Source organism: Adiantum capillus-veneris, chromosome 4 (genome assembly GCF_014529385.1).
Source record: "Adiantum capillus-veneris isolate H3 chromosome 4, ASM1452938v2, whole genome shotgun sequence".
NCBI lineage: Eukaryota > Viridiplantae > Streptophyta > Polypodiopsida > Polypodiales > Pteridaceae > Adiantum > Adiantum capillus-veneris.
This window is the reverse complement of record NC_140934.1, coordinates 171,389,077-171,533,255: the sequence shown is the minus strand read 5'-3', so window position 1 is coordinate 171,533,255 and position 144,179 is coordinate 171,389,077. Positions and strand designations below refer to the sequence as shown.

At 42.4% G+C, this 144,179-nt stretch overlaps 1 protein-coding gene across 5 annotated transcripts; it reads right to left on the bottom strand.

Moving 5' to 3' along the window:
- Positions 1 to 49,906: 49,906 nt before the first annotated feature.
- LOC147460355 (uncharacterized) lies at positions 49,907 to 107,821 on the bottom strand. 5 transcript variants are annotated; one of them, XM_086511442.1, is made up of 9 exons: positions 107,641 to 107,821; positions 106,388 to 106,465; positions 106,117 to 106,298; positions 104,205 to 105,645; positions 53,151 to 54,432; positions 52,942 to 53,066; positions 52,490 to 52,868; positions 51,741 to 52,397; positions 49,907 to 51,595 (listed from the first exon to the last, which is right to left on the bottom strand). In XM_086511442.1, exons 2-9 carry the CDS (start codon positions 106,391 to 106,393, stop codon positions 50,394 to 50,396), a joined length of 5,274 nt encoding a protein of 1,757 aa, XP_086367568.1. In that variant the 5' UTR covers positions 106,394 to 106,465; positions 107,641 to 107,821; the 3' UTR covers positions 49,907 to 50,393. The 5 variants fall into 5 exon arrangements, with proteins under 5 accessions (XP_086367568.1, XP_086367566.1, XP_086367567.1 ...); XM_086511440.1 differs by having other exon boundaries at positions 106,117 to 106,465; positions 107,641 to 107,820; XM_086511441.1 differs by lacking the exon at positions 107,641 to 107,821 and having other exon boundaries at positions 106,388 to 107,072.
- Between the last annotated feature and the right edge of the window lie 36,358 nt (positions 107,822 to 144,179).

Sequence of the window (144,179 nt, the reverse complement as noted above, 5' to 3'; positions counted from 1 at the left end):
AGATATTGTGGACCTTTTGTAATCATAGAGCGGATTAATGATCAAGCTTATAGACTCTTATTACCACCACACATAAAGGTACATGATGTTTTTCACATCAGCTTACTCAAGAAGTATGTACATGATCCGCAACACATTCTTGATAATTCTCTATTATCTACCTCTATCGATGGAACTTTTGAAGTATATCCCGAAGTGATACTTGAGAGTAGGACTAAGCCTCTACGTAATCGGACCATTATTGAACACCTTTTAAATGGTCAACATATCCTCAGGAAGATGCCACTTGGGAACGTGATGATGTAATGAGACTAAATCATCAAGATTTTATGTCGAAGTGAGGACACCTTGAATTTTTCAAGTGTGGGAGGATGTAAGATCCCCAATTTTGGGGTCTCTTTTAAAACTAAGAAAAATAGCTTTCAATATATGTTTTGCAAAATTTTGACTTAAGATGCTTGATTGACAGTATTGAAAGGTTCTAAAGTAAAAAGAAAAGCCGTTTCCATGTTCTAGTAGGGTAGACGGATGTTTGGTTCAGTTTTGGAAAAATCCGTTATTTTTAGCTTTTTTCATGCTTTTTATGCTTTTACGTGCTTTTTTACAAAAAGCAAGGTCCGATCCTTGATCTACGTGTTCCAGGGAAGCTATGGTTCAATTTTATAAAAATTTGCTTTTTGAGTGCTTTTCACGCTATTTTTAGCTTTTCATGATTTTTAGTACTTTTTAGTGAAAAGCGAATCCGCTTTCTTATTCCAGGGGACGAGGGAAACCCGTGGTTCAATTTTAGATTTTTTTTTCTTTGCCTTTTGGCATTTTTGAAAAGCAATGTGCTTTTTAGGATGACCTAAACATAAAAATATTAATTATATTTTTAACTTTTCGTCGAGTTTACAAATGATCACCCGGAGTAAAACCGGGACAGAACGAAATTTTTACGAGAGTTATTTTTATAAAAAGCGGTATGGTAAGTACGCCGGGGCAGTACGGGAAAGTGATAATTATGTCGGCACATTACGGTGCCGCATAGTCTAGGTAAGGTTCCATTAGTTGGTCGGATACTATTCAATTGGCCAATTTTGCTGTAAACATTGATTGAATGGTAAGTGGGAAAGTTGACCCCCCAAAGGAAAGGCATGTTTTAAGCAAAGTTCCCAAAAGCAAGAAGTTATTCCTGGCTCAAAAACTAGCGCTACCTTCTGGCTTGTACATCACTCTGGCCTGCTGTACTTGCCTATAAATTGCCAGTTAGAGCTCAGTTTTCAGGGCCGTCTGTTGCGTCTACTACCGCAAGGCTATACGTATCTATTATACGGTGTGGTGCAAGCTCTTCATCACCATCTCCATAAGCTCTTCTCTCTCGGGAAGAAGAAGAAGAAGGATATTCTCTCTCTACTTGCTTACTATCTTCTGTCTTGTTTACGGTGTACGCGCTCTCCGAAAGCTCTCGTGGCGGATACCTCTACGTAGCTCTCATCACCACTCTCTTGCAGAAAAGTAAGAAGCCTTTTGACAGCCCCTAATCAATTCTAAAGCATGGTGAGAATCTCTAAACTCCATAGCTATCATAATCTCTCTCTATATGAGTGCATGTATGGATTAACCGAGTACGTATGAAGTTGCCCCATGATTGTTTCATAATATCTAATACGCTGATTTATGCACATGATGCATTTATCATCACGTGCATGCATAAAAAGTATTTTTTGTTTCACGTCATAGAGACAGTAGAAACACTGTTTTGTTCATAACTCACAAACCGTTATGAATCAGCCCGAACCCTTTATACCAGAGATAAAACACATCATTTAGAACATTTTTCCTCTTTGTTGTCATGTGAAAATCAATCACAAGCTAAGAGATATGGTAAAAAGGACAGCTTGCTGTCCACTACACTAACCATTTTTTTTTTACCCCAAGCTCCTTGGAGAACCACTATATATATTCACCGGATGGGCAAACCCACCTAACCAAGTGAAAAGATTGATGAAACTTGATGATAAATATATTTAGGTCTCCGTTATCACCTTGGGAATGCAAGTAATTAATTGTTCCATAACCGATTTGATCTACGTGTGTATGGGGTGCTACCAAGGGGGAGTACCATATGATGTTGTGAATTAACCGAGCTCATTATGTATGATTTATGTGTTGTTATGGTGAGTTGATTTCAGCTACTAGATGCCCTTAAAATTATGTGAGGGTATATGGTTAAACATCCCGAACCGCATAGGCAGATATGAATAAAGTGGCTTTCTTTTTGGGTTACCATTTGTTGTGTAAGTACCATATGGGTAAAGCGATGTGATAAAGTGCTAGTCTATACTATGGATCTGAGCTTGATGCATTGGTTTGAGGTCAAATACTTTCATTTTCATGTTATGCATGCTCCCGAAAATGTCAAAAAGGTGTGAAGTTATGGTTTATGGTTGACCTAAAGGTCAGAGCTGTTTTGCATCATGTTTACGGTGATGGAATGTTATCATATGATGTATGGAAACTTACGGATTGATGTGGATTCCTCATATTCATGGTTATGATTGCTTTCCACCTTTCTAGGTCAAAACTAACTCTATGTACTAGGGAGGTGAAGTGCAGCTGTGATACATCAACTTTGCATGGCTGGATGTTGTCCAAATTGGATTTTTAAATCATGATGTGATAGAGTGCTAGTCTATACTATGGATCTGAGCTTGATGCATTGGTTTGAGGTCAAATACTTTCATTTTCATGTTATGCATGCTCCCAAAAATGTCAAAAAGGTGTGAAGTTATGGTTTATGGTTGACCTAAAGGTCAGAGCTGTTTTGCATCATGTTTACGGTGATGGAATGTTATCATATGATGTATGGAAACTTACGGATTGATGTGGATTCCTCATATGCATGGTTATGATTGCTTTCCACCTTTCTAGGTCAAAACTAACTCTATGTACTAGGGAGGTGAAGTGCAGATGTGATGCATCAACTTTGCATGGTTGGATGTTGTCAAAATTGGTTTTTTAAATCATGATTAGTTTTTGGTCGTGGACTCTTTTTATGCGTGAAAGAATCTCATCTTAAGAGTCATATGTCTATGAACTCCGATTGACTGCAGGGTGATATGTCAAACTCCAAGTGTGGGAGTTGGTTCAGTGTGATTATGATTTGTGGTTGAGGGCTGAGATTCCCTCATGGATTATGGTTGTGATTTTATGGTGGACGAGCGGTTTTTTTGGATATGGTTATGCTATCGAAAGTTTTGCAGCCATGTTATATTCTAAAGTGGTCATGCATGATTCGTCGTGCCTCACCCAAGTTGGGTGGAGTGCTCACTCGTGTGATGTGATTGGATTATGGTTTATGGTTTTGGGATTGGATCATGAAGCGATCTAGATGGTTTATGGTAGATGTGTAAGGGTAGAGACCCTATACAGTCTAACTGCTTGGAAAAGATTATTTGTGCATACGGCAAGTACTATTATGTGTTATGTTTCTCCTAGCAGTGTCGCTACAAGACTAAGATCACCTACCTCGCTTAGCCTTAGACTAAATGGTCATTGACCTGGGGATTTGCTGTATCAGTGGTGTTGCCTAGGTCTTCTTCTTTTTGTTAGGCTCATCTACACGGTTAGTGCGTCGGGGGTTGAAGGACCTACACGGCTAATGCGTCGGGATTTTGCCTTGGATTTGCCTAAACACCCGGTGTTGGGCATCAAAGAGGCGTGGCGTCTAAAGTGGTATGGTTGGTGTTGATACCCTACCACCTATTGGTACTTGGGATCCTTTCAGAGCTCGGGTTCATGGAGGGAAGCGAAGCGAACTCAGCTTATGTCTGGCTCATGTACGTTGGAGGTGTTCTGGCTCGCTCCTGGCGAAGTGAAATTCTCTATGTCCAATAGTAGAGCGGATGTGGATGGGTGGACCGATCGATCCCTACATAAGGTTCGGTGCTCTGCTAGTTATTTTGTCATAAACTTTTTGATGTTATGATATACCCAGATTTTGTCATTGCATTAATACATGGTTGCCTGTTTCATTTAGGCGTGGCATTTAAAGATTCTTTGTTGTCATTTTCTCATGTCTCTGTGCACTCTATTTCACCCTCCACTATATTCTCTCTCTCTCTCTCTCTCTCTCTCTCTCTCTCTCTCTCTCTCTCTCTCTCTCTCTCTCTCTCTCTGCAACGCGGTGTACATATATATTCACCCTCCACAATGTTTTTTCTTCTTGGTTACGCTTTCATTCATAACACCCATTCAGGGGTAGCACTAGTCGCTAGGTGCCTCTGGATGCAGTCCGGATCATGGCCTAAACTCCATGCTTGGTTGAGTGTTGAGAGCTCCTCCCCTATGCAAATGCTTTTGCAACTCTGATGTATATTTATAATTTTATAAAAGTGTAAATTATATTTTTTTTTCATAGACCCCTGGGGAGGGGTATCTCTCAAGATAATTGGTTCTCTTAAATCTTGACAAAAGTGAGCTACCTGCTGCTCTATGGTTATTGGAGGTGCGTAACATCTAAGCCTTACAAACTTTGAGTATTACTCTTTGAGGGATGAGTTGTATTGTTTTAAGCTAAAGAACTCATTCATCTTTAATGCTTCATGGGCAGGGGGTAAGTATCTTTCCTTCAGTGCTTGATTGATTTCCCTCCAGCTTTGAGAGTTCTCCAATTCTCCCATGTCACGACAATGTTATTTCCACCATAATTTTTCTTCCCCTAAGAGATGAAACATCCTTAACATTGCTTGATTTTCAGGTTTGGTGCTTGCAGCAGAGAAGTAATCATCCATAACTTCAGTACATACTTCCGCATCTTTCTCAATATCAACACCCTCTCCTTTAAAAGAAGGTGGTTGTTTTTTTTTGAGCGACAATTTCTTCTCCTAGACTTATATGTAAATAGCATCGTTCTTAGGGGTTTCCAATATAGGAGTGATTTGAGGATTCCTCTAAGTATACACATATAATAACATCAATGTTTGTAATAACTCCAAACACTGAGGTATTTTCCAAACTTAGGCTTATCTAGTCCACTAAAATCTCAATCACATAATTTAACCAATCATGACTTATCCACTCTGTTAAAACTCAACCACATGACTTAACTAGTCATGACTTATCTCAATCATATGACTTAACCAATCATGGGTTATCCAATCACATGGCTTAACCAGTCATGGCTCATACAATGGACCAAAAAAACTCACTTACCTAACTTAACCACTCAAACAATTTCTTTATAGAAAAACAACTCAATCTTCTATTCATAAAGTCATCAAATTTTATATAGGTATCTATAAAAATCTCTCAATGAGAAATACAATAGATGTTTTAACCATAATTGTGATACACATCAACTGCCATGTCGTAATATTTTTGTGGGTTTATGCACTAGGTTTAGAAAGCGATACACATGAGGAAGCTCGAGGTAACCAATGAAAACTTTTAACCTAAAGATCGCATACCAATTGTGAGGTCCCCAAACCCTAAAGATTGAGGCAACTTGATAGATGAAATTCCTTTATTCTCCAGTTTTATGATGACCCCCTAATCTGTTTCCACGAAATAGAGATATGTGCAATAGAAGAGAGAAAGTCCTCTATCATGATCATGGTTGTAAGGGTCATACGCCACAAGCCAGGTTGATAAATCAAGGGATTCTAATGAAAGAGAATTATTATATCGCAAAGGTAAAATCCCATTGACCTATTCAGAATCCATAAACAATGCCTTTTTTCTAATGTTTAAGAGGCACGACCTCTATTCATAAACCCTAAATATGATATTAGACTTAGTATAAACTAACTAGTAATTTTGTAAAAAGTATTTGACTAATCGGGTCCACCCATTCGTAGACATAGATCCGTTAGGATACTAGTCTCCCACTTTTCACATCGCAGTAATCCGATTTTCTTGTTTTTTAATTACTACCACATTGTTATACATATACAAACAATGTTCTTTAATTAATTCTGGACACAAGTTCTTTCATACAAACCTTCAAACATCACCAAAAAAATTCAAACAAGGCCTAATGAAGACATTCCTATATTTCAAAAAAAGAATTTTTTCAATTTCTTATGAGTTGTCGCTACCTGCAGACTTTCTCTGTCTAACCAAGAGAGCCTTTTCAAAGGATTTATTTATTTGCTAATCGCAAATCGTGTAACCTTCCTATCTCGCTAACCGCGAGGGATAAAAAGAGAGCCGATAACCTTAGCTTAATCTCAGCCGTAGGATCATCTCGCTAATCGCCAGGCATCTTGCTACCTGCGAGGTATCTCGTTACCCACAAAGAATCTTGCTAACCACAAGGAACAAAAGATATTCTTTCAACAATTCCAGACTTTCTTTGTTTAACCAGCAGAGCCTTTTCAAAGGATTTATTCATTCGCTAATCGCAAATCGTGTAACCTTCCTATCTCGCTAACCGTGAGGCATAAAAAGAGAGCCGATAACCTTAGCTTAATCTTAGCCGCGGGATCATCTCGCTAATTATCGCCAGGCATCTTGCTACCCGCGAGGCATCTTGCTACCCACAAAGCATTTTGCTAACCGCAAGGAACAAAAGATGTTCTTTCAATAATTCTTCTCCTTAAATGATTCTTTAAATCTGATCAACTAACTCTTTATATCAAATGGTAACAACTTATCAGACACTAATAGTTTATCAAGCAATATAATCCATCAAACATGGATAATTTATCAAACAAATCTTTCACTATTTTACAAAACATATGTTTGTTTCTTGTGATACAATCACGGTTCCTTGGATGGTTTAAGGAAATTCCTAAACTTGACTTACTAAGTTGGCATGCATAACAGGTGCAAAATTATAAATTTGTCTTATTGGATTAGCAACATGTTTGATTACCTCTCGTGTTTGAGGTTGGACAGCTTCAAGTTCTTTCGAAGATGATACCTTTGTTGGAGGTGGACCGACATGAGCATCCTTGGAGCTTCAAGTCACTCGCTTTGGGACCTTTATATAGACTCTCAAGAGCCAAAATCACAGGCTAAGAATAGCAAAAAGTAGAGAGATAAGTTCATGTACGTTTGTGGACACGTATCTCGATGCGCGATTTCAAGTCTCTAATTTTAGAAGAATCTTGTCTTCTAAGAAGAGAAGCTCTAAATTTGACTTACTTCTCTTTCTCTTAAAATACTCTTTCTTTCCTAAAAATACTTATTCTACTCCTTCTTTCCTAAAAATACTATTCCTTTCTTAAAATTACTCTCTCTTTCCTAAAAATACTCCTTCTTTCTTAAGGTTCAATTTTTATCTTTAGTTATAGTCTGGAGGCTTAAGTTTTCCATATCAACCTATATTTTTCAAGTGAATAAGAGCCATAATTAATAGTTCTAGAGTCCGCTTTCCGATCCGATCGTTTTGTTGGAGTACTTTATGACTTAACAAAATGAAAATCTTAAATATTGCAAAGTAAATGAATTGTTTTATTGAAAAATGTTAAGTACATTAAAAATGACCAATCTAAAATCTTCAATTTCTAAAAGTAAACAATATCCATGTGACTTCAGATCTTTCAGGCTATTTGTAGCATGGGTCTACCATCCTTGTCAGCCAAAAAATGTCAAAAATGAGCTCTCTAAATAGGAGGAGATAATAAATGTTCTTATTATCTACTAAGTCAAAAAAGCACTATTTTTCACTTTTGTTGATACCCACTAGTGTTATATAAGTGATTTTATAAATCTAGGCACATTTAATTCAATCTCCCAGTACTGTGGCTATGCAAGTCAAAGGAGGGACACCAAATGCTTCCTGCTGGGTTTCTAGCCCCGTGGCTGGTCTCCGGGTGCCCATCCACTTACTCTATTCTTTTGTTCATAATGCCAATAAGGAGTAGAGCGTATTATTTCTCTCTACTGCTCCACCCAGTGACCATGTCTTCTTTTCTCCTTCCCCCTTCTCTCTTATCCCTCTCTTGCACTCACCGCACGGTTCCTACAAGTGGTATCATAGCTCAAGTAGCTCGTCGGCATCCCTAGCTATGCCCCACGTGTGCAATGAGCCCAAGCATAGGAGGAATGTACAAAGAATAGAAGCTATGGAAATTGAGAACAAACAAGCTCTACAAGAAATTGAGCTTTATCATAGGATTGGAATTTGGGTTGCAAGGTAAAGTCGAATAGTGAAATAGTTTGGAGTTGACAAGGGCACACATGCGAGACTCAAAAGCAAAGCTTGAAGGCAATAGGAAGTCAACGGTCAATTGATAGTTGATTACCAAAGGCAACAACTTGCTGATCTTTTTTTTTTTTGAATGCTTGAATGCTTGTGTGTGTGGTTGCGTGCGCGTGTGCACACAAAACCAAGCAAGGAGATTTAAGGTAGAACCGAATCAAAAGCTAAGCAAAGAACAAAAGCTTTGAGAGCTTGAGAGAAAGGTCGGGCGGCAGAAGCAGAGAATCGAGAATTTGAAGATTGAGACAACGTTGGCAACTCTCGGGCAGTAGAAGGCATGCAAGTTGATGGACGGGTCAAGGGAGGTGAGAGAGTGAGAGACTAAAGCTTTCGCTAGTCTAGCATTCATCGTCTAACAATCTGCAACCTTCAGACATTTTGACAATGGACAGTAAATTGTTAGCTTGTAGACAAAATTGAAGTTTTTTAAAAAAACACTTGACTTACACACCTATTGTGTGCGTAAGGGCCCACCCCCACAAGTGGGCCTCTGACATCCTCAACATCTTGCCCCCTCCCCCCCCCCCCCCCCCCCCCCCCCTTTTCATACACCCAAGTCAACAAAGCTAGAGAGAGTTTGCGACCTCTCTTGATCGTAGAGAGCACACATAGGAGTGTGCAGGTACATGCAAGGAATATCGGAGTTTCTCTTTGTCATCAAACCTCTACTTCCATTGGATTTAAGCATCGACAGACTAGGCGTTTTGGCGTACCCACGGCCACTTCTTCTCAGCATCATTTTTTGACACTGATTTGGTGACTTGGCTTTAGCCTTGACCATAGGAGGCTATGGCATTGGTGCTTATGTTGAGTAGCGGAAGGCAGCTTTGATGACCTCAACGTCTCAACACCTCTCATTACGTGGTGAATTTTTGACATCCAACCCCGACACGAGCGTTCTCGCAAACGATCATTTTCCCGCAGACGATTGTGCGGTTAAGTACCTCTACCATACAAGAGTGAGACCCGGCATTGGCACCGAGTGCACCAATTTCTCTCTACAACACAATTTTTGGCGACGACTCTCTTGGCGGCTACTTGACTAGCGCATTTCCATTTGACGGCAAAAATCGGCACCGACATTCCCATTCTACACTGACACGTAGGTTAGAGGGGGTTTTTTGAGCCCACCTACACCAATTTCTTCAGGTTTCTAGACACATACAGGCACATCACCTTTTAGGCGATTTTGAAAGTCATTTTGACAACATCTTATTTGTGGACAGATGTGTTGACAGATGCATGTTCTTTTGAGCACACCTAGTGCTATTGAGCTCTTCTAAGAGCAGATATCCCCGCAGGGAAACTTTTTTTGCATGCAGTAGTTCTTGGTGCATGTTAGTGTGCAGCCACTCATCCACGTTGAGTTGCGGCTACTACCTATTGTACTTTGTGTGGAGCCATTTTTTGGCTATTTTGGCAGTTTTCTCGCCCGTTTTTGAGGCTCAGACCGAAAGAGCCCTGAGACTGTGGCTAGGCATTTTGTGTCTGCTTTAGCCTTTCGAGGGTCATTGCGTGAGGTTTTCTTTGAGTTGGGATATCCGCGAATATTGAGATACCTTTGATGATATAGGTAGCTGGAGTTTCCCTCTTACATTACCCTCACCATAAGATATGTATCTGGGAGGTGCTTTTGACATCGAGTTGGTGGTCACAGAGCAATGGTTTTGAGCAGTTTATGCCCAGTGGTTGTTTTTAGTAGTTTATGTGCTTACTTTTGTACTGTCGGGTTTGAGAGTTTTCTCCCAGTATAGAGGAGACTCTGTTGGATTTTTCCCGTGAGTCTATTTTATGTGTCCTTGGCACTTTTGGCCGTTCTTACACATTGATTTTAGTACATTTTGGTTTGCGTTTTTGCTCCTGTTCTAGGGGAAACTTTGTCAAAATTATCCTAGGCAATTCACCATAAAGTTTTTGGCTACATTCTCTTGAGTGATGGTTGCAAGTAGTGCTTCCAAAAGAGAAGAGTACTACATCAAAAAATTTGATGGCACAAACTTTGCTATTTGGAAGTAGCGTATGCAAGATGTTTTGATCAACAAAGGGTTGATAGCACCCTTGCGTGAAAGAAGAGATAATGTATACACCGATGAATAGTGGGAAGACTTGAATGAGCGTGCTATGGCGACCATTCACCTGCACGATGGTGAATCCATTTACTTTACCATAATGGATAAGACCAATGCCAAAGATTTATGGGATGCTCTATGTGCAACATGGGATGAGAACAATGCCTCAAACAAGTTTTTTTTTTATGAAGAAACTTATGTGCATGAATATAAAAGAAGGCACTAATGCTAGTTCTCACTTAAACGAGTTCAACATCTTTTCACAGATTACTTCAAAAGTTCAATTTGGTGATGAAATGAAGACCATTTTCTTGCTATGCTCGCTACCATCGTCATGGGATACTTTCAACATAGCCATAAACAATTCTGCACCTAATGGCAAGCTAGTTTTTAATGATGTTTCTAGTGCATTTCTCTTTGAGGAGATTTGACATCAATCTCTTGATGCCAGTGGGCATGGTGATGCCTATGTGGCTAGTGGCAATCCTGACAAGAAAAGGGAGCATGGTCGTAGCCGCGGTTGTTTTCATGATCGCAGGCAAGGTCATACCAAGAGTCGTGGCAAAGACATAAAAACTGTTGAGTGTTACTAGTGCCATAAAAGGGACACTTGAAGAAATATTTTTGCACAATGCAACGTGATAAATGAAAGGAGAAAGTAAAGTCTAACAAACCAAAATGCAACGTGTAAATTGAAGAGCTTAATATAGTTGAGTCTCCATCCATTGAGATAGTTTTTGATGTGCCAAATGATGTGTTAATTTTCACATCGGATTTGAGTCCTGATGCATTGTTAGCTCTTGACGAGTGTTATGCGACACAAACATGGATTGTGCACTCAGGTGCTAGCTTTCACGTGACTCCTTACACAAGGAGTGGTTTTCTACATACACTGCCATACATGACACATTGAAGGTAGGAAACTTTATTATGAGCTTGATATATGCAGTGTAGGCAATATCAAGTTTTCTATGCGTAATGGCACTTAGTTTATGTTACATAATGTCAGACATGTACCCAAATTGACAAAAAAATTTGATGTCTATGGAAAGCTGGATGATTTGGGTTACACTACTATATTTACTCATGGTTCTTAGACTATCAAGAAGAGAAATCTAGTCATGCTTAAAGGCCAAAAGTTTGGCTCATTGTACTTACTTTATGTCTCTTCTGTGAAAGAGAATTCTATTTGTGTAGCCAAGCTGCCATCCTAAACCTTAGTCCAAACTAAAAGAACAAGGTATTAAGCATAGCACTAGTCCTTAATGTTAGTCCAAACTAAAAAAAAGTTAGTTTGGACTAACATAAAGAACTCACCTTCGTTAATGCTAAAAGGAAAGTGAGATACTTACTAATCCTTAATGTTAGTTTGGACTAACATTAAGGACTCACCTTCCTTAATGCTCAAAGGAAAGTGAGATACTTACTTTCTTTTGAAATCTCTCTCTCTCTCTCTCTCTCTCTCTCTCTCTTACACACACACACACACACATGCACACTGCCATATGCATAGAGTTTGGGTTTAACGTATTTGAACTGATTAAAATTGCAAAATTTTGGGTAGATTTTGAGCTTGCCTTGAAGAAAATATATGAACTACCATGCAATCCTTTAAATCTCTCTCTCTCTCTCTCTCTCTCTCTCTCTCTCTCTCTCACTCACTCACTCACACACACACACACACACACACACACACACCTGCATAGTGTTTGTAGAAAACCAAGGTTCGATGTATTTTTAATCTATTGAAATTGCAAAATCTCAAGTAGATTTTGAGCTTGCCTTATAGAAAACCAATAGTATTTTCACAAGTTTTAGTGTTATCACTAGTAAGTTCTTGAGAGTTCTAACATTCTCATATTTTCTTCAATTAGGAATATATATTTTTGAAAAATTATGTATCTGCTCATTCAATCTCTCTCTCTCTCTCTCTCTCTCTCTCTCTCTCTCTCTTTTTATAGCCCCCTCATTTCCCATTACCCCCCCCCCCCCCCGCCCCGCTCTTTCCTCATCAAATTTCCCCATTAGCGATATCACTAGTGGGGAGGTATACAAGCATATTCCCCCCCCCCACACACAATATATGTATACATATACATGCATACATATATATACTTGTGTATATACATATGTATATTATGCAATATATGTATGTATGTGTGTATATATATAATACACACACACACACACAATATGTGTGTGTGTGTGTGTGTAGGTTGAAAGCTATACATCAACAGACTTTACTTATGAAATATAACAGAGGGTAAAACGGAACAAAATTCAATTAATAGCTATGTTTTGGATACAAATAGGGGAGAAAAAAGGGTGCGTGTTCTATATCCTTAGCGAGTACAACTCTTTTTTGCAAAAGCATTTAGAGCAAGGGTGTCTTCTATACCTACCAGCATCACATCCAACAACAAAAGGATGAGTTATGTAGTAGTGGAAGGCAGGTGTCAAGAAAGCAACCTATGTGTTACAGAGTCAACTCTAAATATAGTGCAGTTTGTTTTTCTTAGAGTTTGAAGGGGAAACCTGAGCATAGTTCTCCGTAGGTCCCCTAGGTTGTAGGTAGGAGTAAGTACAAAGAAGCTTCTCTATAAATTACAGCATCTTGATGTCATGCATTACTACCCCCAGGTAATAAGTCTCTATGTGCACCAAGTTGGAGAGTCACCAAACCTCCTTTAAAGCCATGGCTACACATGCACATGAAGGTGGTGAGGTGGAGCCCCACCCTAACAAAAAATGGAAGATAGTGGGAGCTGCAAGCCATGGGGTGTGTGGAGTAGAATTGGAAGACATGCAGGTCAAAAAGTGGGGGGTAGTGGGAGGAGGTTTCAATAAACAACATGAAAACAATAATGTCCTTGACATGAGATGACTTAAGCTTTGAATTAAGGGGGCGTGCACACCAAGTGGGTGTTCTTTAGGTTACAAAGTAGATCACTATGCCCAAGAAATACCCAATCCAAGGTGCCTGAGCCTTAGAGTAGAGAATTAATAAGTTATTTGGGCTCAATTTTGATATCCCTCCATCCATACCCACACTAAGGGAATGAGATGGGGCATTAGTCACCCTCTCAAGGGTCCTAGTGCTTAACATCAAGAGACAAGTGGTTCAATTCATCCAAAGGATCACACGTGAAGATGGAGGAACTATACCCATGTAGGGCTTGCCTTATAAGTCTCCACAACTTTTCTTTTCAAACCACTTTTACAAAATGCAATCACTAATTGATGGATTCATTACAAGCATTTAGGGTATTGCTATTGCAAAACAAGATATACTTCAATTGTGACATGATAACCTTATGGGCCCAATTACTAGGTCTATATTGCTAGCCCTCTGAATATATCTTATAGGAAAAAAAGGTAACAAGGCATCTTGTTTGGTCAAAACTTTATGCACTCTACCAGTTTCAATAGTCAAGAAGAGGTTAATGAAAGTAGCCTCTATTGCCTTTTGCCCTTCAATAATAAATTTAGTGGGGTAAATCCTCATGCTAGTAAAAAAGAACTTTGAATTGTGACAATCTATCCTTAGATTGTCATCAAATATCAAAAAGGGGAAGAAATATCTAATAATATGTTCCTAGTAGAAGGATAAAGGAGCATTTTCTCAAAGAAGTTGTATTCAAGGGCATGAAAATAGAGGTTATACCATATAGGTGAGTAGGCCAAGCCCATTGGGATTCCAATACTTTTTTTTTTGAAAGCTTGGTAGCATTGGATGTACATATGGTTAATAAACAAAATATTTATGTTGATTACCTCATCAAGAAAAAAAAAGAGCCCATTCTTATATTTGACTTTTGACCAAACCCCTTCCACTGTTTGAAAGGCATGTAATCAGGTTATTTATTAGGGATATTAGCCCAAAATCACTAGTATGAGTATTATTCCCAAGACATTTCAATATCAGCTAAGAAGAAAGAGGAAGTTTCCATTGGGAGATTTAGAATACAATTATATAAATAGAGTCAATAATCCACCAAGATTGGATCTTAAAGTTATGGTAGAGAAGAGCTTTTTGGTTAAGAATTCTTGCTCTCTGCTTTAGTTTTGGAAGGAAAGTTCTTAAGATACAAGCCATGAGTAAAGAAGCACTCTTGGCACCACATATAAGCCATCTAAACCTATCTTTGTGGATTTTGTAGGAAGCCATAAGGAAAGGTAGAGGAGATGTGTAAGGTAAGTCCATCCTCTACAACATATTTATCACAATAGAGGTGGAGTCCTGAGATCAGGGAGTAAGACCCTTGCTAGAAGGCCTTTTTAGAACTTCTATATGAATAGACACTTTACAAATAAACAGTGGGTTATTCGGGGATTTATCAATGCAAGTAATCAAAAAACGATTCCTGAGATTATGAAAAATCACATTCATACCTATGTCAGAAACATACCCAAACTTCTTAGGTAGCCAAACATGATAGTAGTCATAGAAGAGCTTTTGGATCATACTCATATCAAGCTTAAGAGGTGAGAAAATTACCTTTTAAGAAACAAGATCTAGAATCACCGAAAAAAATCTTCACACACTTTATCCAAAACAAAGGCAAGAGGGAATATGATTTAAACCATATTGGAGAACGTGCACCTTAACTTTAGGTGGTATCATCAAATTTCCACACCAGTAAGTACATGTCCAAGCTGAGACAAAGGATGTCTAAGGGAGTAGCAGTAAACACATCCTTCTAATTACAAAGGATGAGTTTTAGGGAGGGCATAAAGATCGAAGTGAACATGCAATTATCCCATAAAGGTGTCAAAACAAAGCTCAACCCAAAAAAAGAATAGACCAAAAAAGGATATTAGACTAGGAAAGTCCATAAGAGAGTTACAATACCTAACAATGATAAAGAGATGATTGTTTTTCCTTTGAGAAGGAATCAAAGATAATCTCCCAATAGAATACTTTTCCACTCAACATTGAGCAAGGGTTAGTTGTATAGTAAAGACTTTGCAATAGGGATGCAACTACAATTGAAAGCTTGATGGACACAACCATTGGAACTAGCAGAGGGGTGCCCCAGGCTAACAAAGAAGTTAGGGGTCAGACGAGTCATGCAACTTTTAATAGGTCAATTGTGGTGAAAGCATTCCAAATTGGGTTGGGGATTGGTGATGAGTGGGTTATTCTATTTCTCCCCATTTGTCTCCCTCTTTCTTCACTAGACCTATGAAGATCTTTACAGGATCTTTTTGGTGTCCTGCTATCATAAGCCATGTCTTTATTAGGGACAATAGCTTTTCTAATAAAGGTGTCCACCTTAGACAGAGTGTTACTTGAGGTATGTAGCTGATAAACAAGGCTAGTAACTTCCATAGCATCCTTGAGCTCTTCTTGGTAATTGAGATAAATTAATAGAGCCACGATGGATTCATGTTCTTCAGTGGAAATCCATCTTAAGAAGGTTAGCACGGACTTTTCAAGGGATGGTGTTGGAAAGAAGTTTGAGAGGTTATGCATAATCATTCAAAGGGCATGATCAAACAAGAGAATGTTGGCATCCTTGCAAAAATATCCTTCACCTACATGGTCACGTCCACATTTTATGAATGGCCTATGCACACCTCAAAGTTGGATGGTGTAGTTAGAATCCCTTCCAGTGGTATTGATGAGACCCTTCACACCAAGAAGACATCCCAAATTAGCATTTCATCTTTGGGTAGGGGTAGGCCATCAAATAGGATTCAATGATGGTAGAGCAATTATTATATAAACTTTGCTGCAACCCTAACTTCACAAATTCTTTATCCATTTCATTGATAACAGTGAGAAAGAAACCTTCAATAATTAAGGGAGCAAGAAGGGAAACATTGCAAAGAGTCTAGGGCTTGTGGTTGGCCTCCCCTAGATAGACTTCAAGAAGTCTAGCAGGGATGTAGGGGTCAGTTTAGGTCTCAAAAGTCTTCTTTGCAATCCCAAGGGCTGCGGTGGAAACCAACAAGTTCTCAGTGGTGATAGCTACTTCATCCTCATCCAAGAAAATAGGGATCAGCAAGTTAGTAGTGGAAGTAAGGGAAGAAATTGATAAATAGGGGGCTTAATGAAAGGATCATTATGTAGCTTCTTACCATGCACATCGATGAATTTTCTCATGATGTGTGGAGAATTTTTAATGCATTACTTATGCTCTCTACCATCATCTTCTTGGATGGTGCTAAGGTTTGCAGCAATTCAAGAGTCTTGTAATAGTAACTGTCAGGTTTTCTCTAGCCATTGCATAGATGTTGGACCAGGCAGGTATGTCTAGTTGAACTAGTACCAAAATATCTATAGAATCATCTACAACCAAAGATCCTTTTAAGCATCCAATACAGTCCTATGGAAGTGGTCTCCTTGATATAGAGTAGAAGGCCTTGCACAATAGAAGGGGAGTTGGTAGACTGTCACCATACCCTAGCACTTTAAGTGCAACATTCCAACCTCCAAATCTATTGGCCTGTAGTCAGGAAAAATAAACTATAAGCCAAGCAAGTATAAAATCCAAATTAAAGATGATAGGTGGTGTTAAAAACAACACTATAACCACTAGTGTGTGTGTGTGTGTGTGTGTGTGTGTGTGTGTGTGTGTGTGTGTGTGTGTGTGTGTGTGTGTGTGTGTGTGTGTGTGTGTGTGTGTGTGTGTGTGTGTGTGTAGAGGTTGCAAGCTATACATCAGCAAGCTTCACTTATGAAATGAAACAGAGGGTAAAAAGGCACAAAATTCATTTAATATGAATATGGTTTGAAATACAACGACGGGAGAAAAAAGGAAGGAACACCATATTAGAGAGTTTGAGACTTTAGAGCCAATTTGAGAATCACATATGTCTCAAAGATTTGGCCATATGGATAAATTTCAAATTGTTCTTAAAGTCCAAAGACTTCCAGAAGGAAGTACTTGAAAAGATTTTTTGAGCCATGTTCTCAAAAGTTTGGCTAATATTTGGCCATGTGGTCAAATCTTAAGCTTATTTTCAAAGTGGGAATCACGAAATTTCCAAATTCACTAATATGGTGTTGGGGTTCTCCACCCTTGAAACAGTAGAGATCTTTTTTCAAAAGCATTTAAAGCAAGGGTGTCCTATATACCTACCACCATCATAGCCAACAACAAAAGGATGAGCTATGCAGTGGAAGGCAGGTGTCAACAAAGCAACCCATGTGTTATAGATGTCAACTCTAAATACATTGCAAAAAACTTTTCTTAAAGTCTTGAAGGGGAAATCTGAGTAGAGTTCTCCATATCTGTCCTAGGTTATTTGTAGGAGTAAGGAGTGGAAAGCTTCTATATGAATTCCAACTTTGTGATGTAATGCACTACTACTCTCAGCTAACAAGTCTCTCTCTTCACAAATTTTGAGAACCAGACCTCCTTTAAAGACAAGGCGACACATGCACATGAAGGTAGTGAGGTGGAGCACCACCATAACTAAAATTTGCATGGTAGTGGGAGGTGCAGGCCACAGAGTGTGGGGAGTAGAATTGGAAGGCATGCGGGTCAAAAAGCAGGGGGTAGTTGGAGGGGGTTTCAATAAACAACATGCAAAAAATATGGCCTTGACATGAGGTGCCTTAAGCTTTGAATTAAGGAGTCATGCATACCAAGTGGATGTTCTTTAGGTTAAGAGTAGATTTCCATGTCAAGGCAATACCCAGTCCAAGGTGCTTGAGCCTTTGAGTAGAGAATTTATAAGTTATGTACATGTGCGTGTATGTATGTATATATGTATGCAGATATACGTATATATAGACACACACACACACACACACACACATTTGAGTGTGTGTGTGTATATATATATATATACATATAGCATATATATATGTATATGTATATATTGTCTCTAGTATATTCTCTCTCTTCCCCTCTCTCTCTATCTCCATGGCTAGAGAGACAGAGGGAAGTAAGCAAGAAGGGAGAAACAATGAGGTAAGCAAGGGGGGGGAGAGAGAGAGAGAGAGAGAGAGAGAGAGAGAGAGAGAGAGAGAGAGAGAGAGAGAGAGAGAGAGAGAGATAGATAGATAGATAGATAGATAGATAGATTCATTATCGTCCTCGGAGGTCACATATGACCCATGGGACCTGGAAAAAAAAAAAAGGGGATCATTACAAAACGGGGTTTTCAGAGGGGTACATATCAGTTAAGGACTGAGGGTCCATTGGAAGGAAAAAGAGACAAAAAGGAAATTGTAGATCCTAAGGGGGGTCGGAAGATGGAGGTGTCGGTTTAGGAGTTCAAAATTCTTGGATGATGGCTTTACCGCCTCGATAGACAGCCCATTTACCTTGTTTACGAGCTTCGTGCATCTTCTTGAGCTCACTTGCCTTGAGCTTGAGTTGATTTGGGGTCAATTCCTCGGCAATCCAAAGTGTTCTTCCCTTAAGGAGGCGAGATTGTTGTAGTAGCTTCATTCGCGTTTCCTTGTCCTTGAATGTAAGAATACATTGCTTAGGTGGCATTGGTTTGTTCGTATCGTTGATCCAAGAGATAGAATCAGGCTCAATGTGAATTGGTTGGAGAATATCATTGAGCTTGGTGATGGCTTCTTCGAGTGTGTCTTCCTCGGTGCACCATGGGGAGTTGAGCCCTCCAATCCTTACCTTCAATCCAAGAAACTCTTGCAGTCGGTTTTCTTGTAGTGCTTTTTGTATTTGAGTGTCAAGCTGCTTGTGTGTTACCTCATGCATTTGTTTTTGTGATGCCACAACAGTTTCGGTGAGGGAGGCTTCAATCTTCTGGGCTTTTGCAAGTAGATCTTGACTCTCAGCTTCCTTTGTTTCCTCAAGCAACTGCAGGCGTTGCTTAAGCGATTCGTTCTCCTTGATTAACTCTTGGATTTGTGCCTCTAGGATTGTGATCCGTGTATCTTGGCGAGCAAAGGGGTCTTTTCTTGGGCTAGCTGCCATCGCAAGAAAGCTCTTGCGGTTGTGGGCTGGGGTACTAGGAGAAGACATGGTCCGGCGGATGCAAGCTTGTACACACTGTTAACGTTGGCCACCGGGGACCTTGTGAACAGTCCCTAGGGTTTCACCTCACCAAAAATGCAAGGTTAACCTTCGGGTTACCAAAGTCCCTTGAGTAGCAAGTGGCGCATAAGAACCGGAACTCTGCAGTAGATTCGGTAGCCGGGATGGGCAGCAGATGTGGTAGCCGACCACAGTCGCTCTAGATTCGATACTCAGCAGATGTGGTGGCCGACCACAGTCGCTCCACAGTCGCGTAGGAATCGGAGCTCTGCAGTGGATTCGATAGCCGACCACAGACTGTTGTTAGCGTGCAATCGCTCCTGTAGGGTTGAAGTTGTGCGGCCTGTGGGTGCTGAACGACGCGAGGTCCGACGCGAGGTCAGGCTGTCAAACTGAGGCGCCCGCAGGTTGTCAACCTGAGGTCGGGGGTGTGTGTGTTGTAAGCTGAACAAGGTCGGGGGTGTTTGTGTTGTATGTTGTAGGCCTGATGCGCCCGCACGCTGTCGAGATGAGGCAAGGGGCAGGGTTGAGTTCCTAACGCCCTCCCAAGGGCTGCCCTCGCCCAAGGGGGGACATGGGTAGCACAGGGCGAGGGCAAGGGCTAGGGCAGAGAGAGAGAGAGAGAGAGAGAGAGAGAGAGAGAGAGAGAGAGAGAGAGAGAGAGAGAGAGAGAGAGAGAGAGAGAGAGAGAGAGAGAGAGAGAGAGAGAGAGAGAGAGAGAGAGAGAGAGAGAGAGAGAGAGAGAGAGAGGATTACACAAGGGAGGAAGGAGGGGAAGGGAGAGAATGGGTGAGAGAGTAAAGAAGTAAGTTAAAAAGACGTGTGGAGGTCAAGGGAGGGAGACAAAAATTGAGGTACATAATGGGCAGCGGACATGGTCATGAGATTGAGGGAGTGGGTGAAATCAAGCCTGGGTGGGTAAGAAGAGAGAGAGAGAGAGAGAGAGAGAGAGAGAGAGAGGGAGAGAGAGAGAGAGAGAGAGAGAGAGAGAGAGAGAGAGAGAGAGAGAGAGAGAGAGAGAGAGAGAGAGAGAGAGGGGGGTGGGGGGGGGGGGGGGGGGGGGGGGGGGGGATGGAAGAAGTTAGTGAGAAAAAGATGTGGGGGTAGGGAAAGGGATATAGAGCAAAAGACTGTGGAGAGAAGATAGTGAGGATGAGAGGAGATAGGTGGAGGTGGTGAAGGTGGTGGAGAGTTGAAGAGAAGAGTGTGTGGCTGTGGTGGCCAAGGAGGGTGACAATAGTGGTGGCCGAGGAGATGGTGGTGGAGGAGAAGAGTAGATGGCTTTGGTGGCCAAGGAGGGCCACAATAGTGGTTCATCAGTGGCTCTCCCCTTCCAAAAAAATCTCTCTTTCTCAAGCCCGCTCCGCTCCATATACTAACTCTTGTGTGGAATGGCATAGCAGATGTAGTTTTCTCATTTTGTGTATCTTTGGCACAGTTCATTTTTCCCTAAAAATCTCACAATTAGCCCCCAATTCTATAGCGTCCAAGATGCATGCTTCCAAGGTAGTGTGTTTCTTGCTATAAAGTATAGCATGCGACTCCTTGTTGAGTAGTCCTTCAAGGAACAAAGAGAGAAGCCTCTCCTCGCTTAGAATTTTGAACTATAGACATCTGCCAATGTATTGCCTCATTCTACTTTTTTCACCAAGTAGAAACAAATCTTTTAGCCAATGTTGGTAAGTTTGTAATGGATTTTGAAAAGGCATGGTTTGAAATTGAAACCAAGTCAAAGCCTTACCTTCTAGGGTGATTCCAAATCCTTGAAATCTGAGTATGGAATTTAGAAGGTCTTTTCACTCTTAGCACTTGCTTGAATCTTGCTAAGCGGTTGTATGGATGCCCAGATCCACTATAATTTTTGACCATTTATAAAAAAATAGTTGGTCTAACTCTTTGATTATGTTTGGCACCTACTCTTCTAGCCAGTGGTCCTCCATCTAAGCCTTCAAATTAAATGCTTGGTAAGGTTGATTGTTTGGCCCTCTTTTGGTCCTAGTGTCAACCAATCTTCCTTGGTTTGAAATAGTTTCTACTCCTCTTACCCAATTCTCATCATTGATATGGGTTTCGTGGGTTGCACTACCCCATTAATTGGCCATACTGGCAAAAGATCTTTCTATTGGCCCAAAGTATGGATCCATTTTATATCCCATTCCCATGATCATGTCCTTGATCAAGTAGACCTGATATTTGGTCTGTACACCTCTTTTGGGGTCATCATAACAAAGTTATTTTTGTTAAAGAAATCCCTGAAGAGGTGTACGAGAAAGTTTGTTGCATCTTTCTCCATGATATTGACAATATCAGGGAACATGATCTTCAAGGGAATTAAATGCTCCACTTTTGCATGAGCTTTCCACAACAATCCCGTCACATTATCATCCTCCCCCCAACAATATACTCCTAGTCTCTGGTTATCACTCGGTATATGCTTTAGATTTTGACGTCAACTTGATCATAACCTTCTAATTCTAACACATGTGGTCCCTCTTTGGTGATCATGTTTGGAAATAGTGTATTGCCTTTCAGTCCTCGTTGGCCCATAGTGTCAGGATTTACAATCTTTAAGTACTACACTTTGTTTTGGTCCATGTAGAATGTCTTCTCTTATTGGCTGTAACCTCCTCTTTAAACTCAACACTATGGTAATCAACTCTAACCACATACTCTTCTAAGGTTTTTACATTGTAGTGAGGTACTAGAACCCGAAGGAGTGGAAAAAAAAAGATATTATTGAAGTAGAGCGGGAGTAAGTATCTGGTTTTTCTTCAACTACGATCTCTAATGGTCCCTATTGGTTAACACTCTCTTTTGTTGACACTATGCTCTTGATTTCTCTATTAAAACACTGATTGCTAGTCCATGACCTAATCTAGGGTACATAAAGATCAATAATGCTCAATGAAGCTGAATACCTAGCCTTTAGAACCAATACCACCCAATTTAATTTTCACAATTCCTAATTGGCTCTTAGCTCAAGCTTTATCTTGACTAGTCCTATAAAATCAAGTACACTACTAGTCAATCTATTAGCCACGAGTATGTACAATGAATCCTCATTAAAACATGTAGTCTCAATTCTGCAAAAATAGCCAAAGGACTAGTTTAAAACCTATAATTTATAAAATCTCAGTTTCAAGTAGCAAACAACGTACAAATAACTTTATATTTCTCAGGTGCTATTGGTGTGATAGGCACTACAACACCATATTAGTGAATTTAGGAATTTCTCAATTTTCACTTTTAAAACAAGCTTAATATTTGACCACATGGCCAAATATTAACCAAAGTTTTGAGAGCATGGCTCCAAAGAGCTTTTCAAGTACTACATTGTGAAAGGCTTTAGCTTTAAACACAATTTGAGATTTGTCCATATGGACAAATCTTCAATACATTGGTGATTCCCAAATTGGCTCTAAATTCTCAAACTCTCTAATATGGTGTTCTACTCTCAAAGTTCATAGGCCATTTCCATTACATTGGTATTAGAGAATTTGGTTTCTCCTTTCTTGCTTAATAAGAGAGGTCCTTAAGTAGCCTATTAAAGGTTGATTTTGTTAATTACATTAGGGTAAGTGTGACGGGGATCTATTATCGGTTTTGTTGAGCCCAGTATGTGGGATATGGTGTACACCTTCTGAGATTTGGTCTTAATAATGGAGTCTTTTTAAACTTGCCTACGGCTTTACCATTATTGATCCATAAGAAGTCTGAAAGGAGCTATCCCTCAACAACTCTGCAGTATTAGACCCACTCCACTACTCTCTATAATTAACCAATTCAAGCCGTGGGTGTAGATACTTAAGTGCTGATTTTTAAAGGCTAAGAGGAGTGGCAACTAAGGTTTTGAATTGCCAAAGAATACACTAAGTAAACACATAAGTATAATTAACATGGCTGACAATAATCAAAAGAGTAGAATGAACATTGATAACTTTGGTTTTGCACTTGAAGTTGCTAATGAGGATGTCCCCATGTTTGTCAATTATCTTGTTACTAGGTTGCAACAAGCTATGTTTGCAAGACGAAGTTACTCAACAGCTTTGCCCTTATGGAATTTCCCTTCCTCTCAAAGAGGAGAGAGAGCTTAGGAGGACTCTTGATGAGACCCCCAAAAGAAGACTCTCTCCCATATGAGAGGAGGAATTCAAAGAACGGGAAAGTAATGAATCCCTAAGTTCCTCTGAAGATGTGGCTCCACAAAGACGGCATTCTAGAAAATTGCCAACTCCTCCTAAGAGGAAACTATCAACCCACAGTCCTTCTCCTCGTCACTCCAAAAGGGAAGAGAGGAAACAAAGGGCAAGAAAGAGGTCATCCCCTTCTCATTCTTCTTCACCTTCCTCTTCTTCTGACAAAAGCTATGACTATTATCCTATAGAATACAAGAGGGGAGGACATCGCAAATCATACCCTGCATGGAAAAGCTATGTCTATTCTCCTAGAGAATACAAGAGGGGAGGACATCACAAATCATACCCTGCATGGAAAAGGTCACAAAAGATCAAGAAGTTCAAAGAGGGAGGAAAGAGTATCTCATTTCTCACCTATGATGGCACCTTTGGTACCACTGACAAAGTATTGGCCTTCATCCGACAATTTGATGTGGCTTTGGAGACAAGGGACTTCACGAAGTCCTCCAAGCTACACCAAGTATCTATGCACTTCTAGAAATCGGCTCGGCAATGATGGGCTAGCCTTCGTGACACAACGGTGAAGCCCCAAAGACATGGAAAACTCTACAAGTTTCCATCACGAATCGATTCCTTGCAAGCGATGCAAAGGACAGAGTGCTAACCGAATGGTGCATTTTGAAGCTTCTCTCCAATGAGTCTATTCGCAAATATGCGGAAGTTTTGGGATTTACATCTCAAGGATACTATCTTCCAAAAGATAGACTTCGTCGAGCAAAAGCAACAATTTTGTACGGGATTACTTGAAGAGATGGCCGAGTACGTCAACTCCCAATGGCCTGATTCTATCACCGAAGTAGTCCACCACACCATGGTTGCTTCACGCATCAATTTCCAACAAGGGGCTAGACGGAATGTCAAGCCCATGTAAAACAAAGGCAAAAATGATGCAAAAAGAAAAACAAATGCCCAAGATTCTTCTCTAGGCAATTCCAACAACAACAACAATTGGTCCAAGGAGAAGGGATTTTACAAAGGTGAAAACAAAATCTCTCCTGAAGAGCTTGAAGTTTTTTGCAAGGACCATAAATGTTTTAAGTGTGGGGAGTCAGGACATGGCTATCATTCTTGCCCCAAGAGAAATGCTCACAATGAGACTCCTAGAGCTTCCACCATGGAAGCTCCGAAAGAGGATGCTCATTGCAAAGTATCACTGCTCTCCTATGCTTGGGGAAAGGTAAGGGAGCATGATTCCTTCATCTTGTTTGACCCTGGCTCTACTCACAACTTCATATCAATGGAGTTGTCCACCAAGTTGGGCATTCAAGCTTTCGAGATGGGAGATATTGTAACAGCTGACACAACTTTCAAGGGATAGCAAGCCTCCATTATTCTCTTAATTGGGAAGTTGAGGCTCCATGTCCAAAGCTATGTCGACAAAGAAGACTTTTGATCTCTCATCTCCAACATTAGGATGCTATCCTAGGGGGGCCATAGTTTGATCGCATGGCTGCCAACATGAAGTTCCCTAAAAGGAGAATCTACTTCACCTACACAGGAAAGAACGTGTATATAGATGCTAGTGAGTGTGGTCACACTATACCACTTCTAAACCTCCTGCTTTTGATAAATCAATGAAGAGCTTATTTTTTGCGTACATGATTTTTGTCAAAGAGTCCCTAAAATATCCTATTGTTTCATCAAATGTAAATGGTAGGAATCAAGAAGAGTTAGACTTGTCTAATTTTCTAAAAGGATTCCAAGATGTGTTCCATCGATGATATCCCTATGGACTTACCTCCTAAAGGAGGGGATGATGACCATCACATTGAGCTCCTTCCAGGAAGCCCACCGCCTAACAAGCCTCGTTATTGAGTTTCTCAAGCTAAAAAAGAGGAGATCATGAGAGAAGTACAAGAATCGTTTGACAAAGGGATGGTGACGCCTAGCTCCTCTCCCTTTTGTTCTCCAATCCTTTTAGCGCAAAAGAAAGATGGTACATACCGTATGTGTGGGGACTATCGATCACTAAACCATATCAAAAATAGATTTCCTGTGCCTTGGGTAGAATGTCTGTTTGATAAGCTACAAGGTTGTACCTACTTCAATAGGATTGACCTTGGATGAAGATATCCTAAAGAGCACATTTCGTATTTATGTTTTTTGGCTTGACTAATGCACCAACCACATTTAATCCTCTAATGGAGAAAATCTTTAGACCCTACCGTAGTGTTCTTTGATAATATCATCATCTACTCCAAGTCCTTGAGAAACACAAGCAACATCTCCAAGTGATTTTTCAAGCATTGAAGGAGAACAAACTTTTTCCCAATCAAAAGAAAAGCGAATTTTTCCTTCAAGAGATTCAATACGTAGGTCATATTATCTCTCAAGATTGTATCCTTATGGATCCATCAAAGTTGGAGGTAATAAAAGCTTGGCCTAATCCAAGGAATCTACATGAGCTAAGAAGCTTTATTGGTATGTGTGCATACTATAGATGCTTCATAGCAAAATTCTCTCAAATAGCAGGACCATTATATGACTTAACAAAGAAGAATGTTAAGTATTCATGGACTGCTAAGGAGAAAAATTCTTTTGAAAAGCTCAAAGAGAAGCTTACCTCCCAACCAGTCCTCATGCTTCCAGATCTCTCAAAGCCATTTGAGGTCCAATGTGATACTTGTGGTGATTGTCTTGGAGCAGTCTTGCTTCAAGAAGGGCATGCCATAACATATGAGAGCCGAAGGCTCAATACGGATCTACAAGTCTTGGGCATTTATGAGAGAGAGCTTTTAGCTGTTCTACATGCCCTAGACACATGGAAGCACTATTTATTGGGGACTCCATTTATTCTATGAACTGACCACCAAAGTCTTAAGTTCTTCATGACGCAAACAAAGATTTCCAACAAACAAATGAGGTGGGAAAATTTTCTTTCGCAATTTAATTTTCATACTACTCACATTACTGGTAAGCACAATCAAGTGGCTGATGCACTTTCACGACAACCAAAAGTTAATACGGTGTCTATAGCGACTTATAATGATTTATTTTCTATGATAGATGAATATGCTACTGACCCTCACTTTAGAGACATAATTTCAGCCCTTGCTTTCGGGAAGAAAGAGGAACCAGTCACCTTGCAGGATGGTTATCTTCTCGACAAAAATAGGCAATGTGTTACCCACTCCCTTCGTGAGAAAGTCATGTATGAATCCCATGCTCTTCCTTATGCGGGGCATAGAGGCATTCAACCTACTCTCTGAGGAGTAGAGACATATTTCTATTGGCCTACCATGAAAGTAGACATGTAAGAGTATGTTTCAAAATGTGTGGTATGCCAAAAGACTAAGTATGATAGAGGAAACCAACCTAGCTTACTCGAACCATTGCCTATCCCAAATTCACCAGGGGAGAGTATATCCATGGATTTCATCTTTGGATTACCCAAGTCTATCCATACGAATACGAAAATATGGACAATAGTCGACAGGTTTAGCAAGAAAGCACACTTTATTCCTGTCAAAAAGACTATTAAGGTACACCAAATGGAAACTATCTTCATGTCTCAGATTTTCAAACACCATGGATTACGAACATCCATCGTGTCAGATAGAGATTTTAGAATGACCAGTAATTTTTGAAAAGATCTCTTTGAAAATCTAGATACAAGATTGAATTTCTCTTCGGCCTTGTTAACCCTCGTGGCTCACGGACACCCTATCGCCTACGACGGACACTGTAACCGTATTATTTATTTAAGTAGAGTCGGGCACCGGGCTTGTCGGTCCAATAGGGAAAGGTAGAGTGATCGCCGATGAGAGGCGCACTCTAACACGAACATGCTAGGGTTAGTTGGCTAAGCATGGGCGCCCAAGTGTGAATGGGGTGAGCTCACATAAAAGCCAATTAAACCTAAAATTGAGTCATTCTCTCATTGTGCAATAGAAGCTGCTCTTGCTCCATCTCCACCTTCTCCTTCACCATCTCCTTGTGTGTGTGCGTGTGAGAGAGAGAGAGAGAGTGTGAGAGTGTGTGTGCGATCGAGCGTTGCGGCGGCACGACGGCGGCGAGGCGGTTGAGCGCGGCGTAGCAGCGTCTCCCTCTTCTTCGCGGCGAGGAATCCTCTACGACAGGAGCATAAGGCGGTGAGTGACACACCATTGCCCTCTTTGAGCTTACTAGTTAAACTAGTTGTGTGCTTGGAGCCGTCTGCGGCTCGTACACGGTGTATCGGCAAGTCCCTTGCTTCGACAGTGCGGCAAGGAGCGCACATTTTTGGCGCCGCTGCCGGGGAATAGCCCTGCACTAAGCCCAAGAGGCACTTTGTGCTTCGTGTATGAGTGGTTTGCAGTAGGAAAGAAGAGGGAGAGGAAGGCGTATTTTTTCTGCAAGTTGTTAATTCTGTTTTTCTGTTGCGCACAGTTTGCATTTTCTGTTTTTCTACTGCGTACATTTAGTATTAGTTAAACAGTTAGCAAAATTCTGTTTTTCTGTTTGCACACAGTTAGCATTAGTCACACAGTTAGCATTTCTTGCGTTTTTTTGCATTTTCTGTGTTTTCACTCCACAGTTCTGTCAAGTTTCAATTTCTGCATTTTCTGTGTTTTCTGTGTTTTCTGGATTGTGCACAGTTAGGCGCACAGTTAGTTAATTAAGTAGGTTAGTAATTAGGTGAACCACTGATTAGCAGGTCAGTAGGTAGGTGGGACAGAAAATAGTTAGGTGAGGTCAACGCGCACCAAAACGCGCACCAAATAATATCTCCAAAAAAAAAAAAGGAAAAAAAAATTGTGTTTAAAAAAAAAAAAAATCGAAAAATAAAAACGTGAGCGAGGGGGAGGTTAGATTTTCGAAAATAAAAAACGTGAGTTATAAAAACGTTAGATCGGGATCATTTCCCCAAGCCCAAGCCCAAGCCCAAGCCTAGGCCCAGGCCCCAGTCCTCAATCTTATGATATATACTAGACTCACTCTTATATATATACCCTACCTCCTCAAGAGGGAATGAGAGCATGTGGGACAAGTCCTCCACTCTCCTCCCTTCTCTTCCCACTTGCACCTTTAGACTTGCTATTTGGAGCCTAGTTCCCCAGCTAGGAAAAAACTGTTTCGGGCTTTTCTGGAGCAAAATAGAACCAAACGGTGGGCTGTAAAGCACAGCGCGTCCCTCCTAGCGATACGCTCATTTCGAGCTATCACACGGCCCATTCCACAACACGCTCTAAAAAATCTAGCAAAAAAAACAAACAAAAAACACGCTAAAAACTAGTCACAAGGCCTCCTAGAGCAGTTTTTTGACACCTTAGGGTATCAAAAGCACATGCACTTACGCTCTGGGCGGGTGCTAGAACACGAGCATATTGAGGGTGCCTCTGTTCATACGGACACCCATTACCCATCCACGATAGGCTCTAGACCCTGAGCGGGGACACAAGGTAGCACCACCCAAGACCCTAAAATAGCCGCTAGTGATTCCTCCTCCGACTCAGAAATCATGGAAGCATACCCTACCCAAAACACTGAGAGAGAAGGCCATGCACCTCCCGAAGCTCCACAGCCTAGTACTAGTATGTTTAGCCGTTTCATGGAAACATTAGGTAGAGCTACTCGCTCGGAACCTGATGCAAATGAAGCACACGAAGGGGGTGGGGAAGTGGACTCTCCTTTTACATCGCACGTGGACCCCACACCCCCAAAGAGTGTCCATGTGGATATCCTGCCAACTTCTTACCAAGAAGGCCCTGTTGAGCTGCCTCCTTCAGAAGTTCCCTCTAGAGTACCGTTGGTGACAAGTAAAACCACGGGGAGCAACATTGCTTCTACCTCACAAGAAACCGTTAACACGTCAACTCTAGAAGGATTGTTCATTAATGATCATTGGACATACGACCTCCACACTGAGGTGTTGACGGATCTACACTCTGGCCATGCCTACCATGTAGGATGGATAGAGATTGTACAATCCACCTCTAGTGCCACGAGCATCGAAGATCAACAGAAAATGATCTGTAATGTTATCCATGGCATTATTCAATCAGAAAGGCAAAACCGAGGGGTAAATATACTCTCAACTGGCCCCATGAGATTTCTGGATACGAGCAAGGCTCAACAGCCTACTCTATCACAAATGGAGACTCCTCTAATGAGCCCCATGAACCCATCTTACGTCATTTCACCTGGGGTCTCTATGCAATCTGAGCCTCCGAGCGACAACTTTAGCTTCCCTAACTTGGCTCAACCCTCTATTAAGGAAAACACAGTGCTCACTCCAGGGATAAGCCTGACAGAGAATGTACCGATGACATCTACGGTTAGTGCAGTGCCACTACCTAGTGTCGTAGTACCTAATATGGGGCCTCGACCGTATGTGCCTATAGCCCCTTATGCACACATGGCCCCCACACCTCCAATTGTACCACTTGTTTATGCTCCTCGAGTGCCGCTCCCTAGCCCTTATTCGAGTGGACCTATGCCCGGTTATGTTCCATATCCTACATCATCCACACATATGCCAAGACCGGTACCCGTCCCTCTCCCACATATGATTCCAAGAGTACCTCCACGAGCCCTGCCTCCTCACATAGGTGACTTGGCAGTGTTTGCTCAAACCATAGGTCGATCTATCGCGGAAAATATGCGTCATGCATCTGATAGAGAGCCTAGAAGTAAGGCAGTACAAATTGCCAAACTCACGCAAAAATTCAATGGGGACGAAGATGCTAGAAAACACATTGAAGTGTTTGAACAAGTATGTGACTCCTTAGGAGAACGCAACGAACTACATAAGTGCAATGCCTTAAGATTGACATTAAGTGGGAAGGCTGGAGATTGGTATAGAACCCTAAGGGTGGACGAGAAAACAATCTACCCTACCCTTCGAAGGTTGTTTCTAAAGGAGTACATACGAGAAGGTGTGCTTTGGGGTGTAGCATCTCAGCTATAGAAGGCTGAACGTAAGGAAGGAGAGTCAGTAAGGGACTTCATTAGTCGTCTAAAGCACTTAAACTCTCGCTGCCCTGTAAATGAGCGCTTCAACAATAACCAACTGCTTGATCAATTCATTCGAGGGTTGAGGAATGAAGGAATCTATAATGGACTAGTGATTAGAGGTATCACAACCTGGGAAGATGTCACTGCCAATGCAATCCAATTAGAGGACAACTTGATGATAGCAGGCATGAGGGTGTCTACTAACACGAGATCCACTAGCTCACAAGCCATTGAGTATGAACCCATGACTGCAAAGCCCATTGCCAATGAGCCAAAGGTATTTGAGACATTCTTGACAGACCTCACCAAGGCAATCCAAGAGTCTCTTAAGGATAATCGACCCCCTCAAAATAGTCACATGTATCCGAGAAGGGAGCAACAATGGTGTTCCATTTGCTTAGGTCCACATAGCACTAGTGAGTGCCCTACGTTTAGAGTAAAATTTAATGGAACTTGCAACGCATGTGGTAGGTATGGTCACCAAGCTAAGGATTGTTTAATGATCAAACGTATGATGGCAAATAGACCACCTGTAGCCTGGACGGATGCACCTCGAGCTCCTGTATTGATGCCTGCTCCACCTGTTGAGCAACTACCGCAACACATGGTCCCTAGATCTCAAAATGTTGTACAAGCTACACCGCTACCACCTCCTGTGCTAGGGCCATAGCCCCCGCATCCAAGAGTCGCCCCTATGAACCAAGTGGGTTGCGAGCCATCAAATGCTTATGCAGATGGCTGTGAGGAGGAAATAGACACTAGTATTGCCTACGGACTTGATACATTGGAAGAGTGTCCTATATACTACATGGAAGATTGTTGGGGGCAAGTCAAGCCGGTTTATCAAGCTGCTGCTCTCGCATCCAGAGGTCAAAATATCAACACCCAGGCTAGGAGGCCACCTCTTCAATGCTACGAGTGTGGTGGACCACATCGGGCAGCGGAGTGCCCTATTAGGCTGCAAAAGAATGCTGCACAGATGCAAATGAATCAAGGGAGCACGTCTGCAATGCCAATACTCACATGTAATCGTTGTGGCATAGATCACTTGATTGCCCAATGCCCCTATAACCCAAATGCGCCTAAAATCACACCCCTAAATTTGGTCGAAATTGCTAGTGTGACATCGCCAATACCACCCGTCGCACCCGCTTATGCGATTACACGGTCCATGCTTCAAGGGCCAGGCCATATCCTCGAAGAGAGAGATACCGCGTCAGTTATCCAAGCAAAGAAAAAGAAGACACGAAGGAAGAGGTCGCAGAATACGGGAAATTCAAAGCCAAGTTCCAAAACAAACATAGGAACAGGAGATGACCCCGTGTATATGAATGACCTCGAGGATGATTCAGATTCAATCGAGACAATGGAGACTAGAACCAATACCACAAAGGGAAAGACCGACAAAGAAAACCGTAACATGGAACCAAATGAAAACCGAATAAGAGAAAACCATAAAGAGCCTCTGAAAACACCACAAGTGTTTCCAAATCCAATCCAAGACCCCCAAGATAAACCGCAAGGGCAAAAAGGGAAGAATCGTAAAAAGAAGATTGGGACGTACCCAAACCCAGTAGACGAGATTGAGCAGGTGAAACATCTAAGAGGTTTAGTGGAGGAGACTCAAAGGAAACTAGAACCAGAACCCATGCATGTCAAAATTCATGACACAGTGTTTCCCACGCAAGTTCATCCACCCCACATGAACCATAGACCGTTAGCCATATCTAGTATCATCCAAGAAGGGAGTGAGGACGGGACATCAGAAAGTGAGCATACACCTTTCTTGTTGGAAAGGATGTTTAACGAAGGAATACCTGATCCCATTGAGGAATATGAGATTCCATCCTCACCAGTTCCTAGTCAAGGACCTACACCCTGCAAAATGCCAATGAATGTTGCCAAACTAGTGGACTTCATGTCTTCTGAGGTCCGAACCACGATCATAGCAAAGCTGTATGGAGATCCTGAGTTATTCCTTGCACTTCGAGCATTCCTTAACGGAGAGCTACGAACGGGATTACCGCAGTTTGCGCAACCAAATAGGCCTGACTCGATTATGATTGATGAGGAAAATCATGTGCAATCACTTGACTTAGATGGACACGAGTCGTGATCGAGGTACCCATTAACGAATTAGGGCAGTATTTTGAAGGCGACGAGTCTAATGCGACCCTACCCATCACTACCAAGGGATTAACTATAAAGGGAATTCTTGATGGTGGTGCGGGAGTTAGCATCGTTACAAAAGATTGTTGGGAATCCATGGGAAAACCCCGCCTCAGTGTTACTAACATTGTGGTAAAGATGACAAATGGTACCATAGCCAAACCTATGGGGATGCTCAAGGATCTTAAGATCAAAGTTCTAGGACACAAGGTACGACATACGTTCATTGTAATGGATTTCTCTAAACACCTTATGTCATATGAAATGATTTTAGGATGACCATTCATGAGGGAAGCACAAATGGTTCATGATTGGTCTAAAAATCATGTCTATTTGCAATTCCAAGACTCTGTCCTTAGAGTGGATTTGGTGACTGGTAAGGTACACCCCTTAGGGAGTAAAACCATTATTGATCATCGCTCTGACACCACAGTTCACTCGGCCCCACTACAATATTGTTACACTTGTAAGAAGGATACAGACATTGGCCAAGATTCTCCTTACATGGATGTGTTATCGGGTATGAAGAAATCAGACAACGTAGACTGGGTACACCTAGCTGCAACCATAGATACCTGGGGAAATAGAGGAACCACTTGGGTCACACCAGAGGGGGAAGAGGTACCACAAATTGCACCTCTGAACATGATAAGTGCCATACATGCATCTTCTAAGGGCAAGGCAATTGTGGACCAATCTGACAGTGACACCGATAGCTCAATAGAAGACTTTGACCAACACGACTTGGAGACTGACTCCCAGAGTGAAACGAATTCTGAATCTCATGAATTAGAGAGTGGAGCAAGTTCAGAGTCAAAACATTCGGAAGGACCGAGCACATCAACCGATGATAGCTCCCCCGAGAGTGAAGAGGACACCAATGAGGACTCCTTTAGTGAGCCAGATCTAAATGCAAATCAAAAGCAGGTCTCAAATAAGAAAAAGAAAAACCTTAAGAGGCGTCGATATCGAGCCAATGTACGTGCTAGGATAAAAAAGAAGAGATCCTCAGTAGAATGGCTCAGTTATATAGGAGCATGTGATGCTCATCGAAAATTGGTAGACAATTGGGGTGAATATCTCCAAAATGTTATGTGGTGTAGACCACGACCCCATGACATAGCCCAATTAGAGATCATAGACAAGCCAAAGTTGAGCCGCACTGCAAGGAGGCGTCAAAACCAAGAGTTAGCTCGACAACACAAGAAAGCAGAAATGGAAGCACAAACCAAAGCACAACCAGAATCCACAGACTTGCATCCTGCACCAGAACATTTCAAATCTTACACCACAAGGGAAGCAAAGGTTGTGTACACAAAAGCCCAAAGAATACCTATCGATGGGAATAATGGAATCTATGATGGTCCGGCAATAGTTAAAGAAATAGAATTAGCTGACCCCGATGAAGAATCAAAACCTGTTTTTATTGCCCAAGACCTCACAGAAGTTGAAGAGGCGGTCCTCAAAGAGCTTCTCAAGGAATTCAAGGACGTATTCGCTTGGACATACCATGATATGAAAGGTGTTCCACCTTCTGTGGTCCAACATACAATCCCTATGATTAGCACTGCGAAGCCCGTACAACAAAGACCCTACCCGATGAATCCTAAGTACGCAAAGATCATTCAAGAAGAACTAGAAAAGCTTATCAAATGTGGGTTCATATATCCTATTGAACACTCTGAATGGGTGTCTCCAATAGTTATCGTGCCAAAAAAGAATGGGAAACTCAGGGTGTGCATGGACCTCAAAAAAGTTAATGCAGCTACTAGAAGAGACCATTACCCCCTACCATATTCCGAACATGTACTCGAAAGAGTTGTAGGCAAGGAAGCTTATAGCTTTCTAGATGGGTACTCAGGCTACAACCAAATCACGATAGCGCTAGAGGACCAAGCTAAAACTGCCTTCATCACAGAATTTGGCGTGTTTGCATTTCGTGTGATGGCTTTTGGCTTAACAAATGCCCCTGCTACATTCCAACGATTAATAAACACTGCTTTTAAAGAATATTTGAGAGAGTTTTGTGAAGCTTTCTTAGACGACCTTTGTGTTTACTCTTCTTGGAAAGAACATCTATCATGTTTGCGGAAGGTGTTTGAAAAGTGTAGGTTATATCGTATCTCATTGAACCCGTTCAAATGCCAATTTTGGGTCAAGCATGGAGTTATTTTAGGGCATATAGTATCCAAGAATGGTATCTCAACCGATGAGAGCAAAATTAAAGTGATTCTAGAGTTACCACCACCAACCAATTACAAGGGAGTTCAAAGGTTCATGGGACACGTGGGTTATTATCGACGGTTTATTTTATTTTTCGCTGAGATAGCACGTCCTTTGTACAAGCTTCTCATTGAATTTAAATGGATTGAAGAGTGTGACCAGGCCTATGAACAATTCAAGAAAACACTAGCAAGTGCTCCGATTTTAAGGACACCTAACTGGGATGTCATTTTCCATGTGCATATTGATGCATCAAACTGTTGGGTGTGTTCTCACTCAACCAGGAGAACATAAATTGGACTATCCCATTAGCTTTGCAAGCCGTCAATTGAACGATGCTGAAAGGAACTACACCACTACAGAGCGAGAAGGTTTGGCAATGGTTTATGCAGTAAAGAAATTTCGCTACTACCTTCTGGCAAACAAGTTTGTATTTTATGTGGACCATCAAGCGTTGCTGTATCTGGTAAACAAGCCATGCTCCACAGGAAGAATCACACGATGGTTGTTAATTCTTCTGGAGTTTGATTTCACGATTGTAGTGAGACCCGGTAAAAGGCACGTCATGGCTGATCATTTGTCTCTCATACCCAATGGTGAAGCCCCTACAGGAGTTGATGATGAATTACCCGATACTTCCCTATTCATAGTTGAGACTATGCCTGAATGGAGTGAGAACATTGTTAACTTTTTAGTTAATGGTTTTCCACCCAAGGAACTTCGTAAGGATATCGCTCGAAGGCTAGTAAAAGAATGTGAACCCTATTGTTTGATTGCCGGAACTCTGTATAGATTAGGCAAGGATGATATTCTTAGGCGTTGTGCCCGCGAGGATGAATATTTGTATATCTTGCAAGAAGCACATATGGGCATAGCAGGAGGACATTTTTCAGGAGACCTGACTGCTAGAAAGGTGCTGCAATCAGGCTATTGGTGGCCAACTTTATTTAAGGATGCATCACTTTTTACAAAAGGGTGTGATGAGTGCCAACGTTACAAGACCACACAGCGCAAAGACAGAATGCCCTTACATCCTATTAAAGTAACCCAACCATTTGAAAAATGGGGCTTAGACTTTGTAGGTCCAATTAGTCCCGCAACTCGCAACACTCAATCTCGATATATTCTAGTTGCTACGGACTATGTAACAAAGTGGGCTGAAGCTAAGGCTTCACAAAAAGCTGACGCGAGGACAACAGCTAAGTTTCTTTTTGAGAACATTATCACAAGATTTGGTTGCCCTTTTGAAATTGTTAGTGATAATGGTACCCATTTTATAAATGAGGTAATAAGAGAGCTTACCACGACCTTTATGATATCCCACCATAAGTCTACACCTTATTACCCGCAAGCTAATGGACAAGCCGAGAGCACCAACAAGACTCTAATCTCTATTTTAACCAAGACGGTAGAAGCTCATCGCACTGATTGGGATTTGAAGTTGACATCTGCTCTATGGGCTTATCGTACTGCTTATAAAGTGGCTATTAATTGTACGCCATTCAAAATGGTATACGGCCAAGAAGCGGTTATGCCTTGGGAGTTTGTCATTCCTAGTCTTAGGGTAGCTTCGCAAGAAGGATGGAATGGTAACCCCTTAACCGAGCGTTTGTATATCTTAGAAAAACTAGACGAAGAGAGACAGTTGGCTGTGCAAAATGCTCTTGTGGAAAAGGATAGGAGAAAGAAGTGGTTTGATCGCCATGTGAAGGACAAGGACATCAAAGTTGGTGATAAAGTCCTTATGTATGGAGTACGTAAAGAGAAGAAAAAGTTGAAATATGCTTGTAAAGGACCATATAGAGTATGTGAAATTACCCCACAAGGTACCCTTCATGTGGAAACTCTTGATGGAGTTGAAACCATTGGATTCCTCAATGGGAGTAAATTCAAAAGATATTATGATCCTTTAAGCCAAAAAGAACTACGGGCCATTCATCAAAAGAAGGCCGCCAAAGCACAAACCGAGTTAAACAAGTTACAAGCTCAAGCTGAGGCTAAGGAGCGACAACAACGTATAAGACAAAAACGAGAGGCTAACCTTAGAGTCACAAATGCATTCCACGTGGAAATCGAAGAGGATGGGTTGGACTCTGACACACCTCTACGATACCCTATTGAGTTAAATAGTGCCTATGGAAAAGTGCTATATAACGCCTTATTGGACACGGGTGCTAAATATAATCTGCTATCCTATGGGGTGTGGTGTCAGTTAGGGAAGCCACCTCTATCTGAGAGTATTATCCAAGTCAAGGGTGTCAACAAGAAAAAAACTACGGTTTTTGGAATCTGGCACACTTCTGTCAGTTATGACAATGGAATTGTAGCTCAAGACTTTTTGGTCATGCCTACTAGAACTATGGAGGGTAATATAAACCTAGGCCGCACGTGGATGATAGCCACCAAATGCACTATTGATTGGGGGAATGGGGGTGTTACAACGCAAAAACCAACTCTTAGCCCTACCACTCAAGCCATAGTCCCTGAGATATTGCCTAAGGAAATAAAACCCAAGACATTGCATGTCCAGGAGGTTGAACCATACGTCCCCATAGCCCAACTCTCTAGAGCTTCAACTGATGTAGTTGAAAGAAAGCTTGAGACACACAAGAACCATTCTCATATAACAGAGAAAATATACAAGTGGGTCCCTAAAGCCTCTGTAGTGAGCATGGTTGATGCAAAAAAACGGAAACCTAGTAAGAACCGTCCCACTCACTCCAAGAAATGTAAAGAAACGTTGCGTTGGATTCCTAAACGACTATTGGAAGCCCAAGGATACTATGAAGGAAATGATCAAATCTGGGTGCCCAAACGTAAAGTGTACTCTTACCTGTCACCTGGCCCATGTAAACCCAATCCTGTGGCTCCAAAACAAATTGAAAATCGCGGAAAGGAAAAAATCATGGAATGTTACACACCCGATCTAGAGCTAGTTTGGGTACCAAAGAAAGAACGATTTGTTCCACCTAGCTCAGGAACAGGGAAATCAAATGAAGCTTCTTGCTCTTCATGTAGTTCCTATACGCAAATAGAAGCTTCAACACAACCTCCACCTACCACTGTACATATCCATACAAGCACGAAAGAGTTTGCACCTCCCGGGGTAAGTTCACCACCTACAACAACGTTGCAAATAAAATCATGGGAGAGTACCTTACCACCCTTGCAACTAGATGAAACGCATAGGGCGGTCGAAAACTATTGGTTAAAACCTTCACCCATAACAACTTGGAACAATTGGTTTCAAAAGGTGACGAAATCATTCCAAAAGGTATGATCTACCCAAGGAAGGGGGGAGTGTTTGCTAACATCAATCATTCACTCGCTCCCCTCTCAACCTTCCTCCCTGACCTCTCAATTCCAATCTTAGGGAATATATATATATAGCCTTATACTCACAAAAAACAAAAATAGTAAAGAGCAAGAGCGACTAGCAACGAGAGAGCACCCTATCAGATCTTACTTATAAGTCCAAATTCACCGTGTCAATTCAAGCAACACACAAAAACAACTCTTATGTTTTAAAGGCCTAACCAAATCTATCTGTCTTGTCAGAAATGGCTACTTCACCAGAGGCATGCACTTCTATTTTTGATGAAAGGTACCCTTTGTCTTTTCCTCAAGTGTTCTACGTATGCTACCCTATACTTTCTTGCGAATGGGATTTGATAGAGAGCCTTGCATGAGAGAGAAATTTTGAGGAGTTAGAATGGCTGATACGTCTATGGCTAACTAGTGATCCCTACCCAGTAGCGAATGTGTCTCCAATGGCACATGCTTATTCTTTTGCACAAGATGAGTATCCATGCATCGCGAGGTTCTTGATTAGCATGCTTGCACAAGAGGATGATGAAGAGGAACTAATAGAGACCGAGGAAGACTATGGCCTCACGGACAACGATTTTATTTATCTAGATGATGAGGATAGAGGCCTAGCCTTAGGGTGGCCACCCGGTTTATATAATATCCTCTTTCCTTGATTCTAAAAGGGGTGACAGATAGGTAGGTTAGGGGTCTAGATTGTGTTTTGAGTTTGTTTTTTAGGAGTTTTAATTTTTCACACTGACATGCCTCCTAGAGGTATAGTGCCTGTTTTTGGATGTGTTAGGTAGGACTTATATGGATCTCCATCCACATGGCTGAGGACATCTGCTTCAACAAAATGTGCCACTCCATACCTCCAAGTGTACTACTTTCCATGATTCATGTTGGTGGATATGTGTAATTGCTAATAATGATTTTTCATTCTTTGTTTGAGTGCAATAGTTATGATTGTTATCTGCCATTATAGATGTATAAATTTGTCTTTGCTTATGTTGATTGAACTCCAGTTTAATCTTATGGATGAGCCTGGAGATTAGGAGACCGTGACTTTAGGTTAACTCATTTACTTGACCACTAGGCCTAGCTAATAAAATTATCCGAGTATTTGAGACCTTAGGAATGTTTTAGGCAGAGAAAGGCTTGCTCACTCAAACAACAAAAAACACTAGTGCGAATACCAAGGAAATGGAAGCAAAAAAAAAAAAAAAAACATAAGTGCCACAAATGAAAAATCTTACGCTGGAAGAGAAATCCTGGCTTGAATTGGTACTTCACTCACATGTATTGTCTATGGTACTAGAGCCCTAGAGGTTCCCAGTGTGGGCGCTTTTCCTTGAGAAGCAAAAAACCCCGGACATACAAAATAAGCACACACGTCACATGATTGTGACCCAAAGTAAAAAAGTATTAAAAAAAAATTTAAAAAAAATTAAAGGACTTCCATTGAGCTTACAGTTAACATTTCAAGCTTTTGTTTGCAGTTGTGAGAGCGAGTTGGCTAATCAAAGCTGAAAAGCATAATTAGGGAATCTTGCATTTAGATAATCTTCTTAGCTTAGCTAGTACTAGAGTAGTTGTTTTAACCTTAGTCATAGCTAACTAATTGATAGACTCACCCATAAGCTCAAAACTCTTGATTAATTAATTTACTCAAAGTGCAATTTATTTGTCCTTAATGGCAGTCTAACATTTCATAAATCTTGCATTTACTCATTTCCACATGTACTTTACATTCCCCTCATGATTTATGGCAATATAATTCCGCTTGCTAAAACAGTGACTTTGCCTTGCAGATTCAAATCTAGATGCTCTACAACATGGACATACCAATCTTCAACTCAATAGCTTCCGAGGACGGAATCTACATCAGAAAGGGGGGCAATGTTAACCCTCGTGGCTCACGGACACCCTATCGCCTACGACGGACACTGTAACCGTATTATTTATTTAAGTAGAGTCAGGCACCGGGCTTGTCGGTCCAATAGAGAAAGGTAGAGTGATCGCCGATGAGAGGCGCACTCTAACACGAACATGCTAGGGTTAGTTGGCTAAGCATGGGCGCCCAAGTGTGAATGGGGTGAGCTCACATAAAAGCCAATTAAACCTAAAATTGAGTCATTCTCTCATTGTGCAATAGAAGCTGCTCTTGCTCCATCTCCACCTTCTCCTTCACCATCTCCTTGTGTGTGTGTGTGTGAGAGAGAGAGAAAGAGTGTGAGAGTGTATGTGCGATCGAGCGTTGCGGCGGCACGACGGCGGCGAGGCGGTTGAGCGCAGCGTAGCGGCGTCTCCCTCTTCTTCGCGGCGAGGAATCCTCTATGGCAGGAGCATAAGGCGGTGAGTGACACACCATTGCCCTCTTTGAGCTTACTAGTTAAACTAGTTGTGTGCTTGGAGCCGTCTGCGGCTCGTACATGGTGTATCGGCAAGTCCCTTGCTTCGACAGTGCAGCAAGGAGCGCACAGGCCTATCACCTACAAACGGATGGCCAAAGTGAGAATTCCAATCTTATGATTCTTGATCTACTAAAGACTTATGTTAACGATGTATATCAATGCTCACAATGGGAAAAGTATTTACCTCTGGTAGAGTATGCATACAGCAATACTGTCCATACTTCTATGGGAAAAGCACCTTTCAAAATCATTGAGGAAAGACCTAAAAGTTCCTTGCTGTTCAAAGTACATGGGAAGATCTTCGGTGTCGATGAGTATAGTCGTGACCTACAAGAATCTTTCCAAAAGATTAAGGAGGCATCTCTCAACAAAGGCAAAAGGCTACTGCTGACAATCACATAAGGGCCTTACGTTCAAAGAAAATAGCTGGGTCTTACTAAAGTTTTCCAAGGCTCGGTTGAGGCAAACGACGGGGAAAAATCCTACGGGCCATCAAAAGTATTATGCTAAATTAGCAAAAAGATATTATGGTCCTTTTTGAATTTTAAAGCCGATCAATGAGATGGCTTATCAACTCAAGTTTCCCTACCATTGGCTCATACACAATGCTTTTCATGTGAGCCTACTTAAGCCCTACAAAGGAGAGCCACCAAGTGAACCAATTATTGAAGACCCTCCTGAAATTGAAGACCAAGAAGAGGTGCTACAACCCGAAGCTATTCTTTGGCATGAAGACAAGGTATTACGACATGATAAGATTATCCAACAGTATCTTATTAAGTTCAAAAATTATCCATTTGAAGATGCTAGATGGATGCAAGGAATATAGCTTAAGGATAGTATGAACCTTGTCAATGCTTGCAATGCTACATTAGAGTAAGCAAATGTACAAATCTCTTTTGAATGACCAATGTTTTTGTCTTATAAGACTAGATCTCTTTTTATTGTGCACAAATTTAAATAGTATGCATGCTTAGAATCATGTTTGTGATGACGACGTCTCTCAAACACCAAGTAGAATTTGTCACTCTACTCGGGAGAATGAAATGGACCAAAAAGCAGACATGCTTGTGGCAACTATCTCTCCCAATCACCAAATGGATTAGTCATCCATCTTAGAAAGGTGTCATAGGGTAAAAAGGGATCCTCTACTCGCTAAGAGAAATTGACTAATGACTACGGCTTTATCTCTTCTATCTCATAGTTGAGGATGACTATGATTTCAAGAGAGATGTAACGTCATAAAATCTAATATCTAATCAACCCAAATATCTAAACAAGAACAAGGGTTAGAATATAGATATGTGCTTATAGATCTATCTCAACACTGGGCCAATGGTAAAGGGGTCCAAATGACAGATAGTCTGTCAAAGAGCAAGGCTAACCAATGGAGCTTAAAAGACCTTAGGGTTAGTTTCATTAAAGACCTCCAAAGGTTAGTGTTAAAAGTCCTTTGACCTTAGGTAAGCTAGGGCTGAGCTTGAGGTGGGAACCCGGTCCAAGCTTGAGGTGCTTTTCGTGCTTGTTGACTAAGGTTTTTGAGGTGATTATCGTGCTTGATGAATAAGGTGCTTCAGGTGCTTGCTGACCAAGATGCTTGAGGTGCTTGTCGTGCTTGCCGACTAGGGAGCTTGAGGTGCTTGTGGGAACACTACCCAAGCTTGAGGTGCTTTGTCATGCTTTGCTGACTAAGGTGCTTGAGGGTAAGGTGTTCCACAATGTCAACAAAAATCCCTACAAGGAGGAGGCGAGCCCTACAAGAAGGGGCTAGAAAGAGAACACAAAGAAAGCAAATAGGACACTTGTCAAGCTCCTTCTCATGTTGCCCTCACGGTGTGCCTAAAGCCTATTGGTTGGCGTTCCAAGGGTTCCAATGATGAATTAGTTAATTTAATTAATTGTTTTAGCATTTATCAAGTCCTCTCTCTCAAAGGGGAAAGGGGGACACTTGTCCCAAGACTACCCTTGTTGCTTGATATACTTCTTGTATGTGATTGGCTAGGCCTGGGAGGGGTTGACCAAAGCAAGAAAGGGGGCTTCTTGGGGGGTATACTCTCTCACACACACTCACAAAAATTGTCGTTGTGTGAAGTGCAAAGTTCAAGAGCTTCATCTCCTTCTCCATGCTAGTAGAGAAGTTGAGAGCCTACACTAACACTCTTGGCTATGGAATGCAAATCCAACCAAGAGCCATGCTTCAATGCTTAAGCTTACCATCTTCTCCATCTTCATTACTATGCTATTATGTATGCTAGCAACAAGAGTGATAATAAGTGAGGAACTACTTCTTTCTCCTATGGAATGTTTCTTCTTCCTCTTCCCTACCCTCATTCCCCACTAGCTCTCTCCACCTTCAAAGGTTCTTTAGGCCTTGGGATAGTTAATTCTTTTTGCAAAGTTTGTTATGCTCATGATGCATGAATCTTTTTATATTCATTACATCACCTAGATCACAAGGAACACAAAGATTGTATTGTACCAAGTCTCTCTCGATGGGAGAATCTATAATACAAATGCCTCTTAGAGGGGGGATCAGCTCCACATAAATCCCGTCCTCAATTGTTGTCATGTTCTCTAAACTCTCTCTCTTGCAAAAGTATTTTTCATGCCAAGTTAACTAAGTACTATGTTTATGTTGCTACCATCAATTAAGTTCACCCTCTATGCTCACAAAGTAATCTCACAAAAATGCTTTCTCTAGTTTCCTAATTCCGCTACTCTCAAAGTTCATAGGCCATTTCCATTACATCAAAGGCTATGGTGGGTGTTGAAAGAGGCAAGCCATGAGCGAGAGAGAACTAGCAACCAGAAGAAAGAGCAAAGAGAGATGTTGGTCGACACAAAAACAATGCTATCAATTTTTGATGATGAACCTTTTACATATATATGAAGACAAAAACTAATTTGTAAAGTTTTGCATATATAAAGACTAAAATTGATCACTAAAGTTTTGCATGCATGCTGCAAAAGGAGTCGTGTATGTGTACAGGTTTTGATAAAACGTGCTTCCACAATCTAGGCCCAACAATAAGGGCTTGAAACCCAACAAAATTCTTCCTCAAGTACAATTTACTCCCCGTCTGCCCACAAGCCCCGCAAGGACAAGAGCAATGAGCCCAAGACCTTTGGGTTAAATGCTCTAATTTAGGTAGACCACATGTAACAACCAAGCTCACTTGGCCCACACACACACACACACACACACAAATCTTTACACCAATTAGGATGGGCTAATTAGCTTGGATTCTAGAGCTTAAGAGCTCTAATTGAAGATGGTGAAAAGGGATTTTCACTAGTGCAATCTCCAATCAAGGTGAGGAATGTGATGATTATGGAGAATCAAGGAGAAAATATACAAAAATGAGAAGAGAAACGCCTAGTTGGTGAGTTAATCGTGGGTGACCCTTTAAGCTACTTTAGGGACCTCCTAACTAAGTTTACGTGAGTCCACATGCTCTAATAATGTCCTCCATCGAAACCTACACCTCTTAAGTCTCTTTCCCACATGCTAGGACATGGTTCCATGCCACATATACATCCCAATATACAAGAGGTGTTACACACAAACATAGGCTAATGCCCATAACCCTAACATGGTCTAGATATTTTTAATGAGTTTTGTGGGACTTTTGACAGCATGAATGGCACTGCTAGTGTTCCAATCGATTTCACACGATGGGCAACTGGACTAACCCTTTGCTTGGCCACTTCTCTAAGGGGATTTACCCAATCAAGAGGAGGAAACACTCATGATTTCGTAAGTGTTCATCAATTGAAGAAGGGAAGTGTGTAGTTGGCTCGTGTTGGGAGTGTTCCATGTGAGAGCTAAAAATGAACCAACATTTTGGTTTTTTTCCTATTTTTGGTTGAAACAAGCAAAAGAGAAGGGTGGGGGGTGTGTAATAGGGGTATTGTTGACATCTTGGAGGGTGTGAGCCTAAGGAAGAAAGGAGGAAGGAGGAGATTCTAATGAGGAGGAAGCCCCGCGCATCTGTTGTTGTTGCAAGCTTCCCATAGTAAATCTCTACCATGACATCGATGTCAATGGTACAAAACTAATAAAAAGGAGTTGTAGAACCATTATTTGGCAAGGTTTTTGACCTGGATTATGCCCACGCAAGAAACATAAGCTTGCTAATTGTTTGGATGAGCTTGTCAAGGTATATGCCAACGAGATTTAGGGCAAACGGTTCTTTTTTTTTTGGCTTATTGGGTTCTTGAATTTATATTAATGTACAACAGTTAACTTAAATATACTCAAATAATCTCTATTCTCTCTCATTATCTACAACTAACAAAAACTTCTAAGCTTTACAAGATTAATTAATTTAGCTTAACTCCTCTCACAACCAAAAGACCCAACATGTACCCGATCTCCTTGAGAGCAACTTTCTTTACATCCCGTCTTCATTGAATTCTTCATTTTGGATATGTTTTAATTCATCTTTGTCTTGATATTATAGTACTCTAGTACATAGTAATGAACAACCCTATATTGTGATTCTTCAATTTAAATATAAATTCTCTTGATGGCCACCGGGCATTCATTGGTCATTGTTTTTAGACTTGATTGTAACTAATACTTTGAGCCTTAGATTTGTCAAACCTATATCTTCCATCATTAAAAATGTCTTGTATCGTATTCAAGCTCGGATCTAAAAGACTTAGACATCTTCGTAGATTTTTCCTAGACCAGCCTTACTCCACAAGGTCAATGCTATCGGACCACTTCTCAATTTATTTAAAAAAGATAGGAACAACCTGTTGCAATCATCACTCTGCCCGACTCTGTTAATTTGTCTACTATCTAGAAATTGCATGTACATACACAAAGAGAGAGAGAGAGAGAGAGAGAGAGAGAGAGAGAGAGAGAGAGAGAGAGAGAGAGATGGCCGATTGAAGCAACACATGTGCTACACTGACTGGTTGTTTTTCATAATTTGCCTTCCAAGATCTTCAATAGATTCTCCCTTTTTGCAATTTCTGGATCTCCGAGAGAATCTCACCTTTTGAGACACCGTAGAATCAAGGTGAGTCATAGATCCTTTGAGGGATACAAACCATTTTTTATGAAAATAAGTGAAAGGGTCATGACGACTTTCAAAAACAATAAGAAAGTGATAAAATTGTTGGGTTGAATTAAACTGGTATCAGTGTTTGGGAAAGGATTGCCTCAGCTTAGTCTTGAGCCAATTGAAAATCGAGACTAGCTAGCTGCAAACCATGATAAACGAGAGAAAAACGGATAAAATATGTGAGAAAGTCGTCCAAAAATTTTACAAATCTCAAAATTTCTGCTAGTATTTTCGGTTTTCTTCTTTGTAAGGAGAAAACTCGATCAATAGCCGCTTAATAAAAGAGATTTTCTCGAACGTTAACACTGACTGAAATCAAGCTATAAAATGCAAAAATGTAAAGCCATGTGAAGTTGTGAAATGAAAGGTGAAATAAAAAGGACTAATTAATATATGTGTGTGTGTGTGTGTGTATACAATTTATTACAATTATCCAAGGTGAAGCTTCACTTTAGCATTCTAAAACAATGGAATGCAAAAACAAAACATATACGTGTGTGTATTTAAAATTTACTAAAATTATGCAAGGTGAAGCTTCACTTTAGCATTTTAAAACAATAGAATGTAAACAAAGTAAAGACATGTAAGATGTGAAATGAAAGGTAAGTCTCCATCATGCACTAAAAACAATGAAAGTCTCCCTAACCCAACACAACACAACACTAAGGGTTTCTTTTAAAAAGCCAAAAAATGCAAGATTTCAATATGTGTAGCTAAGCTCATGTTCAAATGTAGTAATGTAGTAAATTGTACCAAGAAACATTATCATTAATGCCAATTATGAGCATCACTTTAGAAACATGAATAAGAAGTAAACAAAAGGAGAAAAACGTGACATTTTTGTACTCTAGTCCTTTGTCTATGTCTAAAAAATGAAATGACAAGCCTACCAAGAATATTGGATTATTTTCCAAAACCCTGAAAGGACATTTCTATGTCTTGATAGGTTATGTAATTTTTAATGGCCTAAAAACTTGTGTGTAGTGGAAATTAGCATGAACATAGTGTGCATTTCATTAGAATAGATTCCTAATGAGAATTACAAGAGTGCTTGGGTGAAGAGAGCAACAAAAATCATAACACCTAGTTAGATAGCATGAACAATACTTTCAAAAGAAAAAGAAATTAAGCTATTGACAACAGTTGAGGATCGGATTTTCATGGAGGCGGTCCCCCCTCCAAAAGGCTTTGTATTATGGTTTCTCCCATCAAGAGAGACATTGTACAATACAATTCTTTGTGTTTCTTCAAGACTAGCTAGTGCTATGAAGATGAAAGCTTCATGCACTAAGCAAAACACTTAGCAAACACAACATCAATAATCTCCGGTCTCAGACCCAAGACCTCACACACCTTCAAAGATGGTGAGAGCTAGCGGGGTATGAGAGTAGATTGAGAGGAAGAAGGAGTATTCTTACGAGAAAGATGTACATCTCTTCACATAATCACTCATATTAGCATAGCTTAGCTTCGTAATTAGCATGGTAGAGGAGATGAGCATGCATTGAAGCTTGACTCTTGGTTGGATTTGCATCACAAAGCCAAGAGTTGTTGGTGTAGGCCTCCCTTCTCACAAGCTTGGAGTAGGTGATAAGCTTTCCATTAAAGCTTGAGAAGGAGAGAGAGTCTTCTTTACTTCACACATGAGATTGTGTGAGTGTGTGTGTGATAATGCCTTGCAAAAATCAGCCCCCTCTCTCTCTTGGTCGACCCCTCTTACTATTTGCTCCTGCTCTACTCTCATTGGACCTCCCCAGGCCTAGCCAATGGTAATTAAGCAGTATAAGTGATAGCCTTCTGACATGTGTCCCCCTTTCCCCTTTTGTGAGAGCTTTAGGTAATTTAATAATTCAACTAAACTCTCATTGGACCCCTTTGCCTCCTGGCCAATAGGAATCAAGCAAGCCATTGGACTACTGAATGCTCATTGGACCCCTTGGGAGACTGTCCAATAGTCTTCTAGAGAACTTAATTCTCATTGGTTCTTTTATTAATGTGTTTATAAATTAATTAAACTAGATTTACTCTAGCCTAATTCTCATTGGTCCACCTCTAAGGCCATCCAATAGGAATTGGATACACCTTGTGGGCATCTGAGCTAGGGAGCTGACATGTTTCCCTCATTCCCTTTGTGTAAAGGGATCTTGTGTATGTGTGTGTGTGTGACTTTCTCTCTCATCCCCTACAAGCAAGGCTCGCCCCCTCCTATGTAGGGATTTGTAAAGACTTTTGGAACACACACCAAGCATCCAATTCCCCCCATGGTTGACCTTTGGACACAACCTTTGAATTTTGGAACCTTAGCATTTTGGAAGTCTTAATGGACTGAACCTTAGGGTCTTTTTAGCCCATTGTTACACATGGCTCTTTTACAGATGGCCCCCCCTTTGGATCCCTATTTTCCCTCCTTTGAATCCCTACTGTGGCCGGTCTGCTAGCTTAACCAATATTCTAGCTTTTTCTCCCTGGCACTTCCCCATATTAAATGATCAGTTTAACATGAGAAAATCATTTAGGAGAATTAGATATTGATTATTATGACAGGTTACCAACCTCGTCTTAAACAAATTAAATTTTTACAATTTCAGAGGTATTTTTGATCCAACCATCACTCATTGTCATAGTAATAAATTAGTAAAAATCCTTACAATTGTTTGTAGAAGTAGTGAAAAGATCACGATGGCTTTCTAAAACAATAAGAAAGTAATCAAATCTTTAGGTTGAGTTGAAGTAGAATTATATAAGGTGAAGCACTATTCAACAATATCTCTTTTATTAAAGGATCGAGTGTTCTCCTCGCAAAGAAGCAAACCAAATATACTAGTAATTTTTTTGAAATTTGTAGGGTTTTGAAGCTAAGTTTTGACATCATTGCACTAGTTTTCCTTCTCTTTATCATGGTTTGCTCATTAATATATATAAAACTAATTAATATATATGCATGTGTATATGCGTATATATGTAGTATAGAACTTACTAGAATTAAAATGAAATAAAAATATCCATTTAATACTTTAAAACCAAAATAACATTTAAGATAAGTTTCAATTATCACTGAAAAGATTGAAAGTATCCTACCGCAACACATCTCTAAGGCTTCTTTTAGAAAGCCAAAAAAAATAGTTTATTGCTATGTATCACTAATCAACAAGCTTTTTAACCAATGGTTCACAATTGCACCCAAAATATAACCCTTTTACAATGGCCTTATGGAGTTCCCAAAAAACAATGTGAAAGTTTATTATGGTCTACATAAGGCTATGTGAGAGAAAACAAACAAAATTTAAATAACCTTTAAAGTAAGTCTCAATCAAACCATTTTTTTATGTTCTAATCGGTACTCGCTACTTGTAAATGGCTTATATATTATAAAAGAGCCCCAATAATAAAGTAAATGGTGCACATTGCACATTAGTATTTTGAAACAAAATAAAACAAAAAAAGTAAAATGAAAAGACACTAAAATCAAAACAAAAGAATATTTTAATGCTTTCAATTAAGCATAGAAAATAATTAAACAATTTAGTGAAGTGATTTTTTTTTTGAAATCCTTAAATGAGAAAACCGTTTATCAATATCTCAACGTTTGAGAAAGATGTGTCTGAACTTAAACTTAAGTCGATTGAAAATCAAGATTAACCGGTTGCAAAAGATGACAAAGGAAAAAAAACCCGATAAAATATACTAAAAAATAGTTCAAATATTTTATTAGTATTTCCATTTTGTATTTGTATAAAGAGGAAACTTAACGTTTAAACAAAAAGAACTTTCTCGAAGACTGCATCATAAGATCAAACTCCTATGACTATTTTGTTTAATGTTTTGATCTCTAAAGTCATTTTCAAACATGCAGAGAAAGTAAATGCTGCCTTGGAGAATAGCTTTCTATTCCAAAGTTTTAGCTTTCTATTAAGAAGACTTTTGAATCCCTTAGGGACACTTGTCTGTCAAAGAAGGTGATGTAAGGAAACAAAAAGGACAACAAAGTTATTTTACAAAAACCTTTGACATGTGACACTCATCCAACCAAAGAATCCAACGGCCCAAGTCTTGTAACAACCTTGCACAATGAACCCTATGATCTTCCACAAGGCAAAAAAACATATATATGTGTGTAAAATTTATTAAAATTATGTAAAATAAAACTTCACTTTAACATTCTAAAACAATAGAATGCAAAAAAAGTAAAGACAAGAAGTGAAATGAAAGTAAGTCTCTATCATGCACTGAAAACTATGAAAGTCCCCCTAACCCACCCAACACTAAGGGTTTCCTTAAGAAAGCCAAAAAGCGGATTTCTAATAGACAAAATTTTATAATTACAATGATAATTAAAAAAACAAAGAAAACATTAAGAGCTGTAGCCAAAACAATATTCCTATGCACTCTGCATATGGGTTTGGGTGAAGGGGGCATCCAAATTGTTGTTTTGCATATTCTCACCCATTTACAACCTCCAACATTGAAGGATTTAAACCTTCGATTTTACAACCAGACTGAATTAAGAATGCGTGTAATGGACACTGGACAGATCATCCCATGCATTCGATCTAAGAAAAAATGGTTTATGGTTTTGGGCGGCTCGTTTCCCTGCTGCACACAGACATCTTCTCTTCTGCTTCTTCTTCTTCTTCTTCACATATATATGGAGACAAACCCTAATTACATGTGCGAGCTTTTGCTCTATGAATTTCTGCAGAATGAGGCCCGCAAACTCCTCTTTTGAGTTGGACCCTTTTGCTGCTATGTCGATGGCCGGCTGCGATTGTTCTTTGACAGCGCTCGACTTCCTAGCCCATCACCTGATGCACCTCAACATGAAAAGTTTCAACAATAGGGACGACCTTTTTACTTGCAGTTGACGTTCCTGCTCTCATCAGGTACTGCATTGTGCCCCTGCGCTCTCTCAACCACCTCTGTGCTGTTATGCCCGTCCATGGTGCTTACTTGTGAGTGAAATTTGCCCAATTGTCTGTCAATTCCGGCTCTATCTTCCACGTTTGTTTGCATGTCTTTCCTTATTATCGACACTCGCCCATTCATTATTTTGAACTTTCCAGCCATCTTCAATGCTTGCATTCTCGAGCTGGAGCACTCTTGGACCATACCAGCATCATCTGTATGACCATCTGCCAATGGAATTGCAGTCGATGGCATGTTGATGATGGCTCTTGTTGAGAGGTCTTCACAAATTGAAGGATTACTGGAAAAGTTAAACGTTGAAGAAGCATTAGTATTCTCTTTGCCTGGTGCTTTTGCTCTGGATGATCCCACTACCACACTATGGTGTCTTCTCAAGCTTGTGTCTGGAGTCGGCCCCAATGGAGGTATTGCCGCGTTAAAATTGGTATCGACAGCCAAACTTATTGGAGACGAGCTCAAGCCTTGTGCTTGTGACCTAGCATTCATAGTTCTGCTGTTGTCCATGCATTCCTGCCCCCCTTTAGGCGCTGGTTTTGCTTGGAAAGAGGAAATCAAGGTCGGTGTCGACATGAACTGGCCGGTGTCTTGACAATCTACTTCTGCAGGATTCATATTGACACTACACTCCATTCTGGGAACCTGTGATTCAGGTGTTGGTGATGCTTCTTGTTGCAAAGAATTCGAGGGTTTTCTAGAAACTAGGATTTCCCGGACAGAGGTTGGGCCGCCTCTGGTTGGCAAGCTTTTCATCCTCTCAGCAGCAGCACGAGTGGCCTCCACTGAGGGCATGTGCTTGAGAGCATGACCAAGTTGTGGTGCCCCTGCAATGCTACATGAAGATGCACCGGCCCTAATCCTGTCAGCAGGCGAGCCTCCCTGGCTGGTATAAGATGATATCATTGTTTTCCTTCCTGCTTCATCCAAGCAGCTCCCTTTTCTTCTGGGCCTGTTAAGAGCTGCACCCCCTTGATCCACATCTCTGTACTCCATATCTCCGGCAAACATTTGAAACCTCGCTCCCATTGTTCGGGGTGCACAACAAGAACCTCCGAGATGACTGCCCACTGTGTAGATTATGGGTATAAACGTTTTACTCTTTTGTTTCTCATACTTTAAATGGCAAGTATCTGAGAAGATAAACAGTCAGTGAGTGGTAAAGAGAGAGATTCACATTTTTTTTCTTCCCACTGGCAACAATTGCCTTGCAAGTAATGACAAAAAAACTCTGCTTGTGCAAACACGTGAAATTTGGTAAGCTGCTGAATGTCTCACCTGAAATCGTTGGACTTGGTTGCGCCCAACAGTTCTGCTGAGTTTGTTGGCTTGTTGTTCTGGAGCCCAGTATCCGTTCATCCTCTAAAGCCCCTGGAGTTGATGTATCAAACGTGCGCAAAGGTTCTTCTTCATCCAATACTATCACTGTTGCAGGCTGATGAGCCCTGTTAATATTTGAAAGCCAACATGGCAAGGGAGGTTTGATTACAGTTTGAGGATACTGTGGAGTCAAATCAGTTAAATTCTGCACAGGATTCATCGTCCCGTATGGGTTTGAATGTTTCTGTTTCCATGGAAATATTTCTTTGTCATACAAGGGAGGGTCAGGCACCATTGTATCATGTTGGCAGAATAGGTTCGTTTGAGGTTGGAAGAAAGTTGTATTAGCTTTCTGGCTTGGCCAATTTGTAGGCATACTTTGAAGAGTACCTGATGGCACTGAAGAGCTCGTAACGTGCAACCATTGAGCATCACCATCAAGCGCTGGGATGTTTCTTCCATCAACATGCGGGCTGGTTTGCTGGTGAGCCAATGGAAACATTGCTGTGGAACTTGATGATGGTATTTGAACGAAAAAATCCTGTAATTCAGGAGTCGAGGAGTTTATCCAGCTCTGAACACCATTGTCACATCTGTAATCTTGGGATGCTATTCCTGAAAGAAACTTGGATTGCCAGAGCTCTCATAAAGGTAAATTATAAACAAAAAGCTCAAAGGTCTCATCTTCCTCATATGCCACAACATACCTTCTTGAGTACCCAAATTATAAACTTGATCTACGTTCCGCTGCTGCTTTCGTCCCGCTTCTTCGGAATCCTGCAACTGGAAGAAGTTGATGTAGTTTGTTGAACCATTGAAATGGCTAGTGGTATGGTCAGCTTGGTTCTGATGGGATTCTGGCATTAAAATCATAGTTTTACCCATGAGACGCAAAACAGGATTTCCAATCATATCTAGTGTAGGTGATGGTCTGGAGATTTCCCTGGTTACACAGGGTGTGGTGTTGCGAATGGTAGAATGACTGGCAGAATTCATAGGTGAATCCACTGATGACATAGCAGAGCACCTTTGCTCATGGATTGCTGCCTGCATCCAGGCCGGTAATCTCTGAGGAGCCCTTTGAGCCTGCATAGTTGTCCCCATAGTGAAGATTACATATTATTCAATGATGCAGCGGAACACTCTAAATCAAGAATACCTGCCATGTCTCGAGCTGTGAGCCTCCCACATTCTGAGCTATCAACTGGTGGGCGTGAACCTGGGAACCTTGATTAAGCTGGCGTGTTGCTTTTGCTGTCTCTGGCTGGATGGACATTTGTATTTCTGAAAGACATTGGCTCACCAGTTTAGCTTAGGTAATTGGAGAACTGTAAAAACAACACAATGGGAAGAAGGGCTGTGCGAGACCTGCTTCGCTCCGGACAGTATGTGGTCGTGAAGTGTCCTGTCTAGCTCCAAATTCACGACGCCTGTTACTTGCACTCAGCATTTGCGCCAACTTGGCAACTTGCTCTGGTCGAATTTGAAAGGGCGGCCTCCGAGAAGTTGTATGCTCCGAGCTTTTTGTCAGAAAACTTGTTTTTCCAGAATCTCGGGGCAACTGAGAAAGCTTATCTGCACACAATGAGAAAGGAAATTCCCTACGTTTTTGCAGTGATGCACCCCTACTGGGGAATGCATGTGAGTGAAGATGGGATGCTTGGGCTTGCCGAGAGTCTTTCATGTGTGCTTGTCTGGTTTCTGCCATGAGAGATTGCCAACTTTGAGTTGCAGGTTCACCAGAATTCCTCTGCCCTTTATGTTGGCGATCACGCGAGAGCAAGGGCACATCGTCAATGTCTGTAAAGCATCTCGGGATATTGTCAGTTCTTAACCTCACAGCATAGCTTGTTGAAGGAATTTCTCTGTGTAGAAGAGGGTTTACTGGCGGCAGTTGTCCCTCAGCTTGAGAAACCTGCATGACAGATGGAAGCGAAGGGAGGCATGGCTCTGGCATTAATCCTTCTTTTGCTATCCTTCTCAAGTTGGTCCCATTGTTGTTACTGTCTGTGACAAGATCTGTCTGGGCAGACCCTACTGCTTGGGACGATTTTCCATTGTTGCTGAAAAGTGTCTGCTTATGGCTGTCAGTTGCATCTTTATTTGTGACGCTCGTTATGTTCTCCCTGTTCTGTACACTTTGTGGTACATCCACACTAGTCCTCTGCTTATTCTGCCTTTTTGCAGGTTTAACATGGACCCTAAAGTGGATTTTTTGGGGTTGATTTAGTTCCTCGTTGACAGAATCATTAGGTCTCAAAATCTCCAAAGTGGTTTTATGTGAACCTTTGACGGTCACAACAGCGTCTGGCGTTTGCACATTTGCAGTTTGTTTGGAAGGCCTCCTCTTTCGGGACATTATGGGGTTCGAAGCTGCTGGTTTGTCTTTGTGCAGAACCCCCTTAAGAAGATCTGTCTGTGGCAGGGTACTTAGAAACTGTCGCACATCGTTTTGAAGTTCATGCGCAGACTTCCTTTTCTTTGTTTGCATGAGTTTTTTGAGCCTCTGAGCTGCGTGTTTTGAAACTGCAGCAGGTTCATGCTCAATTTTCTGGCGCTTCCACTGCTTTTTCCTTAGCACAGAGCATGCTTTCATTTCTAATTTTCTGCTTCTTAGTCTTGATGTATTGAAGGTTGCTAGCCTTGCTTCCTGATCAATGGAAGACAATGGTGCTTAAATAAGTTGTTACTATCTTTATAAGCTATGACAAACCTTTCCATGCGAATAAAGGCCACAAAAATGAAAAACCAGCTGTGACATTGTTCCTCTTCGGAAAGTGCCCATAATAGATCAAAATTGACAAAGAGCGACTCAATCCTCTCATCTTGTCTGAAATCCTCTCATCTCGTCTGAAGCTGTATTACTCACAATTGTGTGAACATACGTATTTTCGAAATTCAATGTTACGTTCTAGAGATGCTCATTCAAACACATTAATTCAGTGTCGGGGAGAAAAACGTACTCTAAACAATCTTTTTGCCCATTGCATGTCGAGTGTACACGAATTGAAGAAGAATGCTTCAACTTTCTACCAATGAAGCTTGACTCTCTCCTTAACAGCCAGCGGTCACTATGAATTTGAAAAAAGGGTCAAATTTTTGGGGCATTTCAAGTGCCCTTTTAGGGCTATTCCCACCATGGTTTTGAGACAATTTTAGGGTCGCTTTTAGAGACCCCCATAGCGTACAAAAGGAGGGCTTGGCCTTCTCAAGCTTAAAGCTCCCTCTCTACAGTCAGGCACCCTCTTGACTCTTGAGTCTCAATCCACTAGAGTCTACACTCGCATTGCCCCAAAGCTTCAAGGGCCAAGCCTCTTTACTCGATCAATCTCTGTCTCTACTCTCTCATTGCTCCTCGGGGGGTGCACCTAACAAAATTCTAGTGTGTAATGTGTGTTCAAAAAGACGGGGCTTTTAATTGATAAAATTTATTTTACTTACAGAATGGGTTTTCTAATTAAAAATCAGAAAAACCCTGTAAATTTAACAAGAAAAAAGGGTATTTGTTTTACCTCAAAACATGTGAGTATCAGGTTTTTTAATAACATTTGAATGCACGTGATATACATGGTTTTTAATAAGTGCACCCCCCGAGCATTGCTCAAGCCTCAAAGCCTCAAGCTTGCTCTCTACTCTAGTCTTGACCCGCTCTCATTGCTCAAACCTTCAAGGATTAAGGTCCCTCTCTAGTATCTACTCCATTATTGCTCATTGCTTAAGCCATACACTCTCTCTATCTACTCTCTATCCGCATCAATGGCATCTTGTCAAGCCAGCACCTCTAAAAAATGGTCCACCGTTCAAACATGGACATGGTGGAAGGAGGTCAGTTCCGACGATCGAGGCCAAGGTGGCACATGGATTTGCAAGCTTTGCTTGTACAAGAGAACTGCCCGTGCCAACAAAGTGCACGAACGCATTTTTTTTGCATGAAGAAGAGGTGAAGTTTTGCATGTGGGTCACACTCGAGAAGAGGGTGTTACTTCTTGAGAAGCTCAAGGTGTGTGAGACCGCCGAGGCGACGAAGAAATGCCGACATGTTGCCGTTGATACCTCTGCCATGACGAGACCGCGAGAGCGACCGACGCCTCATGATGCAGCTTGTTGCTAATTGGACTATTTTCTTATTTTTAATGATTAATTTCTTTTTCTAGGATATTTTATTGTGTACACTAAGAACTCTTAAAAGATTGTAGCTACAGGAAATGCCATCAAGAACGGACAACTCTGATGTGTCATTTGATGGGTGACGGTAAACATCGCGAAGGAGTTTCCGTAAGTTCGGTGGAAAGGGCCGGGTTACGATTGCCCCTGATGCGTCACATGATGGGTGACGGGTGCATTAGAAAGAGGGCATTCCGTAGGTTGAGGAGGAAATCCGAACTGAGTAAGAAAATACGCATAAGAACGTAAGCACAAGAATAAAGATGGGTTCAAAGAAGCTTTTTACGAAAAGCAGGAACATTCGCGGGAGGGCAGATGCTTTCTCGCGAGGAATCTATGTTTGCATTGCATATGTGCCGTGTTCTGCACCCGAGGACGCCTGGAATGTGTTCGTGTAGCATTGTTTTCACTAACTGAGTGAGTTTTTAAAGTTTAAACAAGTTCACACTTTATTTTATAAAGTGGCCGGTCACTTTTAAGTGACCAACCCTCTTATAATAAAATAAAGCAATGCTCTTCAAAATCCTACGTTAAAAAAACTCTACAAAAAAAAGCCTACACAAGGCTGTACGGACGGCTGAATTCAGCGATCTCTCTCTCTCCTCTCTCTAGGGGCGCCAGGCTTCTGCTTTTCGGCTCCTATTCCCGCCGGGTGCAAGGGCCTATAAAAGGGCAGTTAGCGTTCCAGTTTTCCACACGCCAGGAGCAGCAAGAGGAGTTAGCACTGAGAATTTGGAGCAGTCATTGCGGAGGAAATTCAGCAAGTGTTCAGTGACGATGGAGTTTCGCGAAGGAGTTTCCGTAAGTTCGGTGGAAAGGGCCGGGTTACGATTGCCCCTGATGCGTCACATGATGGGTGATGGGTGCATCAGAAAGAGGGCATTCCGTAGGTTGAGGAGGAAATCCGAACTGAGTAAGAAAATACGCGTAAGAACGTAAGCACAAGAATAAAGATGGGTTCAAAGAAGCTTTTTACGAAAAGCAGGAACATTCACAGGAGGGCAGATGCTTTCTCGCGAGGAATCTATGTCTGCATTGCATCTGTGCCGTGTTCTGCACCCGGGGACGCCTGGAATGTGTTCGTGTAGCATTGTTTTCACTATCTGAGTGAGTTTTTAAAGTTTAAACAAGTTCACACTTTATTTTATAAAGTGGCCGGTCACTTTTAAGTGACCAACCCTCTTATAATAAAATAAAGCAATGCTCTTCAAAATCCTACGTTAAAAAAACTCTACAAAAAAAAGCCTACGCAAGGCTGTACGGACGGCTGAATTCAGCGATCTCTCTCTCTCCTCTCTCTAGGGGCGCCAGGCTTCTGCTTTTCGGCTCCTATTCCCGCCGGGTGCAAGGGCCTATAAAAGGGCAGTTAGCGTTCTTGTTTTCCACACGCCAGGAGCAGCAAGAGGAGTTAGCACTGAGAATTTGGAGCAGTCATTGCGGAGGAAATTCAGCAAGTGTTCAGTGACGACGGAGTACGGAGGTCGCTTTTCCGAGCAAGGAGCGAAAGGTATAATTTGTCGATACGCATTGCGAGTTGTTGCTTTGTGTGGCTTGTTTTGCAAGAATCTCCCTCTTACGGGAAGTACGGCTTCGCGCCTACGTCCCTTACGGGAAAGTACGGCCTCGTGCCTAAGTCCTTTACGGGAAAGAACGACCTTCGGGTCTAAGATTACAGAACGGAGGGGTTTCCTCGGGTTCTTGTGCTTGTATACGACTCTCCCTGAATAAAGAATACTCTTGACGGGGGGGGGGACCAGCCCATCTTCTGGTCCCCAATACTGTGTCGATCTTCTTCTTTCTCTCACATTTGCAAAGTTATTTAATTTTCAGATTTTTAAGTGCTCGTGTACGTTCCCGTTTGTGACAGTGGTATCAGAGCTCGGACTCCTCTCTTTCTCTGCAAAGAAGGACGATTCCGGGAAGAACGGGAAGAACCATGTCAAGCCAAGGGAGAAGCGTTGAAGAGGAGCTTCAACAAGTGCGAGCTCAGCTTGCGGATTTGCAACAAGTCTTACTATTGCCAGATGTCCAAAAGCTCTTGGGCGGAATGAAGAGAACGAATGGAACCGATGCAGTCGGGCATTCAGACCACACTGTTGGCGTGAGACCACAGGAAGGAAGAGACGAAGAACGTGCCGAGGTGCACAAAGGATCTTCGGACCGAAATGAACGGCCTACTCCAAGGAAAGGCCAGGGAAAAGCGCTCTCTTTGCTAGACGAGAGCAAGGACATCTCTATCTCCTCTCCATCTTACTCTCCTGATTATACTTCTACTTCTCAATCGTCTCGCCAGAAAAAGGAAGCCACTACTACTACTACCCTACATCAACCTAAAGATAAGCCTCGATTCAAAAAGCATGGTCGCAAGTCTCAACATCGCATGAGAGTCTTCAAATCGGGCGACAAGGACATCAAGTTCGAAACCTACAACGGATGGAGAGATATCTCCAAAGCACTGTCCTTCATCAGACAGTTTGAAGTCACCTTTACCAATGGGCACTTCACAGAGAGATCCAAATTGCGCCATGTGGGGATGCACCTCAAGGAAACGGCAAGTAATTGGTGGTTAGCCAAGATTCTGGAAGGTTCTCAGGCCAGAACTTGGGAGAGATTCTAATCTGAATTTTATGAACAGTTTCTTCCACCTGACTTCGAGCAGGACATACGGAAGGAATGGGATTGGCTCGCCCAAAAGGAACATGAGAGAGTAACGACCTATGTGGACAAGTATTGGTCGGTTCTTCTGAAGGTCACTCCCTTCATCAAGATTGCAAACGAGTAAAAGAAACGAAAGTTCGAAGCGGGTCTCCAACCGCAGCTTCGAAAGAGTATGAAGGTGTATCCGCATGACACTCTTCAGAGGATGATGGAGTCAGCAATCATTGCTGAGGATTTGCACTCAACTGGGACGCCCAAAAAAATGGAGCATAGCACTTACCGTGCGAGACAAAGAGGGGTCTACGATGACCAAGGGGGCCAAGGAAGGAAACGTCCTCCATCTAGGGACTATGACCATTCTAAGAAGCCAGAGGGCAATGGCAAGCGAACTAAGTATCTCTCTCCTACTCAACTTCAAACCTTCAGAGAGGAAGGAAGATGCTTTTACTATGCGAGAAAGGACATATGAAACTGGATTGCCCGCTAAAACAGCAACGGCAAGAACACGCCCCTACGAGGCAAGATAAAGCAAGGAAGGAACCCGCTCCACCAAGCTCGAACTCAGTTCCAGATGTTCAAGGAAACACAGAAACAGAGAAAGGGAAGCGTCAACTTCTGAAGGGCCGGGGGTCTTTGAACAACAAGTGAGTATTGATTCTTTATGATCCAGGATCCACGGATAACTTCATCTCCCTGGATATTGCGGAACGTTTATGCCTCACATCATGCTTATCGAAAACTGACTCGCTGCTGCTGTTGCGCTACCCACTCGCCATCGCAACCTCCCCCTGCCCCTCCCCCCCCTGCCCTCGCCGCCTGCACCTACTGCGCGTACGCCAGCGCGCTGCCCAGCCTGCCCGCAGCCCTATGCCCGCCCTGCCCACCTGCTCGCCAGCTTTCCCCCACTCCCGCCTGCCGCCCCGTTTTCTGCCTCAGCCCCCCAGCCCCGCCTCCCAATCCTACCTCACGACGGCCATCCTGCTTGTCGGGCCTCGCCAGTACCAATGACGGGTTCGGTCCTGCAAAAGCTTCGTTTTTCGACTACGTTTCTCCGCCCCTCCCCTACAGTAGCAGACACAAATGGAGGCTCCAGCTTCGCCACAGAGGGACTCTGATGAAGCCCCCTCGCCCGACCCCGCTGAGCCTACCATTCGACTTGCTCTCTCGCCTACAGAGCAAGCGAGCCTTGCCGCAGAGGTAGAGAGATTGCAGGCGACTTCGGTCATCTGCAAGGTTCTCAGCACTCGACCTAGCAGAGGAGGGCTGCGAGACCTTCTCCAGGCCCGCCTTCTCTCAGAGGTGGGCAAGATCTTGGATGTCCAGATTCTCGGACGGGGGTACTACCAGATTGAGTTCGAGACTTCCGAGATGGCTTCCAAGGTCATTGCTATGAGTCCACTGGCCATCCGAGCATCACGCGCCCACTTTCGACAGTGGCGACATGGTTTTGACCCGACTTCGGATGTGCTAGTAGAGGAGGCAGACATCCCCATCTCAGTCTGCTTTCCGGGTTTACGGAGGGAGTACCTTCCACTTCTCTCCAGGATTGGCTCCGCCATCGGGACAGTCCTGGAGACACCTCGTACGACAGCATCAGTAGCTGCCAAGGCGGCTGGCATCCCTTCAGTTCGAGTTTTGGTCAGAGATACCCACACGCTCCCGAAGGTCATCCTTTTGCCTCGGGTGAGAGAGGGCTGGTTTCGACAGAGTGTGGAGTACTCGGGTCTCCCGAACCAGTGCTTCATTTACAGACAGATGGGCCACCTAGCGAAGGCCTGTCCACGGAGGAGACCACGACCCGCACCCCAGCCTCAGCCCCAACCTGCCAAGGCTGGGCCGCAGCCACAGCCAGCGACACAGAGCACAGATTCAGCGCCACCCTCCGAGCCTAGGGCTCCAGCGGAGGAGGGGTGGCAGCAGGCCCGTGGCCGTCGACGCCAGGGGCCACAGCGTCAGCTTGGCACTCAGAGTGGCCCCCAGGTGCCTACTCAGCAGCAGTGGGTTCCCACGGGGAACCGCTTTGGGCCTCTTGAGCAGGAGGAGCCTCCTTCGCCAGCCTCCACCTCCACTTCACCCTCGCCAGCCGCTCCGCCTTCCGATCTCCCCTCCTCCTCCTCATGCCCTCCCCCGCCCTCTGCTACCGCTCACCCCCCACCTCGCCCCCCCCATGTCTCTGCCGCCCCACCCCGCTTCTCCTCTCCCCCGCCCCCCCCAGCCCCTTCTCCCCCTCCTCCTGCTTCAGTACCTCAGTCGGCTCAGGAGACTGGACCCTCGCCGGCGGCTAGGAGATCTCTTGGCAGCGCCTTTGCCACGAGTCGCCTAGCGAGAGAGGGTCAGCCCTTCATGCGGCCCCCTCTGCAGATTCAGACATCTTCTCTTGCAGCTATCCCGCGTGGTTTGACGAGCATTGACCTCCGACGCCACTGGGATTTCTTCGATTACGGGTTTACTCGTTTTCTTGGCGACTCCGCAGCAGACCACGAGGCAGCCTGCTTCAGAGTCCACGCTTTGTTCCTCGCCGCTAGGGGGACAGAGGCCTTGGACTCAGCAGTTGGTTTCTCCTTCCCCCTCTGTGGCGGGACTGAGACAGAGTGGTCCCTCGACTCAGTGGTGGGATGATTGCATACACAGGTTCTCGAGTTCTCTCACCACATGGGAGAACTTGACGTTACAGATTTGCTGCAGACGTTGTGGCCACTGGCCAAGTTTGCGGTGACACCCCCAGACTCAGCAGGATGTAGACACATTGTGGTGTACTTTTTTGCTGATACGCAGTGTTTGCCTTGCTATGTATTCATTCATGAGGACTCCTGGACAGAGGAGGTTGCTTTACGCACGGCTCGCTCTGCTTGGGCTTGGACCAGGCACTCACTGCAGTCTCGCCTATCTAGAGGACGCTCGGATGCGGATTACTCCCCATCCAAGCCTGCTTCGAAGATAGCTCGTCTTGCTGCTGCGGCAGCATCTGTTCTCTCTCGCTCCCCATGAGGATCGTCTCGTGGAACGTGCAGGGACTAGGTGGGCCCCAGTTTCAGCGACAGCGGGGCCGATTGCGTCAGGAGCTTCAGCGTTGCCTTGTGGGAGGAGAGATTGATCTCCTTATGCTTCAGGAGCACCATTTGTCTGAGAGCCGCATTCGGCGATGTGGTCAAATTTTGCGTGGACGCTATGATACCTTTTGGTCAGCTGCTTTTGGACCTGGAGGCATCCAGGGTGGGGTATGTATGACTATTGCGGACTCACTGCAGTAGGCCATTGTGGGCAGAGGGATTATTGTACCAGGCAGGGCTCAGTGGATTACGATGCAGGTTCAGGGTAGCCTTGTGGGTTTCCTGAACATCTATGCGCCCAATGTGGCGAGTGCTCGTGCAGAGTTTTGGTCACAGATTGTTGAGTCTTTGCCACAGGTTGACCAGTGGTGTGTAGGAGGGGACTTCAACATGTTGGAGGACCCTTCTGACAGGATCGGAGGCAGCCATGCTACTGTGCATGGAGCCGAGTTAGCAGCTTGGGAGAGGTTTTGTATGACGCTGAGGGTCTCGGATACATGGCAGCATTCTGGCTTTGTGAGGCCTCCAGAGAGTCTTGCCTTCTCTAGATCGGACCGCAGAGTGGGAGGAGTGAATCTATCGCGCATAGATCGCTTCTACACTAGTGACCACTTCAGTGACTTGGGGGGATCAGTGGGCATCCTGGCAGGGACATCCTTCTCGGACCATGCACCAGTGATTCTCACAGTGGCAGATAGGCAGAGGAGTGGGAGCACGATGCTTCGCATCTCAGAGCGGGTCTTGTTGGACTCAGCACTCAAAGAGAGGGTCGAGGCTCTATGGACAGAGGGCATGGACAGCCAGGCTCCACCTGCAGACAGAGTGGCCTCAGGCCTAGCTCAGCTAAGCCACTTCTTTCTCCAGGAGTCTCTGGCTCGACGGGCTGCAGCGAGAGAGGAGGAGCAGCGTCTCAGACGAGGCATTGCTTCACTACAGAGGATGCAGGAGCAGCATCCAGACAGTCCATGGTTGGAGGAGCAGTTACAGCAGGCTCGACAGGAGCTTGCTTGCACAGAGGAGAGGCGCCATGAGTTTGCCTTTCATCGACAGGCATCTCAGTGGACTCAGGTGGGTGACAGGGTGACAGGTGGTTTTTTTGAGACAGTGGGACCTCGGCACTCGCATGCCAAGGTCAATCAGTTGAGGAGACCCGATGGGTCAGTTGTTTGTGAGCATGAGGATATGCGTGCAGTCACTACTGACTTTTACCGTGAGCTACTGTCGGCTGAGCCCGAGTCAGAGAGACAGGATGTATGCAGGGAGCAGGTTTGGGCACAGATGCCCTGTCTTGTGACTCAGGAGATGCGGCAGAGGCTTGAGAGTTACCTCTTCAGCTTGAGGAGCTGCACACGGCTCTTAGGGCCCTCCCTCGTGGTAGCTGTCCAGGTGAGGATGGGCTGACTCCCAGCTTCTTCTTGGAGTACTGGGACCTGCTTGGCCCAGATCTTTGTAGTGCCTTTCAGTACATTCTGCACACAGGAGTGATGCCGGATAGCATGAGTGAGGGCCTGATTTACCTCATTCCAAAGGAGGGTGGCTCCTTGGATGAGATTCGACAGTGGCGCCCCATCACCATTCTCAACTCAGCCTACAAAATTCTTGCCAAGGCTCTGAGTTTGAGGATTCAGCCACTTTTGGAGAGCCTTATACATGGGACTCAGACAGGTTTTGTCAAGGAACGCAGTATCCTTGACAACATCTTCACTTTTTGGGAGGCTTCTGCCCTTGCACGGCTCCGTGGGGAGGACCTTGTGATTCTTCTTCTCGATTTTGAGAAGGTATACGACAGAGTCGACTGGGACTTTCTAGAGGGCACGCTACGCAGGATGGGCTTCTCAGAGGCTTGGATCAGAGGGGTGTCAGCTTTGTACAGACAGGCTCACAGTCAGGTGCTTTTGGCAGGAGGTAGAGGTGAGCGCTTCATGCTCACACGATCGGTCAGACAGGGTTGTCCTCTTGCCCCCTTTCTCTTTCTGTTCTATGCGGAGGCGATGAGCAGATTTTTGGTGTCACAGCAGGTTGGTTTGAGGGGCTTAGCACTCCCTCTACGGGGAGATGAGCTTCTGGACACTGAGTTTGCCGACGACTCAGCCTTGTACGTAGAGGGCCAGGAGGCCAATTTACACAGATGTGGGCAGGCTTTGGAGACCTTCTGCTGTGCATCGGGCGCACTGATCAACTGGAGAAAGACAGTGGCTTTCTCGGTTGGTAGTGCTCCTGTGCCAGATTGGATGCCAGGAGAGGGTTTCAGGTGGATTCCTCCAGGGACTGCAGTTCGGTACCTGGGTTGTCAGGTTGGTTTGGATTTGTCCCCCGAGCAGCAGATTGCTCCTCTTCTCCTGTCCATCAGGAGAAAGCTGTTACATTGGAGCTCAGCCCGACTTTCGCTGGCTGGTAGAGTAGTAGTTGCCAACCAGGTGTTGTTGGCGACTATGTGGTACATCACTTCTTGCTGGATCTTCTCGAGTTCTTGCATCAGCCAGGTACAGAGGCTGATAAGGAACTTCCTTTGGTCAGGTCGCGACACTCAGATTGCCCGAGCCAAGGTGGCTTGGTCGGTCATCACACTTCCTTGTTCTCAGGGAGAGCTTGGGATCATTGATCCAGCACAGCAGAGCAGAGCCCTTCTTGGGAAGTTCATCGTCAGAGGACTTCTTCCAGGCGAGGAGCCCTGGAAGGAGTTCTTCTTGCAGAGGCTTCGTGCCAGGGTGCCTCAGTCAGGAGGCCCTTGGCAACCTTCGACCAGATGGATCTTTACAGAGTTGCGTCGAGTTGGTTTGAGCAGGAGACTGGAGGACCGATTCGCTGTGAGTCTGCTTCGTTCTTGGGGGCGGCCAAGGGTGAACGCTATCACTTCGGTGTATCACCAAGAATTAGAAGCACTACCGGAATTGTATCCGAATGATCCAGACTTCTCCACCGTTTGGGGAAAGCTACATCGTGGAGAGAATGAGTTTCCCTATTCCATTCGGGACGGTTATCTCTACCACCATCAGGCCATATGTGTGGCGGAACCATTAAGAAAGAAGATCATGGATGAAGCACACGCTTCGCCTTATGCGGGTCATCGGGGTATTCTCCCTACGACCTTAGCAATGGAAAGATATTTCTTTTGGCCTATCCTTAAAGCAGACATTGATAAGTATGTCAAGGAACGCTTGGTTTGCCAAAAAGTGAAGTATCATCGGCATAAGATGCCTTGGGTCGCTACAACCATTGCTTGTGCCTAATGAACCTTGGGAAAGTATTGCCATGGACCTCATCATGGACCTCCCTAGAACTCAGACTGGAAATGACGCGATCTGGACCATTGTGGACAGGTTTAGCAAGCAAGCACACTTTATACCAGTTAAGAAAACGATCAAAGCAGATCATATGGCTAGGGTCTTTTTGGCACAGATCTTCAAGCACCATGGAATGCCAAAGTCTATTGTGAGTGATCAAGATCCTTGCATGACAGGAAATTTTTGGCGTGCCTTGATGGATAATCTTGATACGAAGTTGAATTTTTCCTCTGCCTACCATCCTCAAACGGACGGGCAAAGTGAGAGCCAATTCCACAGTATTGGATATGTTAAAAGCTTATGTGTCAGACCGGCAATCTGACTGGGAGAAATATTTGCCTCTTGTCGAGTATGCGTACAACAATACCATACACTCATCGACGGGGAAAGCACCTTTTGAGATTCTCTATGGTAAGCCTTTGCTTCCACCGATCCTTTTAACTAAGGATAAGATCTTTGCAGCAGATGAATTTGTCCGAGATTTGGACACAGCCTACGGGCAAGTTAGGAGAGCTATTCTACGCTCTCAGGAAAAGCATAAGAAAGCTGCAGACAAGCACAGGAGGAATCTAGACTTAACAGTCGGACAGTTAGTCTTACTCAAGTTTGAGAAGGCAAGACTTAAGAAACAAGCGTCTCATAAGGGGAAGGTGGTAAAACTTTCTATCCGTTATTATGGGCCGTTTAAGATCACTAAGCAAGTGAATGATGTCACATTCCGATTAGAGCTACCGCCTAATTGGAGGATCCATAATGCTTTCCATGTTAGTTTACTCCGGCCATATGTGGGACCGCCTCCGAGTCAGCCCAGTGCTGAGGAACCTCCTGAGGTTGAGGAAACAGAAGAAATACTCCAACCGGAGCAGATAGTAAGTCATCAGGAGCGGCCCCTCAAGTCCGGAAAAATAACACGGAAGTATTTGGTTATGTTTAAGAACTACTCGAATCTAGATGCTCAGTGGATGACGCAGGAGGAATTAGCAGCTTATCCCGAGATACTGGAGGTATATGTCCAAGCACTACAATTGAGGTCAACTGTTTAGAAGCCAGAGGGATGTTGCTAATTGGACTATTTTCTTATTTTTAATGATTAATTTCTTTTTCTAGGATATTTTATTGTGTACACTAAGAACTGTTAAAAGATTGTAGCTACAGGAAATGCCATCAAGAACGGACAACTCTGATGTGTCATTTGATGGGTGACGGTAAACATCGCGAAGGAGTTTCCGTAAGTTCGGTGGAAAGAGCCGGGTTACGATTGCCCCTGATGCGTCACATGATGGGTGACGGGTGCATCAGAAAGAGAACATTCCGTAGGCTGAGGAGGAAATCCGAACTGAGTAAGAAAATACGCGTAAGAACGCAAGCACAAGAATAAAGATGGGTTCAAAGAAGCTTTTTACGAAAAGCAGGAACATTCGCGGGAGGGTAGACGCTTTCCCGCGAGGAATCTATGTCTGCATTGCATCTGTGCCGTGTTCTGCACCCAGGGACGCCTGGAATGTGTTCGTGTAGCATTGTTTTCACTAACTGAGTGAGTTTTTAAAGTTTAAACAAGTTCACACTTTATTTTATAAAGTGGCCGGTCACTTTTAAGTGACCAGCCCTCTTATAATAAAATAAAGCAATGCTCCTCAAAAATCCTACGTTAAAAAAACTCTACAAAAAAAAACCTACGCAAGGCTGTATGGACGGCTGAATTCAGCGATCTCTCTCTCTCCTCTCTCTAGGGGCGCCAAGCTTTTGCTTTTCGGCTCCTATTCCCACCGGGTGCAAGGTCCTATAAAAGGGCAGTTAGCGTTCCAGTTTTCCACACGCCAGGTGCAGCAAGAGGAGTTAGCGCTGAGAATTTTGAGCAGTCATTGCGGAGGAAATTCAGCAAGTGTTCAGTGACGACAGAGTACGGAGGTCGCTTTTTCGAGCAAGGAGCGACAGGTATAATTTGTCGATACGCATTGCGAGTTGTTGCTTTGTGTGGCTTGTTTTGCAAGAATCTCCCTCTTACGGGAAGTCCGTCACGGGAAGTACGGCTTCGCGCCTACGTGCCTTACGGGAAAATACGGCCTCGTGCCTAAGTCCTTTACGGGAAAGAACGACCTTCGGGTCTAAGATTACAGAACGGAGGGGTTTCCTCGCGTTCTTGTGCTTGTATACGACTCTCCCTGAATAAAGAATACTCTTGACGGGGGGGGGGGGGGGGGGGGGGGGGGGGAGACCAACCCATCTTTTGGTCCCCAATACTGTGTCGATCTTCTTCTTTCTCTCACATTTGCAAAGTTATTTAATTTTCAGATTTTTAAGTGCTCGTGTACGCTCCCTCCCGTTTGTGACAGAGCTGACAGTGGAGAGGTTGCCAACGTGCTTGCGGCAGCCGAATGGGTGACGACCCTTGAGATCATTGGGCTCGAGAATATAGTGGGCATGGTTGTGGATAGAGAGGCATCAAATAGGGCCGCTCGGGCTATCATTGAGAGCATGTACCCACAGATCACCTTATTTTGTTTTGTGGGTGACTACCATGGGTCTATACCTTGCACTCTTCTTTTCAGGGTGAATCTGGGCTTATCCTGGATTCATCTAGGTATATCATTTTGCATGGCACATTGCCTCAACAACCTCCTCTTTTTGGGCGAGAAAAGGGGCTCTCTTCTGCGACAAGAGAGACGTCTACAGATGCTCAATGGCTTATCACCCAGAGGGAGTACCAAGATGGGTAACAATTTGTAGCTATGTAAACGTCAAGGTGGTCTGTACGATGAATGTAAAATGAACCACTGAAGAGGTGCATAATGCAATGTGAATCGACGTTAGTGTGACATAAAACGTTTCGTGGTTTTGTCTGTTTCAAGGTTTCGAGGTTTTGAAACTTTTCGTTTTAGGGCAAGAAAAAGCAAAATGGGTTTCTTAATAATATGTACATATTTATTAATATTTATATTTATTTATACACATATACCTTTGTGTGTGTGCACGCGCGCATATGTATGTGCGTATGTACACATTGCACTTACATCTATATCCATAAGCACACACATATTAGGTTTGTGCATGCATGTATAAGCAAGTATAAGTACAAACACATGCTTACAATGTGAGAGACAAAATGTCACTAAACAATGCCCAAAACTAGTGGAATGCAAGCTCTTGTTACAAAGGTTTAAACCTCAAAGTCTCAATTGTTTCAACAAGTTTCACGTTTCAAGGATTTCGCAGCTGCAAAACCTGTGACTTGAAACAAGTTTTGCATTTTGGCCGTTTGGCCAAAATGTTTCGCACGTTTCGGGGATTCAGCATTGCGAAACTTGTTTTTATGTCACTGCATGTGATGTGGGCACAACTCTAACCGAAAGAATTGGCGATCTCGTCCATGTGTGGAGAAAGACGCATCTATATTGCTCCGCTGCCTTGAAGGAGTTGGTTGAAGTATCCTGCTGACTGCGAAGAGTATGCAGCAGTTCAGTCCAAATGGCTGTCAAAATGGTGGATTTAGCGATGAGTACAGCCACATGCCAGTCTTTTAGAGCGGCTGACAAAGAATCTAGAGCCCGGGCCAACAATGCTGAATAGCAAGAGAAGGGAAGACACTTGATTCTATGGTGAATCCCATTGTCCACCTACTTCGGGTCATTGATGGCATGCAACCATGCATAGGCAAAGTTTCTAAAGCCATGGATCGGATGATTGAGAAGCTTGAGAAGCTTGTGAGACGGATGAGTTTGACTGCTAAGAAATCAACTCCTATTGTGTTTCCAAGTGGAATGTCTACTACTCTCCCTCACAAGTAGTAGTCCACGAGGTTGGCCCAAATTTTTAAGGCAAGAAGCAACAAAGTGACAAGGAGAGGGGCAATGGGTTTGAAATTGTCTTGAACCACCTTGGCTTTGATAAAGTCCATAGGTGCAAGATGGACTTCAGTTACAAAAATTTGCCATTCGTGTTCTTGGTGTCAGGTGCACCGGAAGTGTTTAAGGATTTAGCTCGGATCTAGTACTCCGCACATACACAAGGTTCCTTTACTTCACTTGAGAGAGAGAAACTCAACTGAACACAATGAAGAGGAGAGACACAATGTCAGGTTCAGCGGAAGTGTTTATGGATTTAGCTCGGATCTAGTATCCCGCACATACACAAGGGACACTTTACTTTACTTGAAAGATTGAACTGAACTGAAAGAAAGAGAGAGACGAGAGAGAAAAGAGATGACACAGGGATGTTGGGTCCCAACCCTCAATGGCCCCCTAGCTCTGTTGCCAGAGCAAGTACTTTCTTTATTCTTGCACAATGCTGGTACAATGATGCTAAATGCTGAGATATCGATGCTAATGGATACTGATGCTATTGATGCTGTGTACTGACTACTGATGGGACTATGTCGACGACAATGAGGTTAATGATCTGAATCTGGAAATGCTGATCTGATCTGAATCTAGAAACATTGATCTGATCTGAATCTGAAAATGCTGATCTGATTTGAAATGATGGCGATGCTGGGTTGGAAACGCCAAATGGCTACTAGGGAAAAACGTTGAACTTATGTGGCTGAAAACGCTAGGCTGATCCTAGAGAAAACGCTAGAGCTCCTGAGGTGTTGCCTGACTGTTGGGTGGCTGCCTCCTTGTGGCTCTGCTTCTACTGCCTTCTACTGAGCGCCTTGGCCTTCGTTCTATATCTACTAGAGGATGGGTTGAGCAGTTATAAAAAGACTTGACGATTCCATTTAATAAAGGACCTATAATGGTGGTTTATGCGGTAAAATGCCTGCATGATGAAATGTTGTCCTCTGCAAGAGAGTAATGCAACTATGACCGACCTGGACATGCACGTCTTGCTAGAGGCTCACAAAGGCTCAGTCCTGACTCACAAGCTATTGGACCATGCTAGACTATGGCGAAATGTCCATGTAGCGCAAGTAAAGTGCACACGTGACATACCCCCTGTTAAAGGTGAGGTACAACTGCCGAACTTCTATCTATACTTTTAATGTTGATTGCTTCTGATGCATGTGGATGCATAACCAATGAAGCTTCCTCCAAACAAGTGGATACTATGGATGTAAATCTGGTGCAATGTAAACATCTACCATACAAGTTGCTAGGTAGCCTTACTACTGTCACAGAATACCAGCCTTTGTGTTGACTCTGCCTTACGAGCAAGTACTACCCCTCGAATAGTCTTGTCCTGAAAACATTGCGGGTGAAGCTGAAAGGTAAGGGTGCTCGAAGGTATTTTCAAGGGTTTCTTGTCGACAGAAATGGTTGCATGCTACATGCAAGTGCTAATGCAGAAGAGGCTAGGGATCCTGTCTCCAACTCCTTACATATCCGCATACGAGGCAAGTAGATCCTTGTACTCAAGATCTGGGGGGTTGTGTATCTGATGTCGATCTTCCTTCAAAGACATGGCAATGAAGATGGGATTTGTTAAGTCCATGGTCAGCAGGACTCAAAGATTCTTTCAGGAAAAAAAACTAGGAGAGGTTCTTTGGGTTCTTGGTGGTTCGTTGGTTCTTGGGTTCTTCTTTAGGTTCTTCCCTTGGGTTCGCGAGGCCGAAGCGTGCACAGAGCTTTGATACCAATGTCAGGTGCAAAGCACACACAACTCTAATACTAATGTCAGGTGCAACGCACACAGAGCTTTGATACCAATGTCTGGTGCAGTGGAAGTGTTTAAGAATTTAGCTCACATCTAGTACTCCGCACAAACACAATGGACACTTTCCTTCACTTGAAAGACTGATTTGAACTGAAAGAAAGAGAGAGAAAAGAGACGACACAAGGAAGTCGGGTCCCAACCCTCAAGGGCCCCCTTGCTCTGTTGCCAGAGCAAGTACTGTCACAAACTAGTGACGTGGCATGACTCGACACAACCTAGAGTGGGGCAGCAGAACCGATGCAATAGGAGAGTCCCGGAAATCCCGCTATCTGCTGATGTGGCAGTCTCTCGGATTTCACGTTGTTGGGCTGACGTGGCACTGCCCTACGGGACCCCCGGAAAATGCGGCACATTTCACGGCGTAATTTGCGGCAGCTGTACGGACAGCTTTCTTCTACGCAGGGCTGGCTCAAAAATCTTACGCAAAGCTTTTTGAGTTGCTTTAATTACCAAGCAAGGCTTGTGAGATGAGTTGCTTTATTTTATGGCAGCTTCTGGGACTCTGCTTTTAGAACCCCTTGTAAACTTAAGTCGGCAGGGCTCAAACTCTTCAGAGCATCTGGACGCAGAGTCTGAGAGTGAACCCTCCCACTCCCTTGTATTAGTCTTTGGGCTAATATCTCTAGCCATAGAACTCCGCTGGCCCATGTCGAATCAATTGTGAATTGTGAACTGTTTGAAATGAATCTCTGCTGTGTCGGGTAGAATCTCGACTTGGATACAGAACATTGCCAAAGCTCTGATACCAATGTAAGGTGCAACGGAATGCATTTTGAACTTTGCTCAAGATGAGTGCTCCGAACTGTGCTCTAGGTTCCTTTTAGTTAGGGAAGGGAAAGCCTTCCGTTCTTTAATGAGAGAGTGCAATGGACACAAACAAAGTGAATGGACACTCTGAGTGACGGTGCTGAGACTAAGAGATAGAGAGATAAGAGAATACGACACCAGAGACGACGTAAAATCCTCCTCCAAGGGCCCCACTCTCGATGGCGAGAGTGGTCTACTATTGATTGCACAATTTGGTACAAGATGCTGATGCAAATTTACTGGACTATGTCGAGGTCGATGATGGTGACAACGAGGACGGTGCTAAGGCTGAAAACTCGGTGCTTTGAATCTACAACTGCTAGCTGAATTTCTACTGCAACAATGCTGACTGTAGGCTGCTGAAAACACTAGTTTGCTGTGCAAAAACGCCAACCGTTGTGGCACCAAAAACGCTACTGCTGGCTGTTTTGTCGCTGCCGATAGGCTGCTCTACTACCCTCTTGCTGGCTGAAACACCCTGCTGAAAACGCTGGACTGCTGCATGTAAAACGCTGGTTATGGCTGAAAAACGCTAGTATGTTGGTGCTGAAATCGCCATGGTGCTGGGGCTGAAGTGCTTGTTCAAGGATCCAAAAACGTTGGCTTGCTAGGGCTGAAAACGCCAGGCTATGGTGAGGGTCGTCTTGCTGAGAAGGGTCTCCAGAGGGCCTGCTGCACTTGAGTGCCTGATGCTCTCCTTCTTCTGCCAGATAGTGCTAGCTTTGGTTTGCTTATATATTATTTTAGCAAAATTTTCCTACCTACTTTCCAACAAAAGTCACTTAAAAATAATAAGTGAAAAATGTCAAAAATAGAGAAAATAGGTCTATGAATTGTAAAAGTGCTCTTGATGGGATCTGATGGGAATCTGATGGTCATGCTATGTGCAACCGAAGGATATGCATCTACTCTACGTGACTGGTCATGCACGGTCTGCGAACACACTCACAAAAGTGCCAGATCACTTCCTAATCTAAACTGACTTGATTGAACTGAACCCTGGTCATGTTGTAGCTTGTCCACGGACACATGGGTTGGATGTGTCACGTGAAATTCCCTCCTTTTCAAAGTGAGGTACTGGTACTGAACTGTATGGCGTCGAGGGAGATCGCCAACAACATCCTCGAAAGAACGCTTCGCCGGCCCACTTTGATGCGTGGGTCATGCGATACTTGAACTTCATAGAGGTCTGCAATGCTTGCTTCTTTGGGCTACGCCGAAAGCGACACAAAATCATCTGTAGCTCCTTCCATGCTTCAACTTTGTCTATGAACGTAGGTCCAACTTCTTCAAGAATCTCCAAGGCTGAAAATTCCTGAAACCACTTCTAACACAAAAACATGAACATACCTATTCCATGTAAAGTGACTGGAGAAAATCTCGTCTTTCTCAAAGACTGTGCATGCACAGAAAGACGCTGACTAAAATCGAGGAAACAATCACGAATGAAACACTCGAACAATGCGTGTTGACGAATCATTCAAACACATAGTACTTCCTGTAAGGGTTCTTTGGACCTAGGCTCGAGAGCCAAGATCGGTTCGTCGTGTTTGATCGAATCTGGTTGGGGGGGGGGGGGGGGGGGGTGCTATGAACCTCGACTCGAAATCCAAGATCGATTCTTTGTGATCGATCGAATCTGCAACGAGGTTAGCTTCGCTAGAAAAAGCATCAACTAAACCATCATCCTGTGAACAATCACGTCTTGATCATACAAATCATCATGCTTGTGAGAAATCACATCTTGATCATGCAAATCATTACGCTTGTCATTGTCATTCAGATCATCATGCTCATCATTATCATTCAAATCATCATGCTTATCATCATGCAAATCCTGTGTAATGCTTTGGAGAAGAAGAGACTGAGAGAGTCTCCTTCTCCTGAATCCTTTCAATCTTCGCTTGCGCATTAGAAATAAGAAATGGAGATTGAACAACTTGCTCTCAACAGATGACAATGAGAGAGTCACTTTTGGCATTGAAAGTGAACGTATTTTCCGCCCAATCAATGAGAGGTTATGCTCAGAAACCATCGAATGTCCAAAATCATATCACATCTTGAGAGAGGAGAGACTACAAATTTTCTTCGGAAAGCAGCTTGTTAAACTATAAACAACACATCAAGGCACTCTTTCATGATGAGAGTCTGTACTGGGAGACCTCAAGAGGAGATTTCTGACTAACCTCTAGGCGGGCTCTCTCAACAAGAGAGGGACTAATCACATCATGCATACTGCCTGGGTCAAACAATATGACAAAACACTGCCCCGTCATATGACCATAATATTTAATGAGAGACTCATCAGTGGGAGGGTTATGAGAAACTTGGGGCACACTCGTGTTGTCATTGATTGCATTGACACAGGAAGGGGGTTCTGTGGATTCTTTAGATTCATTTGATTCAAGCTTAGGACATGTTCTTTTTATGTGACCCTTAATGTGACAATGAAAACAACGACCTTCCTTAGAATAAGTGCTTTGCTCTTCCGACGTGATGTATCCTCCTAAAATTCCTTGTGCTACCCTTTTATCTGGAGTGAGCTTAGGTTTAGCAATTGTGTTAGCTTTACCCTTAGGTTCATTGGAAGAGTTCTTTTCTAAGAGACTATCGAAAGATTGGTTAGAAGAGTTACTGTTCTTACCGTTCTGAAGGTTTTGAGAGGTCTGAGAGGTCTTGTTTTCCTTAGTCTTTCCCTTGTTGTGCTTCATCTCTTGTCCGAGAGCAATCGCTACCGCCTCGTTGAGATCGATTGGATCGAGTACCTTGACATCATACTTGATATACTCGTCCAATCCATAAAGGAATGTCTTCTTGCGCTCCGCATCCGATTTGTGTAATTGAGTGCCGAGCTACAAAACACGATTAGAGAAAGACATAATTGGCATACCATTTTGCTTGAGACCTGTGCCAATCGTCCTTCAATCATGTAAGATACTGAGGTGGCATAAGCCGTGCCTTGAGCTTGTCTTGGAAATCGGCCCAATTGAACGAAAGGGGCGTGAATTCGTCGGCTTCCTCTAGGTGCGTGGCTAACTGTGCCTCTTGCCATGCGTGGTACCAATTGATGGCATCACCGGTAAGGTGCATCACCGGTAAGGTACATAGCTGCCGTCAAAACCTTGCTATTTCCAGTCTTCTTAGTTGTCACAAAATAGGCATTAAATTGATGCAACCAAGAATGAATAACCGTAGCATCCATCTTAGCATGATACTTACTGAACTGGATCTTCTCTGTGACTAGGTTGTTGGAGTCTGAATCTCGGCTTGCGCCACTTGATGAACTATCAACATCTTTGGCTGGCTCAGACTTCGAGGTGAGAACATGTGGCACCAACTCTTGCATGCGTCGTTGACTCTGTGCTGCACTCTCTGCCTGTCTTTCCTCGGCTGCCAAACGATTCGCTTCTTGTTGTGCCATCATGTCCAACATTGTCTTTACCAAAGCCTCCATAGGATTTGGTACAATCCGTGGCATAGATGGGGAAGGGAGAGGGTCGAGAAAACCTCCTAGTGGGGAAAACTCTTCTTCGCCACTCCCATGCTCACCACCTCCATGTGAAGTATCCATTCCGCTTCGGGTGATGACCATACACTGTGATCTTGGTTCTTAAGTTCTCGAGGAACTTGGGTTCTTGTGGGTCTTGCGTTCTTGGGTTCTTGAGGTTCTTGAGGTTCTTGATTTTTTTCTTTCGCTTGCAATCTGTGTAAGAGAAGGATCTTCTCTTCACCTGAGTTCTACTCTTTTCTGCGGGTGCACCCCTTGGCGGCCTTGAGCTCACACCAAGGTTGCTTTTTCCCACCTCACGTCGATTGGCCGGCCGCTAAGTGCAAGGTCTACTCTCAATGAGTGAAAAGAGGCACAAGGGGAGGCTAGACAATCCCTTCTTTCTTGGGTTTCCTGTCACTCTTCAAAAACACGATTAGGAATCCACACGCCCAAGCGAACATGGGTTCGTGCGACCTCAACAAGCAAAAAACAATTATGTGGTTCTTGTGGTTCTTTCCTTGAGTGATACAAAACATTGCCAAAGCTCTGATACCAATGTAAGGTGCAACGGAATGAATGTTGAACTTTGCTCAAGATGAGTGCTCCGAACTGTGCTCAAGGTTCCTTTTACTTAGGGAACGGAAAGCCTTCCGTTCTTAAACGAGAGTGCAATGGACACAAACAAAGTGAATGGACACCGTGAGTGAAGGTGTTGAGACTGAGAGAAAGAGAGATAAGAGAATACGACACCAGAGACGTTGTAAAACCCTCCTCCAAGGGTCCCACTCTCGATGCCGAGAGTGGTCTACTATTGATTGCACAAGATGCTGATGCAAATCTATTGGACTATGTCGAGGTTGATGATGGTGACGACGAGGACGATGCTAAGGCTGAAACTGAGTGCTTTGAATCTCAAACTGCTTGTTGCCGAATTTCTACTGTAACAATGCTGACTGTAGGCTGCTGAAACTAGTTTGCTGTGCAAAAACGTCAACTGTTGTGGCACCAAATACGATACCTGCTGGCTGTTTTGTCACTGCCGATAGGCTGTTCTGCTACCCTCTTGCTGGCTGAAACACCTTGCTGAAAAACGCTAGACTGCTGCATGTAAAACGCTCGTTATGGCTGAAAAACGCTAGTATGTTGGTGCTGAAATCATCATGGTGCTGGGGCCGAAGTGCTTGTTCAAGGATCCAAAAACGCTGGCTTGTTAGGGCTGAAAACGCCAGGCTATGGTGAGAGTCGTCTTGTTGAGAAGGGTCTCCTGAGGGCCTGCTGCACTTGAGTGCCTGATGCTCTCTTTCTTCTTCTGCCAGATAGTGCTAGCTTTGGTTTGCTTATATATTATCTTAGCAAAATTGCCCTACCTACTTTCCAAGACGGGAGCACTAAGAACGGGAATATCTGTAAGGCCACCAGGAACGGATACTTCTGATGCGTCACAACGGATGGGTGACAGGGAGCATCAGTATAGAAGTATCCGACCATCCGGGAACGGACATCTCTGATGCGTCATAGGATGGGTGACATAGAGCGTCGTGAAGGAGATTGTACCGTAAGTTCGGTAGGAAAGGACTAGGTGATGGGTATTCCTGATGCGTCACAAGGTGGGTGACGGGTGCATCGGAAAGGGGATATCCATAGTCGAGAGGAAATCCGAACTGGAAAGAGGAATACGCGTAAAGACGCAAGCACAAGAATAAAGATGGATTCTGAGAAGCTTTTCTTAAAAAGCGGAAAATTTTAACGAGTTTTCCGGGAAGAGCAAATGCTTTCCCGCGAGGAATCTATGTCTGCATTGCATTTGTGTATGTGATTGCATCCAGGGACGCCTGGGAAGTGTTGTGAAAAGCATTGTTTTAAACTTATGAGGTTTTATTGAGTTTTTGGGCAGGTTCAAACCAATTTTACAATATGCCGGCCGTCCACTTAATAAGTGGGCAGCCACTTAGAAAATAAAGCAACAAAACCAGCCAGCGAATTCTCTCTCCCTATTTCGGGTAGAACAAAAAAAAAACGAAAAAAAAATTGAGGAAAAAAAGAAAAAAAAACGGCCGCGATCTCTACGTGAGCAGCTATTTGTGCCGTGGTCAAGGAGCTATAAAAGCACCACATGCCCTCACTGAAAGGAGGTTACCAACGCCAGCAAGAGAAGACTCGAGACTCCGAGTACAGACGGAAAAAGGATTGAGAGCTCGTCTCTCGGATTTCCCTTACGGGAAGGAACGACCATCGAGTTAGAGATTTAGAACGGAGGGGTTTTCTCCGGTTCTTGTGCTTGTAAAAAGATTCTCCCTAATAAAGGATTCTCTTTAAGGGGGGGGACCAGCCCATCTTCTGGTCCCCAGTACTGTGTCGATCTTCTCACTCTCTCTATCTCTATCTATTTCTCTCTATATTCTTTGGCTTCAGTATTAAGTGATAAATTCTATTTATCCGAGTATATTTTATATTGTTATGCGCTCCTGTTTGTGACAGGAACTATACAGAAGAATCAAAGGTTTCTCTAGGTGCAGCATTTCTCAAAGATAATGCTATGGAGTGGAGTTCAATCTCTACCTAAACGCATGCTCCAAGGACTTGGCAAGATTTCAAGACTATTTTTGCACACAATTACATGACCTCCCTATTCAAAGTCCAGATTTCATCAAAATGGGAAAACTTGAACATTCTTGCCACGTAGATCATGGAAGACTACAACCAAAGGTTTTTCGACGTCTATTTTCCGATGCCTTTCTGCTAGTTGATTCCCTTGGAGGATTAAGGCAACAGAAGAAACTGCGGCAAACACTCAGAATCCTCGACCACAACGAAGAAACCCCCGAGAATCTCGTGAAAGTCAATCTTAAAGGCCTCGTTTGACAGTGTCAACGAGAAACTCTATAACAAGAAGGCCAATGCTTTGAATCTTTTCAGACGCGGCATAATTACATACATGTCTTCAAAGAATAGATAGATCCTTAGAGAAACCTCCCGCTCTGATGAGAGCAGATAGAACCGCAGCTAGACTTGCGATTGGACTTGTATATGATATTTATGGGGAAAGTTCTAATCAATTGTGCAAAGCTTATGAAAAGATCAACGGCTTGAAAGCCCTCATCTTCTCTAAACCGATAGCTATTGAGAATTTTATCCATCTCGACTTCCTCAAGCAGATGGGCTTTGACTAAGATTCACAAGGTGGAGAACTTGAAGCCGAGCTAGCCATTGGGCAAACTCAGAAGGTGGTACCTCTCATTGGTGCTCTCTTAATACTATCCAAGGATACCATGGAAAGGCAGATTTACAGATCATGAAGATGGGCAATTGCGACACTCTCTTGGGAATGCCTTGCAATGACAAGAAGGATACGACACTCAAGATCCGGAATAGTACGATCACTTTGATGCAGAAGGACAGGCCATTCGTCCTTAAAGCTTGACTATCCGAACAAGAACCCAAATGATTTTTCAAATTGCTTTGTATTTAGATACTTTTTAGCCTTTGTTTGAGAAAATATTGTTTGGAATTTGTTTGAAATGGAAGTTATCTATTTAAAACTTGTCTTGGTGCGGAGTTGACTTTGTTTGATTCTGGTTTGAAGCTGATTTCAATGGTTTGAAATTTACTCCCGGGAGGAGTATTGAACAAAAACTTGGTGCTTGAAAATGTCTAAATATCTTCGTCTCCTTTCCAGGGAGGAGTGTTCATGTTTGTTGTATAACTCTGAATGACACAGACCTTGTGTTTGGGGAGCATTTAGTTGTATGTTGGAAACCTCTGAACGACATAGACAGGGTGTCTCGCGAGTGTTAAGTTGTATACTAGGAACCTCCAAGCGACGCAAGCTGCGGTCTGGGGAGCGTTTGGTTGTATCAGTCTTCTAAGCTCATGGCCGGGACCTTTTTTGGTTAATTTGCGGGAGCAGTGAGGAGGTGATAGTCATCGAGTAGCTTCATGTCTAATATCATATGTCTTGGAGTGCTCAACCGCATTGTTTGTTGTGTCTCGTAACATGCATATATAAGTATCTATGTTGCATTGTGATGTGCCACTTGAGTGAGATTGTCTGGGTATGTAATTTTAGTGCATCGAGACACCGGTTATAGATCAACGTTGTCTATGTGTGATGGCTGATTTTGCTATGCCGGAATATCAAGAACTTCAATATAGAAAACTGAATGACCCTTGGATATTTTTGAGCTAACTTGAGCTGTTTGCAAATGTAATCGCAGACGATTATTCTTCTTCCAAGAAGGGGGATGTCACAAATTGTTGACGTATCAAGCCACTGAAGACCTAATGGGTAGGGCCCCACAGCCCTAACCTGCACATCCCCGCTAAGGGCCTTAACCCTAGCAAAAGCAAAAAGCTGAAGTTCTCACCAACTTACAGATTCTCACTGAGTGGCCTATAGGGTTAGGATTTAAATCCTAACCCCCAACAGCTTATGGTACCCCATGTGCTGGGGCCTAGAGTAAAGCAGACACAAATAAAATTGCGTGAATAACTCGTGATGCGGTAGTTGTATAGACGCCAACGTTTTGCGTTGACTACTGACGTGGCAGCTGTACGGATTTTCGCAAATTGTGTTGGTAGCGTTTAGCACCAGCTTTTGGAGACCAAATGCTTTTATGCCTGCTGTTGATGGCCAATGGGCCTTTAAATATGTGCTAAGGCTCACTCTCTTGCATTCTACCTACGGGAGATATAGAGTACTGCCGCCAGAGTTGTACTGTGTTGAAGCAATATAAAGAAATACCAAAAGGGACGCCACACTTTGGAGCCAGTGCTCTTATATGGTCTATCAACTATCCACAGCACCTTAACGATCGAGTTTGATAAAGTTGATTGACTCGTACATCAGATGCGATTTTGATTCACGCGCTACTCACAGCCATCATGCAATTAAATTGTTGACAGAAAATTGTTGTATGCGAGAGTTATTGTCACCTTTAACAATTTTACACTCTTTTGACGCCTCTCATGCTCGATTTGATGCAAATTTTGTCTAGGTGGGAGACTACTTTTCTTGCTTTATTTTGGTGCATTTGCACACGTTTGCTACTACTTGGCAACTTTACATTCTTATCTCACGTATTTGTACGATCCTTTTAGTCATTGCCTCTATACGTTATTGTGGTCACCACATTAGCATTTTCATGCTTAACTCTGATATAGGCAGATATAGCTTTTGTGAGGATCGTGATGAGGCTTTTGAAGCCCAACAATGGGCGCTTACTATCCATTGTGAGATGGATTAGGTTTGTTGGAGCTTTCCTTAACCAACCTCCCATTCGGTTTATGCCACTTAAAATTACATTGTTATACTCTCACAGGCCCTTACTACCAATTGTGAGATGGATTAGGTTTGTTGGAGCTTGCCTTACCCAGCCTCCCGTTCAACGTATGCCACTTATAAATACATCTCACTATTTATGGCTACTAATTTTTTAGAAATACACTCGAAACTCGGTCAAAGTTTGGTCATATTTTCGCCAAACTATTTCTTGATTTATACGTATTTCTTTTGCGGTTTGGAAGGGAGTCTATTCGACAGAACACTTCCTGGGGATCAATAGAGGTGGAAAACTCATACAAACGAGAGATTCAAGGGAGAATACACGTCATAGTATAGGACCGAGAAGCCTACCTTATGTGGATCAAAGTAGAGCTAAGCTACATGAGAGGAGCTTTTATATACATGCCTTACGAATGGGATCATGTAGTATTCTAGCCTTGTAGAGGTCTTCCGCATGGGAGACTTCAACAAGCAGACAGTGTGAGCCCTAAACAACTTTGAGGAGTTTGGGTTGTTGAACCACGTTGATGAGGCTAGAGTCAAGAGGACCTAAGAAGACTCATCACGCCAGTATATGACACCTATTTAGATTGGAATCATAGCACTCTCCTTATTTACAACCGGATGGCCTGGTGGAGACATTCACATCCCACATGAATCCGACCTGCAATCTCAAAAGGTGGTAGCACAACGGACTACATTCTCACATCTAGGGAGGTAACATATCTGATTGCATCATTCACTAACCCCCCCACGCTTATAGGTGTCAATCATACTTACATCTCACTCTCCCTTGGTAGCACACCTCCACCACATACACAATTCTAACACGATCTCTCTGATATCTGCACTAAGCACATTTCTGATAGCATTTACCAGCTAGACTCCTCAGCACCACTTGAGGCACTCACTACCCAGATCTTCTCCATTCTAAACCCATCAACCCTCAGCACCTTCCCACATTAGACAAACCTGTCAGAGATTAGAACTAGCTTAATGACGAAACTAATAATTCTTAATATCTACACATTATGTGTTTAAACCACTCCATCAAATTCTTGAAAAAGAAAAACATTTTATTGCGCTTCTTGAAAAAAAGGGAAAGTTCATGTCCTTTAAAGCTACCACAATAGTGTTAAGTACTTTACTTGATTATTCAATTGCTGCCATCTCATTTGATGCCAATATTGAGATGCAATAATGTTATATCTATATTACTTGTCATTGGCCATTTTACCCTTTTATATAGGTAAGCTAGGTAGAAGGCTAGGACACAACAGCCAAACAATGCGAGGCCCATTGGTAGGGCTCCCGGGGACTCCATCTCTTAGAGATAGTTGGTATCACGTGCGTTCAAGGGGTATTCAAAAAGGCCCTCAGGTTAACATGCCATTTTGAATAAAAGAACCCCTTTTTCTTCATAAGCTTATGAGTATAGAATATTTTTGTCCCTCATAATGAATTTTGAACTCACATGGTATGCTAACATGTTTTTGGTGGAGCTCACCTTAACATATCTTTGTTGACTTAACTTGAACTTACCACTAATCTTTGTTGACAGGACATGTCATCTGAGACATCCTAAGCATATAAAATGGATTAAAAAAATGCAAATGATAGGCACAACCTAACAGTGTGGCATTGTTTTGTAGCCAACGACTCTCTAATGGTTTGCATTTTTCCTAAGCATATAAAATGGATTAAAAAAATGCAAATGATAGGCACAACCTAACACTGTGGCATTGTTTTGTAGCCAACGACTCTCTAATGGTTTGCATTTTTCCATGCTTATGCTATTTCAAAGTACCCAAGAAGATTATACCCATATTGTGCTTCCAGTTAGATGATCAATAGTCCACAACTTACAATTATGATTTCATCAACAATGTTGACTAGCGGAGATATTGGTCAAGCAACTATTTTGCTGGAGTGCATTATGAACAAGATTATTGATAGCAAAGATGTGCCCTCTGACAAGAATTAGAGCAGCACCAAAATCTTTCCCTTGAGACCATTACAAAAACATAGGATAATTAAGACAAGAACTACCAGTGGGCCATACATTCTCCACAACTCAAGAAAGCACGCACCATGAAAACTAGATCAAGGAAAAGCCTTTCCTAAGTTAAAATAGTGAGCAAATTGTTCAACGAGGGGGAAATTGAACATCTTGATTGGGCAGTGAAATTTACATTATTTGAGGAGTTTTAAAATGATATCAACATGGACATTCATTAGTGATTCTTCTACCACATCTCTCTCATATCATTATACATGCCTAGGAAAAATCATCACATTTTACTTTTGTCATTACAAGTACTTACAGGTTAGTCAACATCACATGGAACCAAGCTGTCTGTAGACATCTCCTAGAAACACAAAGCTAGTTACTTAATCATGGTTTAGATTTGGAGTTTACCATGAAATACTTTCCACCATGAATAATCAAATTCAAACTTACCAAAACAATCATTCTTTCATTTGAGAAATATGTTATGTGATCACTTTCACAGTGATGTATACACATAAAACTCATACATTTGATTGTTGCACAAAATCCGGTAGGTAGATGGAAGAGGCATCATTAACCTAGGAGACCAGGATGCATATGATCCATGGATATCATGAGACGTACCTTATCCAAGTCCAAATAGCATATAGTGATTAGGGATAGCTGACCAACCTAGTATAATACATCTTACAAGTAGATAGAGAAGCACAACAAGAATAAAATAAGTGCCCCAAATGTTATAGAAGAATATGATATGGAGGGACCAGGGGTTTCCTTTTCGACACTCAAATATAAGAAGCAAAGGTAAGGCACCAGATACTATTCTAGACTTTTGATTTTTATGAGTGGCTATCAAACTTATGAAATTATTTAGGCTATCATCATGATCAATATCATAGCCACAAAACATCTCATGAGAAAAAATTCAATGGGTATTCTGCTCAAACCTATATGAATAGATGAAGTTTGCAAAAAATCTAGATTCGGGGTGTAATCAATACATTGAATTTAGAATCATATTTATCTTTATGCATGTCGTTTAGCATAATTCTCAAGATTCTTTTCCACCCAAACTTGATTGTTTGGATGATTTTCAAAGACTTCCTCGTTATTGGTATAGACTTAAGATTGCTTTTTCTTTCACTAACTATGTTTGTGTCTACTTCATATATAGTCCTTATCCAAATGGCACTTGTGATAGCTCTTTTGTTACATATCCATTGGCTTTCAATATTTTTGATAAATTCCACTATCAATAAACAATTCATGAGATTGTTTCAAGTCAAGAACCAAAAAATATACTAAATTACATTATCATGCAAAAAAAGGAAAACCAAATTGAAATGATCATGCATCAATAATAAAATGGGAATTGTGTTTTACAAAGATCCATATTGAATGATTTGAAACTAAAGTAAGAAATCTTGTAATATAAAAACCGCATCTAATCAGAAAGCTTCAATCAAGAACATTAAGACGAAGTTAGAAGTGTAGCTGAATATGTCAATCAGTTAAAATAGGAACAACATGTCCATATGCAGGAGGAAACATGTGGGAATATGCACTATATAAAATGTATGGCAAAAGAGTTCAAAGTACATTTAGCATGATGGTTGTCACCAACACACAAGCATAGGGCTATGTGAACTCACACTAATTGTTGCCTTTTATAAGAAAATTACTAAGTTATAACAAATATCTACCCTGAGCATTGCATGATAATTGCTTACTAATTGATTGCAATTTTGTGCCCTTCATCCTCAAAGGTCTTTGCAAATAGATGCCCTTGTCCAATCTATAAAAGCTTTAGATTTACACTTTTCCCTACTCTCACAACCAAAACAAATGTCAAAATAGGTTTTGAAGTGCTCAAAAGTCTCCTAAACCCTCTTTTTCACAAGTTTTATGACATCTAAACTCAATGGTGTGGTGCTTAAGTGGGAGATTTTGGCTGTGGTACTAATGTAGCAACTAGTTGATGCATTAGTTCGATGGTATGGCAATAGATAAATCGGGGGCGCCAAGCAACCTAGCACCTCTCACCTCAGTCAAAAATTGGCACAATGATCACTCATAAAGCGATAGATCATATACAACACTTCGACTACAACTCGTGATGCCATCTCACATATATAGGCATGCACTCTAACTAGTACACCTACACGGGCACGTTTGTCAACAAGCTGTGTTTGTGATTAAGTATAGTCATTGCCTCCAAAAATCGGATGCCAGTTGTTTTGGCAGACCTAACCAACATAAGGTGTAAGCTCCCCAAACGTTGTGAGAACCCTAATATAGCTGTGTGATATTGTGGGGCAAATGTGATAATGATGTGAAAATTTAAAATTGATGATATTGCACGTTGGTATGGTGCTCATATGGTGATGATAAAGTGATGCAAGATGCCAAAACATTGGTGACTAATTGAACAAGTTGAGAGAAGGAGAGTGGAAGTATCTCATAGCCGCAAAGGTGCTAGAACATTGTTTATGAAACCTACGAGTGGGAGATCAGAAAGATAGGTTTTGCATCATGCCAGTAGCTAATGAGATATTGTGGCAACATCTTTGAGAGAGAAAAATATACATACCTATATGAAAACAAGATAAGCCCAGATTCACCCAGAAAGGAAAGTGCAAGGTATAGAAGATGAAGGTGTTATTCCTGAGAAGCCATGGAGGAAGAGAGCAAGCTCAAGAAATTACTTAATCAAAGGACAACACTCCGGACAACTTTTGGGGTACACACAAACATGTGAGTTTCTCCAACACCTCTACGCACATGGTATGCTATTGCATGCAATCTAGGGAATTTCAACATAACTTGTTGAACCATCCTATTTCATAATTCAAACACGTTTAAAGTTTGGGCCAATGTACTCCATCAAAAGCTATAGGTCAAGCTCATTCCTATGAAGGTCCCCACATATTTTGAATCATTGTTTTTTTCGTACCCGTGTCCGTGTGGTTGCCCAGCCGTACTTCCGTACTCGTCCGAGTACGGAAGCATACAGCAAGTGATTCTGTACCCGGTATAAAATTTGGGACAATTTTTTCGCCTGTAGTTTTGGCCGCTCAAGTTGGCTGCTGACTTTGTTATGCAGGCATTGGAGGGAGCATGAGATTTGGGCACATCAGCGAGCTGCGAGCTGCGAATCAGTGGCCAGTCCATCCTCTCGTCCTCTCTTGCTCACCTTCACGCTTCTCCTGTGCCCACAACCTAGTCTACAAATTCTGCTTTCTGAAGTTTCTGTGGTTTTGTGTTTGTGTATAAAGTTTTAAACATGATGTAGTATGTAGGCTTTTAAGCATCCTATGTAGTAGGCTATCTGACATATGGAATTTTCGGGTAGTCTGATCCGTACTTCCGTACCCGTGTGCGTGCGACGTGTGGTTGACGTATGGAAAAACTATGTTTTGAATCATTCTGACCACATGGATTTCCAAGGTGACCAAACTCTACGGCACATTGCTAGATCAGGAGCTCAATTATAAGCTAACCGTGAGGGATTCAGATCACCAAGATATGTGGGCTTCAAGAGAGCTTTCTCTACCGTTGACCATGTATTCACCTTGAGATCTTTGATTGACCAAACCAAGGTAAGTTACAGAAATCTATAAAATTGCTTCATGGAGATTGGGCTTTTGCAATGCCTACAATCACTTGGCATACCATTAGATATGACATGGGGCATTTATGCATCAGATACGAGTAGGTATTGGGTTAGTCCAATGCCCAAGAGGTATAACAGAGAACATTGTTAGCACTAGAGGTGTTAATCAAGAATGATCACTCTCTGCCACACTGTTTAGATTATATATACAGGAGGTATCTGAGAGCATTATACATGGGACAACAATGGAGTCGACTTGGAAGGTAGTCCAGTCCATATTATGCTATATGCATATAATATTATATTTATCTCTAAAAAGTTTCCAAGAGGTCTATAGTAGCACTTGCATGCATTAGGAACATTTTGTACACCTTCGGAAGACCAAGATCATGAACTGTAAGGGCTATGGAGGATACACTATTGTAGAATTTATGGATTGTGTTGACCATAGCATTATATAATAGGTAGATTAGAGAGACCTCAATACACAGTGTAGAAATGATAACTTGCTTGATTAAATGTAGAAATATGAGAGAAATTACAACCTTTGGATAGTGGCCTTATGTAGGGTCAAGATGGAGGAATGGAATCAATGAGTGGATGGATATGCACCACATATGGTAATGCAAAGGGTCATATGAGCTACCACAAGTAACATGTGGCTATCAAGTGTGTAGCATGTGTATGAGGCTATAGGATTCCATGGGAAAAGTGTGATTATGTACATAATGAATCTTGCTTGGCTTTTATTGGATTGCTCTCACTATGAGTGTAAGCTAAAGGCTTACCCTAGCACATGCCCTCGTAAGCTGAAGATAACACGATAAGTATGGATTCTAATCGAGAGTCTAGAATGGGTTACATTGGATAACTACATACTACACATGAAGATGAATCTGATGCAATAGGGTAGTGTAGATCTTACCAGGTCCTCCAAACTGTGGTTTGGGATAGTGTCTAAGCACTTTACAGTTATGTGTCATCACTTCCTAAGGCCTCATCTTTTTTCTTAACTTGCCTTACATTTTGGAATCTGATGATGGTGCACATATACCCGCATGTAGCTTTGAACCTGGTTTGGTGCATATACATGTAGAGGAACAAACATGAAATAAGAGAGTCTTACGGTGCCATTGGGATAGACAATGTCTATCTCCTTTGTGGACATTTTGGTACAAGTGCTTATGGGTGCAATGGGAGAGCTTTGATCACTCAATTGTTGCAGACATTATAATCATATCCAAAACTGACAATGTCATCACTGTAAATACAGACAATTAGAGCCATTGATGAGAAGAAAATCTTCACCCTTTGGCTTTTCACTTGAAAGGCTATGAATTTTTTGAGTGTGAGTGCTTGAAGCCCTTGGAACTTTTTTGCTGCTTTGGGTTTAATGCTTGGAGTGCTTTGGGAGCTCAACCTTTGTTGTTTTGGGTGCTCCTTTGGCGCTTTGGAGACAGAGCCGTAGTGAGTAAATAGCACCAAAAAGGGAGAGCCGTGGGAACTTAGGCTCAGCCAACAAGGAAATGTGCAAGGCCATGGAGTTAGGAACAGGGCCTTAGTGCCATGACAGCACCAATTAAAGGCCAAGGGAGCCTTGGAAAGGTGAGTTTGGCCAACAATGAAAGGATGTGAAGCTATGACAATAGTGGAAACTTAGGCTTGGATGGGAGGGGAACCATTGCTTGGATTCTAAGGGGAAAAAAAGAGTCTCTAATTGAAGACAAAGCGATCAAGGCAAGTTTTTGGCTTGAAGTGACATCAAATGGTGAAAACGCAGCACGACAGAATCTTGTAGGGCCAGCAAAGCGAGTTTCTCTATAGTAGAGCAAAGTAGAATGGACAACTCTCTCTCTCTCTCTCTCTCTCTCTCTCTCTCTCTCTCTCTCTCTCTCTCTCTTTGTTTGGTCTGATAGGTCATTTTGGCCTTTTGAAGACGTTAATATAACATTTCATTTCTCTCTCTCTCTCTCTCTCTCTCTCTCTCTCTCTCTCTCTCTCTCTCTCTCTCTCTCTCTCTCTCTCTCTCTCTCTCTCTCTATATGTATATATATATATATATGCAAATCTTCCTTCCTGAACGGTTCTAGCTCTTCTTGCCTCTTATGCACTACTGATTGTGGAAGCCTTTATGTCCCTTCATGCACGTTTCTCAAGGTTGCGGCTAAGAAAGGAGAGTGGCTCTTGGGCCTCCCTTTGCCTACCTACTTTGATGGCACTTTGCCCAATGACAACAGCTTCGATTCTCTTGGTCTTGGCAAAGATCAGGCAAACCTCAAGTGATATGTCCACGCTAAGCTCCAAAATGGATGCTAGGTGGGCTAATAGCATCAAAACCATGCGTTGGCGTTGAGCACGAGATGCCAAGCTTGCATGCGGGCAAGGAATAGGAGCTACGTTGTTTTTTGTAAAAGCGGTTCCCACCACTATGCACACACACACAAACACACACACTCACACACTCAATTATTGTAAGCACTATTAGAGCCTCTTAGTTGATAAATGAGGGCTCTATTAAGAGAGAGTTACTTGCACACCAATTATTTTAAATTTTCTAATTTAATTGAGTAAGATCATTTTTTTAAAAAAAATCTCGCAATGGGCTACAATTTGGTGTGTGTGTGTGTGTGTGTGTAGATGCAAAGGCTTATGCACATAGAGTATTATGCAAGCATTAAAACGCAATCAAAAGCAAGTCCAATGAAGAAAAAAAATAGTATACAACCTAATGCTCAATCCAATTACCACTAATCATTGGCAAGGGTAATGGCCACTGTATAGACATGCCTAAAGACCAATGCTAGAGATAATTAGACTTGAATAGCAATTAGCCTAAAGAGTTATGAGTCAACTTAGCATTGAGAGAGAGAGAGAGAGAGTACTAAGTCTAGCATAGGGATCCAATCATTGTAATTAAGAGACTAATTATGTATTAGCTCTGATACCACATGTAAGGGCTATGGAGGATACACTGTTGTAGCATTCATGGTTGTATTGACACAAGAGCATTAGATAATAGATAGATTAGAAAGAGCTTCAATATACAATGCAAAAATGATAACTTGCTTGATGGATTTTAAAAATGTGAGAAAATAAAAACTCTGGGATAGTGGCCTTAGGCAATGAAATCAATGAGTGGATGGATATGCTCGACATATGGTAATGGCAAGGGTCATGTGAGACACCACAAGTAGCATGTGGCTATCAAGTGTGCCACATGTGTTTATGGCATGAGTAGCATGTGTATGAGGCTATGGGGTTCCATCGGAAGAGAGTGTTTATGCACATACAGGTGCATGCTTTTCTTCTCGGGATTGTTCTTACTATGAGTGTAAGCTAAAGGCTTACTCCATCATGATCTTCACACCTTCGGAGGGCATCATAGGAGAGCAGATTCATGAATTTCATCTTTGATCTAACCAGGTCTTTTCATGTCAACAATGGAGGTTTAGCAAACAAGCCCACTCTATACTTGTCAAGGAGAATATCAAACTTCATCATACAACTAATCTTTGTAAGTCTAGCATTTCTAAGCACTATGGCATGTTGAATTTATCTTTTGTGCATCACCCATACCTAGATGGGCAAAATGACATTCTCAACAACATTTTGGATCTACTTGAGGTCTATGTCAATGAAGCTCATTAGAGACATCATACTTTTGCCTCAATGAGTCAAAGATGCCATAAGTTACTCTCAACACAAGCAAAAGCTAGCTATTGATAAGCATGACTTACAACTTTTAAAGAGGACGATTGGATGTTACTCAAGTTTTCAAAGGCTTCGCTTATAGGCTTAATACTAAACTGGCAATGGGACACTTTTATGTACTATGTACCATTAAGTGACCAATTTTCTCGAATTACTTGAGGAGTTTTGCATGTAATGATTTTTTTTGTGTTTTATATCTGTAAAGTTGTCTTATGATCTGAAAAAAATTGCACATTCTTTTAAGATACTAATGTAACCTATAACATAAATCTTGACAAATAATTTTCAACCTAAACTAAACAAATAAATATGTGTTGTTTCAAGCCAATTTCTAATTTCTTGAACATACACCACTCTCAAAATCATATTTGTGAGGTCTAGATTAGTACATTGGCCCTACTAGTTTGTAGCATTTCTATGCTTTAAAGAGAAATTATGTGTTTGGATTAAAAGAGTAATGCCACATTTGTGGATTTTCTGAAAAAATAATTCAACAACTATTTAATTAAATGTCTAAACCAAAAATCCTTGCAAGGAAATACGTCCAACACATAGTATGAGTTGATAAAAAATATCAAGAAAATAAATCAAGGGTTGAAGTTGTCTAAGGACTAATTTGGTAAAATGCGTATCATTATAATAAACTGGCTCAATGGTAGACTTTCTTTTTTCTAACAGACTGAAACTGCTTTGAAAAATCCCTAGATAAGTATGTAATGAGTCTATCACACTTTTATGTTGCTTATACAAAGGCTAACAACATTTACTACTCGCCCAAGTCAAGTAGCAAATTTAAGTTTTACACAAAAAAAGCTCTTTTTTAAAAAGTGAAATTTTTATTTTAAGCATTTTTAACTCAAATATGACTCTCATAGTCTTAGACATCCTAACAAGATGCTCAACAAGTTTCATGAAGTTATTAGAATCTAGACATAAGCCACTTCTCTTGTGGCCCATTACAAGACTAGTGTTAATTAATTGAAGATACAAATGTCACCTATAACTTGAATCTTGACAAACATTTTTCAACCTAGATTGAATAAAAAAATATGTGCTATTTTAGGCTAATCTCTAATTTTTGGAACATACACGGCCACTCTCAAAATCATATTTGTGAGGTCTAGATTGGTATACTCGCTCTACTAGTTTTCAACATTTCTATGCTTTAGAGAGAACTGACGTGTTTGAATTAAAAGTTATGCCCTAAATAGTAGAGTTTTGTATTCCTATTTTTTGGATAAATTTTACACTTTCATGAATCCTTTGGTAGCCTTAATGAAATCCAATGGGAGCTTTGATCAATTCTTTGGTAGCTTTAATGAAATCCAATGAGAGCTTTAACTGTGCAAATGTATTCCATAACTCATGTCACGATCACATGGCTCTGTGTGCCACGTGGACATACTTCATCGACTTCTACAGCCAGTTTTCCCCTTCTTCCTAGATAGGAGTCGACCTAGAATCCTAGAAGGATTAGTACCAGAAATTTTGTGAGCCTATTCGCAGGACTTGCATGTCCGAACAAGTCCATTAGATTAGGCTTTTTAGTTTTGGAACCCTCTTGGTTTGTACTTGTGTTTTAACAGATGTTATAACATTATGGTGGACATCTATCATGATATGCTGCATATAGTTTTAGGTTAGAGGAATCCAATGAGCTATTCCCCACGTCCATCAGATTCTCGGGTGGACAGATATGTGACAATTTCACCCAAAAACTAACCCCATAGTCAAAACTTATTTATAAATCATAATTATGATTTATTTGTTGGAATTTGATAGAGTTTTTGTCCTACCTAGCCCTTAATGGGTTTATAACCACTAAACTAGGCCTATAAGGGACCAAGAGAGTAAGCACTTTCTCTCAAAATCCCAACGCTAGCAAAAGGAGACCAATCAGCCCAACGTTTTTGCTCAGAACAACCTTGGCTTTTTGCAACCAACTAGTAATCCTACCGTTTTTTCTTGAATCGACAGATCAACCTATCGCTTGCAGATCTGCCTCAATATTGCTTTCAAATTTCAGCCCTTTCTATCGCCAGAAAACGGCTTGGATCTGTGTTTCACGAGATTCCCATTGCGATCTGATACTTCGGCAACCATTGAGCCTCTCCTTGGCCATTCCCTCGTCCACATTGAGTGCTCCCATTGCTATCTATCATCGGCATCATCGAACTGACCTACATTTTCAACCCTTCATTTTTCTCACATCAGAAGCGCAATTCAGTCCCAGATCTTTCCCTTAGTGGCCATCCAAAATGCCACATCGAGAAGGATCCAAAGGTGCATCAAATCAGTCATGAAGGTGCCTTGTCTTGAGAAGTTAATGCGGTAATATCCACCATTCGAGTCAATAAGTCTGCACTTGGGGTATTGCATGTGTGACATTCCATTAACGCAATCAAAAGCAAACACCATATCAACAACGGTGTGGGGGTCCTTGCGAGGGTTGATTGGGACCCCATCGGGTGTCACTCTCCTCTCTCTCTCTCTCTCTCTCTCTCTCTCTCTCTCTCTCTCTCTCTCTCTCTCTCTCCACTTCTCTATCAGTCTCTTATTCTCTTTCTTAAGAGAAAGTGAAAGGAAACATCATTCAAGCTAAAAGCAATCACTTATGCAAAGGAAAGAAGTGAAGGATTTGTGGAAGTGTAAATCCTAGATCTTCACCATTTCAATTCCGTTGCACCTGACAATGATATAAAAGTATTCTTCCAGGAGCTTTGGGACATCTAATATGCCATACAGCTAGCTATTTGAATGCGGTTCATTTTTTGAGCCTAGAGTTCGAGGCATTTTATACTAGCAAGTGTTGCCTTCATTAAGCTACTGATAATATAAACCAAGAATGTACACTATGTAGCTTATACCGATCTCTAATTATAAATGTTAAATTTGTCGGTATATTGAGCATTTTCTAAGAAATTCAAAGGGCTATAATGTGAAACCCATTTTTTTCTTGTCAGTTGCTTTAGTGCATTCATGTTGTCCCCAACATTGTACTAGATCAGATCTTCGTAATGCTTTTGGCAATATGGTGGTCCATGGTTACCTATGATTTTAAAGGTCTAAAAGAACCTACGAAAATAAGTGATTAGTGGTAATAATGAGCATGGGTATATGTCACAAATCAGCTCTAAAAGCGAGGCGCATAACACAAATCAACCGTAGAAAGTGGGGTGCCCTTCTTTTTATAAGCCAAGAGGTCAACCAAATGAAAAGCCAAAGGTCGGACAATTGAAAAGCCAAGGTCAAGGGCACCCAAAAGGCTAGCCTTTTACCTATATCAATTTTTGGGCAATCTCTCTCTTTGAGCATTTCTTGAAGATGACAGGCTTTGAGCACTTGTGTCAACGACTTGTATTGGCCATCTTTTGCAATATAAAAGAAATACCCTTTGGAGGCGCTCGTCTTGAGGGCCAATGCTTTTAGGGAAGGAATTCCGCCTTACTATGTCTCATGTTTGGTTTCTCTCTCTCTCTCTCTTTTCAAGTAGAAGTGTTTGCTATTGTGATTCACCTTATGTGCTTAACGTACATAAAGGTTTCAGTGGTATCAGAGCTCAGTTGATTGTTCTTCTATGAACAATCCGATCCTTCCCACAGTAGCAAAGCATGATGGTTTCAGAGTCAACCTCTCACAAAAGTGAAGAGGAGAACAACAACGAAGAAATAGAGCTCGGGAACGACATCAAAGAGAAGGATATTGTAGATGATGTTTTCTCTGAGGTGGACGTGAAGAAGTAGCTAAAACAAAAACCATGCAACTCATGCAATAGTTTCTTGTTGCTAGTAAGGATCTAAAGCTTTCAAAGTTCATTCCGGTAAAGGATCTTGATACGGCGGTAAAGCAATGAAAGGCAAACAATCCACAACTTTTGGGATGGGTGACTCAGGAAAGATTGGCTGCAGCATAACGTCAAAGACAGAAGGCCCGACCCAAGATTGGGTCAGACAGATTTATGGGGAGACAATCTTTTTCCTAGAAGCAGCTAATGATTTGTATTTGTCTCAAGAAAGACCAGGTTTCTATGATGCCCATTATGAAAACCTTGAAGACAAAGCAAGTGATCATTTTGCTATGCATATGGGAGATGAGCCACTTGGATTTGAAAATGCTTATGGACACACAGATTCCTTTTGATGGATTGAGTCCAGTGAGCCACCTCAAAGACTACAAGGAAGGAGGCCAAAGTGTAAAGTTTTCCATCTTTGATGGCAAACAAGATGAGAAAAAAGCACTCACCTTTATTCAACAGTTTGATGCAACTTTTTCAAGTGGGCACTTCATAGAGGCTTCCAAGATCAGAAAAGCAACATCCTTTCTCAAGGGAACTCATTTGACATGGTATAACATTTTGCTTACTCAGCACGAGGCGCCAGGAACATGGCTGGGATTCAAACAGTTTTTTGCTTCATTATGGCTGACTGTAGAATTTGAAGTTGATATCCTCAAGATTTGGAATCGTCTCAAATTGAAGAAGAGAGATTCACTCGTCCGGTACAATCAAAGATATTGGGGGGCATACTATCCAATGGCATGTTTTAGACAAGTTCCGCTTGGAGAACAGATTGAAAAGTATTGTTGTGGATTTCCTACGAAGCTTAAACATTAGTGCTCGAAGCATAAAAGGAAGTTTAACAAGAACTTCTCCAAGGGGAACTACAAACAAAAATTTAACCAAACTAACTTGACTTCCAAAGTTAGTGAAGAGCAAAGAAAGCAATGGAGCAGAGAGGGAAGGTGCTTCAAATGTGGTGTCCACGGACATGTGGCAGCAAATTGACCTTGCAAAACTCATAACAAAACAAATGACGACAAAAAGTCAAAGAAAGGAAAGATAGTTGTTGGTCTGGTAGCAGATATGATGGGAGTGAAGTAGAAGATGAGTCCTCTGAGCTTTGCAGAGCTTGGGAAAAAGTCAGAGATGAGAAGGTCCTTATCTTTTTCAAAAGCGGAGCCAAGGCTAACTTTATTTCGATGGAGTTGGCACCTAGATTGGGGGTGAAGCCAGAGGAGATGGGCCCCCAGATGGATGTAGGAGTGGCAGTTACCCCTTTGATAGGCAAGATTCGGTTGCACACCCAAGGATATGTTGGACAAGAGGATTTTTTCATAATGCCACTTGTGGGATGTGATGTCCTATTAGGAATGCCATCGCACTACAAGAGTCGTGCAATGATTGATACCAAGGCAAAGAAGATTTTACTTCAACACAAAGAAAAGGGTCTCACTCTGGATGTAAAAACCAAGGACGAGTCTATCCTCGTTGTATTGCGATAGTTTCTAAGTTGAAGAAATCTCATATTTCTGCTTACTTGACTTTTGTTCAAGACACGTCTCAAGATGAAGGTAATTCAAATTTATCTACTTTGGATACAGAGAGACTTGTTTTGTTGAAACAATAACAGAATTTTTTCTCAGAGAGCCTACCGGGGGAGTTTCCCCCTAGGCATCCTGAGGATCAGACCATTGATTTGATTCTAGGGAGCTTACCTCGTAACCGACCCCCTTATAGAGTAAGCCCGGCACAACAAGAGGAGATCATGAGTCAGGTCAATGATCTTCTCAAGAAAGAATTGATTCAACCCAATTTTCCACCCTTCTGTTATTAGTTTTTCTTGTTCAGAAGAAGGATGGATCTTGGCGAATGTGCATCGCCTATCATGCACTCAACAAGATTACAATCAAGAGCAGGTTTTCTATAGCCAGGATTGACGACATCCTTGATCGACTTCAAGGATCAAGTCATTTTAGCAGGATTGACCTTAAAAGTGGCAATCATCACATCCGGATTGCTCCTGAGGATGTTCACGAGACAATATTCTGTACCACTTTTGGACTCTATGAGTTTTTAGTGATGCCTTTTGGCCTCACTGATGCTCCAGCCACATGCAACTGGATGATAGATCGAATCTTTCGAGAGCATCGGCAATTTGTGGAGACATTCTTTGATGATATCATTATCTTCTCCAAGTCAGAAACTGAACACCAAGAGCATCTTGTAAAGGTCCTTCAAACTTTGCGAGATCATAAGTTGATTATCAATGGCAAGAAAAGCGAGTTCTTCATGCAGAGATACACTTTCTTAGATATATTATTTCTCTAGAGGGTGTCACGATGGACCCACTCAAGGTTGCAACTATTATGAGGAACATGCATAATGTGTAGTTTCTTGGGGCTATGTTCTTACTACAAAAGATTCATTTTCAGATTTGTAGAAATTGTAGCACCTTTGTATCATTTGACCAAGAAAGGTGTTTCCTTTTCTTAGAAACAGACACAAATCACAGCTTTTGAGTGTCTGAAAGAAAAGCTTATCACTGGACCAATCCTTGTGCTTCCCAATCTGCAGAAACCTTGTCAAGTGCACTGTGATACATGTGGCAGCACTTTAGGAGCAGTTGTGCAACAGGATGTTCCTGTGATAGCTTATGAGAGCAGATTATTCTCTAAGGTTGAGATAGTTGCACAGATTTTAGAGAAGGAACTTCTTTCAATAATTCATGCATTACCTACTTGGAAACATTATATTCTTGGAGATGATTTCACAGTTCATACTGATCATTAGAGTTTGAGATACTTCTTGTCACAACCGAAGTTGTCAAACAAACAAATAAGATGGACAAATTTTTTGTCTCTTTCATTTTTAGTTTGTTTATGTAGAGGGGAAGAAGAATGTGGTTGCAAAAAGCCTTATCTTGCAAACCACAAATTTCAACAGTCACTGCTATTTTTCATCATGAGTTGGATGACATGCGACAATAGTATGCGAGCATTTATGACACCTTACAGGCTGGTGAGGTTGTTCCAAGTTATGCTCTTATAGAAGGATTTTTCATGAAGACAACTAAGTTGTGTCACACAACAACTTAGACAGATAGAATGTCATGATCCACCTTTTTCAGGGCATTGTGGGATTGAGGCTACATTAAAAGCAGTAGATACTTACTTTTATTGGCCTCAACTCAAGGTAGACGTGGACAATTTTGTGCGTACATGCTTGGTATGCCAAAAAGTGAAGTATGACAGACATAAAACACCTGGACTACTGCTACCTTTGCCGATTCCAGATCGACCATGGGAGAGTATTGCTATGGACTTTATTTTTTATCTTCCAAAGACGTAGGGTGGGCATGATGGCATATGGAATGTCGTCGGCAAGTTCAATAAGCAAGCTCATTTTATCCTTATAAAGAAGACAATTAAAGCAAATCATATGGCAAAGTTGTTAATTACTCATATCTTTAGATATCATGGGATGCCTTCTTCTATTGTTTTAGATAGAGATCCCAGGATGACCAGTCTGTTTTGACAAGCTCTATGTGAGAATTTGGGAGCTACATTGAAGTTCTCTTCTTCTTTTCATCCACAAACAGATGGGCAGTCAAAGATTACAAATTCAGTTTGTTGCATTTGTTAAAGTATTATGTTTCAGACCACAAATCGTTGTGGCACAAATATCTAACATTGGTAGAGTTTGCGTATAACAGCACAGTCCATACATCGATAGGGAAGGCCCCATTTGAGATTGTTGAAGATGGCAAGAAGGTTCTACCTATCTTGTGCACAGAAGATAAGATTTTTGAGGTAGATTGCTTTGTGGAGGATCTTGATACCTCATTTTCCAAGATAAAGGAGGCTTTGCACAAGTCTCAAGAAAAACACAAATGGAAATCGATAAGCATCACAGAGACATGCAGCTTAAAGAGAATGATTGGGTGCTACTCAAGTTTGAGAAAGCATGCCTCAAAAAGAAAAAGGACAAAGAAAAGCTTTATCAAAACTGAGTATGCGATACTATGGTCCTTTCCAAATCACTGAGCAAATCGATGATGTTGCTTAGATTGAAGTTGCCAGATCATTGGAAGATTCACAATGTTTTCCATGTGAGTCTTCTACGTCCTTTTAAAAGACAAGTGCCAGAGGATATGATTGCTGACGAGCAACTTGAAGTTGAGGAAACAGAGGAAATCCTTCAACCTAAACAGATACTGGCACACAAGGAAAGAAAGATTAAAGGAAAGTTAATCTGGAAATATTTGGTCAAGTTTTGAAATTATCCAGCCTTGGATGCCAAATGGATGGAGGAGGAGGACTTGGCAAATACTCCTCAATTATTAGAGCTTTACCTTGAGGCTTTTGGATTAGCTCCTACTTTGTCACCAAGAGTTCAGGATGATTCAACGGTTGAATCTAGTGCAGGACTTGCTGCATGGACAAGAGCTCCTACACTCTCTTGTCAGAGATCAACACGAATGATTGATAGTGGTTTTTACTGACTTCTTGTTATCTTTTCAAGGGTGTTGAGCTAACAACACTCGGCCATCTCTATGTATTTTGATGAAGTTGCAACAAGAATAATTCTCTCTCATATTGACTAATGGCTTATTATTTGATTTCGTATGATTGGATGGAATGTCTGCAGCATTCTATCTTGATGATATACTAATTCATTAGAGACATCCATAAAGTTCGAGTTAGAACTGGATATGATGATTAGTATAGAAAATCTAGTACAGCAAAAGATCCAATTTGGATGAGATAAATTGGGTATGTGGTTTTAGTGCATCAAGACATCCGTCAAAGATCGGTGAGATCTAGATGTGATAACTAATATTGCTACTGCACCCATCCAAAGTTCTAATGAGGATGAGATGGCTAGATAGAAATCTGATCGATTCTAGTGCATCAGAGAAATCCATGGAGTTCAAGATAAGAACTAAATGTGATGACTAGTTATGCCTAGATACATGTGATGCATGCCATGTGATTTGTACCATTCATGCATGAACATGATTGATTGACTAATTGATCAATATTATTGTGTTACTCTTGTTCTGCGTTGCAGATGTAATTGAGGACAATTACTATTTTTCAACAAGGGGGTATGTCACAAATTAGTCCTAAAAGTGAGGCACATAACACAAATCAACCCTAGAAAGTGGGGTGCCCTTCTTTTTATAAGCCAAGAGGTCAGACAAATGAAAAGCCAAAGGAAGAATAAATGAAAATCCAAAGGTGGAACAATTGAAAAGCCAAGGATAAGGCCACCCAAAAGGCTAGGATTTTACCGATATAAAGAACTCTTGAGATAATTTGTGGGGATCATCAGTTTTTGGGTGATCTCTCTCTCTTAGCATTTCTTGAAGATGACAAAGGCTTGAGTCTTGTGAAGATCAAGAAAGCTTTGAGCACTTGTGTCAACAACTTGTATTGGCCATCTTTTACAATATAAAAGAAATACCCTTCGGGGATGCTCGTCTTAAGGGCCAACGCTTCTAGGGAAGGAATTTCACCTTCCTCTCTCTCTCTCTCTCTCTCTCTCTCTCTCTCTCTCTCTCTCTCTCTTCACATAGAAGTGTTTGCTATTGTAATCACCTTCTATCCTTAACGTACATAAAGGTTTTAGAATATAGACTTCAATGATATGTCAACAAAATAAAAAAACACCACCTAATTGAAGTTTGTGGGAAAATTTATCTTTTGGTCTAGAAAAATCCAATCTTCTTAGCATTTATTGCATTGAAATAAATTGTTGTTTTGAGCAAATTGCAATAGTGCTTCAGCTTTGGAGGCTTACCATCATCAAAGCGTGAGAAAGTTTTAGGGTTACTCATTTAGTCATAAGGAGTGTCTCTCAAGATCAAGCTCAAGAAAGGATTTCCAAACAAAAATCATCTAGCACCACATAGACAACCTCTTACATAGTGGTAAGATTGTACTCTTGATGATGCTTAGTCGATGATGGAAGCTTAAATTAAAGAATCCATTTCTTAAATTGAACCATTCAACCAATCACATGTGTTAAGAGACCGTTGGAAAATTCTATGGCAACTATGATAGTGTATCTCTATAAAACTCCGACTATATTGTCAACTATTACAGTTCATGTATGAGGTTCCTCTCTCAATTTCTCGAAGAGTGCTCTAAATTTTTGTTCTTTTGCTTATGTTTTTACGCTAATAATTCTCACAATCTTTCAAGTCTTTATAAAGCTCACAACTTCACATGTCATAATTACCATAATTGACATGAGCAGAGCAAGAATGTGGCTTATCATTGAGAAATAAAAGACTATTCAAGGTAGCAATTCAATATTTTCAAGGGACCCCACAGACATCATTCCTATTATTTATGATATCTCTCTATCTGTCACTTCTTAATTTTTGACTATTGCTATTATGGCTCAATATCTTTGGGATGCTTTCTAAAAATATATATCTCTACCATTAAGCTCACAAAGTAAGCTTGAAAAAGAGCTACATGTGTTTACTATTTCAAGGAATGACAACATTAACGAGAAGATTAGGGACTCATCTCTCAAATTAAGAGGAAATTAAAGAACATAGGTCCCAAGTGCCCAATCTCATACACAAGCTACTCAATAAGCTTCCTTTATTCTTCGACCACTTTTGTGACACCATCACTCTCCACAATCCCTCTCTTGTAAATAATTACTATCACTCTTCCATGACAAATGTCTTAATAAGAGAAATAACAAGCAAAAAATATTATTGCGCCTCAAAAGAAATAAGAATGGAAAACAAAGACAATTTAGAAAAGGAACCTAAAGCCGCTACACCTAATAAAGATTCCAAAGAACCTCATTAGTATACATTTTGTGGAAATAATGGTCATCCGGAAGTGAGCTTTTGTAAAACGAGATCGGTCCAAGAAGGCTAATACTAAAAGAAGGTAATCCAAGGAACCTAACAAAACAAAGGAAAAGACACGAGAAAAGAAGCAAGAAATCCAAAGGTTGCTTATATTCTGCATGCTTTCCTCTACTCTCTTACACTAGATTGACTCGTGCCTATGCAGCCCTAGGCGGTTTAGAGAGGATTTGTTCGCAGGTTCAGTTCCAGGAACCTCGAACAAAGCTCTGGCTTTTCGACACTTTGGTCGCTTCAGTTATGCACTACGGGGTTCACGGTTGGGGACCGTCTGTTGATAGTGCTGGATGGAGTAATATGGAGAGACCCTTGATATCTATGATTTCTAGGCTGATTAGAGCCAAGGCCTCAGTCCCACATGACATCATACGAGCGGAGCTGGTTGCCCCACCTATGGAGGTTGAGGCTGTCACCAGATCAGTATCATTTGTACACAGCTTATGGGACACCACCAGGGACAGGTATGCCAGGCTTGCTCTTGAGTCATCCAGACAGCTGGCATTACAGGGAGATACATCATGTTGGTATGCACAGATGAGCTCATGGTTTCAGAGGCATGGTTTCAGCATGGACAAGCTGCCCCCTTTCCAGTATTCTCTTGATGCACCATCTTTGGCTCTTACACGGATGGAGACTACTAGACTCATTCGGCATGATCTTATCCAGCTTGATAACAGAGGACATGGATAGAGCCATCACGGGAGTTGGGTACGAAGAGGGTTTTCTATAGAGAGCATCTTCTCCAACTCACGACAGACGGATTTGTCACACGGCCCAGTTACATGGACACACATCTATCTCACGGGTTACGATGTGCTATAGGCCAGATTCGCACATCTTCACACCAGTAGACAGTAGGATATGTCAGTTATGCCATGCAGAACCAGAGACAGAGTTTCACTACATATGTCATTGCACAGTCTACTATGAGATACGGGGACGCTTTCATTGTTTATTCAAAGATGGTTTTGACTCGTTAGATAGAGTTGTGAGATATCAGGATCAAAGATGTCTCGGATTATTCCTACTTGAGATACAAAGACATAGAGACGCTCTATTGAGTGGGCAAAGACAGAGACAATCTTAGAGACGCATCTCAGACTTCTTCAACCTGAGTACCACAGAGGCAGAGGAGACACCACCATCACAGAGCTCGGTTCCCACCCATACACACACCAGCGGTACTCTCATTGATCGAGCTATAGAGTTAGGGAGATCGAGACGACCGCGACTGAGGGGAGCCACGCAGCACCGACGGAGATTGCGGTAGAGGATCCACAGGATTCTAGCATGACACCCAGAGTGTCGATCAGGATAGGCTTCATGCTACTGCTATATTGTATCATGGTGACACTTATCCCTACTTTGTACCTTTATGGCATGATACCATTGATCAGACTACCAGCCACCCATAGAAGTCGATAGCACTCCTATCAGTTTCTTTGTTTGTAGTTTTCTTTGTTTGTACCCAGACTTGGTACTAGACTCCTCATTGTAATCAGTTGGTCTCATAGGTCATTTTGGCCTTTTGTAGACGTTAATATATCATTTCATTTCTCTCTCTCTCTCTCTCTCTCTCTCTCTCTCTCTCTCTCTCTCTCTCTCTCTCTCTCTCTCTCTCACAGAGTCTTCTCTAGTGATAATGTGCATTTCGTATTCCACAAGAGCTTGAGGGTATGGCCGACCCCATAATCATTAATGTCAAAACAAGGTGGTTATTCCACATGCACTTCCTACCCTAAGAAAGCAAATTATAACACCTATCTAATAATCAAGCCTTTCATAATGTGCACAAGGGGCAACCATAAGATAGATAGTAGTGAATCATCTAGTGAGAGCAAGAGTCTTATAAAAGTCAATACCTTTCGTTGACCATAACCTTTAGTAAACGATAAGTCGTGTACTTGTCTAGAGAACCATCAGAAAGAAACTTGACTTTAAAACCGACTTCATGCTGATTACCTTCTCTTGGGATCGACAACGAATAGGCTCTCAAATATTGTCATCCTCATTAGAAGGCATCTTAGTTATCATACTCTGATGCCAATGAGTGAGAGTTAGCCTTCCATAGAATCTCAATAATCGACTTATCACATCAAAGCATAATTCACCTATTATGAATTAGTAATGACTTGACAAGTAGAAACCAACTCATCGATAAACCAAAATCTCGAAGTAGAGTGCAAGCATATTACTTTGGAGCAACTTTGGGTTTCACATATGTAGTAGAGAAAAGCATAGAGTAGAACTATTACAACCCCTCACAAGCCAACGTAGAGAAAGAGTGGAGAGAGTGTTGAGGAACCCATAAGAATGTTAAGTTATGGCATCTCAAGTGAGTTGCCCAATGTGATCCCAATATCTATTTTGGCCTAAGTATTTATTTTACATATTTGTCTATATCTAGGTTGGGCAATTTATTGAGATGGGTACATATACAACCCATTGCTCCCATTGTATTTGTATCAATTCATTTGCCAAAGCTAGTTGGGTCAGTAACCTCTCTCTCTCTCTCTCTCTCTCTCTCTCTCTCTCTCTCTCTCTCTCTCTCGTATTCTATCTTGCGTTTCCATGTTGCGGCCAACAGTCCTTGACGGCGACAACTCTCCCCTCTTTTGGTAGCAATGAAGACGTCCTCTCCAATGTTTTTGTGAGGGGTAGCAATGTAAGGAGAGTAGCCTTTGCCCATGTGTTTTTGTCGTTCTTCTCTCCTCATTCTCTATCATGTGCACGTGCATACGTAGCACTCGCTAAAGGAGATGCACACACATACGCTCCAGTGCACTCTTGCGCTCTTATCTCCAATTGTGTATCGTGTCTGATGTTGTACATATGCACAATTCGTCAGGTAGGCATGATCATCAATTATGTTGCTCATATACATGCTATGCTATTTCTTATATTTGCAAGGACTTTGTGTATCCATTTGTAACAATAACAAGGCACAAGGTAAAAGGAGAGAAGATTAAGGGATATTGAGATTATGCACTTGACAAAGAATATGATAAAAAACCTCATCCATTATGGTTTTCAAACCCTAACGTGATACAAACCATTGCAAGGGCTCACTCACATGGGCGATGATAGATTTCGAGCACTAGTGCCTAGATGGCACTAGCGAGCACCCTTCAAAAACTTTGATCGAAGTAATAAAGGGCATTTCACTACACTATGATTTAAAAGACCCCTTTTCTTTCAAAAACCTAACTTTTAAAAAACTCACTTTTAACCCCACTTACTCATGTTATTTCATAACTCTTCGAAATATTAAAAATCCCTCTCGGTGGACAGGGGACTGACTCTGTCAACGAATGCTTAGTTGTATTGTTGACATCATATAAAACCAATGAACCATAATGATAGCAGTACTCATGTGATTACATATTTTGAGGTCTCTAGATCTTGGGATGTTCTTACGATGTAAAAAACACTTTTATGTATGTAAAGAGAGAATAAATAGGAAAAAAAGTCAATAAGATACAACCTATGCAGTATGCTAAAATTGACGGACTTGAATAATTATATATCACAAATAACTGGTGCACATATGACCGTGCAAGATGTATGGCTATCAAGTATAGTAGTTGATAAACTATTTCAAATGCCTATACTTTTATCATCCATGTGGTAGATTACTTATTTCATTACTCTCTATAATACAAGTATAGAACAAAGAGTCGAGTCCCATAGAGCATTAGTGAGTATAGTGATATTAACATTACAAATTCATGGTCACACTATGCCAAAATGAATTTAAGGGTACTGCGATGACAAGACTCTACTAAAAGTCGTAGTACCATTACTATTGAGTTTTGTCCATACCCTTTCTTAAGTTAGTATATCATCAGAAACATTCTTCTCTCCCTCTGTTTTGTATGTGACATCTTGATATAACATTTTAGGTGCTTATAGAACCCCACTAACTATGACAGTGTCAAGACTAGGTCTCTTGGAATTGTTCCTACAACGTTAAAACTTCTCTTCGTCTACTCTCTCTCTCTCTCACACACACAACAAAGAGAACTTACATGTAGAGCGCTTCTCCGGGTTGTTCCGTGCATTTGCAGGTCACGACGTGATGAAGCTGACCTTATCGACCTCCAGTGAAGGAACTGCAAAGCTTGAGCCTGTGATTTGATTAGATCTGTAGAGGCGTTCTCTAATCTAGTGTGTGGGTGTAGCTTGGTCCTTTTCCTTTTGTGATACTCTGTAGGGGTGCATGAGGTCTCCTTTAAGTTCTGGGACGCGGCCACACTCGATGCACCGGGAAAGGGATGCTTGCCACCACTCGCACAAGGGGGAGCAACCTGGCATAACTCTGCCATAGACCTCTTCTTTCTTACTTTCCCCCTATGCAACTTCACATTACATTTGTCCATGACATCAGCAGAGGACGCGACCAGACACCTGTCGATATGGGCATTTAATGCTGTGTTTGAGGAGCATTGAAAGAGCAAACATACAGGGCACCTCTGCTGGGGGATGTTATCCACGCCTGGAATCGATTCGGAAGTGTCTTCTTGCATCGGCAAAGATTGATCACATCGCGGTCTAGAACTCAAGGACTTCGAATTCTGGCTCTCGATGGACTTGCCAGAGCTTTGAGAATCGAGACTGCAATCCGTGCGGACCTTGGACTGCAGGATTGCATGCGAGGGAAGATCCTTGCTTGCTTCTGAGGTGAGAAGAATTTTCTCTGCAGCAGTTGTAAATTCGGCCATGTCACATGGGGAATTGAGTTGGGCAGCTGCCCCTACAGCACCTGCATGTAAGTTATCAACAGTACTGGCTATCCCATCCATATGAGGACCCTGAACTCCTATGTAATCTTGCCCTCTATCTGCATCCTTTCTGTGACACTCGAGCTCGGTGATGATCGAGATATTTTCATGTGTAGGCAAATGGTTTGTCAAGTTTGTGCAGGGGTTGGCCACCGTAGCAGCATCTCCTTCACTGTCCATACAAGCGAAGTTATGAGAGTTTTTGCAACTGTCTTTTGTGCAATCTGTTCTCTTAAAACAGTCACAACCTTGCATTATACTCTTCCTTATTTCCCGAATAGAGCGTGGCGCCTGTCTTTTGAAGGCAAGGATGCTGTCTGGGAAGGGGCTATCCTGCTTGTGAGCTGGCTCTTTGTGTGGGCTGCAAGGCCCCTGAGATGCCTGGGATGCAAAATCACCTTCACTGGGTCGCTCTTCTTGCTTTAAGGTAGCTACACCTCCTGGTTCACATTTGCTTACATCTATTTGAACCTGTAACTGTGGTCCACTGGTTACATCCCACGACGTATCCATGTCAGCATGTGATCTGGCCTGATAATACTCTCTCTGTATTCTTACATGACATGTCAAAGGAGTTAATGGCGGTAGCAACGGATCTTTGTGTGCTTGGATCGACTCCTCTAAAAGCTTCTGAGAAAACGGCCAGCATCTTGTGATATCAACTTCCCGTACTGCTGCAACATAGCCCCTAAGTTCACATGTACAGAGAGAAAATCAGTTAGAATATAGCTAGCGTGCCGAAGCATTTGGTTTGGCACTCTTCCATCCAAGCATTTACAGTGTGTTGAGGGGGTGGTCTAAAGCAGTGCAAAATATCATATCATGCTCACTGTGGCTAGCATTACAGAATCAAAAACTTCACAGTGAAGCTTTACTGGTACTTGGAAAATATCATATGGCCCATCATCAGACTCTAGATTGTCATCACAAGCCATCATGCGCGCACATTCGCAACATCTCCTTACGCGATTTTCCATCAACAGTCCATGTATGATGTCATGTGCTACATATAAGCGAGGGCAGGATACATGCTCTTTCATCCCATGCCGAACACACTCGTATTGTCGAAGATCCACAATATTCCATATGGTATAATTAACATATTTTACAGGGTATGGACAATAGAAAAAGAAACAGATATCATGCTGTGTAGACTGACCTGATGCTGAAAGGGGAAGAGTCCTCTGGATCTGAAGATGCAGTCAAGGCAGCATCATAAGTACAAGCAGCAGTAGCATGAGCATCGCAGGAGGTTGAGGAGTTGGGACGGTGTTGCGGTGGCGCTGGCGCCGTTACCTCCATAGTCGACACATGAGCATCGTGGACGTGTTGGGACTGAGCCTGCAATGGTGAAGTGTTTTTCTCCATCAGAAATGAGGGTTTCAAGCAGAAGTGAGACAGAAGCCACCTGCAGGGACTGGACCCGCTACCATCATGAGGGAGCTCTCTCAGGCACACACATCATCATCTTCTAAGCGTCCGAGGCCGACGAGGAGCACAAGCTGCAGCTGTAGCAAACGCAGAAACAGCGAGATTGTGTGACAATGGTGACTAGTGAAAGGGGGAGATTTAGAGAGAGAGAGTCTAGAGAGCTGTAATGGAGCAGTTTATGCATCGGATGCAGAGCTCAATTGAATGAAATTCAGTGAAACGGTGTTGTCAAGCAGTGAGATTTGCTCTGAAGGCGATATACTCTCTCATATTATCATACTTTTCCTCTCTCTATCCTCTACAGCCCGGCCGCCCCGCAGTCGCTCTCTCTCTCTCTCTCTCATGTGTGTCAGTTGTCGCTCGGCCTTATAGGGTTCCTTTCTCTCTCTTTTTCGCCATTATCACATGCGCGCGCGTACACTCTCTCTTTTTCCTCTCTCTCTCTCTCCTAGTGCGCAGTGCGCACACTCTCTCTCTTCGTTACTGTAGGTGAAGACAGTGAACGGCAATGCGCCACGTGGGTCCACTTGTGATGTCTGCCCTAAACCTGGCTGGCTGTCCGTACGCGCTCATTGGCCAGGGGTTTGCAAAAATCAAAGAGGGAGAACAATGCGCGAATATTAATTGTCACCAGGCCCCGCTCTCCCGCCTTCCCCTTCGTAAAAAAGGCCCAGGCCACTGTTCTCAATAATTTTGCGAGTGCGCGACAGAGACAAGCGACCATTGGAGGCCGTGTGTACCAGCTGCTGGTCCCTACTCCAATTCTCTCTCCTCTTTCCTTTCCTTTCCTGTGCGCATTGCCCGTGCCGCTCCCCGAGTCCCCCCCCTCTCTCTCTCTCTCCCTCTCCCTCTCCCTCTCCCTCCGGCTTCAGCTGAGGCTTGGTTTACTGTAAAATTCCACTGTTGCCACCTGACCTTCTGTCAATGTTAGTATTGACGTATCAGAGGAGAAGCCATAATCCATGCTTTTTTGAGCGTGGCCGCCGCACCTATCATTACGCAGTCTCCATTTACATGCGACCATGACTCCAGAAGCGAAAAATATCCCGGCTTCTTCCCATATAGCAAACAGATGCAGATATTTGCCTTCTAGAATGCTACCTTTAAAGAGCAACTCTCTCTCTCTCTCCCCCCCCTCTGGGTGTTTGAAGATTTCACGAGTCTAGAAAGTGGAAGCAAGCCGATTCTCTCTCTAATATCCCTCCTCTCTCTCTCTCTCTCTCTCTCTCTCTCTCTCTCAGGTATCGTCTACCTGCTTCGTTTCTCAGGTCACGACTACTAGTATCAGCCTACTGTACAGCTTGCGCGCCTTGCTCCTACCATCTGCTGTAGGGTTGGTACCCCCCTTGCCATTTCGAAGATGGCGCTGAGCATGCCAGCTGTCCTCTGTAATCAGCCTTCCCTGTATTTGGTTACCCCAGGCTACATGAATCGATCGTCCTTTGCCCTTTGTCCTCCCAAGTTTTAGCACTAAAAAATTGCGAGACTTTGCAGCCTTTTCCCCTTCAACGTCCCTGTCATGATGTGTATGTACACCGGTGTGGGAGTTTGTGTGTGCGCTGCTTTTAGGCATTATAGGGATAGGGTTGGTTGTCCCAGCGAATCACGATCCCCTTGAAAATTGCAATCATCAAACCAGCAGCCCCCCCGAAACATGAACTACAATCACCTCATGACACCTCCCATTATGTCATGTGTGTCGTCTCCCCACTCTACGAACCACACTCGTTCTATGTCCTTGGATCTTAAGCCTTCACCATGGACATGAACAATATGTGGTATAACAGCATTGCCTAAGAAGGATAATGAAACTTCACCGTGTACATGAACACTATGTAGTATATAGCATTGCTTGACGGGTCTTGTGAGCTTCCTCCCCTAGAAGCAAGGTCAAAGATTGTAATCCTATGTAGGTGGTTGAAACTTCAACCTCCAACATAAGGAGATGCTTGCTTTAACCAAGACGCAATCCATTCCATCCTAGATCACTCTCCAATGCACATGATCAAATTCGTGGAGTAGTCCATCTTCTTATGTCACAAACTATGGCAATTGTCTTAGACCCGGATTATGAAGATTTTAAACATATTAATTTCATAGCAACACAATGCAATAGCTCTCACTACAAGGTGTCACATGATCATGAACACTTGCACCAACTGTGTAAACTACAATTTCAAAGTGCATTTTGATCAATGTATACGTCAATATAGACCATCGATGTGAACAATGATAAACTTTAAATATTATATAAATGGGCATATTAGTACTTATATCGGTCCATAGTTTATTGATGGTTATATTAATGACCATGTGGATAGTAGTACCAATGAATAGACCAATGACTTATCTTTCAAATTTTTTTTAACAAAATGGGTTTATAGCTACTATAGCTAGAAAGCAAGTACAATGTAGCAGATGTCAAGCCATTCTACCCTAAGGAGAGTACAAAAGTAGATTAAATCCACCTACTTTGATATGAAACTATGTACATCATTGAAGCAAACCAACATATAAAAGCATGTCAAGATTCCTCGATACATAACTATCCTTCTTATGTAACCATAAAAAGTGAACCATAACAACAACGTGAATTATAACCATAATCATAATGAATGAACCATACCTATAACCATGAGCCATAGAGACAACCTTAACTAGAGAGCCATAACCATAAAACATAAAACATGAGCATTGTAACCAAGCCAATGCCATACCCATGATCCATAATACAATCGTGAGGTTAATTCAATGCTATGAGCATCCATAAGTCAGTAAAACATTAACAACTATGTCAATGCCTATTGACGATTATTTAGATATCAATACTAAGACTTATATTGATGACCAAACTTGCAAAACAAAATTATGTATTGACATTTGTTGTTGCATCAATAATTAGTATATTAAATTTTATATAAACCAATCTTAGACATTTTGCCTAATGAAGAATACAAAAAGCAACGACAATCGACACTCCACCATTTATAGTTCAATCGCTCTGAAATGCGTTGGATCCATTGAAAATTCTAAAAAAAATAATAGAAAAGAACAATAACCATAACTTGATCGATAACCATCGTGATAACGTCCTAGTGGATAATCAAATGATACTTCTAACCATAACTAACAAGACTAACAACAATCAATCTTATCATACTGATAGCATAGCCAAAATGCAACTCACATATCTTGTTAGTATTCAAAAATCATAACCATAGCATAAATGATACCCATAAACCAACTACCATAAATAGAGTCACAATGATAACCATAAGGCAAATTTAACCTTAAACATGAAAGAACTACAATCAAACAACAAAAGATATAATCTTTATGTGAAAATTGTACACCAAGAATATGCATAATCAAAAAGTATATTTATAGCCATGAGCTTTAGTATGAAGCATCAATAGCTAAATAAAAAACACTAGAGAGTGATGGTTGAATGCATGTAAGAATTGTCGAGACTCACATGCATGGTGTAAAGCATGAGTACAAATAGTTTGAAAAGCACCACGTGCTAGGTAGTGCTTTGACATGTACATGTTTCTTTAACAAATTATTAAAAATAGCCACTTAAGTGACTCCCAAAATCTGCATCATGGAATATAAGCCTTATAGCCCTACAAAACTCTCTTAAAGTTTTTTGTGGTCATTTATCGCGTATTTTATTGAGAGACTCCAGAATGGGGTGGCCAAAGAAGAGAGAGGGATAAACATTATGACATCTATTTTATTATCACTATTAAACTCTCTCAAAGTTTGCACTCGCATCCATTTACCACGTATTAAGTGAGAGAGTCCAAAATGGGGTGGCCAAAGAGGAGAGGCCGGCGGGAAGGAGGTTTTTGGTAAATCAACACTACAAGGGGCCTTCGTTAGTATTGATGCTTGTAAAAATTAGTGGACATCGCACAAGGGACATATAGGCGTGACATAATTATTCCCCTTAAAAAACTTGAAAGCGTCGATACAAGCTTGATAATTGCATCGCTTGAACGATGCAAATTTTACGATTGTCACGATGCTCATAGTGACACTTGCAAACTATCTTTCGTCACTTCAGCAATGATGCTGCTTAAATAACACCCGTAAGTTCAAAAAGAGCTTGGAAGAATCCATAGGGAGCCATTTGCTGCTCTCACGACTTATCTACACGAGAGAGAGAGAGAGAGAGAGAGAGAGAGAGAGAGAGAGAGTTCTATTATCGTCCTCGGAGGTCAAATATGACCTATGGGACCAAATGAACATGTCACGTGGTGTGAAGGGAGGTCATAAGTGACTCTCGATGCTAAAAAATGGCTGAAATGAGCGTCGCAATAGAGAGTCCACATCGTGGTGGGGAGAGGAAGGTATGTAGGGAGAGCTCATGGGTGAATATATATATGGGGAAAAGAGGACCTAATGTGGTCAAAAGCTGAGCACTCAAGTAGTGTGTGGTACTCACTCTCTCGCACTTGACGAGGGCATAAGATGTAAAGTCGATGATCGAGACTCCTCGCCACTACCAACGTCCTGTCTCGCAGCGTAGAGAATGGGAGCTAAGACGAATGGAGGCAATCGTGTGGATTGCACTCAATGGGATGGGCTTAAGGATGTAGGGATGGGTTCAGTTATCGCGTTCGGAGAAGAAGAGAGATTTGTAGTTTGGGGCAATGTGTGGTGTAATGGTTGAAGCGAGAACCTCCGAATTTCTCCCAAGCCGTGATACATTGGTGTTGTAAGAAGGCCTCATTAACTTGGGATTCGATCGACGCATCCTTGACCAAGTGACATGCATCCCATCTTCCAAACCATTTCTTGATGTCAAGCATCCACCCGAACTTAGTATTTTGCTCTTGCATGTCTTTTGGACCTTTTGACTTGCTTCATATGCGATTCTTAGGAAGTCGATACAAAGGGCTACGTTGTGTCTTAAGCATACACTCCACAACCCTTTGCATGCCCAAGACCTCAATGGGAAGCGATCCAGACTCAAGAAGTAAGAGCATGTAGGGTGTTTGTGTCTTGACTTGGAGAAAGTTGGTGAGAAAACGCTTTTGGACATTCTCAAACTCTTTCCAAGTAGACTTCCCAATGCTACCATCCCACAACTCCATTCCATAAAGAAGCAGCGGTGTCACCAATGTGTCAAAGAGGTACTTTTTGAGAGCCCAACACTTGATATCTTCAGCATTGCACATATTCTCAAATGCATAATAAATCCTCTTTTCGGCCTCCAAGCGACGCATTGCGCAATCCTTCCATTTATGATTGGATGGAACCTCAAGGCCAAGGTACTTGAAGCTATCTACCACTTCAAGTTGCTCATTGTTGTATACAATGCATGGATTTTCGTCATTGAGGGTCTTTACAAGCATAACCTTGGTTTTGGATCCATTCACGATAGCCCGCTATGTAGGCAAAAGCATTCCAAGACACTAATAAGCTTTTGTGCATCTTCTAAGGTATGTGCCAAGAGAGAGAGAGAGAGAGAGAGAGAGAGAGAGAGATGAAATGAGATATTAACGTCTTCAAAAAGGCCCAAATCAACTATGAGATCAATTCGCTAGAAACTGATGAATTGAATATCATATTTGAGTACAAAAAAAAGAGTTAACAAAATGAGTCTAGAAGTGCTACTAATAGGAACTCTGTGGGGTATGTGTGACCACTGATATAGTGGGTGACAATACAAGAGGGTAATACAATGGGTGATGAATCCATCTTCATTTGTACTCTCACTACAAGAGGCTATTCATATTAGCGACGCTAACACAGCGACGCTAAAAAAAAAACAATTCCTGACGTCGCTATGAGCGTCGCAAATTTACAAGTAAATTTGCGACGCTCATAGCGACGCCGGCTGGGCTAAAAAAATTAACAGAGAGCGCCCAAAAACTCAGATCTCAAATCTGAGTTTTTCGGCGCCCTCAAGCAAGGAGCAGGTAACGCTCTTTCTCTCTCTCTCTCTCTCTCTCTCTCTCTCTCTCTCTCTTTCTTCTCCACACACACACACACACACGCACACACACACGAGGAGAGGAAGGAGAGCCAGGTATGCTCCTTCCCTCTCCTCACTCTCATGTTCCCTTCCCCTCTTTCTCTCTCCCTCTCTCTCTCTCTCTCACACACACACACACACCCATAGTGTTTTTGAGAGAGAGAGAGAGAGAGAGAGAGAGAGAGAGAGAGAGAGTACAAACATAAACAAAAACGCACACACACATACATAAACAAAGAATGCACACACACATTGAGAGAGAAAAAGAGAGAGAGAGCATGCATAAACAAAAAACGCACACATTGAGAGAGGAAAAGAAAGAGAGAACATGCATAAACAAAAAACGCACACATTGAGAGAGGAAAAGAGAGAGAAAACATGCATAAACAAAAAAACGCACACACATTGAGAGAGAAAGAGAGAGAAACTAATTTAACGTCGTAGGAAACTAATTAAAATTAAAAGACCTAAAGATCTAGCCGACGAGGAGTTGAATTCAAGACCTATTATTCAAGAGGGAAATGGCATAACCAATCTATCATACTTGGCATGGGTGATAGAAAGGTTATACCATGTATCTCTTTTTATTGGCACACACATCCACACACGCGCACACACACAAGAAGAAGAGAGTTATAACGTCGTAGGAAACTATCCTAAAAGACGTTAAAGATTAGGTTAGATGTAGACTTACGTTAAATTAGATTTAGGTTTATTTAAGTTAAATTAGATTAGATTTAGGTTTATTTTTAGTTAGATTTACGTTTATTTATGCTAGATTTAGATTTACGTTATATTAGATTAGATTTAGGTCTCCATAGACTGCGATGCCTGCATGAAGCGGGTGAAGAAAGCCCTCAATGGAATATAGGGTATTGCTGCCTTCACTCATGGTGGGCTCCGTCGATCCAAAAGTACTGGTGAAATGTCATCAGAAGATAGGGAAGAAGGTGGATCTTCAGAGCGGCAAGAGTCACTACATCCCCGACAATGACCATCTAGACAACCTCTAGTCATTCAACAGCAACTTCAAAGTTAGTAACAAGAGCAAGAACGGTCCAAAGGGCCAATTGCTGTCGTCAGATGTGGATGGAGATGAGGCAGTGTCACCGCCGGAAGTTAACTCTCACATCTTTAGTGATGAGAATGCCAACTCTTGCCGAGTTATGTGAAAAATTATGTGTTAAATCAGTTTTAAGGTTCTTATAATCCTTGTTAGTTTAGTTCTTTGTTTTTAATATAACATAATTTACGTTAGATTTAGATTTATGTTATATTAGATTAGACTTAGGTTTATTTAGGTTTACCCACACACACACACACAAGAAGAAGAGAGTTTTAACGTCGTAGGAAACTATCCCAAAAGATGTTAAAGATTAGGTTAGATATAGACTTACGTTAAATTAGATTTAGGTTTATTTTTAGTTAGATTTACCCTTATTTACGTTAGATCGAGTCCACGCAAGAATTACTTATGGTTTAGGGTTTAGAGTAAGACGAACAGTGAAAAGATCTACTGTGAAAAGATGTTAAGATGCTGTAAACTGTTACAGCTAGAGAAGAGGCAAACGGGTTTTGTCCACTACATGCAGTACCATGTAGACGTGGGTCTGTAGATTTCTTGTACCCACAAATATAGGTATTGACCAATAAAGAGGAGATTATAACCCGGTGGTTCTGATCTCCGTGCACCTCTAGACCGAGGTGTGCGGGGATTGGACATGACTAGAGAATGTGAGGTAGAGAGAGAGAGAGAGAGAGAGAGAGATAAGACGAAGAATGCCAATAGAATATTAAATTTGTTGTCCAAGTTATAAGATTTTTATCCTCATTATGAGTAGTGACGAGGATGTGGGACCGTCCAACCGAAACACCTATCTCTCAACGAGGGTCTTATGTCCTTGTAATCAATGCAAGCATGCTGTGCGACGGACAAGACGTGTTTCTTTGCAGAAATGGAGAAGTGTCCGAAATGTGATTCCGAAAGATATCGAGTAGATCTCCACGGGACAAAAATTCCACAAACACTACAAGAGGTTGTGTGCTCTTGTGAAGCTATTAGCGACGGAAATACACTGGGTTTTTATAACCCCCGGCGCGTCGAATGCTCCGAAAGAGAGGGAGATGCGGATGGAGTAGGAACGCGTGATGATGCGCCAGAGCGATGACGCTCCACGTACCACTGTCTCTGCTGCGGTGACAAAGAAGAAAGAAACTCCTCATCATCCATACCTGCATTAAACACACGAATATTTAAACTTAATATTGAATGAATAGTGTAGACAATGACACAAAGACCATTAAATACAATGACGTAATGATGCATATAAATACAATGACGCAATGAATTGAGTGATAGAAGAGGCAAGTCGAAAACTCAGAATTTTCAATCAAAAGATGTGAGCGCGAGTAGAAAAGAGCGTTATACACCATGGAAGGTACTTAGAGAGCCAGAGCTTTTACGACACGGAGCAAAATTGTTCAAATACAATATTTGTGGCTTTAAGAGATCTCTCTCTCATCCTCGCATAACTCAGCATAACTTCCTATATCTATATAGAGCTCTCTGTTGAAACACATATCCTCTGTTTCATTTTGTAGCTCCTATGCATGCACCCCATATAGAGTAGTAGCATCTTGATGCTCGTCTGGCACCACCGCAGCGGCTTCTGATTGAGCATCTTCTCTGATCTCCTCCATTGATGCCGTTGTGATTGGCACATGGTAGCCTTCATATGTCCTTGCACTACGAGGGGCTACCTCTATGACGTACCACCAGTTTGATGTAGACTTTGTAGGATGAAATATTACCTGTCAGAGCCACATAACTTACATGAGAGCTTTCAAGCACATAACTTGTAAAAGGGGGATGTTAACTATTTACATACTTACTTGTTCACAATGCTCGGGTAGTACGAAAGTGTCTCTTAGGTCAGTCCATTTCTTAGTAGAATCCACCTCAAGAAAACCAGACTCTCCTCTATGCAAAGTAGCGTTGCGACCCTCCATGATTATCTTGAACCATTGCACGTCGAACAAGTCGACAAAAAATCCTCTGTAATCGATCCTCAAAATCTCTTGCAGCGTGCCGAAGTAAGTGAGTTTCGCCACCACAGGATCTGCATCAGAGGAACGTCGTCGACTAGACTGTTCAAATTTTGCCATGATTCCACAATCTTGAGTAAAACGCTTTTTGTCGATTCGTTCCACCCTAAAATGTCGACCTTTACACCATGCTGCTGTGTATGACTTATACTACAACGAACAAAGATTATGAGTGGCCGTTCAAACGTTTATAAATAAAGTCACTTGCTAGTCGTACATTGCAAACTTACCTTGGTCGCGCAACCCCGAGAGTACTCCCACTCTTCCTCAGTCACTTCGTCACCGCATTGTTGTGCGCTTTTCAATTGGTTGTGCAACCATCTTAAGCTCATGAAGGTTGGTAGGCTCTCCAGAACCGCTGGATAGTGCATCGGTGGTCGTCTTCCCCGTCTCCACTCGATTCGTGCCCTTTGTCGCTCTTGCTTTGCATCCTCATATTGTGAAATCCACTTTTGCATCACTGGATTGTGAAGCATGCAAAATCGGTTGATTTTAGCCTCTAGATCTTCCGTCATCTTCTTCTCAACACCGAGATTGCACATGACAATCCCAGATATGCGCTCATCATCTATGGTTCGCCATATCGTGTCCCGGGCTTTATCAAATCCGTCTAGCCACTCTCCAATGTACACTAGGGACTCTGATACCAACCAACCTTCTGCCATGCTACCCTCTGGACGTGCCTTTTGACGCACATATCCCTTAAGCGTTTTCATGAAACGTTCTAATTCACTACAAGAGGTTGTGTGCTCTTGTGACGCTGTTAGCGACGGAAATACATTGGGTTTTAATAACCCCCGACGTCGCTAAAACCGTCGCTACGAGCGTCGCTACGAGAGCGTCACTATATGCGTCGCTATAAGCGTCGCTATATAGAGACGCTCATAGCGACGCTGATAGCGACGTTTACACTGCAGACTATAGGGACGCTACAGAGCCATAAATAGCGACGGTTATAGCGACGCCCGAGAGAATTTTTTTTGGTGGCAGGGCATTGAATGCCCTGCCACCCATCAACCATATTGTACTTGATTCACTTTTTTAAAAAAGTGCAAGGGTAGTTAATAGACCCAAAATAGTCACCCACAAGACGCATTGTTTGCAAAATTGACAATTGTACACATCATAGGCAAAATGAATTGATTGGCAAATGTAATAATGACAATTGTACAACATCATAGGCATAAAGAATTGATTGCAAAAGGAACTCCGGTGACAAATGTAATAATATACATGGTTCAAAAATACGTATAAAATCCGTCTCATGATACATAAGCTATGAGAAACCCTAAACTAATGCTATCTAGCTACGGCTAAACTGACGTCGTCTAGTCAGACGTCTCATCGCGTCCAAGCGGCGTATCTGTCGGATTCTGCAAAAAAAGACAATAAGACAGCTTTCAGTAAGTATAAACATATAACGACACTTATAAAACAATACAAAAAATAGAAAAGAGTAAACCCTAATACTAACCATGCCGCCGCGAGAACTGAGAATGTCCATCAGGGCGTTTAAGCCCTTCCTGCCTACGTACTCGCGCTCGTACGGTGTGGGATCACGTCCTGTCATCGACCACTGTCAAAACATACAAAGATTTCATTATGTTAGAATTAAAAAACTCATAAACCCTAAACTATTGAACATAAAGAGCAATGTGAAAACACTTACAAAATCGGCCTCAAATGATGCCCATCCACCGCTCCCCAAGTGGTGCGAGCTCCCTGCCTCTACTCGCGCTCTGGCTGCATCCTTTTGTTGCTTCCACTTGTCGAGATTCTCGCGCGCTGCTTTCTTCGCATTCTTCCAATCTTCTTTGGCCAACCAATCTGGCCTGTTCCACCCATTCTTGATTGCTTTTTGCACTTCGGAACGCTTGTGTTTGTAGTATTCGCGCATTTGAATCTTCATCAGGTCTTCATTGAAGCGCTGATCCCGTGTTGGAAGGGGAAACTCATCATGAAGTATGCTGATGACTCTGTTTTTTAAATCACTTGGTACTTCACTCCATTTGTTTAGTATGTAGTGTCTAAACAGCTGAGAGCAAAGACCACGCATGCGCGAGATCACCTTCTTGCCGTCATCATCCATGATGATGCCGCCGCTGAAGTCGATGGAGTAAGACAAGCCCTCTGGCCGGTGATGCGTGAACCTGGGTGTCCCGGCAGGGGTCTCTAGCAGCGTGTCGATGGGGGTACGGACGTCAGGTGTCTCCACCGGCGTCTGGGCCTCGAAGCGAGGAGTGTCTAGTGGGGTGGCTCGTGGTGGAGTAGGTAGAGGTGTGTAGCTTCTACGAACAGTCAGCTGTGCAAAACCTGGCGTAGATGGCGATGCTGTGGCTGGTGTGGGGGCGGGCAAAGAAGGGGAGGGTAAAGAGCCTCGTCGAACACGAGGCGGTGTGGAGGCATCGGTGGCGGAATCCCCACAACAACCGCCACCGCCACCACTAGAGCGTCGGTGTCTAGACGAGTGTGAAGCTCGTCTCGTTGACGCCGAAGCTTCGGAGCGCGCCGAATGCTCGGAAAGAGAGGGAGATGCGGATGGAGTAGGAACGCGCGATGATGCGCCAGAGCGATGACGCTCCACGTACCACTGTCTCTGCTGCGGTGACAAAAAAGAAAGAAACTCCTCATCATCCATACCTGCATTATACACACGAATATTTAAACTTAATATTGAATGAATAGAGTAGACAATGACGCAAAGACCATTAAATACAATGACGTAATGACGCATATAAATACAATGACGCAATGAATTGAGTGATAGAAGAGGCAAGTCGAAAACTCAGAATTTTCAATCAAAAGATGTGAGCGCGAGTAGAAAAGAGTGTTATACACCATGGAAGGTACTTAGAGAGCCAGAGCTTTTACAACACGGAGCAAAATTGTTCAAATACAATATTTGTGGCTTTAAGAGATCTCTCTCTCATCCTCGCATAACTCAGCATAACATCCTATATCTATATAGAGCTCTCCGTTTAAACACATATCCTCTGTTTCATTTTGTAGCTCCTATGCATGCACCCCATATAGAGTAGTAGCATCTTGATGCTCGTCTGGCACCACCACAGCGGCTTCTGATTGAGCATCTTCTCTGATCTCCTCCATTGATGCCGTTGTGATTGGCACATGGTAGCCTTCATACGTCCTTGCACTACGAGGGGCTACCTCTATGACGTACCACCAGTTTGATGTAGACTTTGTAGGATGAAATATTACCTGCCAGAGCCACATAACTTACATGAGAGCTTTCAAGCACATAACTTGTAAAAGGGGGATATTAACTATTTACATACTTACTTGTTCACAATGCTCGGGTAGTACGAAAGTGTCTCTTAGGTCAGTCCATTTCTTAGTAGAATCCACCTCAAGAAAACCAGACTCTCCTCTACGCACAGTAGCATTGCGACCCTCCATGATTATCTTGAACCATTGCACGTCGAACAAGTCGACAAAAAATCCTCTGTAATCGATCCTCAAAATCTCTTGCAGCATGCCGAAGTAAGTGAGTTCCGCCACCACAGGATCTGCATCAGAGGAACGTCGTCGACTAGACTGTTCAAATTTTGCCATGATTCCACAATCTTGAGTAAAACGCTTTTTGTCGATTCGTTCCACCCTAAAATGTCGACCTTTACACCATGCTGCTGTGTATGACTTATACTACAACGAACAAACACTACAAGAGGCTCTTCATATTAGCGACGCTCAAAAAAAAAATTCCCGGCGTCGCTATGAGCTCATAGCGACGCTCATAGCGACGCCGGCTGGGGTAAAAAAATAACCGAGCGCGCCCAAAAACTCAGATCTCAGATCTGAGTTTTTCGGCGCCCTCAAGCAAGGAGCAGGTAACGCTCTCCCTCACTCTCTCTCTCTCTCTCTCTCTCTCTCTCTCTCTCTTTTTCTTCTCCACACACACACACACACACACACACACACACACAAGGAGAGGAAGGAGAGCCAGGTATACTCCTTCCCTCTCTTCATTCTCATGTTCCCTTCCCCTCTTTCTCTCTCCCTCTCTCTCTCTCTCTCACACACACATAGTGTTTTTGAGAGAGAGAGAGAGAGAGAGAGAGAGAGAGTACAAACAAAAACAAAAACGCACACACACATACATAAACAAAGAATGCACACACACATTGAGAGAGAAAAAGAGAGAGAGAGCATGCATAAACAAAAAACGCACGCATTGAGAGAGGAAAAGAGAGAGAGAACATGCATAAACAAAAAACGCACACATTGAGAGAGGAAAAGAGAGAGAAAACATGCATACGATCCAAAAAAACGCACACATTGAGAGAGAAAGAGAGAGAAACTAATTTAACGTCGTAGGAAACTAATTAAAATTAAAAGACCTAAAGATCTAGCCGACGAGGAGTTGAACTCAAGACCTATTATTCAAGAGGGAAATGGCATAATCAATCTATCATACTTGGCATGGGTGATAGAAAGGTTATACCATTTATCTCTTTTTATTGGCACACACATCCACACACGCGCACACACACAAGAAGAAGAGAGTTATAACGTCGTAGGAAACTATCTTAAAAGACGTTAAAGATTAGGTTATATGTAGACTTACATTAAATTAGATTTAGGTTTATTTTTAACTAGATTTACGTTTATTTAAGCTAGATTTAGATTTACGTTATATTAGATTAGATTTAGGTCTCCATAGACTCCGATGCCTGCATGAAGCGGGTGAAGAAAGCCCTCAATGGAATATAGGGTATGGCTGCCTTCACTCATGGTGGGCTCCGTCGATCCAAAAGTACTGGTGAAATGTCTTCAGAAGATAGGGAAGAAGGTGGATCTTCAGGGCGGCAAGAGTCACTACATCCCCGACACAATGACCATCTAGACAACCTCTAGTCATTAGACTTACGTTAAATTAGATTTAGCTTTATTTTTAGTTAGATTTACGTTTATTTAGATTTACGCTTATTTACGTTAGATCGAGTCCACGCAAGAATTACTTACGGTTTAGGGTTTAGAGTTAGACGAACAGTGAAAAGATGTTAAGATGAAGTGAAGTGCTACAGCTAGAGAAGAGGCAAAGGGATTTTGTCCACTACATGCAGTATCATGTAGACGTGGGTGTGTAGATTTCTTGTACCCACAAATATAGGTATTGACCAATAAAGACGAGATTATAACCCGGTGGTTCTGATCTCCGTGCACCTCTAGACCGAGGTGTGCGGGGATTGGACATGACTAGAGAATGTGAGGTAAAGAGAGAGAGAAGAGAGAGAGAGAGAGAGAGAGAGAGAGAGAGAGAGAGAGAGAGAGAGAGAGATAAGACGAAGAATGCCAATAGAATATTAAATTTGTTGTCCAGGTTATAAGTTTTTTATCCTCATTATGAGTAGCGACGAGGATGTGGGACCGTCCAACCGAAACACCTATCTCTCAACGAGGGTCTTATGTCCTTGTAATCAATGCAAGCATGCTGTGCGACGGACAAGACGTGTTTCTTTGCAGCACGTTCGCGAGCGATCCATCTATTATAGATCGAGTTGTTGCCAATTATAACTCGTCGGACTCTGACGCTGGCCAACAAGCAGCAATCTTGCAACCCAATAGACGTGTTCGCAGGCGCTTTGGTCAAGCAGCATATGTGAGGCCACAAGATGTAGCCTCTGACAGCTCGGGGGATGATCATGCAGAGCACATTCCCAACGAGGCAATGTTTGAGCCCGAGATTGATGAAATGATCGAGACGATCATGGATTCAGAAAGGCTTATCTATGATGATATGAAAAGTGAAGCCGATACGTCATTGTATAATGGAGCACGTATGTCTAGATTGAAAGCACTCCTGGTTCTTCTCAACATGCAGGCAAAGTTTGGATGGAGTGACACTAGCGTCACAGCGCTTTTCAGGTGATCTATTACAATTAGTTTACTTTAATAGAACTCTAAATGTATAATGATCTGATAGATTTTTACACGACTGTATCATATTTTTATGTTGTGTAGATTGCTGAAAGAGCACATACTACCAGCTGACAATGTGATGCCAGATTCCTGAGATGAAGCAAGAAATATTTTGCGAAACTTGGGGATGGATTACAATTCTATCCATGCTTGTCCTAATGATTGCATTCTTTTCAGAGGGGAATACACAGACATGGAGAAGTGTCTGAAATGTGATTCCGAAAGATATCGAGTAGATCTCCACGGGACAAAAATTCCACAAAAGGTTTTGCGACATTTTCCTTTGCTTCCTCGCATCAAGCATTTCTTCGAATGTAAGTCCATGGCCACCCTAGCATCATGGCATGAGGAGAATAAATCTTCGGATGGTGTGCTACGAATTCCTGCAGATTGCGCAGCCTGGAAACATATAGATGGAACATGGTCGGATTTTGCCAGGGAAGCTCGAAATTTGCGCTTAGGCCTGGCTATGGATGGCGTAAATCCATTTGGTCAAAGATCAACATCTTACAATGTATGGCCCGTTGTCATCGTCAACTACAACATTCCCCCGTGGTTGACTACGAAGAAGGGGCACCTATGGCTAAGCTTGATTGTGCTAAGGCGATATAAAGTGGGGAATATAGATGTGTATCTTCGTCCACTATTGGAAGAGCTACAACAATTGTGGATTGGCATAGAGGTGGTGGATATGAGCCGACACACAGGACGACGGAATGCTTTGATCAGAGGCATTCTAATGTGGACCATGCATGACTATCCCGGGCTAACAGAATGCTCAGGTGATCTATTGACACTCCTCACTTAGACACTGTAAATATTGTTTTTTCCCATAGTTGATCTATTATCATGTGTATACATGCAGGGCTTCAAACAAGCGGATATAGAGCATGTGTCACATGTGGACCTAGACTGAATGCACGTAAGGCACCCTCACTGAAGAAGCAAATCTACGAAGGTCATCAAGCGTATCTTCCAGAGAATCATGTGTTACGCGACGGCGTTTTGGGAGAGAGCCACCAAGGATGTCTGCACAAGCATGGTTAGAGCAGAAGGAGATGTGCGATGACGGAGTGCCTCCAGGGATGAAGAGACTATCTCTATGGTACGAGTTACCATACTGGCCCCGACTCATGATCAATCACTTGCTCGATCCAATGCACATATTCAAGAATGTGGGTAATCTACTATGGGACCATTTGACCGCAAGAAAAGATACTTTGGGAGCCAGAGTTGACCTTAGAAATGTGGATCGTATGGAGCAATATTGGCCGCAAACAGCGTCTGATGGATCGATAAAAACTCCCTAAAGCACCATGGATTTTCACAGGAGCCCAAGAACGCAAAGTAAAAGAGGCCATTCGATCTTTGCGGACCCCCACTGGCGTAATACACTCGCTCCGAACGTGTTTTACTAAAGAAGGAAAGCTTACGGTTTGAAGTCACACGATTGGCATAAAATGTGTCAGGTACGTTCATAGTGGACTTTAATATCATTGCATAAAATGTGGACTTTAATATCATTGCTGCACATACTTTACAGTTTAATTTATCGGTTGCCATTGAGGGATGTTTGTCTCTCGACATCCGTAACACAATCTACAAACTTGCAAAGCTGGTGCAATGGATCTCACAAAAAGAGATCAACGTAGACTCCATACCATTCGCCAAACTAAATGCTGCGGAGCTTGTGTGCATGTTTGAGAAACATTTTCCTACTACAATGCTAACCATTCAGGTGCATCTTCTTGTTCACATAGTTGATGAGGTGGAAATAGCTGGCACAGTTCATTCCAGATGGATGTTCTTCTTAGAGCGTTTCATGAAAACGCTTAAGGGATATGTGCGTCAAAAGGCACGTCCGGAGGGTAGCATGGCAGAAGGTTGGTTGGTATCAGAGTCCCTAGTGTACATTGGAGAGTGGCTAGACGGATTTGAAAAATCCCGGGACACGCTATGGCGAACCATAGATGATGAGCGCATATCTGGGATTGTCATGTGCAATCTCGGTGTTGAGAAGAAGATGACGGAAGATCTAGAGGCTAAAATCAACCGATTTTGCATGCTTCACAATCCAGTGATGCAAAAGTGGATTTCACAATATGAGGATGCAAAGCAAGAGCGACAAAGGGCACGAATCGAGTGGAGACGGGGAAGACGACCACCGATGCACTATCCAGCGGTTCTGGAGAGCCTACCAACCTTCATGACCTTAAGATGGTTGCACAACCAATTGAAAAGCGCACAACAATGCGGTGACGAAGTGACTGAAGAAGAGTGAGAGATTTTGAGGATCGATTACAGAGGATTTTTTGTCGACTTGTTCGAAGTGCAATGGTTCAAGATAATCATGGAGGGTCGCAACGCTACTGTGCGTAGAGGATAGTCTGGTTTTCTTGAGGTGGATTCTACTAAGAAATGGACTGACCTAAGAGACACTTTCGTACTACCCGAGCATTGTGAACAAGTAATTAGTATATAAATAGTTAACATCCCCCTTTTACAAGTTATGTGCTTAAAAGCTCTCATGTAAGTTATGTGGCTCTGGCAGGTAGTATTTCATCCTACAAAGTCTACATCAAACTGGTATTACGTCATAGAGGTAGCCCCTCGTAGTGCAAGGACGTATAAAGGCTGCTACCATGTGCTAATCACAACGACATGAATGGAGGAGATCAGAGAAGATGCTCAATCAGAAGCCGCTGCGGTGGTGCCAGACGAGCATCAAGATGCTACTACTCTATATGGGGTGCATGCAGAGGAGCTACAAAATGAAACAGAGGATATGTGTTTAAACAGAGAGCTCTATATAGATATAGGAAGTTATGCTGAGTTATGCGAGGATGAGAGAGAGATCTCTTAAAGCCACAAATATTGTATTTGAACAATTTTGCTCCGTGTTGTAAAAGCTCTGGCTCTCTAAGTACCTTCCATGGTGTATAACGCTCTTTTCTACTCGCGCTCACATCTTTTGATTGAAAATTCTGAGTTTTCGACTTGCCTCTTCTATCACTCGATTCATTGCGTCATTGTATTTATATGCGTCATTACGTCATTGTATTTAATGGTCTTTGTGTCATTGTCTACTCTATTCATTCAATATTAAGTTTAAATATTCGTGTGTTTAATGCAGGTATGGATGATGAGGAGTTTCTTTCTTCTTTGTCACCGCAGCAGAGACAGTGGTACGTGGAGCGTCATCGCTCTGGCGCATCATCGCGCGTTCCTACTCCACCGCATCTCCCTCTCATTTCGGAGCATTCGGTGTGCTCCAAAGCTTCGGCGTCGACGAGACGAGCTTCACACTCGTCTAGACACCGGCGCTCTAGTGGTGGCGGTGGCGGATTGTTGTGGGGATTCCGCAACCGATGCCTCCACACCGCCTCGTGTTCGACGAGGCTCTTTACCCTCCCCTTCTTTGCCCCCCCCACCCAGCACAGCATCGTCAATCTACGCCAGGTTTTGCACGGCTGACTGTTCCTAGAAGCTACACACCTCTACCTACTCCGCCAGGAGCCACCCCACTCGACACTCCTCGCTTCGGGGCCCAGACGCCGGTGGAGACACCTGACGTCCGTACCCCCATCGACACGCCGCTAGAGACCCTGCCGGGACACCCAGGTTCACGCGTCACCGGCCAAGGGCTTGCCTTACTCCGTCGACATCAGCGGCGGCATCATCATGGATGATGACGGCAAGAAGGTGATCTCGCGCATGCGTGGTCTTTGCTCTCAGCTGTTTAGACACTATATACTAAACAAATTGAGTGAAGTACCAAGTGATTTAAAAAAACAGAGTCATCAAATCACATTTCATGATGAGTTTCCCGTTCCAACACGGGATCAGCGCTTCAATGAAGACCTGATGAAGATTCGAATGCGCGAATACTGCAACACAAGCGTTCCGAAGTGCAAAAAGCAATCAAGAATGGGTGGAATAGGCCAGATTGGCTGGCCAAAGAAGATTGGAAGAATGCGAAGAAAGCAGCGCGCGAGAATCCCGACAAGTGGAAGCAACAAAAGGATGCAGCCAGAGCGCGAGTAGAGGCAAGGAGCTCGCACCACTTGGGGAGCGGTGGATGGGCATCATTTGAGGCCGATTTTGTAAGTCTTTTCACATTGCTCTTTATGCATGTTCGATAGTTTAGGGTTTATGAGTTTTTTAGTTTCTAACATAATGAAATCTTTGTATGTTTTGACAGTGGTCGATGACAGGACGTGATCCCACACCGTACGAGCGCGAGTACGCAGGCATGAAGGGCTTAAACGCCCTGTATGGACATTCTCAGTTCTCGCGGCGGCATGGTTAGTATTAGGTTTTACTCTTTTTATTTTTTTGTATTGTTTTATAAATGTCTTATATGTTTATACTTACTGAAAGCTGTCCATATTGTCTTTTTTGCAGAATCCGACAGATACGCCGCTTGGACGCGATGAGACGTCTGACTAGACGACGTCAGTTTAGCCGTAGCTAGATAGCATTAGTTTAGGGTTTCTCATAGCTTATGTATCATGAGACGGATTTTATACGTCTTTTTGAACCATGTATATTATTACATTTGTCACCGCAGTTCCTTTTGCCAATCAATTCTTTATGCCTATGATGTTGTACAATTGTCATTATTACATTTGCCAATCAATTCATTTTGCCTATGATGTGTTCAATTGTCAATTTTGCAAACAATGCGTCTTGTGGGTGACTATTTTGGGTCTATTATCTACCTTTGCACTTTTTTTAAAAAGTGAATCAAGTACAATATGGTTGATGGGTGGCAAGGCATTCAATGCCCTGCCACCAAAAAAATATTCTCTCGGGCGTCGCTATAAGCGTCGCTATTTATGGCTCTGTAGCGTCGCTATGAGCGTCGCTATTGTCTTCTGTGTAAACGTCGCTATAGACGTCGCTATAGGCGTCGCTATATGCGTCGCTATATAGCGACACTCATAGCGACGCATATAGCGACGCCTATAGCGACGCCTATAGCGACGCTCTCGTAGCGACGCTCATAGCGACGGTTTTAGCGACGCCGGGGGCTATAAAAACCCAATGTATTTCCGTCGCTAACAGCGTCACAAGAGCACACAACCTCTTGTAGTGAAAGATTATGAGTGGCCGTTCAAACGTTTATAAATAAAGTCACTTGCTAGTCGTACATTGCAAACTTACCTTTGTCGCGCAACCCCGAGAGTACTCCCACTCTTCCTCAGTCACTTCGTTACCGCATTGTTGTGCGCTTTTCAATTGGTTGTGCAACCATCTTAAGCTCATGAAGGTTGGTAGGCTCTCCAGAACCCCTGGATAGTGCATCGGTGGTCGTCTTCCCCGTCTCCACTCGATTCGTGCCCTTTGTCTCTCTTGCTTTGCATCCTCATATTGTGAAATCCACTTCTGCATCACTGGATTGTGAAGCATGCAAAATCGGTTGATTTTAGCCTCTAGATCTTCCGTCATCTTCTTCTCAACACCGAGATTGCACATGACAATCCCAGATATGCGCTCATCATCTATGGTTCGCCATAGCGTGTCCCGGGCTTTATCAAATCCGTCTAGCCACTCTCCAATGTACACTAGGGACTCTGATACCAACCAACCTTCTGCCATGCTACCCTCCGGACGTGCCTTTTGACGCACATATCCCTTAAGCGTTTTCATGAAACGTTCTAAGAAGAACATCCATCTGGAATGAACTGTGCCAGCTATTTCCACCTCATCAACTATGTGAACAAGAAGATGCACCTGAATGGTTAGCATTGTAGTAGGAAAATGTTTCTCAAACATGCACACAAGCTCCGCAGCATTTAGTTTGGCGAATGGTATGGAGTCTACGTTGATCTCCTTTTGTGAGATCCATTGCACCAGCTTTGCAAGTTTGTAGATTGTGTTACGGATGTCGAGAGACAAACATCCCTCAATGGCAACCGGTAAAATAAACTGTAAAGTATGTGCAGCAATGATATTAAAGTCCACATTTTATGCAATGATATTAAAGTCCACTATGAACGTACCTGACACATTTTATGCCAATCGTGTGACTTCAAACCGGTAAGCTTTCCTTCTTTAGTAAAAAACGTTCGGAGCGAGTGCATTACGCCAGTGGGGGTCCGCAAAGATCGAATGGTCTCTTTTACTTTGCGTTCTTGGGCTCCTATGAAAATCCATGGTGCTTTAGGGAGTTTTATCGATCCATCAGACGCTGTTTGCGGCCAATATTGGTCCATACGATCCACATTTCTAAGGTCAACTCTGGCTCCCAAAGTATCTTTCTTGCCGGTCAGATGGTCCCATAGTAGATTACCCACATTCTTGAATATGTGCATTGGATCGAGCAAGTGATTGATCATGAGTCGGGGCCAGTATGGTAACTCGTACCATAGAGATAGTCTCTTCATCCCTGGAGGCAATCCGTCATCGCACATCTCCTTCTGCTCTAACCATGCTTGTGCAGACATCCTTGGTGGCTCTCTTCCCAAAAAGCCGTCGCGTAACACATGATTCTCTGGAAGATACGCTTGATGACCTTCGTAGATTTGCTTCTTCAGTGAGGGTGCCCTACGTGCATGCAGTCTAGGTCCACATGTGACACATGCTCTGTATCCGCTTGTTTGAAGCCCTGCATGTATACACATGATAATAGATCAACTATGGGAAAAAACAAGATATACAGTGTCTGAGTGAGGAGTGTCAATAGATCACCTGAGCATTCTTTTAGCCCGGGATAGTCATGCATGGTCCACATTAGAATGCCTCTGATCAAAGCATTCTGTCGTCCTGTGTGTCGGCTCATATCCACCACCTCTATGCCAATCCACAATTGTTGTAGCTCTTCCAATAGTGGACGAAGATACACATCCATATTCCCCACTTTATATGGCCCTGGCACAATCAAGCTTAGCCATAGGTGCCCCTTCTTCGTAGTCAACCACGGGGGAATGTTGTAGTTGACGATGACAACGGGCCATACACTGTAAGATGTTGATCTTTGACCAAATGGATTTACGCCATCCATAGCCAGGCCTAAGCGCAAATTTCGAGCTTCCCTGGCAAAATCTGACCATGTTCCATCTATATGTTTCCAGGCTGCGCAATCTGCAGGAATTCGTAGCACACCATCCGAAGATTTATTCTCCTCATGCCATGATGCTAGGGCGGCCATGGACTTACATTCGAAGAAATGCTTGATGCGAGGAAGCAGAGGGAAATGTCGCAAAACCTTTTGTGGAATTTTTGTCCCGTGGAGATCTACTCGATATCTTTCGGAATCACATTTCGGACACTTCTCCATGTCTATGTATTCCCCTCTGAAAAGAATGCAGTCATTAGGACAAGCGTGGATGGAATTGTAATCCATCCCCAAGTTTCGCAAAATCTTTCTTGCTTCATCTCGGGAATCTGGCATCACATTGTCAGTTGGTAGTATGTGCTCTTTCAGCAATCTACACAACATAAAAATATGATACAGTCGTGTAAAAATCTATCAGATCGTTATACATTTAGAGTTTTATTAAAGTAAACTAATTGTAATAGATCACCTGAAAAGCGCTGTGACGCTAGTGTCACTCCATCCAAACTTTGCCTGCATGTTGAGAAGAACCAGGAGTGCTTTCAATCTAGACATACGTGCTCCATTATACAATGGCGTATCGGCTTCACTTTTCATATCATCATAGATAAGCCTTTCTAAATCCATGATCGTCTCGATCATTTCATCAATCTCGGGCTTAAACATTGCCTCATTGGGAATGTGCTTTGCATGATCATCCCCCGAGTTGTCAGAGGCTACATCTTGTGGCCTCACATATGCTGCTTGACCAAAGCGCCTGCGAACACGTCTATTGGGTTGCAAGATTGCTGCTTGTTGGCCAGCGTCAGAGTCCGACGAGTTATAATTGGCAACAACTCGATCTATAATAGATGGATCGAACTCGCCAATTTCGCCAACGTGCTGCAAAGAAACACGTCTTGTCCGTCGCACAGCATGCTTGCATTGATTACAAGGACATAAGACCCTCGTTAAGAGATAGGTGTTTCGGTTGGACGGTCCCACATCCTCGTCACTACTCATAATGAGGATAAAAAACTTATAACCTGGACAACAAATTTAATATTCTATTGGCATTCTTCGTCTTATCTCTCTCTCTCTCTCTCTCTCTCTCTCTCTCTCTCTCTCTCTCTTTACCTCACATTCTCTAGTCATGTCCAATCCCCGCACACCTCGGTCTAGAGGTGCACGGAGATCAGAACCACCGGGTTATAATCTCGTCTTTATTGGTCAATACCTATATTTGTGGGTACAAGAAATCTACACACCCACGTCTACATGATACTGCATGTAGTGGACAAAACCCCTTTGCCTCTTCTCTAGCTGTAGCACTTCACAGCATCTTAACATCTTTTCACAGTTGATCTTTTCACTGTTCGTCTAACTCTAAACCCTAAACCGTAAGTAATTCTTGCGTGGACTCGATCTAACATAAATAAGCGTAAATCTAAATAAACGTAAATCTAACTAAAAATAAACCTAAATCTAATTTAACGTAAGTCTGCATCTAACCTAATCTTTAACGTCTTTTGGGATAGTTTTCTACGACGTTAAAACTCTCTTCTTCTTGTGTGTGTGTGTGGGTAAACCTAAATAAACCTAAGTCTAATATAATATAACATAAATCTAAATCTAACGTAAATTATGTTATATTAAAAACAAAGAACTAAACTAACAGGGATTATAAGAACCTTAAAACTGATTTAACACATAATTTTTCCCTAAACTCGGCAAGAGTTGGCATTCTCATCACTAAAGATGTGAGAGTTAACTTCTGGCAGTGACGCTGCCTCATCTCCATCCACATCTGACGACAGCAATTGGCCCTTTAGACCGTTCTTGCTCTTGTTACTAACTTTGAAGTTGCTGTTGAATGACTAGAGGTTGTAGTTGTCTAGATGGTCATTCTGTCGGGGATGTAGTGACTCTTGCCGCCCTGAAGATCCACCTTCTTCCCTATCTTCTGAAGACATTTCACCAGTACTTTTGGATCGACGGAGCCCACCATGAGTGAAGGCAACAATACCCTATATTCCATTGAGGGCTTTCTTCACCCGCTTCATGCAGGCATCGCAGTCTATGGAGACCTAAATCTAATCTAATATAACGTAAATCTAAATCTAGCGTAAATAAACGTAAATCTAGTTAAAAATAAACCTAAATCTAATTTAATGTAAGTCTACATATAACCTAATCTTTAACGTCTTTTAAGATAGTTTCCTACGACGTTATAACTCTCTTCTTCTTGTGTGTGTGCGCGTGTGTGGATGTGTGTGCCAATAAAAAGAGATAAATGGTATAACCTTTCTATCACCCATGCCAAGTATGATAGATTGATTATGCCATTTCCCGCTTGAATAACAGGTCTTGAGTGCAACTCCTCGTCGACTAGATCTTTAGGTCTTTTAATTTTAATTAGTTTCCTACGACGTTAAATTAGTTTCTCTCTCTTTCTCTCTCAATGTGTGTGTGTTTTTTTGGATCATATGCATGTTTTCTCTCTCTTTTCCTCTCTCAATGTGTGCGTTTTTTGTTTATGCATGTTCTCTCTCTCTTTTCCTCCCTCAATGCGTGTGTTTTTTGTTTATGCATGCTCTCTCTCTCTTTTCCTCTCTCAATGTGTGTGTGCATTCTTTGTTTATGTATGTGTGTGTGCGTTTTTGTTTTTGTTTGTACTCTCTCTCTCTCTCTCTCTCTCTCTCTCTCTCTCTCTCTCTCTCTCAAAAACACTATGTGTGTGTGTGAGAGAGAGAGAGAGGGAAGAGAGAAGAGAGGGAAGGGAAACATGAGAATGAGGAGAGGGAAGGAGCATACCTGGCTCTCCTTCTCTCCTCGTGTGTGTGTGTGTGTGTGTGTGTGGAGAAGAAAGAGAGAGAGAGAGAGAGAGAGAGAGAGAGAGAGAGAGAGAGAGAGGGAGAGCGTTACCTGCTCCTTGCTTGGGCGCCGAAAAACTCAGATCTGAAATCTGAGTTTTTGGGCGTGCTCGGTTATTTTTTTTAGCCCAGCCGGCGTCGCTATGAGCGTCGCAAATTTACAAAGAAAGTTGCGACGCTCATAGCGACGCCGGGAATTTTTTTTTTGAGCGTCGCTGTGTGAGCGTCGCTAATATGAATAGCCTCTTGTAGTGTAAGAAGAACATCCATCTGGAATGAACTGTGCCAGCCATTTCCACCTCATCAACTATGTGAACAAGAAGATGCACCTGAATGCTTAGCATGGTAGTGGGAAATGTTTCTCAAACATGCACACAAGCTCCGCAGCATTTAGTTTGGCGAATGGTATGGAGTCTACGTTGATCTCCTTTTGTGAGATCCATTGCACCAGCTTTGCAAGTTTGTAGATTGTGTTACGGATGTCGAGAGACAAACATCCCGCAATGGCAACCGGTAAAATAAACTGTAAAGTATGTGCAGCAATGATATTAAAGTCCACATTTTATGCAATGATATTAAAGTCCACTATGAACGTACCTGACACATTTTATGCCAATCGTGTGACTTCAAACCGGTAAGCTTTCCTTCTTTAGTAAAACACGTTCGGAGCGAGTGCATTACGCCAATGGGGGTCCACAAAGATCGAATGGTCTCTTTTACTTTGCGTTCTTGGGCTCCTATGAAAATCCATGGTGCTTTAGGGAGTTTTATAGATCCATCAGACGCTGTTTGCGGCCAATATTGCTCCATACGATCCACATTTCTAAGGTCAACTCTGGCTCCCAAAGTATCTTTCTTGCCGGTCAGATGGTCCCATAGTAGATTACCCACATTCTTGAATATGTGCATTGGATCGAGCAAGTGATTGATCATGAGTCGGGGCCAGTATGGTAACTCGTACCATAGAGATAGTCTCTTCATCCCTGGAGGCAATCCGTCATCGCACATCTCCTTCTGCTCTAACCATTGCTTGTGCAGACATCCTTGTGGCTCTCTTCCCAAAAAGCCGTCGCGTAACACATGATTCTCTGGAAGATACGCTTGACGACCTTCGTAGATTTGCTTCTTTCAGTGGGTGCCCTACGTGCATTCAGTCTAGGTCCACATGTGACACATGCTCTGTATCCGCTTGTTTGAAGCCCTGCATGTATACACATGATAATAGATCAACTATGGGAAAAAACAAGATTTACAGTGTCTGAGTGAGGAGTGTCAATAGATCACCTGAGCATTCTGTTAGCCCGGGATAGTCATGCATGGTCCACATTAGAATGCCTCTGATCAAAGCATTCCATCGTCCTGTGTGTCGGCTCATATCCACCACCTCTATGCCAATCCACAATTAATTGTTGTAGCTTTTCCAATAGTGGACGAAGATACACATCCATATTTCCCACTTTATATTGCCCTGGCACAATCAAGCTTAGCCATAGGTGCCCTTTCTTCGTAGTCAACCACACGGGAATGTTGTAGTTGACGATGACAACGGGCCATACACTGTAAGATGTTGATCTTTGACCAAATGGATTTACGCCATCCATAGCCAGGCCTAAGCGCAAATTCCGAGCTTCCCTGGCAAAATCCGACCATGTTCCATCTATATGTTTCCAGGCTGCGCAATCTGCAGGAATTCGTAGCACACCATCCGAAGATTTATTCTCCTCATGGCATGATGCTAGGGCGGCCATGGACTTACATTCGAAGAAATGCTTGATGCGAGGAAGCAGAGGAAAATGTCGCAAAACCTTTTCACTACAAGAGGCTATTCATATTAGCGACACTCACACAGCGACGCTCAAAAATAAAATTCCCGGCGTCGCTATGAGCGTCGCAAATTTACAAAGAAATTTGCGACGCTCATAGCGACACACATAGCGACGCCAGGCTGGGCTAAAAAAATAACTGAGCACGCCTAAATACTCAAATCTCAGATCTGAGTTTTTCGGCGCCCTCAAGCAAGGAGCAGGTAACGCTCTCCCTTTCTCTCTCTCTCTCTCTCTCTCTCTCTCTTTTTCTTCTCCACACACACACACACACACACACACACACACACACGAGAAGAGGAAGGAGAGTCAGGTATGCTCCTTCCCTCTCCTCATTCTCATGTTCCCTTCCCCAAAAGGTTTTGCGACATTTTCCTCTGCTTTCTCGCATCAAGCATTTCTTCGAATGTAAGTCCATGGCCGCCCTAGCATCATTCCATGAGGAGAATAAATCTTCGGATGGTGTGCTACGAATTCCTGCAGATTGCGCAGCCTGGAAACATATAGATGGAACATGGTCGGATTTTGCCAGGGAAGCTCGGAATTTGCGCTTAGGCCTGGCTATGGATGGCGTAAATCCATTTGGTCAAAGATCAACATCTTACAGTGTATGGCCCGTTGTCATCGTCAACTACAACATTCCCCTGTGGTTGACTACGAAGAAAGGGCACCTATGGCTAAGCTTGATTGTGCCAGGGCAATATAAAGTGGGAAATATGGATGTGTATCTTCGTCCACTATTGGAAGAGCTACAACAATTAATTGTGGATTGGCATAGAGGTGGTGGATATGAGCCGACACACAGGACGACGGAATGCTTTGATCAGAGGCATTCTAATGTGGACCATGCATGACTATCCCGGGCTAACAGAATGCTCAGGTGATCTATTGACACTCCTCACTCAGACACTGTAAATCTTGTTTTTTCCCATAGTTGATCTATTATCATGTGTATACATGCAGGGCTTCAAACAAGCGGATACAGAGCATGTGTCACATGTGGACCTAGACTAAATGCACGTAGGGCGCCCTCACTGAAGAAGCAAATCTACGAAGGTCATCAAGTGTATCTTCCAGAGAATCATGTGTTACGCGACGGCTTTTTGGGAAGAGAGCCACCAAGGATGTCTGCACAAGCATGGTTAGAGCAGAAGGAGATGTGCGATGACGGATTGCCTCCAGGGATGAAGAGACTATCTCTATGGTACGAGTTACCATACTGGCCCCGACTCATGATCAATCACTTGCTCGATCCAATGCACATATTCAAGAATGTGGGTAATCTACTATGGGACCATCTGACCGGCAAGAAAGATACTTTGGGAGCCAGAGTTGACCTTAGAAATGTGGATCGTATGGAGCAATATTGGCCGCAAACAGCGTCTGATGGATCTATAAAACTCCCTAAAGCACCATGGATTTTCATAGGAGCCCAAGAACGCAAAGTAAAAGAGACCATTCGATCTTTGCGGACCCCCATTGGCGTAATGCACTCGCTCCGAACGTGTTTTACTAAAGAAGGAAAGCTTACCGGTTTGAAGTCACACGATTGGCATAAAATGTGTCAGGTACGTTCATAGTGGACTTTAATATCATTGCATAAAATGTGGACTTTAATATCATTGGTGCACATACTTTACAGTTTGTTTTACCGGTTGCCATTGAGGGATGTTTGTCTCTCGACATCTGTAACACAATCTACAAACTTGCAAAGCTGGTGCAATGGATCTCACAAAAGGAGATCAACGTAGACTCAATACCATTCGCCAAACTAAATGCTGCGGAGCTTGTGTGCATGTTTGAGACACATTTTCCTACTACCATGCTAACCATTCAGGTGCATCTTCTTGTTCACATAGTTGATGAGGTGGAAATAGCTGGCATAGTTCATTCCAGATGGATGTTCTTCTTAGAACGTTTCATGAAAACGCTTAAGGGATATGTGCGTCAAAAGGCACGTCCGGAGGGTAGCATGGTAGAGGTTGGTTGGTATCAGAGTCCCTAGTGTACATTGGAGAGTGGCTAGACGGATTTGATAAAGCCCGGGACACGCTATGGCGAACCATAGATGATGAGCGCATATCTGGGATTGTCATGTGCAATATATCTCGGTGTTGAGAAGAAGATGACGGAAGATCTAGAGGCTAAAATCAACCGATTTTGCATGCTTCACAATCCAGTGATGCAAAAGTGGATTTCACAATATGAGGATGCAAAGCAAGAGCGACAAAGGGCACGAATCGAGTGGAGACGGGGAAGACGACCACCGATGCACTATCCGACGGGTCTGGAGAACCTAGATTGTGGAATCATGGCAAAATTTGAACAGTCTAGGCGACGACGTTCCTCTGATGCAGATCCTGTGGTGGCGGAACTCACTTACTTCGGCACGCTACAAGAGGATTTGAGGATCGATTAGAGAGGATTTTTTGTCGACTCGTTCGACGTGCAATGGTTCAAGATAATCATGGAGGGTCGCAACGCTACTGTGCGTAGAGGAGAGTCTGGTTTTCTTGAGGTGGATTCTACTAAGAAATGGACTGACCTAAGAGACACTTTCGTACTACCCGAGCATTGTGAACAAGTAAGTATGTAAATAGTTAACATCCGTCTTTTACAAGTTATGTGCTTGAAAGCTCTCATGTAAGTTATGTGGCTCTGGCAAGTAATATTTCATCCTACAAAGTCTACATCAAACTGGTATTACGTCATAGAGGTAGCCCCTCGTAGTGCAAGGACGTATGAAGGCTACCATGTGCCAATCACAACAGCATCAATGGAGCAGATCAGAGAAGATGCTCAATCAGATGCCGCTGCGGTGGTGCCAGACGAGCATCAAGATGCTACTACTCTATATGGGGTGCATGCAGAGGAGCTACAAAATGAAACAAAGGATATGTGTTTAAACGGAGAGCTCTATATAGATATAGGAAGTTATGCTGAGCTATGCGAGGATGAGAGAGAGATCTCTTAAAGCCACAAATATTGTATTTGAACAATTTTGCTCCGTGTTGTAAAAGCTCTGGCTCTTTAAGTACAGTCCATGGTGTATAACGCTCTTTTCTACTCGCGCTCACATCTTTTGATTGAAAATTCTGAGTTTTCAACTTGCCTCTTCTATCACTCAATTCATTGCGTCATTGTATTTATATGCGTCATTGTATTTAATGGTCTTTGCATCATTGTCTACTCTATTCATTCAATATTAAGTTTAAATATTCGTGTGTTTAATGCAGGTATGGATGATGAGGAGTTTCTTTCTTCTTTGTCACCGCAGCAGAGACAGTGGTACGTGGAGCATCATCGCTCTGGCACATCATCGCGCGTTCCTACTCCATCCGCATCTCCCTCTCTTTTGTAGCATTCGGCGCGCTCCGAAGCTTCGGTGTCGACGAGACGATCTTCACACTCGTCTATACACCGGCGCTCTAGTGGTGGCGGTGGTGGTTGTTGTGGGGATTCCGCCGCCGATGCCTCCACACCGCCTCGTGTTCGATGAGGCTCTTTACCCTCCCCTTCTTTGCCCGCCCCCACACCAGCCACATCATCGTCATCTACGCCAGGTTTTGCGCAGCTGACTGTCCCTAGCAGCTACACACCTCTAGCTACTCCGCCAGGAGCCACCCCACTCGACACTCCTCGCTTCGGGGCCCAGACACCGGTGGAGACACCTGACGTCCGTACCCCCATCAACACGCCGCTAGAGACCCCTGCCGGGACACCCAGGTTCACGCGTCACCGGCCAGAGGGCTTGCCTTACTCCGTCGACATCAGCGGCGGCATCATCATGGATGATGACGGCAAGAAGGTGATCTCGCGCATGCGTGGTCTTTGCTCTCAGCTGTTTAGACACTACATACTAAACAAATGGAGTGAAGTACCAAGTGATTTAAAAGACAGAGTCATCAGCATACTTCATGATGAGTTTCCCGTTCCAACACGGGATCAGCGCTTCAATGAAGACCTGATGAAGATTCGAATGCGCGAATACTGCAAACACAAGCGTTCCAAAGTGCAAAAAGCAATCAAGCATGGGTGGAACAGGCCAGATTGGCTGGCCAAAGAAGATTGGAAGAATGCGAAGAAAGCAGCGCGCGAGAATCCCGACAAGTGCAAGCAACAAAAGGATGCAGCGAGAGCGCGAGTAGAGGCAAGGAGCTCGCACCACTTGGGGAGCGGTGGATGGGCATCATTTGAGGCCGATTTTGTAAGTGTTTTCACATTGCTCTTTATGTTCGATAGTTTAGGGTTTATGAGTTTTTTAATTCTAACATAATGAAATCTTTGTATGTTTTGACAGTGGTCGATGACAGGACGTGATCCCACACCGTACGAGCGCGAGTACGCAGGCAGGAAGGGCTTAAACGCCCTGATGGACATTCTCAGTTCTCGCGGCGGCATGGTTAGTATTAGGGTTTACTCTTTTCTATTTTTTGTATTGTTTTATAAATGTCGTTATATGTTTATACTTATTGAAAGCTGTCTTATTGTCTTTTTTTGCAGAATCCGACAGATACGCCGCTTCGACGCGATGAGACGTCTGACTAGACGACGTCAGTTTAGCCGTAGCTAGATAGCATTAGTTTAGGGTTTCTCATAGCTTATGTATCATGAGACGGATTTTATACGTCTTTTTGAACCATGTATATTATTACATTTGTCACCGCAGTTCATTTTGCCAATCAATTTTTTATGCCTATGATGTTGTACAATTGTCATTATTACATTTGCCAATCAATTCATTTTGCCTATGATGTGTACAATTTTCAATTTTACGCTTGTCAATTTTGCAAACAATGCGTCTTGTGGGTGACTATTTTGGGTCTATTATCTACCCTTGCACTTTTTTTAAAAAGTGAATCAAGTACAATATGGTTGATGGGTGGCAGGGCATTCAATGCCCTGTCACCAAAAAAATTTCTCTCGGGCGTCGCTATAACCGTCGCTATTTATGGCTCTGGAGCGTTGCTATAGACTTCTGTGTAAACGTCGCTATAACCGTCGCTATGACCGTCGCTATGAGCGTCTCTATATAGCGACGCTTATAGCGACGCCTATAGCATCGCATATAGCGACGCTCTCGTAGCGATGCTATTAGCGACGGTTTTAGCGACGCCGGGGGTTATAAAAACCCAGTGTATTTCCGTCGCTAACAGCGTCACAAGAGCACACAACCTCTTGTAGTGTCTAGCTGGTGTCAAGATAGTATGGCTTGAATCCTCTACTATAGGCTTCATTAATGATTCGTTATGGGCATCTCAATCTCACTAGCTCAAATGCTCGATCAATGAGAGTACCACGGGTGTGAGTATGAGTTGAGCTTTGTAGTGAAGGTTACTCCTCTATTTGTCCAGTTTTTGGTGTGAAGAAATCCGTAATTTTTCTCTAAGATTATCTCTTATTAGATATCTTCAGTAAATTGTCTCATCTCTGCTTGTGTAACTTAAGTAGATATAGTTTAAGACATCTCTAGTTTATATAGCTCATGACTCTAGAGAAGGGTCCAAAGCAATCGATAGATACACTATTCAATACGGGGCTCTTATATAACGTCCATTCGCACGGTAATTAAAAATTCCCTTTTTAAACATGTTTGAATGATTAAAATGACCCCATATTTTTAATGTATCTCTGCTAAATTTCCTTTAAAATTTTCATTTTAAAACCGTTCTTGGTGAACTTACGACGTGGTAGATTGATATGATTACATAGTGTTACCCCCAAACCAAAGCTCTCTAAATAGACAGTGGAAGCGACCCTGTATCTCGTAATACAATGTGCAGTGGCATTATTTAAGGTTCATACAGGACATGCAACTGGTTAACAAGGTAACAATCCGCAATGTGGGTATATGGCCCAATTGTGGATGAATTTTTTGAGACCTTTGTAGGTAGATCTATTTACTCTATGGGTGATGTTCACTCTGGATATGATCAATTTCAGTTATCTTTGGAGGGCAAGGATCTTACTACGATGTACATTTGCACTCTACCACAGGGTGCTACTAATTATGTAGCTCATATGATGAACGACATGAATAGGTGTTAAGGGACTTTATCCCTCATGTTTATTTCAAATATTATCGTGGATATTGTCCATATTACTAGGTATATTACCACGATTATTACCGCTTTAATTGTCGTGCTTGTTACCGATTCTCGCTTTAGGGCTTAAACATTCAAATTTTGGTGTTTCCCTCTATTTTTCTTGTAAATAAAAAATAAAGAACGTTATCTAAAATTTTAAAAAATAAATAAATAAAATGATATTAAAACATGAAACAATGGCTATAAGGGGGGGGAGAGAGAGAGAGAGAGAGAGAGAGAGAGAGAGAGAGATGAATGGATGACACGACAAAAAAAATTCGTAACTTAAAGTATACAAAATGTTTATGAATCATCTTCCAAAAATTCTCTACAAGAAGCGTCATCCAATTCTAAGCCCATGGCTCGTAAATCCATAAAGAGAGAAATAGGATTGTCGTTTGTGGATGTGTTAGCTTCATCATCTTCAAATTTTTCATCCTCCATCTCATCATCAACATCTTCATGGCAATCATCCTTGCTAAGACTGGTGGCCATTGGGCTTGAATCATCTCTCTCTCTCTCTCTCTCTCTCTCTCTCTCTCTCTCTCTCTCTCTCTCTCTCCTTCTCCTCTCTCTCTCCCCCATCCAAAGTAGTAGGTGGAAGAGGGTCGATGGTCTCCACCTCATTAGTGTCAAAAATGGTTCTCTCTCGAGGTGTTATGGGAACTATGAACCAAATCTTTGGTTGGTGGATTGTTGGGATATAGTTGATGATGACCTATCCAAGGGAAGTTCAAAGTGAGTGACATTGGTTATAATTAATGCTACAAGCAATAAGGATGCAGAAGGTAATCACTCACTTGCTCACAATTGTGTGGCAAAACTAAATTTTCATGCCTTGACCCTGTATGATGCACACTACTAGAGTCCACCATGTAGAAGCCATTCTGATCATGCAGTCTAGACAAATTTGCAACCACTTGCACTCGAAGATGAAGGTATGAAAGGTTCTAAAATTGAACTTTAGTATCCTTTCAATAGTCCCACAATGACTACCTTCATCACCATTTATGTCAAAGTTTCCCATGATGCCATAGTCCATGGTGGTTCAACGCTCGTCGATGTGGCGTGTACAAAAGTGTTGACCCTTTGGCCACGTAGAGTTAAAGAAAAGGCACTACAAAATAAGAAAATATATTTTATCAATTACAAAGATAAAATCAAGAAAAACTATACAATATGCTTTAAGTATATGAATGCTCTACCTTTCATATACAACCTCGTGCATACTCCCATTCTTTTTCGATGATGTCTTCTTTGCATGCTTTTGCTTCACTCATTCTCTCATGAATCCACTTAGCATCAATGAGATCGGGAAAACATGCAAGGTGTCTAGGCATTGGGGGTGCCCTCCTACCTCCATGTGCTTGCTTCTATGCTTCCCTCTCCTGCAAACGCCCACTATAAGAGGAGTAATCCATAACCGCTAGCATTGCCACTAAAAAACAAAGGAAAATAGAAATAGAAAATATTGCGTATGCGGCAATAACCGTGGCTAAAAATGCGATAGTGGTTTACAAGCAATAATTGCAGTAATATTTGCGGGAATATACCCACAACGATTGCCATGTTACTTGCCGCTGATATAACCGCGTTAATTATCGCTAAACGCCTATTCAAAAATAAAGGTGCTCATTTTGGGTGGCCCAAATGAGCACCTTTATTTTTGACCTACATAAAACAATGAAACATTAATTTTATTTTGAAAGAGTATTCAAAAAAAACAAAAAACTAAAATTGAATTTACTTTACCTTGACAATTTAATATGCAAAAGATCAACTACTTAAAAAAGTTACAAATAAAATAAAAATAGTTGTATATACATTGTGCCACATTGGGACTTTATGAAAGTTTGGACAAATATTTTTCTATATTCTAATCCTCCTCCTCCTCATCGTCCAGAGGCACGTACGTTTGATCACCACTATAACATATGCGCGATATTATCGCTCACATTATCGCAAAAAAACAAACAAACTTGGAATATAAAAATTCTCGTACGCGAAAAACACTGCGGAAACGTTTGCGGTAATGGTCTAGCGGTAACATCCGCGGTAATGGTTGCGGCTATATTTCCGCGCCTATTACCGCGTTTTTTGCTGCAAACATACCCGCAAACATTACCGCGTGTGTGTTATCGCGGGCATTACTGCGGCAGGACTTATTATAAAAAAACAAATGACCGTTTGGATTTTCCTTTGTAGGACCATCCAAAAGGTCATCTATTTTTTTATTTATTTTAGTTTTTTATAAAATTATTATTAATTACAACAAAATATCACAATTGGACAATACATTGAACCAAAAAAAGATTAATAATTTCATTTACATAAGTGGAATTACAATTTGGGGAGGTATTGAGCCAAAAAATGATAGGTATTGCATTTACATAAAGGGAAAAAAAAGCCCGCGTGTACAAAATAGAGTATGGTCATGTGGGATAGGGCAAACGGGGCCCGCGTATACAAAATAGAGGATGCTCATGGGGGAGTTGGCGGCATTTCGCGTGGAACTCCTTGACTCTGCAAAACCATAAAAAAGAAACAATTAACACTTTGTTATTTAATATTTGATATAAAATCAACAATTTGATTATTTAAATAAGATTAAACTTACATGTTGCAGACTTCTACACGCATTTTCGAACTCCTCTCGAGAGATCATTTGATTTTCAAACAACAAACACCAAGTTTGATACTCGGTATGGTTCTCTCTATATCTCTGGTCGGGCGACTCATGGTAATGTTATACTGACAAAAAATAGCAACCAATTAATTAAATGAAAAACATTAGATTTTTACTTACATATTTGTCTTTCCATGCCGTTTTTCCTCCCGAACCATAGTACGTAGGAGTCTGATGGGATCTGGCCTCAACTTGACGCGTATACATCCTCGCACCTGTTGCCCTTTCGTCCTCTTTCTCACCCATAGCGGTCTCCCACTCCACATCATGGACATTTCCTGGCCGATAGCTATGCTCTGGAGACTCCATTGTCTTCTTTGCAGCTCTCCTCACACTAGATTTTTTGTTCTTCAGAAATGTTTTGACATGCTCTTGCAACCATTGCCTTGAGAATTGTTGCCCCTCAGGGTTGGGGAAACGCATGTGCATGGTTGTCTCTATATATGTGAGGTTGTAGGGATCTTGCTGATCAAATTTGAGAAAACAATTGATATATGTGGAGTGGATTAATTGGTTGACGTGTGTGCGGAATCTCCTGCCCTACACTGTCCCGAGATCCACCATACCTCCTCTATGAACCTGGTAGTATAACCCGTGAGCATCTGGTGAAGGCATGTCATGGTCCTCATCTTCTACTGGAGCAAGGAGCGGTGAATGTGGAGGAGAATCTGTAGTACTTCCCCCCCCCCCCCCCCCCCAAAAACAACAACTAGCTCCGCTCCCTCGTCGAGATCGACCGGTGCAAGCGCGCGAGCTGCCCTGACGCTGACTGCCAGAAGAGCGCCGACGTGAATCTGGGACAGAAGGTGGGATAGGTGATAAATAGCTGGACGCCCGTGGCGTCGGACCTTGTGGCGTCGCACCCAACGGCGTCGGACCGTGGGGTGTTGGAACCTATGAAGGAAAATTTGAACCTGGAGCTGTAGCTAGAAAACTCTGCAGGTATGGAGTGCCACCAGTCGGAGTAGAGACCTCTGATAATCCAAAAGCTGCTAGCTGCGTCGATGAATAGCGTTGCGTAAGGGTCTGCTACGAACCTAACCACTCAGCCCGAAGACGCAATGCCCTCTCCACGTCTGGATCGGTCACACAGGTACGACAGCGGACCCACCAAGAGTGTCCCGAAACTAGCCGGAACCTGATGATGACTACTGAGGCGACGGCTGTGAATGATAGGCAGAGAGAGCGTCGGGATATGACATCCCGTCTGTGATGAAATCCTCAATGCTGCGAAAGCGTGGTGTGAAAGAAGAAGACATGGTTTGTATTTATTACAACAAAGATTAAACTAGGGTATAAAATTCGAATATATGATTAAAAATTTACACATTGATTTTTTTCAAACATTGGATTTTTTAACATTGGATTCTCTATAGTATCCAATGTTGAAAGAATCCAATGTGGAAAGAATATATGATTAAAAATTTACACATTGATTTTTTTCAAACATTGGATTTTTTAACATTGGATTCTCTATAGTATCCAATGTTGAAAGAATCCAATGTGGAAAGAATCCAATGTGTGTCTACAACCTATAAAAGAGTCTTGCAAAGCCTTGAGTGCTAATAAGATATTAGTGTGTGTATTGACTAATAAGAGATTATTGTGTTTATGATTAGTGTGACCGATTGCGCGATTACTTGGACGGCCATTGGGGCCTAATACGTCACCTACGACTTAATCATGGAGGTATGTTTATGTTTTTGTGTTGATTGTTGTTTAATTTAGCATAATTAGTGTGTGTTTTAGTGTTGGCTTGTGCACACACTAATTAGTGTGTGTTTTAGTGTTGGCTTGTGTAATATTTGGCTTGTGCACACACTAATTAGTGTGTTTTAACATACACTAATTAGTGTGTGCATTGACTTGTGTAATTGGCTTGTGCACACACTAATTAGTGTGTGTTAACATACACTAATTAGTGTGTGCATTGGCTTGTGTAATTGGACTAATCACACACTAATTAGTGTGTGCATTGGCCAATTCCATTGGTCAATGCACACACTAATCACTCATTAAATAGTGTGTGTATTGGCTAATCCACTTGACCAATGCACACACTAATCACACACTAAATAGTGTGTGATTAGTGTGTATTGGCCAATCCAATTGGCTTGTGCACACACTAATCACACACTAAATAGTGTGTGTATTGGCCAATCCAATTGACCAATGCACACACTAATCCCAAACTAATTAGTGTGTGCATTGACCAATCACATTGGCCAATGCACACACTAATCACACACAAAT

Coding starts and splice junctions, on each gene's coding strand:
- LOC147460355 (XM_086511440.1), bottom strand. CDS start 106,325: ATGGAGAAAAACACTTCACCATTGCAGGCTCAGTCCCAACACGTCCAC. Junction 105,646..106,116: donor TCTTCCCCTTTCAGCATCAG/GTCAGTCTACAC, acceptor ATGTGAACTTAG/GGGCTATGTTGCAGCAGTAC. Junction 51,596..51,740: donor ACCAAGTCCAACGATTTCAG/GTGAGACATTCA, acceptor TTATCTTCTCAG/ATACTTGCCATTTAAAGTAT.